Source organism: Phyllostomus hastatus, unplaced genomic scaffold (genome assembly GCF_019186645.2).
Source record: "Phyllostomus hastatus isolate PE091 unplaced genomic scaffold, TTU_PhHast_1.1 phas_contig_86, whole genome shotgun sequence".
In the NCBI taxonomy this organism is placed as follows: domain Eukaryota; kingdom Metazoa; phylum Chordata; class Mammalia; order Chiroptera; family Phyllostomidae; genus Phyllostomus; species Phyllostomus hastatus.
In genome coordinates this window covers 55744341-55888519 of record NW_025333977.1, presented here as the reverse complement: position 1 = coordinate 55888519, position 144179 = coordinate 55744341, and positions in this window count along the sequence as shown.

Sequence of the window (144179 nt, the reverse complement as noted above, 5' to 3'; positions counted from 1 at the left end):
CTAGCATTTTTTAAAAATAATACAGTTGGTATACATATATAAGTAACTAAATTCCTCATTCTGACTTGACACTGATAACATACCTGGAAAGGCACATCTTTGTTAAGTTTTACAGCCATAATGGCTAAAGATTCTCAACTATACTATCATTTCTAAGTAACAAGTTCTTTAATTTCTTATTAAACAGTGATTAAATTGAACCTTTTTATTGTACACACACACATGTATACAAATGTATGTTTTTTTAATTGAGATTTTATTCTTTTTTCAATGATCATATTTATAAAAATATTTTAAATCATCAGCCTCTCTCAATCTAGTATGGAAAAGCTCCAGGTTCTATTTAAAATAAATGGAAATTTCTGTATAAAATGCAAAGTAGGCAGCACATAAAAACTATATTCATTCAGTAAGTGTTAGCAATTGGCCATAAACATATCATACTGGTGATCAACTGTAACAATTAGAAGTAGCATCTACATGTAACATAATCTCTTATAATTTGACAAAATACAGGAAATCACCTCAAGCTTCTATGAAGATAAAATTTTGATGACATATTTGGAAAATTGTACTTTAAAAATCCCACAAATATAATGTAAGGTACTGTCCTACATGTTGCCCTCTGAGATTTACATACGTGGAGGTCTGTGCAGTCTCTACTTGCCAGAGATGAGCTAAATTGTTGGTGATTTCATTGCTCCAGGGACTTTCAGGGTGATCTTGTAGTTTGCCTTCAGTGACAGGTGCTATCCCTTTATTATAATTTGAACCCCTGGGTGCTAAAACATTCATGAGTTTTCTATTAGCAAATCTGCATATTCTCCCAGTCATGTTTATTCATAATCCTGTGATGAGTTGCAGACAAGCTCACAGAGAACTTAAGGCTTTGGCACTTATTCAGAAATTACTACCTTCGCCCACAAACAAAAAAGATGAGGCTGATTTGCATTTATATTCTAAAAATTCATTAAATATCTTCATGTTCGTACTTTGGGTCTTTTTAAATTAAATGTGTTGTAAATTGTTGCACTAACTAATGGAAATTTTTTAGCAATTAGTGCTTAGAGAATATGAAAAGCATGTACTGAAGTGTTTTTAAAATGTATGTACACAAGAGGGCATCATAGCTTTTATTCAAAACTTTTTTACAAAATTTCCTTTCAAAGTGAGTTTTATTTTTTAAAACTTTTTCTTTATATTTTTACTCTTGTTTGCTTTAATATTTATAAAACATATTTTAATAGTAATGTTCATTCAAAGATATCAAACAAACAGAAATATTATAATTGCATAACAAAATTAAGGCAAAAAAGCCATTTTAGTGACTTCCTTATTATCATCTTAGATTTCTTCATATCTTTGACATTTTGCTCCTACCTGAGGACAATCTCTATGTAATTTTCTATCTCCTTTTTTAAGATAATGTATAAATTGTTCCCTTGAATACTCTTGATTTTTAAAAACCTTGTTTGTACTCCAGTTATACAGGGTAAATTTCCCTCCATGTAAAAGAGCTCCATTTGATTGATTTCATTCAGAAAACCTGCATTGAATGTCAAAGGTAAAGGACTTGGATTCAGATCTCCAGGAGCTCACCTTGCAGTAGGGAGAAAATGGGGATACATATAAACACAAATCCCTGTGGCAAGTACAGTGACCCAAAGTGCTGATGAAACTCCTTAGCTGCGTCCCTACACAAGGAGAGCTACTGGGGGAGTGGAGTGAGATGGACAAGGGTTAGAGCTAAGCAAGATGTAAAGAACAGTTCAAAAGTTTATCAGACACTATGACAAGCCTTCTTATTTTTATAATTATTTTACAATAAAATAATCAGTTCATATATAAGGACAGATAATTGAGATAAAGGAAAAGTTGTTTCCTTTATGTGGATTTTGTGAAAATTGTTCAAAAATAAATATAATAAAATAAAAAGTTAGCCCTGACCAGTGGTTCAGTTTGTTGGTTGTTGTCCTGCAAAACAAAAGGTCACCTATTCAATTCCTGGTCAGACACATGCCTATGTTGCGGCGCAGTCCCCCGTCCAGGCATGGGAGAAAGGCAACTGATGCATGCATCTATCTTGCATCGATGCTTCTTCTCTCTTCTTTCTCCTTCCCACCCCCCTCTCTAAAAATGAATAAATTGCCTGGCTGGCATAGCTCAGTGGATTGAGCATGGGCTGCGAAGCAAAGTGTCGCAGGTTCAATTCCCAGTCAGGCTACATGCCTGGGTTGCAGGCCATGACCCCCAGCAACCACACATTGATGTTTCTCTCTGTCTCTCTTTCTCTCTCCCTTCCCTCTCTAAAAAATAAATAAATAAAATCTTTTAAAAAATGAATAAATTAATTAAAAAATAAAAGGCTACAAAAAATTCTGAAACCATACAGTTTTATTATATTTTTCAAATGTTTTTATAAGATGTGATTGGAGTAAACATTGAAACTCCTAGGTGATTATATTTTCATCATGAAAATAAAAAATATCAGTTGCAACAACCAAAAGGCATAAGGGATAACATGAGTGGTAGCACAGCATTATAAGAGTGACATATTCTTAGAAAAAAAGTTCAAGTAGCACAATAAATTATAATAAGCCTTTGTCAAGGAAAAAGATAAATCTATTTAAAAAATATATCTCAATAACAATTCACCTAGGAATTCTTTCCCAGTTGCCTTTAACTTAAAGTCATCTTCCTTCTTATAGAATGTTGTGCCTATTTTATAATTCTTATCTTTTATTTTTATTTTTTTTCTATTAAATGATAAGCTTCATGAGAGTACTGATAGATGAATATATCTCCCACAGTGTTTAGGTCAATGCTTTTAACAGAAGAGAGGTTCACTGAATATACTGATGCTTAACTTGAAAAGTGTCAATAGACATTAATATGAGAATTAAATTAATTATTTAAAATGATGAGATTCAGTATGCTTAAAGCAGTATTTCAATCTCAGTTTTGTTGTTAATTAGCATTATTACCTTAATTAAACAATTTAACATTACTATGTCTCATTTACTCACTTTTTCTGTAAAATTTTAGAGTTGAACTTGTGAATTACAAATTTGATTATTTGATTTGTTCCAGGCACTGGGATAGGACATTTGTATACATTATCTGATTTACTCTTTATGAAAACCCTTATGAGATGGTGTGGCAACTATCCACATTTTTTTCAGGAGCCCTGGAGTTACTCAAATTATGGGGTCAAGTAACTTGCTACACACATCAGAAAGCTCTTTCTGCAATGCCCTCCTACCTCTCAAATTCTATAGTCATTTCTATCTATCTATCTATCTATCTATCTATCTATCATCTATCTATCTTATATCTATATAGACATAGATATTATATAGAGAGATAAACATAGACTGAGTGGTAAACTCACTTCTCCCACCTCTGTATCCCTATATGTGTGTGTGTTTGTGTGTGCATATATGTATGTTACCTACTAATTTTTCAATAAAAAGTAATTCAATTGTCCTGTAATATGTCTCTCCTCTCCTCTGGATATTCTTTCTTTTTTTTTTATTTATTTTTGAAAAAGAGACACAAATTGCTCCTTAAAATCTCAATTATTTCAAGTTCAACTAGCCTATAATTAAAAAAAAGAAAAAACTTTAATCATTTAGACTATGAAAATTGAATAGAATAAGTATTTATAAATAATCTCTAAATTGGATCAGCAAATTCTTATCTTAAAGATTCTTTTTCTGTTACCTTTAAAGGGAAAACAAGAGAATCTCCTTACTGATTCATTTTGTAAAGTCTGAGCCATTGCCCTTCACAAGGGGGAAAAAGATGTATTAAAAAAAAGCCATGAACACTATTCAAATTCATTGTCTCTTCCAGGTGTGGGTAATTGAGTTGCCTCAAGATCAATATGAAACTGCCTAGGATACAGAAAGTCAATAGCTACTTCCAAAGTCAGCTCTGTCTAGTTTAGGTGTCTATAAAAGCAAAACTTCCAGCTGCTGTTTAGGAACAAATCTAAATCTGCATACCAAATCTATGAATTGAATCCCATAAAACAGGAACTCCCTAAGTGTCTTACTTTATTACAAAGAAGAGGGAGACCCTGTTGAGCAAATAACTTGACTTTGATATTTTCTGGAACTTGGATTGACACTGAATGAATCGCATACTCATTTTAGATATTCCATAAAAATAATTTGCTTTTATCTTACTTTACCATGAGAAATATTTCATAATAACATATACTTTATTAATGAAAAGGCAGGATTGAATGTGGTAAATATCCTCTCCTCCAAGAGAAAACATTTAATTTTGGGAAACTGATCTTCCAGAAAACACTGATCATTTTTCACAGTGAAAGACGCTGCCACTTTCTTCAACGAAAGGGTTGCTTAGTATGCCAAACAGAGAACTCCATTTTGAAATTGTTGAAATTTGCAGCACTCACTTTAAGCCCAAGCCTACTTCCCCCCGGGACTTCTTGTTAATTGTCCCTGCAACCCTGCATCGGATCGTTCTGTGTGGGGTTGGTAACACAAGTGGTGCTTCTTCTACCAGGCTCCACACCCCGCATTCTCAGAACCAATCAAATCCACGCAGCCCAGCTGAGTCTTTACAGAAGGCAAAGAAACCAAAATAAGTGATAGACACAATAGAATATCGTGCACTAACATTCTCTACCATACTTTCTGAAACCCACAGGCTGATCTCTCTCGAATTCCTCACCTGCAAGTATATGATATTGGCAATATATCGCTGTGTATTTTTTTAAGAGGCTCTGAAAGACACAGGAATTCTTGAATACCATTCTCTTTCCATTTTCTGTGTTTTTAAAGAATGACTGGCAGAGGAATTTCCTCCTCATTCAGACTTTCCTCAAGTCTCCTCAAATTGCTCAGAGTCTGCACTACTGTGAGGGTTATTGTATAGGTCTCTGTGGGGTGACGTGTGTGCGGTACAGGATGGAGTCGAGAGAAGATTTTTACAGAGAACAGAATGACAGCTGTCAGAGGGGAGAGGGCTGGGTGAAAATGGTGAGGGAATTCAGCAAAAAATAAAAAATAAAAGTGAAAGAAAGAAAGAAAAAAAAAAACATGACATAGGCAACAGTATGGTGATTGCCAGAGGGAAAGGGAATGGAGGGTGGGGGAGATAGAAAAGGGTAAAGCGGGGTAAATGGTGATGAAAGGAGACTTGACTTAGGGTGGTAAACACAAAATGCAATACACAGATGAGGTATTATAGAGTTGTACACCTGAAATCTATATAATTATATGAACCAATGTCACTTCAATAAATTCAATATTTTTTAAAGATTACATGTCCATTTAATGATCTTATATTTGCCATGATTATTTTTTTTTAACTAGGCAATTAAGGTCAATTAGTTCTCAACAATAAGATGTATAAACATTGCTTTCTGAAAGCTGAGGCACATTTTTATTTGATATATAGACTTGGGAAAAGAGAAAATAAGAAACAACAATTTTGTTCATTAAATTTTTCTTAAATCACCTCAAACATCTATCTCCATTCTTCAAACTCAGAGCATATATTCTCTACATGGTGTCTCCATTTGAGATATCCTGCTTTGTTATTTTGAGTACATCCACCTATTTTTTAAGTTCATAGTTTCTACAACAGAGAACACAGATTTTATATACATATAAATTTCCTCACTTTCTCTACCCACGTTTCTTGGGTATCGTAAGTTATGCTGGAGAGCAGATAGCTTTGGCAACAGGCTTCACATAAAGTCTTGGCTTCACACACCAGCTCATAATATTGGCAACTGTTACACGCCTGAGTCTAGTTTCCTCATCTATGAAATTAGAAAGTGAACTACTTCATAGGGTGGTTGTGAGGTTTGAAAATGATAACCAATGCTAAGTGCTTGGCTCAGTGTCTGGAACAAAATAGGTGATGAATAACTTTTTTTGAATGAATATAATTAAAGAAATATATCAAAACAGCATTTTGTGATTTCTGCACTTTTACACTATTTCCATTCTGTAGTTGGTGAGTATGGTGATTTCCTTTTTGTGTGTGTGAATTTAATGTGCTAAAAAAATCAGATATATTTATTTTACATTTATGGGTTTTTAATAGTTCAAAACTATTAGAACACCTTTGTAGTAAGGCTAATAGAACTCTTTCCATTTTTTACATCTACTCTATAGTGCCAAAATAAACAACCCAAACCTATCCTTCCTTCCTTCCTTCCTTCCTTCCTTCCTTCCTTCCTTCCTTCCTTCCTTCCTTCCTTCCTTCCTTCCTTCCTTCTCTCTCCCTCTCTCTTTTCCTTCCTTCTTTCTTTCTTTCTTTCTTTCTTTCTTTCTTTCTTTCTTTCTTTCTTTCTTTCTTTCTTTCTTTCTTTCTTTCTTCTTTCTTATTGGATAGAATGATGTCAAAAGTGGATGACGGAGTGTCCATTTTTGGTAGCTATAAGTGTATCTACTACTTTAATTAAAACCAAATTTTTGAAAGATCACTTTATTAACTGGACTGAAATTTCTTAATGAAATATTTTTTCCATTTTTGTAATTAAAAGAAAAATTTTTTTTAAAGCCTATGATGCTGTGTTTTAAAAACTGCATTTCTAATGGGAATAAAATTGATCCTCTTATGAGAAATCTTAAAACATCAGACTGTACTAGAACCATATATATATGCATATCAGTTATGGTATTGTCTATAACCACAACACTATTTAACAAATATTGCTTTAACACAACTACTCCTGAGTTTATATAATTACATATCCACGTTATACCACAAACCACTTAGTAACTACACACACACACACACACACAGTAACTATATATGTATATACATATATATAACAAATATATATATATATATTTTGAAAATGATAACACACACTACATTCTTGGTTCAGTGTCTAGTGTGAAATATACATATATATGTATATATGTATTTAAGATTATTATGTAGACAAATATATGGGAAAAGTCAGTGAAGAAGAATAAATTCATGAGAAATCTTTTGTGAGATAGAACCTTTAGTACACAACCAGTAAAGAGACCTGCTAGAAATGGGTCTCCAGTTTTGTTTTGTGTTCTAGAATACCATTGTTTCAATGAATCATACTTCTAGCTACTAGAATGTCTTCTCTGAGAAATAATATGTTGTATATTGGTTTCCTCTGCACATGCACTATTCCACCTAACTAGAGATAACTCAAGAAAATTTATGTCTTACACACAAGAGTATTCCTAAAACAAATTCCATATTTGACTTTAGTGAGATGCTTCTAGCAGATTGCTATTTTGATAGAATAGAAACTAAAAACATTGTTAAATAAAATTTAAGGTATTGTAATAACATATGAGAAGCACATGTATTTATGTTTCAAAACAAGAATTTAGAATAGAAGTGTAATTCATCCCCAAATTTTTTAATTTACACTTATTTTAATGTAAAAATTTTAATTTAAATGTTTAAATTATTAGTTTTAACAAGTCTGTGCAAATATAGAGACCAATCTTTGATAATATTATCCTTTATTCTCATTTTCCTTTCTTTTCAACAACACAGAATACTCTGGAGTCTAAATTATCTTAATTAGATGCAATTAAAATAAATTGCTCTATCTGTTAATTAACAAACCTGGGATTTAGCAATACTGCGATATGTTATCATGTTATCTCTTTTTTTGGAATTTGTTATATTTTTTACACTATTTATATAAATCTCATTTACTATGAATTCCCTTGAATTTCAACCTTATCTGTGATTCCAATCCATATTGTAGCAAAAAGCAAACAAGATTAATCACAGACTTTTCTTTATCCCCAAATGAATGTTGGTTGACATTGAACCAAATTACCTGCTTTAGAAGATGCTTTGAGAAAATACTAAATATAGGTATGGTGCATGTACCTGTTTTTAAAATGTTGTTTGAATATAAACAATTTCCAAAGACTTGGATAGCAATTAATATAAGTGATCTGTCAGGAACTTATATTAGGCCTTTTTACTATGCAATTTATAGATAATATACCTTTCTACAACTTCCATTCATGTCAGCATAACAGAGGCCACATAGGACCCTGGTCTCCAGGGGGAGCAGGACTGCAATGGTAGTGAAGAATTGTCTCATTGCTAGTTTCACAGGCTAAGAATTGTATAGCTCATAACTTTCTCTTTAATCTCTGCATTTGTGCTCCTTTATGGAACTTTCTCTACTTTGATTTCTACTATTTATAGTAAAAACAGTTGAGCATTCCTAAAGCATATGATAAAATTCTTGCCTTGGAGCCATTTATTGACTTTTTAGTGAAATAATGCTTTCATGCACACAGCTCTTGGGGAATAGCATAGTTTTTTCACTGATCTTGTTGCCACCTCTCTCTCATTGCCTGGATCCTTTCACATTCTTCCCACAAAATTTATCTTCTTAAATACACCTTTCTTTCTGTCATTTCTCGCTTCAAAAACCTTCAGTCATTCTTCAGTGCCTAAAGCAGTTACTCTCCAGAGGAATTATAAAACCATGTAGACACCACGCGCTGATGGTGCACATATACATTGCACAAATAGGTACCTCTCTACTTTCCAAATGTGTAAGGTGATGTTAATTAAATATTAATTAAAGTGCTACTCAATTATTAAGTTTTAGAGATTATACATATGTCTCAATAACTTACCCTAATATTCTGAGTTTTTATTTTGTGCCAGCCAGCTTTAGGTAGAGTGATCTCATTTATTTCTCACCCACGAACATGCACACACACACACATGCATTCAAACACTGACACAAGAATGAGACATGCAACCGCTGTCTTCAATTTGTGGTAGAAAAAGTGAACCAAGAGAAGTTAAAAGACTTGTACAAAGTAATATACGTCTTGTAAGAAATAAGTTGGGGTTTGAACCCATGTATTTCAACTCAGCTATAAATACTTTTAATCACAGACCTACTAAAGCTACTATTTCCTGGGGATCAACACAGCTTTTTGTCATTAGGAATATCCTTATACTTGGAAAGTTTGAAGCCCTGGCTGGCGTACCTCAGTGGATTGAGCGTGGGCTGTGAATCAAAGTGTCGCAGGTTCGATTCCCAGTCAGGGTACATGCCTGGGTTGCAGGCCATGACCTCCAGCAACCGAACATTGATGTCTCTCTCTCTCTCCCCCTTCTCCCTTCCCTCTCTATAAATAAATAAATAAATGAAATCTTAAAAAAAACGTTTGGAAGCCAAGACTAAAAAATTAAGCACTTAATTACCCTTAATATTACACTAAAATTTATATAATAATCACTTCCCAAATTGAGTTCCAAATGGTGTTATTTCAAATATTAATAAAGATGCAATGTAAAAGAGTTGTTTAATGGCCATTTAATATCACAAAAAATCCTGAAATATTTATTTCCACACTGGAGATTCACAATGCGTATCAGTATATTACAGCGTCTGAAACTCAGTATGAATAAAATGGTTCACCATTTCCCTATTTCAGGATTTTCTACATTAGTTTGAGAATAGTACATTTATTAATATTCTGTTAAATACTGTTGTGTGGTAGAATGGGGGAAATAATTTAAAAGATCAAGTTTCCAGTCTTACTGTCCCAAAGAGCTCCAAATTTAACCCTGATCACCCCTAATTTTTACATCTATGCCTTTCTTTACTATACTAACCACTCAATGTACTCTCTCCCCACTTAAAATTTAACATTGCTTAAGGTCTTGCTAATTTTCCACACTGTTCAGGAATATTTGATAAAGAACTCTCCAACCCGTGAGGACTCTGGTTTTTCTTAACTCAATTTGCAAGGAATTATACATTGCTTTTTGACATTTCTTAGAATTCTTCTTTCTACTTTATCACACAAATCATAGTGTTAGTGTTACAGGGTGCAGCCTAGAGGGGGGACCCCAAATGGGCATTTAAAATGGGGTCCAGAACTTAAGGTGTCCAGGAGATTTTAAGATGTCTCCACCCGTCCCCCCCCCCCAGGGTGTGGGTTGGGGGAAGGGACAAATAGAGCAAGGCCATTGAGAGCTGTTTTGCATAGCAACAGCCTTGCAGCTACCCTCTGGCATGGTCATTTAATATATCTATAGCCTTTGGCTGGTCGCTTAGATATGTTAAATAGCTGTGATCATCTCTGAGCCAGGGGAATGGAAGTAACTTCCCCACCAAGACGTGACTGGGGGCAGATCCCCCGAGCTACAGCGCCTGCGTAGGAGCTCAGAGAAGATTGGCTCCAGGACATGGGGCCACGCCTGCCCAGACTCAAGATGGCAGCCCAGTAAAGCTGGAAGGATACGAGTTCTGGCATGTGAAGCCGAGTGTGGGAGGAGTCGGAAATGAGGCTGCAGAGGAAGATTGTCCACGGGGATTTAAAACCCAGACTTGGCGGCCATTACGGGAGAGAACCACGCGGCTTTGGCAGAGTGGGGACTCTCCCGTTCCCGCAGCCCTGAGAAAAGAGAACCACGTGGCTTTGGCAGAGTGAGGACTCTCCCTTCCCACAGCCATAGGAAAGAGAACCATGCGGCTTTGACGGAGTGGAGACTCCTGCATCCCAGAGAGAACAGTGCTGCTTTAGGAGAGAGAACCACGTGGCTTAGGCAGAGTGGGGACTCTCCCCTTCCCGCAGCCCTGAGAGGGAGAACTACGAGGCCTGGACAGAGTGGGGACCCCTGCAGCTTTAGAAGGGGAACCACCACCTGGTTTTAGCAGAGATCCCGGCGACTCAGCAGAGGGTGCCGGGAACCCAGGGAGGTCTCCCAGTCGAGAAGGAGGACTAACTAAGAACCAGAGGACTGTCTGAGCCATGGACTTCATTTTCCTTCCCTGAGATACGGTACTCTGGACTGGGCAAAGGGGGAAGGAAGGAAGGACTGTGTTTGTGGGTGTTTCGGGGGACTTTGGGATTTTTGATAAAGACATTAGGTCACTACTTTAAGTTTGTATAGCATTAAATAAACATTTCCTTTCCTTTTCACGAATCTCTGGCATTGAGAGATGTCTTTCCTCTGGCGGCGGACATAACGGACCCGGGGCCTTCTTTCAATAATAGTATATCGTTCCAGGCCCCCCTTGTTCTGTTCTGTAACATTAGGTTCTGTATGCATGTGCTTATACATTTTGTATAATTTAAAATCTAGTCCAGTATTTTGTACATAGTAGGCACTCAAATATTTCCTATTGTCTTGGTGAATGAAGTCTCTTTTGTCTGTATTAGTCAGTTAATGCTAGGGTTATGTTGTCACAAACAGACCCAGACTTAAAGAGCTTTCAACAAAAAAACGCTTATCTATCCTGGGTAAGTAGAGGTTCTACTGCATTTCATCACTATTTTGGAGGCTGCTTGAAGATACAGCCACTGTCTGGGGCATTGCATGTGTTCCGACTCAGGGAAGAAAAGTTATTGGAACTAGGTGGCATATTTGAAAACTTCTATTCAGAAGTGGCAAATCACTACAGATCACACTCTGTAGACCAATCTTGACATCAGTGAGGAGAGAATATATTTTCTACATAATAAATGATGCATGTAAAAACCAAAGAGATATATTTCCAAGTCCTTTAGTTCAAAACATGGAAACTTATTGATGCATAGAAATTTATACAGAGGGTGTAATTATTTTGTCTGCAAGCTTTATTTTAAGGCTAATTGATAATTTAGGAATAGCCAATATTTTTCTCTGCTTTGTGTCTATTACTGTGACAGGTCAGATATGGTGGAATTCAAATTTTGTAGGTTAGTGTCCATCTTCATATAAAGTATACATGCCAGTATATAGCCCGGGTAGAGTTAGTGGTGAGAACATTTATCTTAAAAATAAATAATAAATTGTTTGGCATTTTGGAATTGGAGAACATTATGTTAAGTGAAATAACCCAGGTGGTGAAAGACAAATACCAGATGATCTCACCTATAAGTGGAACCTCATCAGCAAAACAAACAAGTGAGCAAAGTATAACCAGGGACATGGAAATAAAGAACATACTGACAGTGACCAGAGGAAAGTAGGGAGGGGAATAATGGGGGACAGAAGGGAAAGGGTCATCGAGGAACATGTATAAAGGACCCATGGAGAAAGCCAAAGCGGGGAAGGATTGAGGGTAGAAGGTAGGGGTGGAAAAGTGGGGGTGGGAAATTGGTGGAGGCAAAATGGAGACAACTATATATGAACAACAATAAAAAATTTTTTAAAAACTAAGTAAAATTTTTTAAAAATATAAATGAAATAAAGTAATGATTAGTAGGATAGTCATTCTGTGGAAAATCCACAACCACTTTTTCAAAGTGTGCAAAAACACACATATATACATACATATTAAAGATTTATTTGTGTTCTAGGCATATAAAACCTGAAAATTCACATTAATACTACTTCCTAGTGATTTCTCTGAGAAAAAAAATAATTAACAACATTTAGAGAAATGCCAAAATAGTGATACTGAAGGATAATAAATAGGTGGAATTTAGGTCTTCCTTTTTTTACATACAGAAAAGGAAAACCAGTGTGGAAATAGTTCCATAAGTCAGTGCAGATGAATTGGCATGGTCTGACAATGCTCATCCAAGAGACTAATTAAAAAATATGGTAGGTGGGGAAGTGTGTGTAAAATAGTATGAGGATCTGTTGGCATTTAATAAATCTCAGGAAAAATGCAAGTACAATAACTCAAGTATTCCTAAATATTGCTTATTTGCTCACAGTTTTAGAGAAATCACTGATTTATTTAATGTTAAATATAGATGTATGGATAGCTTAAAAGTTAAAATAGATAACAGTGGCCAATAGATAACAGTGTGACCATGAAAATTATGGTACTTCAGTCATTTCATGTATGAAAGAAAAATAATAATTTATTTTAAGCTTTTGTTAATACTAATGAGTTTAAGTAAATACTTAATAGTAGTTTAAACCATTCCTAGTAGTATTAATATGACTTTTTACTTCAAACACATTCAAAAATAATTTTATAAAAATATTCACAACCTGTCAATATATTTTATGCATAAAATCTCTACCTTTTTTAAAAATTTAAATTTGAATAGAAATTATCAATTAGATCATTAGTTATTAATATTTTGCCTACTAATATCTTGTCCATAATTTTCTGAAAATAATTTAAAATTACTCTTAAAATTAGATATAAAATATTTTTAACTAAGTTATTAATACTTAGATGACATAATGGATGTGTAAATATTAGATATAAAATAAAGTGAGCTTATTTTTGGCATAATACATATTCAGAAATATCTTGAGAATGAGTGCTACTAAAATATGCCAAAGGAGTAATGACCTCTCAAAAATTTTACTAATAAAAGTGAAAATAACACATGCCTAATTTTCTAAAATCAAAGTTTTTCTTTGAGCTCTGAATTCAATGTCACCAGCATTTTTCTGATTTCATTTGTCTTGCTGCCTGAAGTCTTTTGACTTTGGTGATGGAAGTCAAACCCAATTGGACATGACAACCAACTAGATAAGAGTGTAAATCATTCAGAAATGTGAAAAAAAAGAAGTGTGACATCTTTTGTTGTTTAATTGAATGATCTATAGTTTGGGGGTTGGGATTTTTTGTTTTTGTTTTTGCCTCAAAGAAATTTCTACCTACACACCCTTATTGAATATTTTTGAGTAAACATATTTTTTCCTTAAGCAAACATTTATAAGTCATTTGGAAACTTTTCCTTTGTTGTTTGCTGTTTCAGTGTTTGTAGGGTACAAAATGCTCAAAATGGAACCTTTTAATGTTTAAATAAAAGTAGATTCAATAAATGATCACTTTGTTTTCTGATTAATAACAGGACTTTAAATGAGAGCAAAAATGCCACCCACATACCATTGTCTTTTGCCTACAACCTAATCATTCACTTGTATTGTCTTCCTTGATTGATCTGTCATTTGGTGACAGGTGAACTCTGTGCTTGAAGATCTTTTGTATAGATTTAATCAGGGGATGAGAATCACGTCTTCTTTTGGCACTAATTTATAATTATTTACTCTGGCTAGAACAGCTGCTTCTCTTTAAGTTTCTGAAAAAGGAAAGCTCTTTACATTTATTTTACCTTTTCATGTCAGATCAATTTAGGTAGGTAGTCATAACTGTCAGTTTGGAATAATGTATATTGCATTATGAATGTTAAAAAGCAGAGTAAAGTCATTTTCCTTGTTGTGCTCAAATATATCTTACATAATTCCATGAAGAATTGTATTTTATCTTTAGCCTTTTTAAAAATTGTCATTCATGTACAGTTGTCTTCATCCCTCCCAGTCCTCTCCCCCATCCCCCACCCCCACCTCCCACCTTCAATCTTACCCCCTTTGGTTTTGTCCACAGATCCTTTATACATGTTCTTTGATGACCCTTCCCCTTCTTTCTAAGAAGCATTTTAAAGTAAAAATCAGAAAGATGGTGTCAAGATGCATATTACTAAAGAATATTTACCTTGATATAATTTAAATTATTTAAAATAATTTAAAATTATTATCATATTGTACAGTATTGTCATACTATATTACATACATTATAATAATTTTAAATTATTCTAAAAACAATAAAAGAACATCACATATCATATTTTTTTTTAATTTGAGGTAAGCTTTTATTTAACTTGTTATCTCCTAATAAGATGCAGGAAAAATGTAGATGAGCTCCCCCAAACCTATCAAAAACTAATGTGCAAATACCATAGATTTTGACACCATGTGTAATAAGACTTTCTACTGGCTGTTTTGCCATCTTCAGTAATTTTTCTTTGCTTAGTTATTATTAGGTTGTCTACATTTGTTTAATAACTTTTAATTATAGGCTTACAAATTGTACATCATATATCTTTGATTGTACAGAGTTGTATTAGATTAATACATGTGTATCTGTGCATGTAGAGAGGTGTATATACCTGTATGCATTGCATATATTTTAGTTCAATTACCAGTTTGAGGTCACTGGACTTTAACGTTCTCTATTTTGAGAATCCAGCAAGGGGAATTATGTGGAAATATTCTTTCCAAGCTTCCTTCTGAACTTAATTGCTCAGGAAGATTGATAGCCTGTGGATAATTTTTTTCTAGGTCAAATTTACATTAAATAGTATATTTAAAATAAATTAACCTCTTCCTATCATCTCTCAATCCTTCCATTATAAAGAATCCTTCCCTTTCTAAATTCTAATAGGAGCTTCATACACATAATACATTCTATCTATGTTTGTGGGGAGAAGGGTTTTCAGGAACTATTGTAAAGGACACATGGACAAAACCAAGGGGGAGGGTGGAAGCAAGGGAGGGACATGGGTTTGGTTGGGGTTGGGGGTAGTGGTGGGAAGAAAATGCAGACAACTGTAATTGAACAACAACAAAATAATTTAGAAAGAAAGAAAGAAAGAAAAAAATGAAAGAAGAAAGAAAGAAAGAAAGAGAAAGAAAGAAAGAAGAGAAAGAAAGAAACATTTAATGTTATATTGCTTATGGGTCAAGTCCAGGTCTTATCCTTATCTACCTCTTTCGCATAATGAAATGCCATACTCTGAGGAAGTAAGTATTTGTTTAATAAATGATGGCATAAATAAATCAGTAACTACACAGAGATAGTGATTCTTCAAGATCCCTCCACTGTTATGAAACATTAACATGGCTGAAATCATTAGTCCACTGGAACGAAGAAAGTATTATCTAAGTAAATCATCGTCTTGTCATATAATAAATTATTTGTCCACATATAATTTAGAAGGAGATTTAAAATAGTAATTATTTTTTATATTTATAATTTAGCTATTGACTGTATCAGTACACATATGGTGCATGCTTTTCTTAATGTGGAAATTTAAGTCTGTCTTGTTTTTTCAGTTTTTGGAATTAAAAGCCTGGATGATTGTTTTCTGAGCACTTATAGGACATGAAAAGGTTTAGTAGTGTCAATGCTCATACAGATTATTGAATTACTTATGCATTATAGTAATGCCTTCTACTTTTTCTTATAGAAAAACTATAAGAACATAAGTGATATTTTCTGCAACAATATACATACTTTATATTGCAAATTTTACAATGAAACAGTTTTAGCTAAAACATTACAGACTATCTAAGACCATTACAATTTCAGCACATTTTTTGTCTCTTTCCTAGGTCTTCATATCTTTATTTTTCATGTAACTATGGTTTGCTCTTTGAAAATAACTTTTTTACCTGAGAGGCAAGGAAAGTCTGAGTTCATGTTTAATTTACAGAATTGCCTCAATTCAACAAATGTTTGGACTTATGAAAATTACACTTAGGTCTCCAGGCATCTTTTCCACAGAGATTTGGGATGGCATCTTTAAGTTCTTTGTGTAAAATCAATAGCTTTTGCAGCTTCTTGCCCAAATACAGAATAATTTTCATTTCACACATAAAGAATGTTAAGATAGTGCTGTAAAGATACAAAATAAAAACAGAAAGGTATTAAAAAACTCATGAAAAATATAGGAGGTGGAGGTAAATTGTATATATTTCTTCATCAATTATCATAGAGCATTCAGTTGTAAGAAATAATACAGACATTGCCTGTGCATTATTATTTACACAGTTTTCCCCAATGGTATCATCTGGCAAAACTATAGTTAGATATCACAACAAGAATGCTAGCATTGATGCAGTCTAAACACAGAATCAGTCCAACACCACAAGGATTCCTCCTGTTGCTGTTTCACAGGCAGAGCCACCTACCCCGCTTCATCTCTAACTTTTGGCAACCTCTAATATGTTCTCCACTCTAAAACTTTGTCCTTCTGATAAGGATACACAGTTAGAATCACAGTATAAGTAACTTTTTCCTGTCAGAAAAATTAACTGGAAATTTAGCCAAGTTGTATGTTTTACAGATTGTTCCTTTTTACTGCTAAGCATGATAAGGACATACCAATTTGTAAGTTGTTCACACTTTGAAGGACATATGGTTTGTTTCCAGGTACTACTTATTACCAATAAATGTATCCATTTTCTTGCTTTTCTATGGGTTACTAGAATATGTGAGGGAATTCTCTCTTGACAGCTCCATAGTTCCTTAGATGTCACTCTTTGCATTGCTATATACCTAAGCCATTAATCATAGTCAACAAGTATCAACATTTTATCATTTTGAGTTAAGTGTGGATATCATACACTTAGATTCATTTATTCTCCCTTTTATTAAATATAATTATTTTAGCCCTGGCTGGTGTAGCTCAGTGGATTGAGTGCAGGTTGCGAACCAAAGTGTCGCAGGTTTGATTCCCAGTCAGGGTACATGCCTGGGTTGTAGGCCATGACCCCCAGCAACCGCACATTGATGTTTCTCTCTCTCTTTCTCCCTCCCTTCCCTCTCTAAAAATAAAATAAATAAAATCTTTAAAAAGTATATAATTATGTTGAATATTGGATGGTGTTATTTTTTCTTAATTATCACATATTATCCTAAATATCAATGAGAATAATCTACTGTACTTACACATATTTCTGCTGATTCAGGTGTTCTTTTTTTCTTATTGAATGCTCCCAAAATTCTTTCATCATTTGTTTGCTAGTGGCAAAATCTTTGAGTTTTCCTCTGTCGGTGGGTGCCATTATTTCCCCTCATTCCTAAAGGCTAGTCTTGCCAGCTATGGAATCCCAAATTGATATGTTTCAGCCCTGAAACATATTATGCTGCTTCCTTTTAATCTTAGATGATAAATCTGCTGTCTTTAGAGGTGATATTCCATTATAGATAATGTGTTGTTTCTCTGTGGCTGCTTTTAAGATTTGTTCTTTGTTTTTATTTTCAAAAGTTTAATTATAATATTTCTTTTCTTGTTCCCTGGATATATTTTGTTTCAGGTTTGCTCAGCTTGTTGCACATATGGGTTTACGTCTTTCACCAACTTGGTAAGCTTTTATCCATTATTTTCTTTGGATACTTTTTCATGTCCTACTTTCTTTCTTCTTTCCTTCTGGGATTCTGATGGCATACATTTGTTATTGTCCTGTAAGTCCTTGAGCCTCTGTTCCTTTTTGTTTTAGTCTAGTTGGAAAACATAGTTCATGATGGGTGTATGAGAGGTCTGTCCAGAAAGTATACAGCCATGTGCTGTGAAAAATAGAGACATTTATTGAATAAGGTACAAGACACAAGAAACATTGTGCATAGAACAATGACACCTAAGGTCCCTCCAAAGTAGGCACCTTGGAACCTCACACAGTTCTCCCAAACTCCATCAACTGCCCTGTTGTATTTTCCTGAATCTCACTGATGGTCTGAAATCTCTTTCTTTTCAAAGGTGATTTTAGTTTTAAGAGAAGCCAGAAGTCACACACAGGGTGCCAAATCTGGGCTGTAGTGGGGCTGAGTCACCTGGGTGATCTGATAAGTTACCTGGGTGATTTGATGGTTCACCAAAAAACTGCATGGCATGTGATACATGAAAGGGTATGTTGTCCTGACTAAGCTGCCAGTCACTCTCTGGTCAGAACTGCAGCCATCTGAATCATCTGAAGAGTTTCCGTGGAGGAACATTCAAGTTTAATGAAAAATTTGATGCAGATTCTCTGCTCTACTCATTCACTCATTTTGAATGAGATAGCCACACAGTTAATAGCATCTACTACCCCCACCTAATGGTACAGGGAATTCATCATTGTTCACGCATGCACATTCCAGTCTACTTTCCTTGGCTGCCATCAATGTCATACAACCCATTTTTATAATATTAAAAATGACTGGACTTTTTCCAGGCAGACCTCATATGCTTACATTCAAATATTATTACAGAAAAGGAAAAAACAGATACTAAAGAAAAATTAGCAGTCTTCCAGGGAATTCATAGTGTTTCATAATTTCCACAGTCTGCATGCTTTATATATTCCTACTCAGAAGGACAAATTGCACACAGGCAAAGGGCATATCCATAACCTATTTGTTTAGGTAGAAGTGGCAATGCTTTTTATCCATTCATTGTATACACACCAATAGCATTCTATTATTGGAATAGCAACACACTCCTCAGAATACATGCTAATTTCTGCTTAGATTGTTTCACATCCACAGTTCTCTTATGTAATCAGGAGAGACTTGTTATAATGTCTGAAAATAATTATTTTAAGCACCAATATGCAGAATCCCAAATGAGCACTGTTTTTTCATCCCTAACCCAACTTAAATAAGACTCATATTGCCTCTTTTCTTCTCCTGGATACCTGGTGAGGATATTTTGGTCTTATAGATTATAAAATTATGATTATCCATTGCTTTATAACAAACTCATGCTTAGTGGCTTAAAATAATCATCTAACATTATCTTTCATATTTTTGTGGATTGAATGGACTAAGTACAACAGATTTTTGTCTTATAATCTGTAATATGTTTTCTGTCAGTTGTTGGTTAAACTTTTAGTCATCTGAAAGCTTAACTTGGGTGCATAGGCAAGATAGTCTACATATAAACATACTTATGTGTCTTGTACCTCCCTACCAAAAAACAAACAAATGAACAAAACAAAACAAAATGAGATGTCTACATCCTAATTGTGCCTGGAACATGTGAATATATGATAAAAAGAGCTTTGCACCTATGGTTAACTTAAGAATCTTAAACTGGTGAAGCATATTCTGGATTACCTGAGTAGACCCAGTGGAACCACATGGGTCCTTAAAAGATGGAGGCGACAGAGTGAGAAAAACAATGTGACAAGGAGGTGGAGGTTGAGATGGTGATAATCTAAGGAAGGAAGTGTTTAGGAGCCAAGGAATGTAGATGGCCTGGGAACAGGCTCTTCCCTCAGAGCCCCCAAAATTAACCCTACTGACAATTTCATTTTAGCTTATTATTACTGATTTTCTATTTTTTAATCTTCAAAATTGTAAGTAAATAAGTTGGGTTGTTTCAAGCTCCAAAGTTTGTTCTTAAATTAATACCAATGTTCTGGGTGGAACAATTGACAATGGGTTGGATCTCTCTTTCTCACTGTGAACCATTACATATTTTAATAGATCCCATTCTGGTGACATTAAACAGAGATTTTATCCTTTTCTTATAATTTTTAGAAACATTTTCATCTATGAGAAAATTTAAGTTTTATTATTGTATAAGATATGAAATATTTATATAATTTATCCAGGTGGCCTAGTTGTCTAAATTTTAGTTATTGCATACTCTCTTTTCATGAATTTGAGATGGACTTTTTACCAAGATCTAAATATACATATGTATATTTATATTTACATATGTGCATTTATGTATACATGTATGCATATATAATATTTATATATATATGTATGTATTTCTATATAATTTTTGTCTTTTTTCTTTTCTCATCCATGTAGCAGTATCATACATACCAAGTAACACTACATATTTGCTAAAGCACGTAAGTTTCCATGGGATAAAGTAAATTCTGAAGGGAAACAATTCTCCCTCAAAAGAGTTGATAAAATCTTCACTTAACTAGATGTTATCATTAATGACTAAGAACTTCCTTGAGAAGCATTTTACATCCTATATTAATTTTGTATGCCTACAGCAACAAAGTACCACTAACTGGGTGGCTTAAAAAACAAAACAAAGCAAAAGAAAGAATAAATGTATTTTCTCACAATTGTGGAACCTGGACGTTCAAAACCAAGGTGTACCCAAAATCTGCAATAGAATTCTTCCTTTTCTCTTTCTCCCTTCTGGTGGTTTAATAGCAATCTTTGCCTTTCCTTGGCTTACAGGTGTATAACTCTACCTCTGACTTTGTTTTCACATGGGGTTCTCTCTGTTTTTCTCTTTTTGTAAGACCACAGAGCCATCTTTTGTAAAAGATACCAATGACATTAGATTAGGGAACTGCCCTACTCCATTGTGACCTCATTTTAACTAATGACATCAGCAATTACATTACTTCCAAATTAGGTCACATTCTGAAGTACTAGGGGTTTGGACTTCAATATAACAATTCCTGGAGCTTATACTTCTTTTGGATAATTTTATTGATCCTCTGCTCAGCATTACTTCTGTACTGGGGAACTTCTGGATACATTAGTATTACCTGGTGAGTCATTATTTGCTAAGTAGGAGTTCATGTATAAATTAATTTCTTTCTATAGATACATATCTATATTTGTTAATGATTGCCAGTGCATTAGCTTCTTATAATTTGTAGACAATTAAATGATACAACACAGTTGATATAACACCTCTAAACTTACGGCTGATAATGTCTTCAATCAATGCAATCAATCAAAACTTTCAATTTTATCTAGTGATGTTTTAATTATATTTGGATATTGTATAGATTAGTGCTTTGTTCATTTTGAGTACTACTTGCTTAGTCAATTGCAGCAAACCCAGTTGAAAGAAAAACCACTTTTAGAGAACAGGGATATTCAGCTTGGATCTCTCAAAGATGAAACCAGAGGATCAAATTTGGCAGTGACATCTAGGTCCACTCAGGGAAGAAAAACTTGGAATCTGGCAGACACATGTTCTGAGAAACAGAGAGCTTATTCTGTGCTAATATGAAGAGCCTGGCAGGACAACCAGATGTTTGAAATGATTTTCAGCACAGTCTCATTCTGTGTTTACAAATCAACATTTAAAGCACAATTTTAGTCTCCAAAGTCTATGGATATCAGGTGGTAGAAGCACTTAATACCTAGCACTAGTAATCTGGTTATCAGAAAGCCATATATCTTCCTTTAATTTTCAAGCTGACACTATTTTATATTTCTTGAATGAGTGAAAGAAGAACACTCCTGGATTTAGATCACAAGTTTTGAATTTGCAATATGGTCAGAGGGCTGGGGATGTACACTCTGGTGTATGGTGAACACATCAAGAAATTGACCTCTATTCAGCCTTTAGTGGCAATAACTGGCCTTTTCAGTCTTGTCATTGTCAAGCTTTTAATGACATTACATTTAAGAACTTTGTCATGTTTTAAGAAGGTGGCCTAAAATGAATGGGAATAATGCAGGAGTGTTAATCTTTGTTACTGGATGAAATTTGAATTTAAATGAGTAATACGTAATAACTTGAAATATATGAGAGTGTTTGTGTCTTTTAATAGAAAAAGAAAGATTGGGTTAGAAGATTTTTACCTATTTGAAAAGGAATCGATTTGTTTTGTGTTACATTCACTGAAGTGGAAAATTAGCATGAGGTTATGAAAAGAAATAAAAAAACCCTCATTGTGAAGTAGAATAAAAAGAAAAGTAATTAATTGGTGCACTTTCAACTACTCCTATGAAAGACAATGCACTGTGTAAAAAGAATTAACATTGTGAAAAAATCTAAACAGTAAAGATCAAAAGTACAGATTTTATTGAGAGCATTTCTTTAGATAAAGTGATTTAGAACAACGCAATGATCTTCAAGCTATGCAAATCTGGATATAGAATTTTATTTTCTTTCTTTAAAGTATTTTTATAAATTCTTAAATAAACATGTACTAAGAGTACTTTTAAACAAAATAAAAGATCAATAGATAATATTGCACTAGCACTGGGGTAACTGACAATGCTGCTTGATAAGCTACAGCTGTTATTCTTTTGTTCTTTTAAAAATTATTTTATTGTTACGCTATTACAGTTTTCCCACATTTCCCCCCTTTGCTCCCTCCACTCAGCCTGCCACCCACTTTCATAATCACTCCCTTCACCAGTTGTCCATCTCCATGAGTCCTTCATTTATGTTCTTTGACTGATCCTTTCACTTTCCCTCAATCAGTCTATTCCTTTGTTCTTTATTAATGAATAATGTAATTCTTGGTTATTTTGATGGTTAGTTTTAAGTGTTAACTTCTCTGGGACACAGTCCAGATATTTGGTCAAATATTATCCTGGACAGTCTGTGAAGGTGTTTTTGGGTAAGATTTACATCTAAATCTGCGACCTTAGAGCAAAGCAGATTTCCCTCTATAATGTGCTTGGATGCCATCCAATCCTTCAAAGGCCTGAACAGAACAAAACAAGGGGGGTGGTTCATCTGCAGCTTTCCAGCAGATAGCCTTTGCATTCAACTGACTTTCTTGGGTCTTTAGCCTATCATACCATCAGATTTTGGATTTGCCAAACACCTACAACTGCGTGATCCTAAATTGGCCTACATTATTTGCTTAAGATATTAGTTTCAGAGAATTTTGAGAAATCTGAAGAAATGTTCATTTCTGGCTCTCTGGTTGGAGGTCCAGTGATGTTTGACATGTCATGACCTTTCTTAATTGTGAGTTCTAAAACTTCAAGAGGAGATTTTATGAAGTACTTAGTTTTAGCAAAGTATTCAATATTAGAATTGTGTTTATTGAAATTGTTTAATTCTTTTCTCACAGGTCAATTAAATTTGACACAAATGAAAATTTGAGACATAAAATACACTAAAAGAACTAAATTCGAAATCCGTGTTAAAAGTTGAAATTCACACTAGGTTGTCACAATCACCCTCTAATCTTTAGACTTTGTGGGTGGCGCATTCATGACGACTTTCTCCGCTTGTGTTTTGAAGCTGACTCAGGGAACACACAAACCAGGGAGCACCAAGTCTCCAGAACAGCTCAGCAGTTTAGAAGTCACAGTGGGTCCTGGTAGAAGAAAAGGCCTTGCACCTGCATGTTACTTTTCTGTTACTGCTATAATAACTTGGCTCAAATGTAATAACTTAAAAGCAACAGAAATTTATCTTCAGTTCTGTAGGTTAGAAATCTTACATGGAATCTACTGGGATAAAATCACTGACTAGATAAATAACACATACCAAAATATAAAAGGTGGTTATCTCTATCATTTCTGTCTATGTGTGTGATATAAAGGTGTAAGTTACGTGTCTTTATATTTACTAACACACACACATATATATTTAGTTTTAACTGAATTTATTAATATTGATTCAGAAATAAAAATAGAAAAGCAAGAGTTTAGAAAGAAAACAGTATTGATTTAATATACCATGAATTAACTTAAGAATAAATAGTTTAACAAAGGAAACTGTAACATTCAATTGAATTCCAATGTTAATTTCTAACCCATTTTTAGTATAAACTGCATAAAATTCTTAGCTACAGAAAAATAACCCCTTTAAAGTACAAATAACGTTAAACTTATTGGCATTGTTATTATTAAAATCCCCTTTATTATGATTCATTTGTATGTAAGTATATTGACAGTTGAAAGAAATATACAGAATGCTATTTAAATCCCTCATGAGGAATAATGGGCCCTTCAGGTTGATGTATAGGAGACTGGATTATTTTAAGAACTTTATATTGCTTGGGACAAATAGCTTTATACATACAGTCATGTATTTGTTTTTCTCCCTAAAAGTAGTCCCATGAGGAGATTACATCCAGCATTTAATGACTTCTCATTTCTTTATCTCTCACACAGTTATCAAAGGCATCTGACACTCACTGCTGTTCTCAACTCTCTTTGTCTGGCAATAACAGATTCCCCTGGACCTCTTGATAGTATTCAACTTTGTTGCCCACAAAGGAGACATAAAAATTTTTACATATAGATGATTTGCAGCTGGATGTGCTGTGAGAGCTCCATTTGTTAACAGCTAGTAAACCCCTTCTTTAGATTAGTTTAACCACAGAAGAATTTGAGATGTGTCTAGAAATGTTGATGCTTTTTGTTTTCTACTCTTCTCTTGCCACCACCATCAGAACAATCCCAGCAAAGACTTCAGTACGTGTGCACTGACAGCCGCCTGCCGTGGCCAGATAATGTTATCTTCAGTCATAGACTGGTGTTCTTTATTATTCAGGCATGTTTGTTTAATTCATTTTGAGTGAATAAGTTTAACACTATTTAAGAAATGAATATTCTTGAGTATTGTTAAAGGTAAAAAATATAAAAATTAGTAAAATCATATATGTACGTACACATATCTATATCTATATCTATCTTAGTATGCAACTGGAGGTCACATATTGTATTTATATTGGTACCTTTGTCTTTAGCACAGCCAAAGTTTTCTCTTCTTTCTTTCATGTTCTGCTCTTCATGAAAGTCAATCCAAACAAAAAATTCTGGAAGTTATAAAATAGAAAACTTATAACTATAAAAGTGCCAATTATGTTTCTTTTTTCATAACATTACTGAGGTACTATTCATACCATGACATTTATTCATTTATTCATTTAAAGTGTACAAGCAGGAGCTTTTTGTATATCACCAGCATTGTGCAACCATTACGACAATTTTAGAATATGTGGTCACTACAAAAAGAAACTTTATATCGATTAGCAGTTTCACCTATATCCCTCAAGCCCACTTCCTCAAGTCCTAATGCAACCACAAATTTACTTCTGTATCTAAAGATGTGCCATTTCATGTTACTGGATTCATTAATATATATCTTTTGTGACTAACCTCTGTTTTCCTATTGTAACATTTTAATATTTTTAATAATTGTTTAGGATTTTTTAAAGTTTTCCATGTTTGCTCTATGATGTAAAATGAACACCTTAATTGTCAGAAATTACTTCAGACTTATACTAACCTAATTCCAATGACATATGAAAATAGTAGTCCTATAAAGCTCAATTTCTGGTTCCCCTTTCATGCTGTTATTATTATATTCTATCCATATATATTAAAACCCAACAGTATATATTTATATTTTTTAAAAGTATAATACATTTGTATTATCTTTATATAATTTTATGTCTTTTAACAAAACCAATAGAAGATAGAAGAGCCAGTGTATATTTATAAAGTGTTTTGATATAAAAATTTTTATATATAATTTCTGGCTCTTTTCATTGGTCCCAATAGATTCTTGTTATCATCTGTCTTCATTTCCTTATTTCAACACAGCTTTGTCCCCACTCATATCTTTTGTGCTGTTAATATAAAATATATTATATTTCTGTTATTAGAGGCCCAGTAGGTATAACATACCTATTGCTTTATTCAATTGCTTTATAAGTCCGTTCCTAGAAGAGAAAAGAAATTTCAAATACCATATTTTCCAAATTTACCTAAATAATAGTTTTATTGTATTTCTTTAGTTTTTATGTGATATTTAAATATTATTTGGTATTAAGTACATTTAGTCTGAAGAAATTTCTGGAGTTACTTTCTCTTATTTATTTATTTATTTATTTTTGGCACTTTGAAAATGTCATCTCACTTTCTTCTGGCTTCTATTATTTTGATAAGTCAGTTATTAATCTTAGTTTGGTTCCATTACATGTGACAAGTTGTTTTTTTCTTCCTTCTTTCAAAATTTTCTCTTTTTCTTTCAATATTTTTACTATCCTATACCTGGATCCACAGGACTTCTTTGCATTTATACTAGTTGAGCTTTTGGATATTGTAATTTTTAAAATCAAATTTGCAAATTTTCCAGCCATTGTTTATTCAAATACTTTCCTACCTTTTTCTGTCTTTCTTCCCTTCTAATACTACTCCTGTTATGGTATATTGATACGCCTTATGGAGACCCATTTTTCTCTGCGGTTTTAACCATTTTACTTCATTATCTCTGTTCTTTAGATGGTGGACTCTCTGTCAATTATTTATTAATTATTCTTTTTAAAAATATTTTATTTATTCATTTTTAGAGAAGGGGAAAGGAGGGAGAAAGAGAGGGAGAGAAATACCAGTCAGTTGCTTCTCACATACCTCCATCTGGCAACCTGGCCCACCACCTTGCCATGTGTCCTGAAAGGGAATTGAAACAATGATCCTTTTGGTTCAGAGGCCTGAGTTCAATCAACTAAGCCACACAAGCCAGATCAATTAATTATTTATTTTTAATTAATTGTTATATTCCCTTGAAGAGTTCTCTCCAATGAAGTATGAATTTTAAATAAAAACAAACTTTACACTGCTTTTCTCAGTCTGTGTTGGGCCAAATTGGAAATAGGTCACACTTCCTGCTGTATTGGCCCTTCATCTTGTTCTCTTCTTCACAGTGCACTTCCTTAGACTTTCATCCCACTCTCCTTGTTCTTAGGTCCTTTGTTCTTATATGGCTCTGGTTTTTAACTTATGACTAGATCATTGTTTCTTTAATGCATCAAGTATGTACTTAAATTTGTGCTTAATAACAACAGTGTAACAAATACAATTCAAGTGTTTTAAACACTGCTGTACAATATGCAATAACTTATAAGAATAAAAATTACCTTTGTCTAAATGTCTGAAATTTGTCAGAACCTCCAAATATCTTTCAAATCAAGATATACTGGTATTCATTTCTTTGCCAATAGGCCAACATTCATAATCTTAAAAAGGATATTCTATTATACCAAAATTTGCAAAGTAAAAGAAACCCTAGTGTTTATTGTATTTATTTTTGCCTTATAAGGTAGAGAATTTAGAAAAATGAACATTTACATACATTAGTTATAATATGACAAATGCTTAAATTAAGGTATTTACAGTAATACATAAAAAACTGAACCATTGCCTTAGCATATAACTATTTTCTTTTTATATCTTTTTCTTTGGTTCAAATAGACAATAAGGGGGTCAAGGATAAAATTACCTATTGATCTCTCATGAAGTATATCCTTCTTATTAAAATAAATTTTCTTTTCCTTTCTTGATGTTAGTATACTGGAAAATTGTTTTAACTATATAGTAGCTAAATAGAGGTTTAAATATAAATTTGACTCCCTATTAACAAGAATATACTTAACAAGAATATACTTAACAAGAATATACTTAAAAATGTTTTTCTGTTCTTTAAAAATGCTATTATAATATACATGTCAAATTTAGATTTTTATCATTACTCACATTCAATTTGCAAAAGAAGTCTTATAGTAAAGTCTCATAACCACCTGAAGCCAAGATTTGTGGCTTGACTCCCTAGGGGATATTGCTCATCTTCTGTTCTTGCCTGTTTTTCTCTGTACCTGTTACATGTCAATTTGCTGAGTCCTACTTTCTCATCCGCCTTACAGTGCTAGAGTCATTTCCCTCAAAAAGAAACAAAGCAAAGTGAAAGAATTGGGACAATGCACATACACACATGCATGTGTGTTTTTAAAGTCCAATAAATTGGTATGATGTAGGATAAATGTCAATTGCTTGTTTAAGGCATAAATGGGAATCTAATTCTCTGGAAATTAAAGTTATAAACTGCTCAGGTGATTAAAGGAACTCATGACACATAAATAGCAGGTGCTAAAAAAACAGATGATGTTGTACTCATAAATAAGAAACTGGTGCCAATTCAAACACAGAACTCACCAAGGCAGTTGAGTAAAAATTGGATATGACATAGAGGGGAGCCTGTAAGTATAATGGTGATAATATTTTTTCTCTCCACTAAAACTGGGAATTTATTCATAGAGGAGATGAAATATGGTAAAATTTATATAGCGTTACAAAATTTAAATATTTTATAATTATAGATGACTTCATAATAATTCTGGCCAGATAAGAAATTATAATAAATCACTGTCCTTCTCTGTGATTGTTATTTTGCTCTCTTGATTCTTCTGACTCTAATATTCTTATCATTGACATAATTTTATTTTCAACACTAGCACAGATCATAACTTGAATAATGTGTGTATTTTATGTACTCTATTTTCTCATATCCTCCTAATTAGTTAAGAAGATATCTATTACTATTTTTCTTAATATCTATTACTCCTCCTAATCTCTATTACTATTTTTCAGTTCTTCTATCTGTCCCAATCTTTAAGTGGGCAAGATCCTGCCAAGTTTTGATTTCTATCCTTTGAGTGCCTTTACCATGTTTTTCATCATCATATCATATGCTGGAAATGAAGACTAAAAATGTAACAGTCAGTATAGACTAAATATTGACACAGTAACAAATAATCTTAGAGTCTTCAAAATCATGGGGAGACAGAGAGAGATAAAATTCCACATGAATTTTACCCAACCTCAACTGGAAAAGATGTAATTCTACTCACATTTCATTGGACAGATCTAGTTATGTAACCCTGCTTAATGGAAATTGAACATCGACTTACAGTGTCTATTATTATTAAGAGAAAAAACTGATTATTGGTGAGCATCATTAATGTTTTCAACAAACACCAATATTTTCTCATGTTTTGACTCTACACATTCCCCAGAAAAGTACTTTGTCTGCAACTGGAAAACTGTACAGGTTACACTTATATACACATATATTTTTCTCCTCTTTTTTAATCTTTAAACATATACTGTTAAAGTTGTTTTATTTTTTATTATTTAACTTTATACATTTTTTTAAAAAGGCCAATCTTATAGTCAAAGAACATGTATTTTCTATTGTCAAACATACATGCCAAGCACCAATCAAAGCCACTTCAAACCTCAACTGCCAATTAAATCATAAAAAATTCACATTCATGGAAATGCACTTGACCCAGAATAACAAAAAGAAAACTCTTGAAGGTAAATTAAAAATCAGGAAGGGAAAAATAATCATAGGGTTTTATAAGTATGATATGTATACTTAACAAAGCTGAAGGTAGAAATAATAGTAGTCAGGAGGTCTGATTTCCAGGTTACATCCTTTTGACATTATTTGGTAAAGCAACTTGGAATAAAACACTTATCTAAGTCTCTAAAATTGATTTTCCTTATTCTATATATGGTTTTGAAAAGCAATAACAGTTCTGTGAGAAACAGAATAGATTGTTTTAATATTCTGTGGAGTTTAAGATTAATCCATGTTTTATAAAGCTCTAGCTTCATTTTAATGTTTTATACAATTGAATTATTTATATTTTCACTTTACTATTATGATTACTGTTAACTTTTAAAACATGAAAAAATAACTACAGATTGATTCATAATTTTGGGAGATGTTCATTTATCTGTTAACATGCATAAATATGTTTATAAATAGTATTAAAGTTTTCACGATATAAAATGCCTTTTTATCATCCAAATATACCATATACAACAGTACATTCTGGTATCTGGCAGTATATATCTGATTAGATGTATATATTATTAGTTATATAAAGAAACAACTATGAATGCATCATGAATTACAAATTTGTATTTCACTAACAAGTATGTTACTTTCACTGTGTTACTATTATAAACAAATATCATTTGCCTAAAATTTTCAGAAAAATTTCAGACATACAATTGATAGATGAAATATGTGTAAATAATTGAACAAATAAGACATGTAGAAATGTATACTTGATTTTTATTTATTAAAATATCCTCACTTAAAATATTTTAAAACATATTATAAACATACTTCCCAGTAGCAGTAAATTGTTACTTTTTGCCAAGCAAGAAATGAAGTATTTACTTAATTTCATTTATCTCTTATGTGTATTATATATTTACATTTCATTTTTGTCTTCATCTTTTATTTTACTTAATTTTACCTTATAACAGTAACTAAATTATTAGCTTTTAGGATTATTCTATATTTATACTACCCTAGTATAATGTGGACATTAATGTTCTGAAGTTCCTGAGCCCTACCTTTCTCACATCTTTGACCATTTTTCCTGCCCTCATCATACCTTTGTATTTTATTCCTTCTTGGTATTTAAACAAAAAGAATATTTATATTAATTCATATGAAAATATATACTTATATTTGTGTGATCAATTGATATATAATTTAAGTTTTATATCATATTTATTCACTCATGCATATGACCTAATTGGATATTTTCAAAATAATGTCTTCATAGCATATTGATTCTATGACTGGATAATTATTTATAGAGTTTCTATAAACTCTGAATTAATTCAGCCTCAATAACATATTACGGCATTAACAAAGTGGAATTTGTATGCTAGATGGATTTGCCAAATAAAATCTTGTGAGATCTTTTCTTATCTATTATACATTTCAGTAATTTGAAGATCTGGAAATCTGGTTTAGAAAATGACACTTCTCCATTTTCTCATTATTCTTATTTTAAATGCATTTTGTAAATTTTCCATTTACCTCGCCAGTTGTTTTGATGGCTGTGCAGGACTGCCATTTATTCAAGAATGACTGGAGAGTCTGGTGGTGATAGTCATCAGTAAAGCTAGATTGGCTACAAGTAGAGAGAGAGAAAGATTAGGAACAGTGAGAACACTGAGTTCAGGCTGAGTATGAGAATAAAATGCCCAGTTTTATACATAGGGTGAAGATAAAAAGGGGCAGGAACTTTGAGAATATTGAGATGAAATGTGAGAATACATTTTAAAAAAGGAGTCATTATAAATAGTTAAAAACAGCTATCACATGTTGTTGTTAGGAAGTCCACTTTAATTGTTGTTTTGTTATATTATAGGTGACACAAGATAGTTGGCAAAGTGAAATTAAGCTCTGCATTGAAAAAATAAAAGCCTTGTTCAAGTAACAAAATGTAACTATGGCCATTATTTAATTTTTAATAGCTTTTGCTGTAGAAAGTTGTTTAAAAAGTATCATTTAAAGTTAAAGTAATATTCAATTATTATCCTTGAATTAAGTAATGATGAAAAATGTAACATATTTTATTGGTCTTATTAATGAGTTACAAGGGAATTTTTAATTATGTTCAAACTTGGTAATGTTTAATGAGCAGGGTAAGTAATGTAAACAAATAAATAACTCATTGTTTTTATGCAAGTTCAGAAAAAATTAAAGATAACTTTTTCAGTGTTTATGATTAAAATATCTACCTTTAGCCCTGGATGGCATAGCTCAGTGGATTGAGCGCGGGCTGGGAACCAAAGTGTCCCAGGTTCGATTCCCAGCCAGGGTACATTCCTGGGTTGCAGGCCATAACCCCCAGCAACCGTACATTGATCTCTCTCTCTCTCTCTCTCTCTCTCTTTCTTTCTCCCACTCCCTCCTTTCCCTCCCTAAAAATAAATAAATAAAATATTTTAAAAAATCTACCTTTATATGATAAATACAATACTGTAATAATTTGGTAAGTTCAAAGAATATTATGTAAAAAAGAAAATAAATTGAAATGTGTATGGTTAATCAAGGTATTAACAATATGCCTGCCATAGCTCACTTGGGATTTTAGAATGAATCAATTTAAATATATTAGACTATTAATGTGTAGGATATGGACGTACATGAAAATGAGGTGTAGAATTAAAACTTTTAGGAATAGTTTAGAGATATGTTTTGCTGCTGAGTTTTTCCTCCAGATCCACACACTTCATTATCAATATGAAATACTGATATTTTAATATTTATAATATTACACATTATATTATGTGATATTAGTATTTTATATATGTATGTTTATATGTGCTATTTTTGAAGAGCAAATCATTGTTTTTAGCACAGCATAATGGTAATACATCATATAATACTTACAAAAAGTCTAAATGGTTACATAACATAAAAACAAACATTTTCAGGTTTACCCTGCCTTTTGTCTTTAATTGGTTATGAAAAACTTTTAAATCTCTGCAAAATCTGACCCCCAATATTTCTGGGAAAATCTGAAGTGTCCTTATTTTGGGTCACAGAAGAGTCTGATTCCATCAGGACCCCCAGTACTCTAAGTCAAGGATGACGTTCTTGTTCACTGCAGGAGACACAACTCCTTCCTGCACAGTGTCTGACATAGTAGGGATTCATGTTTTTCCTCTGACTAAAATAATTCCCTAAGTCAACTGTCACTTCTTGGGGTTCTTATGTGAATAAGAAAGTGTGTGTTCAGTGGGAAGGCAGAGCAATAATGGATTCATCTTCATTTTAGTATCTATTAAGGGTGCCCAATACTCTAAAACAAGGGTGTCAAACTCATTTTATTGGGAGCCACATCAGCCTCACAGTTGCCTCCAAAGGGCCAAATGTAATTTTAGAGCTGTATAAATGTAACTACTCCTTAACTAGGGGCAAGGAGCTCAGTGCTGCCGCTGGGTAAAAACAAGGTGCCAGCTGGATAAAACAAGGTGGAGGGCCGGATTCAGCCCACAGGCCTTGTGTTTGCCACCTGTGCTCTAAAATACGTTTGATATTTCCATATTTTTCCAGTTTGTATTTCTTTGTATCTTTTTCTCACAAATCAGCCAGTACCATTGAAAAATATCCCAAATAGTATTTTATAGACATAAATTTGACTGACAATAAAAATAAACTTAAATGTTGCCATAGAAAAAGTTATATATCATAATTTACAAGCTATTTAAATATTTCACAAATTAAGGTCAGAGACTCAACCATAAAAAACAAACAAACAAACAAACAAACAAAAAAACCCCTTTGCCTTAGTATGCTCTTTTATTAAAACATTAGAGGTCCCAAGTTAAAAAATCTGTTTTGGCAATAGTTATATTAAGCCATTTTTTTCATCATTTATCCCCCTTGTATCCTCTTCTACCTCCACCCATGCCCCTCTCCTTTATAAATCTCACACTGTTGTTTGTGCTCATGAGTTCTTTCTTAAAAATATGTATTATCTAATATCCCATTCACTACTTAATTGAATGAAAAACTGATATTTTTCCAGGAGGAAATATAAATTTTTCAAGGTCATATAGCCATTAAATGGTGAAGACAAAATGTAACACAAAATGGTAAAGAAAAATCTGACATAGATTTGCCAGATTGAAAAGTTTTTTCTATTCTCACAATGAAAGGATGCCTACTTATGGAAAATATATCTCAAGGACAAGTTTCTTGCAATATCAGTGTTTAATTTAATTACAACAAATTTACCTGGGTTTCAATAAAAGAGATGCAATATTTTTCAGAGTAAAAAATAAGTAGATGGGTGCTTTGATTGGAAATGTTAGCTATGGCAAAAAGAAAATGTTATTAATGTGTATAATAGTTCAGGAAGTGATTTTTCTCCTGGTAACAATATTAATAATTAAGAGAGTCTCCAAAATGGCAGCCTAGGTAAAAATACCTCACCTCCTCACACAACCACATCAAAATTACAACTAAACTATAGAACAACCATCACTCAGAACCATCAGAAATTGAGTGGAATGGATGTCCTACAACTAAGGAATTAAAGAAGAAACCACATTCATAATGACTGATAGAAGAAGCAGAGACATGGAGATACAGAACAGGTTGGTCCTACAACCATGTGTAGTGGATAAAAATCAGGAAGGATATTTCAGGAGTGAAGGGTCCCAGACTCACAGCAGTCTCCCCAGCTGAGGGTTCCAGTGTCAGGAAGATAAGTTCCCATAACTTCTACCTGTAAAAACCAGTGGGGATGGATTCAGTGCAAGAACCTGCTGTATTCCTATGCAGGTCTTCTTGAAGGGCCCAGACTTACTCAGACTCACTCCCTCTGAGCTCCCATGCCAGGGAAGCAGCTTGAAAGGCATCAGTGGCATATGGAGAGGAACTGAAGTGTCAGGCATCAGGGTGAAAGCTGGTGGATGGCTTTTTCCCAAGGAGAACTGCTGGCAGAGGCTGTTGTTTCTCTTCTGAGCCCTCACCCTACACAATGGCAGGTGCCATATCTGAGACTCCATCAACCTGGCTCACACAGTTTGTCCCACCCTGGAGATTCCCTGAAGCTCCACTGCATCCAATTTATTGGCCCACCCAAACTGGTAATAGTGGCTTTTCCCTAAAAAATGTCTGGCTTTGGCTCATGCTTCAAATTTTCCTAAATCATCTCAGACATGCAGTAGCTGGCCTCAGTAAGCCCCCATATTTCTTGATAAGTGGTTCTAGGCCTTCCAGTAGCAGCAACTGGCCTTGGTTCATAGCCTGGCCACACTTGGACAACTCCAAGCATAGCACAGGGAGCAGCCATCTGAAGATCACTTTATATCTTATGCCAAGTGGCCCCAGATAGAACACAGGTGGTGGCTGACCTATGCTTGCACCTCCTGGGGAACCCCAGAGCCTGTGCACCCAGTAGACAGCCACAGACTACCACCTCCACAAGCAACACACTCCAGGTGTGGACTCTGGGCACCAGAGTCCTGCTGAAGTAAGTTCTGCTCTGTGGAGTGGGCCCTGGCACTGCTTATCCTCCACGGAGGGCAGAGACTGGTGGTCAGTGGTCACAGTTGGTCTTTGCACTTCACTGGCCTGGGTAAATCCCTCCTATTGATTTGTCAATACCAATCAAGGCTCAACTATGAGAAGAGTGTGTACTCAGCCCACACAAATGGCACATCTCAAGTACCCAGTCTGGGAGATAGGGGAGGCTGTGCCACTGGACCCCATAGGACACCTACTATCAAGAGAGAAAGTCATAGCAGCTCTACTTAATACATAAAAACAAACACAAAGAGGCTGCCAATGTGAGTAGACAAAGAAACATGGCTCAAATGAAAGAACAGAAGAAAACTCCAGAAAAAGAACCATACAAAATGGAGTCAAGCAATCTATCAGATGCAGAGTTCAAAACACTGATTATAAGGATGCTGAATGAACTTATAAGGATGCTCAACAGCATAAAGAGTATACAGTCAGAAATGAAGAATACACTAATTGAAATAAAGAACAATTTACTGGTAATCACCAGCACAGTGATGAGAATCAAATCAATGATTTAGAACATAAGGAAGCAAAAAAAAAACCACAACCAATCAGAACAGCAAGAAAAAAATGAGGATAGTGTGAGGAATGTCTGGGACAATTTGAAATGTACCAACATTCACATCATAGGGGTGGCAGAAGAAGAGAAAGAGTGAAATTTGGAAACTTATTTGAGAAAATAATGGAAGAAAAATTCCTTAATTTGGTGAAGGAAATAGACATGCACAGAGAATCCCAGACATGATGAATGCAAAGAGACTCCAAACCAGACACATCACAATTAAAATGACAAAGGTTAAAGATAAAGAAAGACTCTTAAAAGCATCAAGAGAAAAGTGGTTCATTACCTACAGGGGAATTTCCATAGGACTGTTAGCTGATTTCTCAAAAGGAATTTTGCAGGTAGAAGTGATCGAGGATAAATATTTAAAATGATGAAAAGCAAGGATCTACATCCAAAATTTCTCTACCCAGCAAGTCTGTTATTTAGAATTACAAGGCAGATAAAGAGCTTTCCAGAAAACAAAAAAATTAAAGGAATTCATTATCACCAAACCATTATCATATGAAATGTTAAAGGTACTTATTTTTTAAAAAAAAGAAGGTCAAAACTATGAACAATAAAATGGCAATAAATACATATATATCAATGATTGAATCTACAAAACAAGCTAACAGCAAACAAGCAGAACAGAAACAGAAGCATACATACAGGGCATGTTTTGATTGTTTCTAGAGGGATAGGGGTTCTGAGGGAATAGGTTAAAGGGTGAAGAAATTAAGAAGTACAAATTTGTAGTTACGTAATAGTCATGGGGATGTAAAGTACAGTATAGGAAAGGGAGTAGCCAAAAAATTTATGTGCATGACCCATGGATATGAGCAATGGTGTGGGGAGGTGCCTGAGGGTGTGACAGGTTTGGGTGGAGGGGGGCAAAGGGAGAAAAATCAGTACAACTGCCGTAGCATAATCAATGAAATATAATAAAAATCATGATCTATATGGCCCTTCATTTGTCACAATCACTATTCTAATTGTTTTAGTGTGTTAATTCATTTAATCATTACTCTTCCTAAAGGGAACTTATCCCTTTTTAAAAATCAGATATTCAAAAGTGATTAAAGGTCAAAAGGGATAAGGTCAGGGAAAAAGAAATAGATGAGATCAGGAAGAAAAATTGTCCTCAGCGGTGGGAGCAGCAGGACAGAAAACTTCAAAAGACAAGAGATGGCAAGGAAACACATTTAATGTGACCTGGTTGCAGTTAGTTCTGTACATGTGTGTCTGTGCTTGCTGTGTGTGTTTTGAAGATGAGGAGTAGGGGCAGAGATAGTGATAAATAATAAGCCTAGAATCCTATACAGGGGCTGTAACGTTTTGGTTTTTAGTATTTATAATACATTTAATTGTTTTTATATAATACAAAATGTCATTTGAATATTGTCAACCTTTTTGTAATATTTATCCTATATAATTACATAATGTGAAAAATATTATTTGGTTTTCGGGAAACAGAATGAAAATTTATAAAAACATTTTTATCTTCACTTAAACCTTAATCCATTTGAGAAAGTATCTTTAATATAATTGTATCGCTAAATCACAAAAATGGAAATTATGTTAACAGCAGGATGTTATCTTTTATCGAGGGCAAACAGCAGGGTTGCTTCTAATGAGAGCATCATCAACTTATCAGCAAAAGGTCAGCCTGAAGAGCTCTTTACCCAATGTACCTCTAAGTAGATTTTCTTTCTCCTGATGGCATATCACACTGACAAGTTAGACTTAAATGTGGCTATATTATTATGATGCAATGTCTATTTTCATAAGGAATATATAATTTTAAGGTATCCATTGAAGCTGGTACACATTATTCAGAAGTCAATTTCTTTCCCTAAAAAGAATATTAGAATTATTTTGATAATTTTGTTGTTGCTGCTGTTGTTGTTGATGTTTATTTTTTTAAATAGTATATTTAGGTGGGTCCTCCATTCAAGAACATGGGAAGCATAAAGGCATTTTAAACAATGGGTTAGGACGTGGTTGGGATAAAGATAGGCCTTCGTATAGACTGATCTGATTCATAGCCTTATTTTCTTACTTTTCTGCTCTATAAAAAGAAAGGTAATACAATAATCAAAATGTAAAACTCACAAAATGTAAAATCACAGTGTAAAATTCATTGTGAGCTTATTTCTTTCATACACTGGTCTCAGTTTTTTATAAGCATCTTTTTATTTTATATTCAAGGTTAGCTTATAACAATTATAATGTTTCATTTTCATTTGCTTTTCTACAGATTTTTGAGGACTATCTTGGAGCTCTTGGGAGTTCACTGAATATTTGGTTAGAAATGTTTTACTAATTTTTTTTACTAGACTTAAATATTTGGAATATAAGTAAATAAGAAGCAGTTGGTTATATCACCTGAAAGTCAGTGATAGAGACAAAATATGACAAATATTTACTCAAACTAACAACAATAAAATTAACCACTAATTCTCTAGTAGGAGATGGAAGTGAGAGGGTTGATTCCAGGGTTCTCATTTTTCCAAATTGGATTTTTGTATCGATTGTGTGTTAGAAAGAATGAACCCAAAGAGTTGGTCAAATGGTTAACAAAAGAATCCTAAACTAATTCAAACCTCCTTCGAACTTCATTTTTTTCTAGTGTTGTGATGGTTAATTCTATTGGTAAACTGGGGTTAGCCATGGAACCCAGACCAGATATTGAGTAGAACACTAATTGATAAGTAGCTTTGAAGTGTTTTTTATTTTTTTTAGATGAGATTAACATTTAAATCAGTAGACATTGATTAAAGCAGATTACCCTCCATAATATGGATGGACTGCATTCAATCAATCAAGGCCTTAAGTAGAAAAAGAATGATGTCTCTCTTTTTAAATTATTTTTATTAAAGCATAGTTGGCTTACAATACCATATAAGTTTCAGGTGTACAACATGGTGATTCTATGTTGATATGCATTACATGTGATTCGTCAATTATAGGAAGACATTTCAAATGGCATGGGAATGTAGCTCAGCCCCCACTCAGAAAGGTCAATGAGAGGCGAGTTGGCACATAGGACCATGCCCATGGAGAGGTTTTCCAGTGGGGGATCAGGCCTGCATTGTACCTAGGCTGCTATGAGATTTGTTCTTGCTAAAACTCCCTCACCTGAACTGAGGCAGCAAGTGCTTACCCTAACTTCCTAAAATCTGAGCTAAACCTCCCAAGTATGGGGTGTAACCAGTTCAACCACTTTTCCCCTTGATCTGTAATATCCTTTTCTTTGAATTGGCAACATTTTTTCCTTTATTATCTTAAAAGATAGCCACCTAAAGTGAACCTATGCATAGTAAATGAAGACCATCCTCAATGTAATGTACCCAGAAAAGCAATAAAAGCTTGTCCAGGCAGGGGTCGGGGTGCTCTCTCTTAGTTAGAGAGCTGCCATGCCGTCCCTTTTTTCTCCACAGGACTTCCATAGTCCTTGTGTATTTGTTCATAGCCACCACAACACATGGATCCTGCTGGCCAGGATCAGCATCAATCAATTCCATTTCTGGGTGTTTATCAAAATGAAATGAAATTACTATCTAAAAAAATACCTGCACCCAAAGTTCATCACTGCATTATTTACAATAGTCAGACATGGACATAATCTGTGTCCATCAATGGATAAATGGGTAAACAAAATGTGGCATACATATTATATTCATATTATATATAAATGTGACATATATATGGTATTCATATGTGTGTGTGTGTGTATATATATATATATATATGTATATATATATATGAATGTTATACAGCCATAAAAGAGAAAGAAGTCCTGTCATTTGTAACAACATAGATAGACTTTGAGCACATTATGCTTAGTGAAATAAGACAGAGAAACACACTGTATAATATCACTTACATGTGGATTTTAAAAATAAACCTCACAGATACAGAGAACAGATTTGTGGTTATCAGGGGAAGGACTGTATGGAATGGGTAAACTGTGCAGCAATTGCCTAAAGGTACAAACTGTAAGTCCAGGAGGTTTTTTGTAATAGCAACTATAGCTAGAAATACTGTATTGTATCTTTGAAAGCTGCTGAGAGAGTAGATCTTAAAAATTCTCATAAAATAAAATTGTATCATGATGAATGGTAACCTAAATTTATTGTGGTAATCATTTATGTATAATCACTATGTTTTATAACTAAAATCAACACAATTTTATATGTATATTATCTCTCAATAAAAAAGTAAAGATGGAATAATAGAGAGGATAAGAAAATTAAGATAACATTTTGGTAAAAATATTAACTATGTTTATGTTAAGGAATATAAATCTCCCTAAAACACTGTTTATAACCCTCAAAATAATACCACAAGGTACATATGCTTATTCAGAAAAAATACACTCAACATAATAAAATGATCATAATGTTTTTCATAATGGCTCCACCAATTTACATTTCTTCCAGCAAGGCACAAGGGTTCTCTGCACATCCTCACCAACATGTTATGTTTTTGCTTTTTGATGATAACCATCTTATAGGTGTGGGTGATATATCATTGCATTTCTTTGTTTATTAATGATGTTGAACACTTTTTAGGTAGTGTTGAACACTTTTTTGGTCATTTGTGTTTCTTCTTTGGAAAAATGTCTATTTAGAGCCTCTGCCCATGTTTAAATTGATTTCTTTTTCTGCTAGTAACTGGTAGAAGTTCTTTGTCTATTTTGGATATTAATCTTGTGTTAGTCATAAAATTGGCAATTATTTCATTTTATTGATGGTTTCCTGTGCTGTAGAGAAGTTTATTTTGGCATAATTCCATTTATTTGTTTTTGTTTCTGTTGCCTTTGCCTTTGGAGTCATGTCCAAAAGGTATTGCCATAACTGATGTCAAAAAGCTTAGCTTGGCTCTGGCTGGTGTAGCTCAGTGGATTGAGCATGGGCTATGGACCAAAAGGTTGCTGTTTCAATTCCTAGTCAGGGCACACACTTGGGTTGCTGGCAAGATCTCCACTAGGGGGCATGTGAGGGGCAATCACATATTGATATTTATTTCTCTCTCTTTCTCCTTCCTTTTCCCTCTCTCTAAAAATAAATAAATTAAATCTTCCAAAAAAAAAAAAGAAGCTTACCATGTCTGTTCACTTCCAGAGGTTTTATGGTTTCACATCTTATGTTTAAGTCTTTAATACATTTTACTAGATTCTGCAATGTTTAGTGCATGCTTTTTTTTGCCCAAAATTTTGAGGGAAAAATAAGGATGCACTCATACATGGGTAGTACTAATTCAATATCTATATAAATGCTTTTAATTATTTTATTTATACTTATGAATTAAACACATAACTCTAGAAAGAAATAATGATATCCATAAGCAAAACAATACCCCCGATAAAATAATCATTTTTGTTTTTAAATATAAATAAGTAAAACATTGAATTAAAAAATTAAAATGAAAGAATTTTTTCCTGAAAATATGGGACAGAAATGGGTGTGCAATATATATGGCAAAATACAGATAAGTTGACTTTTGTGTATGTTGTAGTTTCATTATTTTCCATGTGGCTTACCAGTTTTCTCAAAAGCTTTTATTGGGGACACCTATTCACATCAGATATCTTGACTCCTTTGTCATAAATTAATTGATCATAAATGCATGGGTTTATTTCTGGGCTCTCTATTCTGATCCATTTTTCTATGTGTGTTTTATGCCATTACCATATTGTTTGACTACTGTATCTTTGTAATATAGTGTTAAATCATGAAAAGTTTTGCTTCTATTTTTGTTCTTTTTTTTCCTCAAGATTTCTTTGGTTATTCAGGTATTTTTTGTGTAAGTGGTTTTATGCAAATTATAGAATTGTTCTATTTCTGTGAAAAAGTGGCATTGGAATTTTGATAGAGGTTGGATAGATACTTACATTACTTTGAGTAATATGAACATTTAATATTATTAATTTCCCTATTCTCACATGTAGTTTCAAAAGAAAAAATGCTTGCAATATTTTGGTGCATAAGACATTGAGTAACTCATTACAATATTACTAAGCTTATACCATATGTGAGGTACATTTTGTGAAAGCTAAAAGAGGACACAACTCACATATGCATGATGATGTGTTTTACTCTGATACTTAATCTCTTGTATTTGTTTTAACTCCCTGCCTTATTTTTTGCAATGACCAAAGGAAAAAATAACTGGCCTTCTCTATAACAAAAAATTTATTAAAGCTGTATGAACTAAGGTTAGAATTCAGATTTTTCCCTGCAAAGGGCTATTAAAGTGTATACATTTGTTGGCTCTCTTTTCTTTTATGATTCAGAAATTTTATATATATATATATATATATATAAGTTTTATATATATAAATATATACATACCTGATATATATATATGACATATATATACCTGATGACTAAAACCTCTGGTTTAACAGCATTATGTAAAAAAATTGGAAATATTTTTATACAAACATATTAAGTAATACATTACTGAAAATTAAATGTTTCTTTTTTAAATTTTGTGCCTAGGTTTTAGACTGATTAGTCAATATTGGTGGCTATATCATGTAAAAGGAAGCATATATCAGGTTCCTTAAATTATAGACCTTAGTTCTGGGGTATGTGTCAAAGATTTCACCTTAGTGAGGGGTATTTAACCATTTAGAGATTATTGTATGAAAGCAGAGAAACAGAAAACTGCATTTCTCAGAGCCTTGTGCCCATTTTCTTAGAAATAAATAAGATTATAAAAGTAGATAATAATAATTAAACTTCAGAAAAATGAGGAATGTCATCATGTTTTTACTACAAAGGTTTGTTTTTTTTAAATTGTGGTTCAAGCACTGTTGTCTCCATTTTCCTGCCACCACCTTTATACATGTTTCTTAATGACCCTTCCCCTTTTTCTCCTGGTTATCTCCTCTCCCCTAACCTCTGGTCACTCTCAGTTTGTTATTTATTTCAGTGACTCTGGTTATATTTGTCTTGCTTATTTTGTTGATTAGGTTCCACTTATAGGTGAGATCATATGGCATTTGTCTTTCACTGCCTGGCTTATTTCATTTAGGATAATACTCTCCAGATCCATCCATGCTGTCGTGAAAGATAGGAGCTCTTTCTTTCTTTTTGCCTCATAGTATTCTAGTATTCCACTGTGTAAATGTACCATAGTTTTTTGATCCACTCATTTTATTAAATCAATTGTACAAGAATTCAATCTTTAATCTGTGACTCCTTTGTTCTAATGATAATGTTTACCCTAATACATTTTTGTCAACAACTTGATATCCTGTAATAGTTTAATCATACAATCCCAGAAAAAGAAATTACACCTGGGAAAGCTTAGGATATGTAATTAAAATTGAAAAAAATTATCTCTAACAAAATCTATTATACTGCTAATATAGGTGTCTTAGTCAGTTTGGCTGCTATAACAAAATATCATAGACTGGATGGCATGTAAACAGAAATTTATTTCTCACAGTTCCAGAATCCGAAAATCTGAGACCAAGATGTCAGCATGGTCCATGAGGACCCTCTTCCAGGCAACAAACTTCTCATTGTGTCTTCACATGGTGGATGAAGCTAGGGAGCTTGTTCAGCTTTTATAATAAGGGCACTAATCCCATTCATGAGGGCTCTACCCTCATAACCTAAGCACCTCCCAATGGCTGCACCTCCTACTACCATCAAATTGGGCATTAGGATTACAAGTTATAATTTTTCAGAGGACACCAACACTCAGACTGTAGAGGTAGGTATAAATGTAATGCAGGTATCAAGACCCATGCACCTGACAGCAAGAGGCCTAAATTCTCTAAAGTATGCTCTCTGGCCTAACTCATATTATCTTTATAAAATCAGAAAACATGCTGGAAAAAGTTATAGAAAGGAATGTTCAAATAACTGATGAACAAAATTTTTTTAATATTTCTCTGGTTTGTACCCAATTACCACCCCGCCCACCACGAGTAAAGGACAGTATCCTTCCTTATGAGCAGGGAGGACTTAACTCCTCAGCTCTGGATTTGGACATGTGGGTGCTTTGCTCAAAAATCTGAAGCAGAAATAAAATTTTTAATCCTAAACTTCAGGAGATTTTTTGTGAGTTGAATTCCATTATTATTTTGCTGTCCTGGGAGGATGTGAGATGCATAGGGAAGAACTTAGTTTAGCCTGTTTCTCAGGATAGGTCAGCTAAGCAGAATAACTTTTCCCGTTCAGTTTGTTCTCCAAGTTATTAATAGTCCTGTCTAGTAATGCTGGTGCCTCAGGTAATATAGCATGTCATTGGCTTTTCAAAAGTGTACAATAGTGACATACAGATGTAGCTAAACACTAAGAAACTGGTATTTATATATTCAATCCCACATAAACAAATAATGCTAAACAGTTTGATCTACTTCACTCTTTTGCCTACAGGAAGAGACATAATCAGCTTTCTGTTGTTGCTGTTGTTTGAAGTAACCACTCTAAATACATACATACATACATACATACATACATAATTTTTGGAAAGGCTCTACTACCAGCAGAGATTAGGTAGTATGACTCCTTCCATTTTTAGAACACACGTTATTTAGATGTGCTTTGTAGATGAGTGTTTTGATCTATAGCCAGGATTTCAGGAAGCTTTTCAAAGACATATGGCTCTTTATAATTTTATTGTAAACATCATTATCTTTTTTTTGACTTATGTGAAGACTTTTATCCTTTCACAGTTCATAAGAGAAAAGGAAACATTTAAACCTCCCACCTATGACAATAGCTACATGCAAAGCGTCAACTCACTTGTATACTGTTTTATGTGAAAATGGCAGAGTTGTTTTATAATGCTTAGGTATAATTTAGATATGATTTTTCATAATGCTGCTCACTAAAACAGACTTAATATATTAGTATTGAATTTGCCTTCTTTCCTATTTTTTTCTTGTTTAAAGGACAATGTTTACTATGATTTAGATTAGCCTTCCAATTACATTTTGCTGAAATAAAGGATGTATGATATATGTAACACCAGATAGTTGCTTTAATGGAAACAATAATGATGGTTATATTTATAATTTTTACTAACTCTGACTATATATTACATAAATAAAAGCAGCGGCTAACCAGAAACAAATTCTGAGTAACCAAATACAACTCAGTTCCACAAATATATAATGAATACTTATTATCTGCCAGGCACTGCTTTAGGTCATCAATAAACAAAAAAAAAGTCTCTCTTTTTCTGAATATTATAATCTGATGGAATTTTTCTGCAATTAGCATGTGATTGTTTTATAATTAATTAATGAATTAATTAACCAATTAATTGAGTTCAATAAGGTCTTATTTAACATGTGCTCTGTGTGAGGTCCTTTTTGAAAACAGAGAACATGTCCACATGCAGTACATTGATTTGGGATTTGGAAAACAGAAGCAGTAAATGAACAATGATTAAGCAAGACTGAGTAGGTTGTGATCAGTGTTATGTTCTGTTTTCAGAGATGGGGGAAGTAATTAGAAGTAACAAACAGGGTGAACTTTTGTGGTCTCTTTAAAGCAATGTCATTGCACTAAGGACTGAAAGATGAGAATGAGGAGAACATACAGAAACTTGGAAGAACATTTCAGCCAATGAAAAGCATAGATAATAAATAAATCATAAATATGTGAATTGATTTCCAAATATATGAGTTATTAAGGAAGTATAAATTTAGCAAAAATGAGGTATAATTTTATACATTAGCTTGGCAAATATTTTAAAATTAGCAATATTTAGAGAACTGAGAACTCTCACTCACTGCTTTAGAAAGTTAGAGATAAATGGAGACCAGTTAGGAAATATTCATCAAATACAAACGTGTCATCAGTTCCTCTTCTATAGACATTGGAGAAATGTTTACGTATTTGTATAGATATTGGCAGATTCATAGGGTTTAATTGTTGAATGATAGGACAGAAAATGACAATTTTGACAAAGCTATGGTTCATTGCAGGGGAAGGTTACCATACAGTGATGGTATTAAAGCAAGGGTGTACTCACAACCATGTTTAAGACAAACAAGATATATCATGGAGAAAGAGAAGAGTTCTTTCATTTTTGCTTTATCCCTACTTTGGAAAACGAAAATGATATCTGTCATTGGTAAATTTCTATTGCTTAGTAAACACTCAAATATGTGCCGAACATATGGCAGAAAGAGTATCTAATAATATGCCACCAAAAGCAAGAATTACAACAAAAAGTAAGCTGCTTAAGCTACTGTGCAATATTAAACTCACTTTCCTGGAAAGACATGACAATGCTTGTTACTTTATTGATACAATGACAGAGTGATGGTGTGTAATGAATGATCACAGTTGAAAACATTCAGGTAGGCATGCAACGGTAGTGTAGAGTCATGGACAGACATGAGAAGCAAGGATTACTAAAGAATTGTGAGTCTCAAGAGAGGACTATAAGTGGACATGAAGGGGAATCAGTTCCTTCATGATGTCTGGGAATCAGTGTTAGGAAGATGAACAGCAACTTATGAATGGAGCAGATGGAAAGAACCTTCTTAGATTATATTTATCAAAGGGGCTTTCACTTGGTTATCACATCAGCAAATTTGAGATTACAAATGATAGTTTAAATTTGTGGGTCAAACATATGTTAATGTTTGGGATTAACAGTTAATGTGGGATTAACAGTTAGTTAATGTGGGGTTAACTAATGACAGTGCTATTGAAAGAAAATCAGAGAAAATTTTATTTAAAAATATTGGGAATTTAAAATTTGATTACTAGAACCTAAGAAAAATAGCAAAGGAGCTGGAAGACAAAATTGAGGCTATCTCCCAGAATATAAAGAAAAATACTCAGTTTGAATAAAAATCAAAAGTCTTCAGAAATACATCCAGAAAATCTAATAGACATTCTAGAGAAAAAAGATATGGGTGATGGAAATAAATAGTAGCCATCCTTTTCCACCTTCCCTACACAGTTATCTTTTGGCCAGAAGATTGTTAATAAAATGAAATAAATAAAATAAAATGAAATAAAAATATAACTCTTTAGGCATAATATAAACTATCTTTCTAACCTTGTTTTTCAAGCAACTAGTTTACATATTTTATTTTCCGGCCTGATCTGTAAGTATTTGAGTTCAAAAAGTCAGGTGTAGTACATCATCTATGCTGTTGATTTCAGATAAATTCAATGTATATTGAATTTATGCTCCTTAATGCACCAATTAACTTGTGTTATTCTCTATAACATGTCTTATTTTATCAAATGATGTTTCAGCATCTATTAATATGATCTACACTTGTTTTTCCTTTTAAACTATTACTTTAGAAAATCATATAATTATGCATCCTAATATGCATCAGAATATATATTCTTAAAATAAAGTTTATTTTAACCTTATTATTTCAAATAGTTTATGATTATTTCTATTTATATTCACAAATAAAATTGGCCTTTAATTTTCTTTGGTATATTTTGGTTAATGTTCTCTACAAGGTATTAAAAAATGAATTTAAAAGGTCATTCTTTTCTATAATCTGAGTTAATGTTATTTTTTGAATTTTTACATTTTTCATAATTACATAGTTTTCCTTGCTGTTAACATATTTCTTTGTTTTAAATCTTATTTTGTGATTTGGAATATAAGCACATTTTCTATATTACTTTAGTTATTAAAACTAAATATCTGTGTATATGTGTCTAAATGTATCTATGTCAATAGCTATACCCATGTCTATAGAAAATAGAAATATGATAACCTGGAATTTTAGTTTTGAAAGATTGCTTAATTTTGCTAATATTATCAAGGTACAATCATATATCACAACCTGTCTATAGGCATTTCTTTGTTTATTTTGGTTAGAAATGATTGTAGCTGTGTGGTTGGACTATCTTGAAGTGTTGATACTTTCTTCATTTATTCATTCATTCAATTCATTCAGATTATATTTATTTTACAAGTGTATGTGCAAGAAACTTTCCTAGGTGATGCAAATACAGCTGAGAAATAAATCCATGATTTCACAGAATTAACATTCACCTTGGAGCAAACAGAACCTAATAGGTCAATGTGTATTATATAAGGGTGTTAGGTGCTTTGAGGAAGAATAGAGTTGTTTAATAACATGTGAAATAGTAGGGGTGGAATGCAGCACTATTTCAGATAAGGAAACATTTGGGCAGAGATCTGAATAAAGTAATGAAAGATTCAAATACATTAGGGAGAAAAATTCAAACCATAGGAAACACATAAATATAAAAGCTGTGAGTTGAAAGTAGGTTTGGCACATTCAGGGATGTGGAAGGAGACCAATGATTGATGCCTGGGGAGTGAAGAGACAGCAGGTGTGATAGGAAACAAAAGAAGTGACTGAGAACAATCATGCAGGAACTAGTATGCCAGGGTGGGGCCTGAGGGATCTGGAGAACTGTGGGAGGGCTTTTTACTAGAATGCTGATATTATTTAGTGTATGTATTTATTCCAAAACAGTCACTGCTATGCTGAGAATAGCTGTGCCATAAATCAACATTAAAAAATTGATAGTTAAGAAGTAATTCTACAATAATGTGCTAACTAGTGATAGTTAAGAAGTAATTCTAAAACAATGTGCTAACCAGTGATTTATCAAATTTAACACTTGTTTCATATCCAATCTGTTCAACAGAAAGCTAGAGAATGTAAATCACCTTCTATCTATCCTTTTAATTAATATCAGGAAATAGTTTATTGATGTTTTACTTCTATAACTTAGTGAAGGGTAAACAACTCTTGGTAGATTTTTTTGAAAAGTTGAGGTGAAGGACATTTACCAATATGTTTTGTTTTTAATTATTATAAAATAATCAATGTAACAAGCACATCTTCTAAATCTACAAAATGTTTCTTTTCTGTACATTTATCCATTTTCTGGCTTACAGGAAAACCTTGTGAAAGCTTTTTAATTTACATTTACTGTTATTATTTCTCCCCATTTCCTTATTTAAAAATTTATCTATACTAAATCTGTTTTTATGGCTTTATTGTAGAACTGCCTCAATTGTTCTTGAGTTTACTGTAGTGAAAACAAGTAGGCACATAATGTAGGTACAATGCTGTCAGCTATGATTTACCAGACACAAAGTATAGAATAGACCATGACCTTTCCTTTCAGTCTTCTATTGTTTAGTAGAAAAGAGAATACATAATAGATATCTACAGTATGTGTACAAAGAAAAATGTGAGATATGAGACTTTTTTGACTAGTTGTGGAGATATTGTGATGGTCCTTCCTTTAAAATAGATATATGTTTAGAACACTTCAATAAAATCCATTTTTAACTTTTGCTAAACATATAATATTTCTTCAGAAGGAATATATATGTCACACATATACACATTATCAAAATGTGAATATATTAGCAAACCACTCTTTAAATCGATATAATTGTTAATAAAATTACATTAAATGTTTGTTTTATTGGCTTAATTACAAGTTATGAGTATCTATTATCAGGGTAAATCATCTCAGTCTTGGATGGTGTGGTTCAGTGGATTAAGTGCCAGATTGTGAACCAAAGGGTTCGATTCACAGTCAGAGCACATGCCTGGATTGTGGGCCAAATCCCAAGTAGAGGGTGCATGACAGGCAACCACACATTGATGTTTATGTCCCTTTCTTTCTCCCACTCCTCCCTCTCTCTAAAAATAAATAAATGAAATCTTAAAACCAAAACAAATAATGAGCTCGGACATGAAAAACAGGTAAAAATCTCAATGAATTTGTGAGGTAGGTAAGCTATTGTGCCAATTTGTTTCTTTCTGCCCTTTCTTTTTCCCTGCCTCTTTCTATACACCCTCTTTCCTTGTTTGTTGGGAACTGCCCTGCCTGGTATCAGAAGCTGTAACCCCCACCTAGGATAAAGATAAGGGAACACCCTTGGAACTGTAAGCCAGCAGGGACACAAAAGCTTATCTCCCTGGCAGGAGCTCTGCTTCTGTTGCTTCATTCATAACTGAACCCCAAAGCTTGGTCGGTTAGCCAAAGACGGGTAAGATTCCCCAAGGGGGGAACGATCTAAGACAGGCACGATCACGTGGGAGGCCCCCAAAAGAAGGACTTTGGGGGCTACAGCTAAAGGGGGTGATGGACCCTCGCTCCTCGGCTTTGAGGTAGCCTGAGTCCTCATGGTCTGGGAGAAAATCTCCTTATCTCTTGGTTGCCTTAGTTCCCTTGCTCCACCTAAGCCTGAAACAATGTCAGGGTGGTACAGCTCTGTGCTGAAAAGGGCAGGTTCCCCAGGATGATCAGGCCTAAGAAAGAACATGTAAATTACTGTGAAACCTTTGTTTAGAATGCTCTCAGTTGAATGAGAAGGGTCCAAGGAGGAAGTTAGTTTGTTCCTCAAAGTTTTACAGCTCTTTGACCCTGGCTCAAAATAGGCCCTCAGACTTACTTGTTATCTATTGTTTGATCCTTACTTCCTAGCAATGAGCACTGAGCTTTTACCTGAATTCTTATTCAAACGAAACCAATAAAAAGCCTCTCCGGAGGGGGAACAGCACGCTCTCCCCACCAGGGAGGGTGGCCTTGGCGCCCTTCAGGAGAGAGGGTGGCCAAGGCGCTCCGCACGTGAGGAGTGGCCCTGCTGTTCCTATTCCCCCACAGGACCTGGTTGTCTCTGTGTATGTTTTTTCTCATGTGTTTTCGATGAGCCATCCGCAGCGTTCAGTGATCACTGCTGGCCGGTGACCCATGCAACACTTGTTGCTCCTGTTTTTTTCTTTTTTTTTTAAGATTTTATTAGTTTATTTTTAGAGAGGGAAGAGAGAGAGAGAAAAAGAGAGAGAGAGAGAGAGAGAGAGAGAGAGAGAGAGAGAGAGAGAGAGAGAGAGAGAGAGACATCAATGTGCGGTTGCTGGGGGCCATGACCTGCAACCTAGGCATGTGCCCTAACTGGGAATTGAACCTGTGATGTCTAGTTCACAGCCTGCACTCAATCCACTGAGCTACACCAGCCAGAGCTCTCCTATTTTTTCTAACAGCATGTAATGAGCAAAGACAGCATGTTAAGCCTCAGAGTTACAAAGATAAATATGACATAAAAACTATTTTAGAGTTTATCAAAATCTAGGAGAAAAGAAAGACAACATGTGAAATTATTGAATAGAGCACTCTATTACTTCATTTTAAGGACATACATTTTGTCACTGAAAAAGGAGATGCATACGTCATAATATTCAGCTTTGGGCCTTGTATACTTCAAATATAAGTAACTCAAACTTTCTTCGTTCATTTACTTTGTTTTGTTTTATTCTTGCTTTTCCAACCCCCAATAATTAGGATTACTGTATTAACTATCAGAGCAATAGCTGGTGAAGGGGTTATATTACAATTAAGATTATTGTCAACTCAGCATATTTGAGAAAAATATGCAATTTGGATGCTATGCTATCTTTTAGAGTTTGTAGTAAAGTATGAGTTGAATTCCATTTGCTTGAAAAGATAACTTATTCTGCTTTTTAAGATTCATTTTTTGCAAACATCTTTTATTCAGTTCAACTGAAGGACAGAATAGAATGAAACAGATAATGAGCTAGCAGCTCAAAAGACTAACTTTTTTAAATATTTTTTTAAAGTACACTTGATCCCTTAGGTTATGTTTCAACAGAAGAGACATGCATCCATCTCATCCAGAGGAATTCAAGGGATCTCTAAATACCAAAAGAAAAGAATCAGAAGTGTATTATTATGATAGGAAAAAGAAAACAGCTGCCAAATATGTCTGTGGGAGAGGACTGTATTACAAAATGTACAGGAGAGCAGGATATTGCAGCTGTGGTATTACATTTAGGGATCATCAAGAGGAAAAATGCAAGAATTAATAGAAGAGATATCTGAGAACTTTTAACAGTTCAATACTAATACTGAATAGAAATTGATCAAGTTATTGAGATGGAAAAGAGCAACAAATGGGCCACAGACAAAAGTAATGAATTATTTGTACAACAACACACCCAACAGGGATATGTTTAAATTTCAACCATACATGATTAGTAAAGTAGAATAGCATAAAACATTTAGGACAAAAGTGACCATTATATACTGTTTTTATGTCCAAATATTAAAATATTTTATTAGAAAATCAAAATTATTATGTTTTAAAAAGAGCATTTAATTGTCCTAGAGGTGTCACATTTTCAGATTTTTATGATATAGGTCATTAGGTTGACATGACATTTTATAATGTGTTTAAGAACTAATTTAGCTCCACACTTTTAAATATCTCTAATAAATTGTATTTTTCATAATGTAGCAAAGTATTGATGTTATGAATAGTTGTAATACCTGTGTCATAACAAAATACAACTAAAATGTGACTTCAAATAGCTCTCTTTTAAGGTACTCAGTATCATAATAATTCCTATAGAATGAGTATGTGTAAGGGTAAATCTCTTTACTGAAGGTCAAATGATCACTAGAAATATTAAAGGAGAGGTAGGTATTTCAGTTGTCATTTTGCTTCCTCTTGATAATACTCTTTCAGCTTATGTTTCTTTTAGTGACTATAAATGTGAATAATATATAAACTCATAACTATGGAAAATCTTAAAGAAAAATAGCACCTCCTGAACTGAAATTATAGAATAGCTGAGTTGACTGTGTTACCCTCCTGAAACAATTAATGCAGTGCTCTATGAAACCACTTTCATTTCAGACAGGTCTAGAATAGAAGTAAAATTGAAACAGATATGAAATCTTAAGTAACTCAATTTTATGTAAATTTATGTATGAAACAAAAAGCAGCACTGCAATGAAATCTTCTGGGTTTTAATTTGATTCAAGGTCTGATACATATTTTGACCATGTTTCCCTCATGCAAAAAGGGAAATACTCCAGAAAGAACAAGTCATTGACTGCCTAATGTACATCAATCAAGCTTGCTAACTTAGGATGTTTCTCAAGGGTACTGGTTCTTTGGGAGTCGTCAGAAATATAAATGGACAACGAGGTGTAGATATACTGTGCAATGGAGCAGAGAGGCATGGTTCAGTGTGCCACATATCCCTTCATTTCAAACAACTAATTAATGGTCTGCTATATATCCTGTTTCTCAAGAGTCAGAGGTATTGTTAAGAATCTTCAATGTTGCCTGTTTAAATAAAAGAGATGACAGATTCATCTGGGTGTTATATAGGGAGAAGAAAACCCTTGTCTCCAGGAAGCTCATGCAAAAGAATATAATCAAAGTAATCCAAGAGAATGTTTCCTTTGGTAAATTTCATTTATTGAACTTTTAATGCTTGAAGAAGAAAAATTAAATTAGTTTATTCTAAACAAATAATTAATTTGTCTGTGAAGCCAGTTCCTTGGATGAGTTTTCTGATTAAATCACCTGTAATATAATCACCAGGATATTTTCATAAGAAATCACCTGTAATATAATCACCAGGATATTTTAAAAATAAATCATATTTCTGAGAAAATGATGCCACCAATTGCAGAATTTTCTTCTCTCCTTTGCAAAGTAAAATATGTTATCACAGTGAGAATTTGCATGTGTTGGAATACTGAGATTTAGATGTTAGGGCATATGTAGGGCATGAGAAAAGAAAATCAATAAAAAACTCAGCTAGCATTATTAAATATGACAAAATTCACAATGAGTTTAAATTTTACTAGAAATATAGTCTTGATTTTTGCAGAGAAATCAACCTTTGATTGAGCATAATTTATTCATTTATTTTTTAAAATATTTTATTTAATTATTTTTAGAGGGGAAGGGAGGTAGAAAAGGGAACACCAATGTGTGGTTGCCTCTCACACACCCCCTGCTGGGGACCTGGGCCGCAACCCAGGCATGTGCCCTGACTGGGAATTGAATCAGCAGCTTTTTGATTCTCAGGTCAGTGCTGATAGAACATTATTTAATCACATTTTTCTCCCTGGATTCTACACATTATTAAAAATCAGGATTCATTCTTTTTTTTTTAAATTTTGTATTATTTAGAGCCATTCAATACTGAACTATCTAAAGGAAAATTAGAGATGAATGGAATTCAAAACAAAAATAGTGCTTCAAATACCTCCCTTCTATGTTCAAAACATTCCTCTAAGTGCTACAATTAATGACAGACATTATAAAATTTATACTTTTTAAAATTTTTATTGTTGTTCAATTACAGTTGTCCCTATCCCCCCCACCATTACTCTTCCCTGCTCTACCTACCCCACCTCCCACATTTAATCCTAACCCCCCACCCAGGTCCTTTATACATGCCCATTGATGATGCTTTTCCTTTTTTCTCCTGTTCTCTCCCTCTTCCTTCCCCTCTGGTCACTATCATTTTATTCCTTATTTCCTTGTCTCTGGTTATGTGTTGCTTACTTGGCTATTTTGTTGATTAGGTTTCAATTATAAGATGAAATCTTATGGTATTTATCTTTTACCACCTGGCTTATTTCACTTGGCATAATGCTCTCCAGTTCCATCCATGTGATTGCAAAGGATAGGAACTCCTTCTTTCTTTCTGCTGTGTAGTATTCCTTTTTGTAAATGTATCACAGTTTTAATCCACTCATTTGCTGAATGACACTTAGGTTGCTTCCAGCACTTGACTACTGTAAATTGTGCTGCTATGAACATAGAGGTGCATAGGTTCTTTTGGATTGGTATTTCAAGATTCTTAGGGTATAATCCCAGCAGTGGAATTGCCAGGTCAAAAGGCAGTTCCATTTTTAGTTTTTTAAGGAAACTCCACACTGTTTTCAACAGTGGCTGCACCAGTCTGCATTCCCACCAAAAGTGCACAAGGGTTCCCTTTTCTCCACAGCCTCATCAGCACTTGTTGTTTGTTAATTTGTTTATGATGGCCTTTCTGACAGGTATGAAGTGGTATCTCATTGTGGTTTTAATTTGCATCTCTGATAGCTCATGATGTTAAGCATCTTTTCATATGTCTCTGGGCCCTCTGTATGCCCTTTTTGGAAAAGTGTTTGTTCATGTCTCTTGCTCATTTTTTTTTAAAGATATTATTTATTTATTTTTAGAGAGGGAAGGAAGGGAGAAAGAGAGAGAGAGAGAAACATCAATGTGTGGTTGCTGGGGGTCATGGCCTGCAACCCAGGTATGTGGCCTGACTGGGAATCGAACCTGCGACACTTTGGTTCGCAGCCGGCGCTCAATGCACTGAGCTATGCCAGCCAGGGTCTTGCTCATTTTTAAATTAAATTGTTCATCTCCCTGGTGTGGAGTCCTATGAGTTCTTTATTCATTTTGGAGATCAAACCCTTGTCTGAGGTATCATTGGCCAATATATTTTTCCATACAGTTTGTTCTCTTTTCATTTTGCTGATGTTTTCTTTAGCTGTGAAGAAGATTTTAGTTTAATGAAGTCTCATTTGTTTATTCTTTCCCTTATGTCCCTTGCTCTATGGGACATATCAGTGAAAATATTGGTGTGTGGAATATCTGATATTTTTCTGCCTATGTTCTCCTTACATGTTAGTCTTTTATCCACCTGGAGTTTATTTTTGTGTGTGGTGTAAGTTGATGGTTGAGTTCCATTTTTTTTTGCATGTAGGTGTCCAGATCTCCCAACACCATTTGTTGGAGAGACTATTTTTACTCCATTTTATGCTCCTGTCTCCTTTGTTGAATATTAATTGACCATAGAGACAAGGGTTTATAGGAGTGACATATAATGGATATAAATATAAATGAAACATAATTATGGATGGTGTTAAACCAAACAAATAAAATACATAGCATGAATTGATGGTGACTAGAAGTCACTTTAAATAGAATGTCAAAGCCTCTTGATAAGGGACCATCTACACCCAGACCTGAAAGATGACAGGGAATCATATGGACTAAGAATCATGAGGAAGCATTTCAGGGAGGATATGTTCAATGGCCCAGTAGAAAGCATGGGTCAGGAATGTACAGGAAGGAAGCCTTGCTGTAGCTGGAAAACAAAGAACAAGGGGACAAAGGTAAAGGGAAAAAAAAGCTGAGTCTTCAAGTTAATTGTGGGACATAAAAATCAGTTGTTTTCCCTAAACAGAATGATAGCCCTAGGAGTATATGAGAGGGGGTGTGGGCATACCTGATTTTTACTTTTAAAAGCTGACTTTGGTTGAAATTGCATCACAGATGCATTTCAGTGTATGGTAGGCAAGAGAATGTGGAGGTGGGCATGAACAGGAAGAACAGAACTAGGGACACTACTTGTGAAGTTTTTGCATTAACAGACAGTATCACATCTTTGAAATTTATATTGTAACAGTCATTTCAATTTCATTATTTTCCCATCTCAAACAAAAAAAACCTACTTGGAATTCCCTTGAAATTCTTTGTAAGATTATGACTTCATATTTATTTACCTATTCTATTTGATTGTTTAGTTTTACTTATTTGGTTCTGTTAAATATCATATTCTAAGTAGGTTAAGTTTCTATGTGTTTCTTCATTCAATTCCCACAGTAACCCAGAGAAGTATGGCTTATCTACATTTCAACAGAACATTCAGAATGTTAGGTAGCTTAATTTAGATTATAATACAGAGCTTTAATTACAAAGAAGATGAATGATAAAGACACCTAACTCATATTTACAAATTTTGTTCCCTGCTCTTTGCCATTCAGATTATCACATGAGATATAAGAAATAAAATAAATTGGATTTGTTTACAGTTATTTTTGTTTATATACTCAGAACACTGATCACCAATATTTGTACACAGATGGAAAAAATCATCAAATATTAGATGTGTCATCTTATTTTCTTATTGAGAAAATTCAAATCCTTTTTGCTATCATAAAAAATAATGCAATTATATTTAGAAAAATGTAATAATCTAGGGGAGTTTTTTTAAACTGAGACTTAAGATGTCTTACTCATGTAGGGAAACAATTCTATAAATTCTTCTCCAAATTATTTTCTTCTGTTATTATAAGCATTACCAGTTGATATTTTAATATTCATTTTTAATTAAAATATGGTATACTTGACACCTTTGTATATATCTCCATGAATTTTAAGACATAGATATTCATGTAATCACCCACACAGGACATAGAACAGCTACTTCACTCTATAAAACCCACTCCTTGTTATCTGTTTTTGGTAAGAATTTACACATGCTCCTAATTACTAATAAGCACTTATAGTGAAGGATTTGCTTTTGATTTGTGTGTGCATGCTATGGCACTTCGTATCCTTTTTCTTTTTTCTACCTACCACATTATATTTGAAGTGAGTTTCCTTAAATACCATTAGTTGGATTATGGTCTTTTAAATTCAGCCTGATAATTTCTTACTTTTAAATCATGTTTAAGCACATTATATTACACTTGTTGTAATTATTAATGTGTTTTGATTTATATGTACCATTATATTTTTCACTTCCTATTTATTCTATCTTTTTCATTTCTATTTGTCCATTCCTACCCATCTCTTGTATATAAAAATTTTTAGCATTTTATTTAAATTAACACATTCTGATTTTTGTTATATCTATTTGTACATATTTGTATATATTATTGTTTGTAGTGATCTACTTAATCTATCTCTGTCTACTTAAAATCAACATTTTAATGCTTAAAGTGAAATGTAGAAACCTTACCACCAAAGGGTCTTTTTGCACACCTTTACTTATATTTCAGTTGTCTTACATATTATATCATTATTCATTGAAAGTCCCATCAGATTTTTGTTAAGTTTTACTTTCAAGAAACAAATGTATTTTAAAGAGCTCAAGAGAAAAATATCAATTCCTTTGTAACACATCTGCTGGCTTGAAATTCTCTTACTTTTCTACTTTATTTTTTTTCATTAAACTTTCTTTCCAAAGGACATTTTTTTCTAAACATACCATCTGGTTTAACTTATTTTTTATTTTTATATATTAAAATGTTGCTTGATATCCTTTTGGCCTTCATGGGTTCTGATAAAAATGAATGGTCATTCAAATAATCACTCCCCTGACAAGTACTGTATTGAAGTTTTGTAGATGTTTTTCAAAAATATGCATATATGATTTTTACTATGATGTTTCTTGGTGTGTATCTATCTGGGATTTCTGAGCTTCTTGACTCTGTGGTTTGAGTTATTTGCCAAATTTGAAAAACTTTCACACACACACACACACACACACACACACACATATGCCAAAATCTGTCCAGAAAGTATCCAGGCATGTAATATTAAAAAATAGAGACATTTGTTGAAGAAAATATGATACAAGAAGCATTGCACATGGGACAATGATGTCTCAGTTGCCTTCAAAGTATGCACTTTGGCCCCTCACACAGTTCTTCCAATCGCCACCTAGTGCCCTGTTGTGTTTTCCTGAAGTTCAGCGATGGTACGAAATCTCTTCCCTTTAAAGGTGATTTTAGTTTTGGGAAGAGCCAGAAGTTGCTGGGTGCCAAATCTGAACTATGAGGGGACTTAGTCTCCTGGGTGATTTGATGTTTGCCAAAAAACTCAGCATGAGATGTGATGCGTGACAGGGCACATTGCCATGATGAAGCTATCAATAATCAGTTACCCATAACTGCAGCCTTCTGAATTTTCTGAACAGTTTCTGCAGAGGAATGTTCAAGCTTAGTGAAAAATTGATGTAGATTTTGCTGTACATGCTCAGTAATTTTGAATGTCACAGCCACACAGTACACATGCTCACTTAACAGCATCTACCCCCACCCCCCTGACTAGTTCAGGACATCATCAGTGTTCATGCATGTGCATTCCAGTCCACTCTCCTTATCTGCCAGGATACATTGACTGCACTCAAATCACTTTCATTATATTAACAAGGGTTGGACTTTTTCCAGATAGATATGTCTGTGTGTGTATGTATGTATGCACACATATATATCTATACTTTATATCATTGTTAAATTTGAGAAGCTTTTAGAATGTACTTATGTATCAGATTTATGCTCATACATATACTTATATCCATATGCCCGAAAGTTGGTAAAATAATAGAGGTAACTGATTTTAATCATTATTTCACATTATTGATTGTTTATTCTACAGGCAGTTATATTTTGGTTTAATACAAAATAAAATTTATAATTAATAATTGTTTGTACCATAATGTGAATATATATGTATGTCTTTATTTTAGAGAAAATTTTAATTATGTTATAAACATGGACTATATCACTTTCATACTTCTATAAGTTGTATTGAAAATGATGTCAAATGAGGTAAACATTCTTGAATCATTGTAGTTCTTTGATTTTTTTAAAAGATTTTATTCATTCATTTTTAGAGAGAAGGGAAGAGAAGGAGAAAAGTATCAATGTGCTGTTGCCTCTCCCTCATCCCATATTGGAGAACTGGCCTGCAACCCAGGCATGTGCCCTGACTGGGAATCGAACTGGTGACCCTTTGGTTCACAGCCTGCACTCAATCCACTGAGTTACACCAGCCAGGGCAGTTCTTTGATTTTTAAAATTAACTTTATTTTAGGTAATCATCTATAGAGGCAGTAACAATGTGCAATAATAATAATATATTTAAACTATATTGAGATTTAGAAGTAAATTATATTACATATATGAAGCCCTACTTTTAATGAACTGTTAACATGTGAATAAATATAATTATCTCAGTAAATATTATTAAAATATTTTTTAACTTTATTTTTATTGTTTACACTATTACAGATGTTCCCTTTTCTCCCCCTTTGCCCTCTTCCTCCCCACCATCACCCCTGCTTCCCTCTGGCCATCACCACAGGTGATGTGTCTGTCTCTGGGCTATGTATACATGTTCTTCAGTTGATCCTTTTACCTTCTTTCATCTATTCTTCCCCTCCTCACTCCCATGTGACAGCTGTTAGCCTCTTCCATGTATCTATGCCTCTGTTTTTTTCTTTTTTGTTACTTTTATGAATGCCACTAAATTTCTCATGATATACAGTGATTAAGGAATTATAAATAAAATGCACACAATTTTAATGTGTTTTTAAAATTATTTAACAATATTATTCATATGGGCATGTAATCTCTTTCTCCATCTTAATAATTAATAATACATAACTCCAAAATGTCAAGATGTTCAAAGATACAAATGACAAAAAGTCTTTATGACTTTATTGCTGAGACTATCATCCCTTTTTCTCAAGTTGTGTCTACTATGATCTTGTCAAATATTAAAAGGCAAACAAGGAATTACAAATTTTTCATTGAATACAAAGAAAGAGGTACCTCTACTATGTGCATGTAATACTTCATCTTGTGAAATCCTGTTCAAGACAGAGATAAAGTGAGTCACATTAAATTTGTTGAGCTTGACCCGCTCAATCTCTGACAGTCCATTCTTGTTTTCACCAACAAAGACAAATGAAAGAGCAGAAATTGTAACATAATATTGATTGTTCTATCAATGTCAACTGAAAACAAAATCATTTAGTTTGAGTAGTTTTTTTTTCAAAAATATCATTTGTTATACTTTCTATCTTGCTTATTAATACCTAGCTACAATAATGGTTTCAAATATGGATGAAGAAATAATTGCTTTAAAAAGTATTATTAAGTATCCAATATCATAAAATTATTAAGAAGCTATTTGGCTCTGAGTCCATTACTTTTGACTCTAAACTTTATTAACTTATAGTTAACATGTTTACCTTTTTCACTTTTATAACCATTATAAATATGTTCTCTTTGTCACTTTGTGTACAGAACCTATGTTTTCTTCATTAAAGCATGCCAATTCACAAGGCATCAATAGGTGAGTTATCAAGGATAATAGATGCACATTTGGCTGAAATGAAAAAACAGAAATTAATATTTACATTTTCTGAAAATCTACAGGCATTGGGATTTTGATACTTAGTAACACAGAAGAGACTTGATTGGGTTACCCTTAAAATGAGATCATTCAAATTAGTTCAGACAAATTTCTAAGGTACATGCTTTTTTTAACCTTGCAAAAATAAGATTGAATTGCTCATCAAATTACTCCTGTCTTATGTGAAATTACTAATACCCAATAAAAGGAGAGTGATTTATGTAAGTAAGACAGTGTAAAGAGAATAAAATATGAACAATGAGACAAAATGAAAGTTTAAGACTGCATACATATTTTGCAAAGACATAAAGGTCAAAAAGAGCATTCTTAGAAAGGACATTAAAATAGCCACAATAACATGCACCAATTCATAAAAAAATTTAGCAGCAATGTCATATAAAGTACAATATAATTCGTCAATAAAGCAGACTATAATTTTAACTTATTATCAATATATTAAAATAAAGGATGTGTAAACATTCTAATTAAAATGAGGTTACTCAAAAATAATAACATTTCAAGGGCAGATAGATAAAAAAGGATCTATAAGTTACCTTGCATGCCATGTCATAAGACAGCTACTACATTAGCAAGAATCAGTTAGTTCTTATTTTCTCACTCTATCTCAAATTGTACTGATGAATAATCAATATTTTGTTTTAAAAACAAGTTTCGATTTCCAATAGCAGTTGAGCTAACCAAATGCCATGGTAGACCTTGAGTTGGTACTTTCTGTCTGTCATAATGTATCTACTTAAGAGTAAAAATTATTCTCAATGCATATGAATTCAATAACTGCAATAACCATGCAAAGAAATAAATATTTTATTCAGAACTGAGCATCTACTCTGTGTCAGCATTGTACAACAGTAATTTAATTCAGTGAAATGTTTACATTGAGGAAAAATCAAAGAAAATTAATATGAGGATTAAAGACAAATCTTGACTGTTAGACAGACTTGGTTTTTGTCACTGTCTGTGTATTTTCCTCAAGTTATACTTCTCTTATTTATATATGCTCTTATCCATTCATTTAAAAAACAGTAATGACACAGACTGCCAGTCAAGGTGGTAGCATATGTAAGCATGGCTTGTCTTCTTGCACAATGACACAAAAATTACAACTAAAGTATAGAAAAACCATCACTCATAACCATCAGAAATTGAGTTGAGTGGACGTCTGAGAACTACAGAATTACAGAAATCACATCCATCCAGACTGATAGGAAAAGTGGAAATGCGGAACAGACTGGTCCCTCATCCACATGTGGTGGATAAAATTTTGGTAAGGATATCTTGGAAGTTAGGAGTCCAGGCCCCCCATAGGGCCCTCTTCCCAGGGTTCTAGTGCCAGGAAGATAATTCTCCATACTTCTGGCTGTGAAAACCAGTGTAGGTAAAACATTCAATGGAAGAAAATGCTGAAGTCCCAAGCAGTTCCCCTTAAAGAACCCACATATGGACTTACACAGACACATGTCCTCTGAGCTCCAACACCACTGGGGTAGCAATTTAAAAGACACCAGTGGCATAGAGGGAGAACTGAAGTATCTGGCATCAAGGTGGGAGCTGGGGGACAGCTTTCTTCTAGACAGAAAGATGGGCAGAGGCCATTGTCACTTTTCTAAGCTCTTCCCCTATGGAGCCACAGAGCCAGCAGTTGCTGTATCTGAGACTCCATTAATCTTGCTAACAGCGTTTGCTATACCTTAGAGATCCTCTAAGACTCCATCCCATCCAACTTACAGGCCCACCCAAGTGTTAACCATGACTTTCCTGTATTAATGGCTGGTTTTGACTCATGTTTCACAACTTCCTAAATCATATTAAACAAGCAACAGCTAAGTATTCCCCCTCCTGGAACTAGCAGCATCCAGCCTAGATTCACAACTTGGCTTCTCTCGGGAATCTCCAAGTCCACTACAAGTGGGAGCCGCTTCAGATTGCTTTATATTTCATGTAGAATAGCCCTGGGCAGCACACAAGTTGGGGCAGACTTTGGCCCACATTGTCCAGAAAATGCCAGAGACTGTGCACATAATAGAAGCTACACACCACATCAGAGCACCACTACCCTTCCCCTGCACAGCTGATCCTTCACAGAAGGTGGAGGTTGGTGATCACTGGTCACAGTCAGTTCTTGAAACTGACTGGCCTGCATAAATCCTTCCCATTGACCTGCCAATGGCTGTCAGAGCTCAACTACAAGAGGATGGTGTACCCTGCCCATACAAAGGGCACACCTTGAATACCCAGCATAGATGATAGGGGAGTTTGTGCCAGTACACTATGTTACCAATCCAGGGAATCATAGCGGCTCTATCTAATACATGCAAGCAAACACAGGGAGGCTGCTAAAATGAGGAGTCAAAGAAACATGGCCCAAATGAAAAAAACAGAGTCCAGAAAAAGAGCTAAACAAAATGGAGATAAGTGATCTATCAGATGCAGAGTTCAAAGCACTGGTTATAAGAATGCTCTAGGAACTTTGTGGGGACCTCAAGAGCGTAAATAAAATCCAGTCAGAAACAAAGTATATACTATTTGAAATAAAGAACAATTTTCAGGTAGACAATGTTAGAGTGAATGAAGTTGAGAATCAATTCAATTATTTAGAACATAAGGAAGCAAATAACAAACAATGATAACAACAAGAAGAAAAAAGAATACAAAAAAAGGAAGGATAGTGAAAGCAGTCTATAAGACAACTTCAAGTGTTCCAATATTTGTATCACAGGAGTGCCAGAAGGATAAGACAAAGAGCAAGAAATTAATAATTTACTTGAAAATATAATGAAAAGAAAACTTTGCTAATTTGGTCAAAGAAATAGATATGCAACCTGGCTGGTATAGCTCAGTGAATTGAGTGATGGCCTGCAAACCACAGGGTCTTCGGTTCCACTCCCAGTCAGGGAACATTCCTAGGTTGAGGGCCAGGTCCCCAGTAGGGGGCTTGTAAGAGTCAACTGCACATTAATATCTCGCCCCCTCTCTTTCTCTTTCCCTTCCCCTCTTGTAAAACAAATAAGTAAAATCTTTTTTAAAAAAGAAACAGATATACAAGTCCAGGAGGCACAGAGAGTCCCAAACAAGATGGATGCAAAGAGGCCCATTCCAAGACACATAATAATTAAAATGGCAGAGGTTAAAGATAAAGAGAAAATCTTAAGAGCAGAAAGAGAAAAACAGTCAGTTACTTACAGAGGAGTTCCCATAAGATGGTCAGCTGATTTTGCAAAAGAAACTTTGCAGGCTATAAGAGATCAGCAAGAAATATTCAAAGTGATGAAAAGCAGGGACCCTACCTGTAGTCAAGACTGATCTACCCAATAAAGCTATCATTTAGAATCGAGGGGCAGATAAAGAGCTTCCCAGACAGGAAAAAACTAAAGGAGTTCATCATCATCAAACTATTATCATATGAAATGTTAAAGTGACTTACTTAAGAAAAAGAAGATCAAAATTATGAACAACTAACTGGCAATAAACACACATCTACCAACAATTGAATCTAAAAAAACAAACTAAGCAAACAAGAACAGAGACAGAATCATGGATACGGAGAGTGTTTTGATGGTTGTCTGATGGGAGTGGATTATGGGGGAATGGATGAAGAGGTGAGGGGATTAAGAAGCACAAACAGGTAGTTAAAGAATAGTCATGGGGCTGCAAAGTACAGTATAGGAAATGGAGTGGCCAAAGAAATTATATGCATGACCCGCTGACATGAACAATGGTGTGAGGATGGCCTGAGGGTGTGGGGGCAGCTGGGTGGAGTAGTGGAAAAGGGAGAAAAATGGGAACACCTGTAATACCGCAATCAATAAAATACAATTAAAAAATAAAATAGTAATAAATCAATAATGGTACTAATACATTTTCAATAGATTTGTTCAAAACAATAGTGCATTGCATGTATAGTTTAGCAGATTAGAATTGTTCATTAATTGTGGGTTGTCAACTTAACAAAACTTTGAAGACATTAAGGAAGTACAGCCTCAGTATTGACACTGTCAATTCATCTGTTAATAAGATGCACATAAAACATATGGAAGAAGAAAAAATCCTAATCATTTTTTAGTTCACATTGAAGATACTGGTTATATGTAGTATTTATAGAATATCTTTATTCAAAAATCTTCCTTGGCTACAAAACTTTGAGATTAGATTCAAATTATAAAATTCGTGGCTTTGAAAAAATGCTGGCACTTAGGTTTCTTTGACCAGTCTGAATTTTATTCTTGGGATGGCTTTTAACTAGAAAAATCATAACCAATTATTTTTGGCAGAAATGGTTAATTGTGTGTCATAGAATGGGTCGATGACTTTAGCAAAGGATAAGTTATTACCCTATGTCCCTGTGTGTTAGTCATACAAACTTACATAATGCCAGTTACAGATAAGACAGGCATTCATTTGGATAATGTGAAGGTAATATGTAGGCTATATAGGGGTTTTATTGCTACCTGACTAGATAATTGTCAACTTTCCTAATAGTGCAATTTCACTGTCATTTTCTAGTCCCTTTCCTTTTTTGTTCCTTTTATATATCATGAAGTCAATAACACAAATTTTAAATAATTGACATTCCCACATTATAATTTTGTGTGGGGAACAATTGGTTAGAAATTCATGTATTATTATGTTTAAGAACATTATTTCTTAAAAATGTATTGCATGTTAACCTAGTTGGAGGAGGTTCACATCAGGAGTGTAGAGTTCTGTTATGTTAAAATTTTTACAAGATATTAGAAAAAAGCACTGTTAAATGACTTGTAGGTATTTATAATACATTACTGGTAGTCATTGTCCTTTGCTTATGGATATAAAGCAACTGAAGTTTGTGAAAATCATTCACATGAATAAAATAACACAGCCACATACATATTTGCACTAATAAACCTTTAAACAAACTTGCTTTCATAGTAAAAAATCCATTTTGAGCTTTATGGCATCCATAGAGTCATGCCACACTGACTTAACTCATCAGGGTATCAATTTCATAATTTAGTTTACTTGAATAGCCATATTCTAAAACACAGAAGTTCTTTTTTTATGGATATCAATTATCTATTTTTTTCTTTAATTTACTATACTATAGCTTGTTTCAAATCAAAATAGATAACATACCACTCTCTTCAAATAACTATTGCTTTTTACCTAATTATCCAATAAATGAATGCTTGTTTGATGGGTATGTATGCTGCTTTTCCAAACCCAGTAGGAAGTTGCCAGTGCTTTTATGGAGAGGTAATATTTTCTCTTGTTTCTAAATTTCTCAAAGGATCAGCAGTTAATATAGTATTTTCTGTAACAATGAAATTAAAGTGCCAGAGATTTGTTTCTCCAGATGTTCAATTTTTTTGATTAAGTAATGCCTTAAAGGAGCATTTTAATATGGTAAGTGCACTCCCTTCATAAGCCAAACTTCACTTGCAAATTGATGAATGGCTGCCTGCCATTATATTTTCATGCAAAAAGATGGTGTATAAGCCTTATAAAGTCAAAAACTATATCTATTTGACTGGAAGACAAATCTAAGAAATGTTCCATTGTTACACAAAAAACATTAAAATTATAGATAACAGAGTTGTACAATCTTTAGAAAATAAATTGGCATCACTTATGAAGCTAAAGGTTAAAACAGACTTAATATCTCAAAAAGTTGTCATTTATTTAGTAAATTAATGTGGCATTTACTTACTAATTCATGCTTTATTTGAATTTGAGATTCCTGTTAAACTACAGAAAGAGTAATAGTTACTTCACTAAAATACATGAGACTAATTTTGAAATTTAGGCAAATCTGCAAAGTCAAGCAAAGGCTTTCAAAATGTTTACACATTATCTTGAGAAAGTTTCAACAGAGAAGACAAATTCTTATGCAAGGCATTTAAGTTTTCTACTTGTGGACATAATGTAGTTAATGGCACCATACTTATATCCCTTTATGAGCAGCTAGGAAACTAGAAAAAATACATTTAAAAATACAACTTATTTGTATCTTCAAACAATAGGTAACATATAATAATAATCCCTGAGGAAAAAAAAGACTCACTTATGATCCCTGGTGAGACCTACAATTTCCTTGGCTTTCTGCCAGGAAGTAGGTAACAATAGAGGAGATACTAACAGCATCCTCCCTGAATTAAGGAGATAATCAGAGATTGAGAAAGCAGACACATCTGTAGTTTGCTAGATAGAGGACCAGGGAGGAGGATAATATAGAGAAAAAGCATTTCTAAAACTTGGATGGGTTTACCCTTGGAAATATTGTCTAATAACAAGCAGCAGATGAGTGGGATAAAATCCCATTAGAATAAGCAAAGAAAGGCTTTAGAGAAAAAAGTTGAGCAATTCTCAGAGCTCATACTAGGCTGGAAACTGTTCAAGTACTCATCAGTCAGGGTGGAGAATCCTCACTGTAACCTGGTGCATTTGGTGGATACATAAGAATCATGCCTTAGTAAACTTTAATTATTCTTAGAATAAAGCCTCTCCTTAACTCACAGTAACAGCTTAACATGAGTCTCAAAAGGATCCAGATAAATGACAAGAATCCTAAGAGCCTGACTGAAAAAAAAAAAACAACTTCCTATACTCTTTAAAGAAAACAACAATACCTACAACTCAAGAATGTAAAAGTTACAATGTTCAAGTTCCAGTCAATAGCTTCTGCACATGTGTGAGTTCTACATTAGCCTAGAATGTAGAAAGCTGAATGATGAGATCACTCTCACCCTAACAATAAAAGATGTGATGGATACCGGCCAGCAGTATCCATCTCTGCTGCGGATGATTGTGGAAACACAAGAAAAACATACACAGAAACAATCAGGTCCTGTGGGGAAATAGGAACGGAAGGGCCACTCTCTCTAGTGGAGAACACCTCGTTTCCATTCCGAAGCAGATTTTTATTGAGAATACAGACTTAGTTTGTGGATTCACCGTCTGGCAGAAAAGATCAAAAGAGGTAGGTGACTTATAAAGGTGCAGACAGAACCCCCGCTGTGATACTGGGCAGAGTTTGGGGTTTTATCACTACAGGGCTCAAAGGGCAGTTTTGGTTTACTGTCTGTGCCTTCATATTCTAATCTAATAACATCCTCCAGCAAACATCTCACAGTATCTTGCATATTCTATGCCCCAGGCCTGATTACCCCAGGGGTCTGCCGTTTCTGGTCTGGGCTACACCGCCCCTGCTATTTCCACAGGCCTGAGTTAACAGAGAAGACAAAGGCAGACAGGAGACTTGGATTTCTCACATGTAAGAACAAGGACTCAGGCTTTGACAAAGCCGAGGGGGCAGGGGTTGATGTCCATCACCCCTTCATTTCTACAGCTCCGAATCTCTTCCCAGAAGCCTCTACATGATCATGCCTGTCTTAGGCGATTCCCTCTGTGGGAAATCTTACCCGTCATTGGCTAACTGATCAAGCTTAGGAGGTCAGGCACAGAACAGGCAATGTCCATGCCAGGGAAATAAGTTTTGTCTCCTTAGTGGCTCCTGTTCCAGAGGTCTCTCACTCAGCCTATGTCACAGGGGGTTACAACTTCCTGAAATCAGGCAGGGCTGTCCCCAACAAAGAGGAATCTTCATAGTTGACAAAATCACATGTTTTGAATCCACAAGAGATCCTGAGATTGCAGAACAACCAGTGAACTGAATTTCAACAGGTAATGAGCCACTCTGAGGACAGCAGGAACATGGGAACTGTTTTAACTTTGGCAGATCATATCAGATAGCCTAAGAAGAAAATACCTGAAAACTAAGTGAGTTCTGAAAGGCCAAATGTGAACTAGCATGAGAGTTTTTAACTGGTGGAAATCCTGTATACAAGAGAGGTCCTCAACTACTCACAAGCCTTTTTCAGTGGGCCTCCAGTAAGTGCCCATGAGCAGAAGAGTTGCCCTGAGAGCCCCTATAATGTAGACATGTAGGGCCGCTGAGTTTTATGATTAGAAAAGGAGTATTACACAGTGTTTATTTATATGGCTCCAGCCCCTGGGTAAGTGCAGAGTAGTGACCAGCTGGTTATAGGGAAGAAATCTGCCAGCACCATGAACCTTTGATATGAAGCAAAATCTGACTGTTGTTGGGATTGAGCACCACTGAACTAACCAATCCCACTCAGATCCACAGAGGAGCAAGTGTTTGGAGAGTGGTTAGGTCTGTGGAGCAGTGGATATGCAAAGCCTGCTGAAAACTGAATGTAGAGCAGGACTATTAAGGAAAAACCATGTGGCATTTTAGGCTTCACATTGAAAAGCAGTTAGTGGTTATCAGCCATGGAAAGGACTTAAAGCCTGTAGCACATGGACATTAGTCATAGCGACAATAAAATTCAGCCCAACATCAATTACACTCCAGACTGATTTCTAACCCCAGAGGCTATGAACCCAGGTAAAAACATACCTATTATTCAACGCAGTGTTTAGAGTTCTCTCACACACATCATCAAAAATACTATGAAGCACACATAATAAGCAATATCAAACTATGCATTAAATAGTCAACATAACCAGGAACAGATAAGGCCAGATGTTGAAACTATCAAATGTAGTCTTCAAAGTGACTAAGTAATATTAAAGGAAATAGTGTAAAAAGTGAACAATATGGAAAAGCAAGTAAGAAATTGTATCAGAATAAAATAAATAAAATATCTAGTTACAATGCTAAAACTGACAATATATCAGAAATGAAAAATTATTGTTGTGGAGTTATCAACAAACTGGATGAAACAGAGCAAAGAATTAGTCAACTTGAGGATAGGTCAATAGAAATTATGCAGACTGAACTATAATGAGAAAATAAAAAAAGAAAACAAACATGCAAACAAACAAAACATCAGAGAACCTAAGAGGACAATATCAAAGATCTAATATGTATAATTTTGTTTCAGAAGGAGCATGATGTAGAATAAATATATAAAAGATGCTAGCTAAAAATTCTCCTAAATTAATGAAAAACAACACATTTTATATCAAATAAGCTCAGAGAATTCCAAGCAAGGTAATTTTAATAAAAAATAAAAGCATATCACAGTAAGACTTTCGAGAAAAACACAAAAATACTACAAAAATACAAGAATACACAAAAACACAAAAATACAAGAATAAAAACAATCATTACATACAGAGGAAAAATAAAAATAATAGATTCCAATTCCTGACCAAGTTATAGAAAAAAAATGACTAGATTATCCTACTACTTAAAACAACTGTAAATGAGGTAAACTATATTAAACAAAGATATTCAAGACAACAAAGGTAATCTTTGCAAGACAGGAAACAAATGATATAATTACCCCAGCCTCCAACTTCAAAAGATTCTCCAATGTAAACTATGCTCAGAATACTTTATTTGTTATCAACTTTGATTTTTTCTGAAATGCAAGAAGTGAAATTGATGAACCGTAGGTTATATATTTTTTTCAAGGCTATTGATACACTTAATAAATTTCTCTTCAGACTGATCAAATCAGTGTATACTTACGTCACCAGTATCTGAGTGCGTTCTTTTCAAATTTTTATAATTGCTTTGTTTTTGTTTGTCTCTAACCCTTCCTGCAAGGGAGAATTTTATTTTATTTTTTTAATTTCAAAGCCTAGCCCAGGGCTTATAATGCACAGTATCTAGCAGTCAATACGTGTTTAAAAATCAGTACATATGTATGACAGACATTCTCTACAAACACAAAATTATAGCATACAACCTCTAAATGCAAGTGTCCCCAGGCTCAGAAATAAAAATTTTCAGAAGAGATGCTATGTTCTTTAGAAAGGAGGAGAAAATAGTAATTAAGGCCACAGCAATTAATAAATGCAGATACCCCAAAATTGCAGATACCCTACAACCTGAAATGTCATTGTGCACAATGAAGACTTCACAGAGCCGAGCAAAGCATGACATTGCTGATGGAAGAATGATGAAACTGGAAGGACTGTAGTGTTTGTGCTGAGGAGTGACTGTGAAGTAACTGAGAATTTATAGGCACTTGAAAACCAAACCAAGGAGCTGGGACTATTTTTGTATTTGTTTATTTCTTGGTTGATAGTGATGTGCTGTTTTTGTTTTAAGCAGTAAAGAGTGGGAATACATTTTGTTTGATATAGTCATTAATTTTAGATTAATTTGTTAACACTATGCAAAATTAATCAGCTGTGAATGATGAAATAGAAAAACACTAAAGACAAAATGAGTATTAGGAGGCTACTAAAATGATTTAAATAAAATGTGATACAAGCCCACACTAAGTTATAGCACAGTGTACAGAATAAGTAGACTAGCAGACACTTGGGAGTCAGGCATCCAAGCAGATTTATATAGTTCTTCCTTTAATAATAACACAATGTTTCCTTGCCTTTTCTCATTTTTAAAGATTGGTGTCAACTGTTTATGATTCCTCAGCTGTAGCAAAATATAATTTCCTCTGTCTACAAGTCTTGACTCAGTTTTGTGCTATAGACTAAGAATTTTTCAATATACTGGTTTTGAGTCTCCTAGGAAATGAGAAATACAACAGTAGGACAATGCTGTCAACAGAAAGATCAGTGAGGCACATAATTGAGGAACAGAAAGTAGGAAAGCAATCTTGATTGTGTTTTTATAATCAAAAACAGCAAAGTTGATCATTGCTGCAATTATTTGAATTCTCAATCAAATAAGTAACTACACTATTAATGGAATGATTAGGGGAAAATATACCTACTGTTAAACACTGATTCAGAAGTGATAAGAAAATAATGTACTTTGAACATCACTTTTCATAGAGAAATAATTTAGGTAATGTGGGGAAAAAAAGAAAGAAAGAAACTAAAATTGTATTGAAATCAGAAGTGGAGCTAAAGGACAAAGTATGTCATTAATAATTTTCTAACCCAAGAACAAACAATATACCCTGGGATATAGCCCTGAAAATTTTTTGTCTTCATTTTTATTTACATTTCAAATAAATAATATCAAACAGTATACGGCATCTTAGGATTTATTTTTCTATACTTAATATGAGGGACATCATTCAATATTATGAAATAGAAGACTTCATCTTAATGCTTATAATGCCAGAGGCTCACGGAGAGGCCAAAGAAGGCCTCAACCCATTGTTCAGATTCTTCTCGCTGCATAGGAAGAACTCAAGAGCCACACAGAGAAGCTGTGCAAAGCACAGCAGATTATTATTAAAGCGACAGTACTCACTTAAGAAGGATGTAATCAAAGAGCCAGTCCCACCAATGGGGTCCGGGTGGAGGTTTTTATCAACTATTGGCAGGAGAGGGAATAGGGGTGTTTTGTGGGCTCTGATGTTTGGACTCAGTGGGTGGAGGGTCATCTGTGCAGTTCATCTTACTCCATCTTCTCCAGATCTTCTCCAAATATTAGCATGGTGATCTAGAGGGTAGAGTGGCTCCCAAACTGTGACAACATAGGTCAACATAGCTAAGACATTTTTTTAAAATTGATTTTAAAGAAAGAGGGAAGGAGAGAGAGAAGGAGAAAGTGAGAGAGAAATCACTCATTAATGCATTCATTGGTTAGTTTTTACATGTGGCCTAATCAGAGATCAAACCCACAACCTTGGCCTATCAGATATTCTCTAACCAACTGAGCTACCCTATCAGGGTGAGACCAGGCTTTATTTGTGTCAAACATTTATTACCTCAGAAAATTGGATGGGGGCCTTGGAGAGCAGGTGTTTAGCCACACATCAGGTCCACAGTGTTCTAAATGAGAAAGGAAGGGGAAGGATAGATCCTGGGGCTTCTCTTCCCTATGTTACCTTTCTTGCCTTATTTATAGAACATTTCCTGGATGGAAATAATAAACATTGTTTAAATGATGGTTTAATTTTGGATAGTTGTTACAGTTCTAAAATAAAGTCTTAAACCATTTTTTTGTTTTGTTTTTATTCTCACCTGAGGATATGCTCATTGATTTTAGGGAGATGGGAAAGGAGGGAGAAAGATAGGGAAAGAAACATCGATGTGAGAGAGAAACATTGATCCCTTTGTTGCCTCTCAAATGCTCCCAGAAAAGAGAACAGACCCTCAACCTTTATTTTTACCAGAAGATGCTCCAACCAACTGTGCCACACTGGCCAGGGCTTAAACTTTGTTTTAATGAACATGGTTGTCTATATAACTTTTGTTTTTATTGATAATTATATTATTGTCATATATTTCTAAGAGTTGCATTACATAGTTTTTTAGTATGTCTTGAGACATTTGAGAGGCTTTTTTCCCAAGTTATCATCTAGAAAATGTTCAAGCTGCTTACATTTCTACCAACTGGAGAAGCATTACTGGAGTAAGTGGAATATCAGAAAAGATTAGTCCACTACAATTTCATGACCATCAACTTCAAATCAGCCATAGATATTATATATTTCCCCATCAATGCAAACAATGTTGCATGTCTTCTCAAATGTTGCGCGTGGGTCACCGGCCAGCAGTGACCACGGAACGCTGTGGATGGCTCGACGATAAACACGCGAGAAATAACAACATGCACAGAGACAGACTAGTTTCTGTGGGGAAGTAGGGACGAAATGGCCACCCCCCCTAGTGGGGAGAGCGCACCGATTTACAGTCCATACCTGCTTTTATTGGGCTCATTCTGCATAATAATTCAGGTAACCATAGAAAACAAAGAACTCTGCCGGTCTATTGAGTTGGGGGTCAAAGAGCTGTAAGACTGAGGAACAAAATAACTTCCTCCTAAGACCCTTCTCATTCAACTGAGAGCATTCTAAACAAAGAAGATTTCACAGTAATTTACATATTCTTTCTTAGGCCTGATCACCCCGGGGAATCCGCACTTCTCAGTACCGAGCTGCACCACCCTGTCATTGTTTCAGGCTTAGGTGGAGCAAGGGAACTAAGGCAACTGGGAGACAAGGAGGTTTTTTCCCAGATGCTGAGAACTCAGGCTATGTCAAAGCCGAGGAGTGAGGGTCTATCACCCCCTTTTGCTGCAGCCCCCCAAGTCCTTCTTTTGGGGGCCTCCCAAAGTGATCGTGCCTGTCTTAGATCGTTCCCCCCTTGGGGAATCTTACCCGTCTTTGGCTAACCGACCAAGCTTTTTGGGATTCAATTATGAATAAAGCAGCAGAAGCAGCATTCCTGCCAGGAAGATAAGCTTTTGTCTCCTTGCTGGCTTAGGGTTCCAAGGGCGTTCCCTTAGCCTTAGCCTAGGTGGGGGTTTCAGCTTCTGATACCAGTCAGGGCAGTTCCCAACACTCAAATATCTGAGTGTCCTTCTTCTGCATTTGTCTGACAGATTAACTCATCCCCTTACCACAAAATTCAGAAAGACCTCTCTCAAATTTCTGATTTCTCTAATCCAAGTCTAAAAAGATTGGAATTTGTTGTATATACATTGTTCTTATTTGATTATAGGAGATCTTTTTCTCCCACCACCTAAAGTTAGGTACCATCATGTTCACTTTGGATGTAGTATTCCCTGGAAATTTGAACAGTTGACCCCTTTCCTCTCTTCCTTGTTTACTTAATCATCCTCATACGTCATTTACTATCTACAAACTTTCCTTTAAAAAGGTAACTTAAATCTCAACCTGTATAACTCCTTGCAGCTACTACCCAATTTTTTTTCTTACCTTGATATGGAAAGACCTTGTATGAAATGTCTACTCATAATGACTTCATGTTTTTACCAACTTCTAATATTCAGTTATTTCATTTCATTTCATTTCATTTCATTTCATTTCATTTCATTTCATTTCATTTCACAGAAACATCTTTAGCAGAGGCCACTATTGACCCTCCTGCTACTAAATCCAGAAGTTATTACTCACATTTCTCTCACACTCACATTTTACCATGCCTTTCTTTTTGAAAACTTTTCCATTAGCTTCCATAATATCATGCTCTCCTATATACTCTGGCCACCCCACAGTCTCCTTTGCTGAGTCTCCATATCAAAGTAATTGAATGATGAGATTACTGAAGACTTTCTTCTATGCCAATGTTACCTTCCACTTTCACCTTTCATTTTAGTTGATCTCATTCTCTCCTCATATCTCAGTCACTGTCTACAAACTGAAGACTTACATAATACCAAATTTCCTGGTGCCATAGGTCTTTATTTCAGAACATGTGGCATCACTAAACACTTGCATTTATTTGTGTTTTTAGTTATCAGTGTTTTTTCTCCTTTAACAACATTTTAAGTTTCCTGAAGCAGGGGCCATAATTTTTCTCTTTGAATTTCCTCTATTTAGCACTATGCTTAGGACATGTCAAGCAGTCAGTAAGTATAAGTTAAATAAATAAATAAATAAATGAAGAGATTAATATTTCAATGACTTTTCACAGCACTTAGGATACCAATTAAATCTGCACCGGATCCAGAGCCTAAATACCTTATCATTATATTAATTTTCTAGACCTTTTTTGGCCCCACATTTCCTCTTCCTGTCAGCAGTTAGAGACACACTGGCACATTTAACTTCTTGAATGTTATGCCTCCTTCTGCACTGACAGTCTTAGGACAATCTGATCTCTCTGCCTTCAGAAATTATAATTCCTTTTATACTCAAATTAAATCATCATTTTGTCTCTTATGAGTAAGGATATGAACCATTGTGAAAAATTGATAAATATTTAACTGGAAGAAAAATTAAATAAAACAAATTAATAAGACATGTTCTTGGATCATGAACCTGGTTTTATGTATCATCAAACTTGAAAGGAATAGAGCTGCATATAATGAGAAGACTGAAGACTGCCAAATACTACAAGATAAGCAAAACAGTAAAATGCTTAAAGAAAATAAAATATTGTAGGCAAAATTATGAATGATGCATAAGAAAAAGTACTAGAGATTGGTGAACTAGGACAACAGTGAGGACTTTGCTACTGATTAACTTCATATAACTTTTCTTGGACTTCATAATGCTCTATAATACATGATTCAAAGGGCATTCAGGTTGTCCTTATAAATGTGCCACCCAAGGGTAATTTTCAGGTGTTTTTACCCTTTTACCGAGCCCTTATTTTTTCAAAACTGGCTCTCTAAAATTTTTCTAGAAATAGCTACTTCTATGAGTGGCTTGTAATATTGAATGATTTTAGTAAGACTTCTACTATCCAATTGTTTTCAGTGTTATTGATTGTCTGTCTGCATTCCAGGACAAGTTTGGAAAAGTAAGAATAAGGAATCTCTTCTAACCTATTGAATTTACTTCCTCATTGGATCCAACTCTAGTTCAGATTCTCTGATCATTTAGTTTTTTATCTTCTGCCCCTTCCTTCAGATCACTGAGGACACAATCCAAATGTCCTATCAGTACTCTGTCATTTCCTCCAATTTCTAGACCTCCTCAATCTACTCAGCCTCTGAATAAAATGCAAGATTACTATCATCATCATCATCATCATCATCTATTTAATGTCACTATATATTTCAATGGATTTCTTTTCTTAAGGTATATTTTATTGATTATGCTATTACAGTTATCCCATTATTTCCCCCCTTTATTCCTCTCTCTGTCCTGTATCCCCCATCCTACCAGCATCCCCCCACTCTTCCATTTCCTATACTATTCTTAACCTCCCCCTGTCTATTTTGTACCTACCATTTATGCTTCTTATTTCCCTGTACCTTTCCTCCTATTCTCCTTCTTCCTCCTCCTGCCCATAACCCTCCATGTGATTTCAACACATAAAGGTCAAAAAGTGATGATGGGAGGCATTTGGCTGAATAAGGCAACATCTAAGCCTTGTGTTGAGTCACTAAAACTCCCTGTTAAATAAAATTATAATACAATAGTCTTCCCTTATTCACGGGGTATACATTTTAAGACCCCCAATGGATACCTGAAACCACAGATAGTACAAACATATATGCTATGTTTTTCCTGCTATACATACTGGTACATACCTTGTCACTTAAAGATGCACTTTAGCCCTGGCTGGTATAGCTCAGGTGGTTGAAGCTTTGTCCTGTAAACTGGAAGGTTGTGGGTTTGATTCTTAATCAAGCCACATACCTAGATTGCAGGTTCAGTCACAGTCAGTGTGTGTACAAGAGGCAACCAATCAATGTTTTTCTCTCACATTAATGTTTCTCTCCTTCTCTCTCTCTCCTTACCTTCATCTCTCTCTAAAGAATCAATAAGCATGTCCTCAGGTGAGGATTAAAAATAATAAAAATAATTTATAGGATGCACTTTATTACTTCTCTTTGACATACCTAAATTACCAGAATTACTCCACTTGTGCTTTGGAGCCATTATTAAGTAAAATAAGGATTACTTGAGTACAAGCACTGAAATACCGTGACATTGATCTGATTACCAAGATAGCTACTGAGTGATTAAGGGTGGATAGCTTATACAGCTTAGAAATACTGGGAAAGGAATAATTCATATCTAAGGCAGAAACCATGGATAAAGGAAAACTATTGTGAAATCAATTAGACAAATCATTGAGGATCAATCACTTTTATTGGATCAAAAATGCTATTTTTTCCATTTCTTTCTGACATCATTCATATCACTTTTTAATGTATATCATCCAAAAGCATATCAATATGCCTCAATTTCTCCCATATTTTATATATAATATTTTACTGTATATATGTGTTATATATTACATTATGTATTATTGCCACTTATTTATATATACATATATATCTCCAGAAACTCTCTTTACTTTAGATATTTCTCTCATTACTGCAAATTAATTACTTTTTTGCTTTCTTTATATCAAAGCTCTTTAGAAAAGTAATCTATACACTATTTTCAATCTCACTCTTCTAATTGTTTCTTGAATTCCTTACATTCACACTTTCTTCCTTCTACTCCACTGGAATAGCACTAGTAATAGCTAACAAAACTTTCTAAGTTGTTAAATCTAATAATCAATATTCAGTCCCCACTTCATAATATTTGCTTTTATAAGAAAGATTTTATTTACTTATTTTTAGAGACCTTTAGGGATAGGGGAAGGGAGGGAGAAAGAGAGGGAGAGAAACATAGATGTGTGGTGGCCTCTGACACACTTCCTACTGGGGACCTGGACTGCAACCTAGGCATGGGTTGCCTAGGACATGGGCAACCTAGGCATGGGTTGCCTGGACTGGGAATCAAGTAGGTGACTCTTTGGTTCACAGGTCCACGCTCAATCCACTGAGCCACACCAGCCAGGGCCTATCCTCATAATATTTGAATTATCAATAACATTTTACATAGGAAATCACTCAAGTATTTCTTACTTTTTTTTCAATACAACACTTTTCTCTCTTCTTCTTGTCGAATGCTCCTTCACAATCAAGTTTGCTGATCCTTCTGCCTCTAAGGTTGGTGTGCCTTAGTCCCAACTCTCAATCCTCTTTTGAGGATATCATTCAACTTCATGATTGTAAAACTCATTTAATAATTGTCACTCTATGTGTTTATTCTCTTGAAGACCTCTCTTTGGAATTTCAGACTTGTATATCTAACAGTTTTGATGACATCTGTAATAAATTTCAGTTCCAGTTTCTGCTTTTGTCCTCCTATAATAACTTCTGAAAACAGGAACCACAATTAGACTTTTGAAGTTAGGTTGAATTGCTTTCTCTGTAAAAAAAAAAAAAAATAGACAAGGCATGCAAGTATTACTTTGACCTCACATCTTGCCCTCTCTTTCCTCACTCACTCAGTTCCCAGAATACTGCCCTCAATGTAATGCCATCCTTTGTACATGCCAAGAGTACTCCTATCTTATGGTCATTGTACATTCAATTCCCTCTATTTAAAAGTATCTTTCCTCTGATACGCACATGGCTGGCTTCCTCACTGCTTGTAGATCTTTACTACATAACACCTCTTCAGAAAGGCCTACTCTTATTTAAAGCAAAAACTTGTCTGTTAGTCAAGTCCTATTACATTTTCCTGTTTATTTTTTGCCCATAGAACTTCTTATCATCTCACAGACACTCTTTTGACTTTTTTTTTTGTCTACTCTTATTCTCCAGCTAGAAGATATTTTTTGCAGTTTTTAACAGCAATGGAGCTACCCACTACTTTTCCCTTTTTTTATCTCTACAGTGAGGGAGTTAAACTAGTTAATATTTGAAGTAGTATTTTTTCATACTCTATGACTGCAATTTCCAGTAAGTGTATCATTTTTTTGATGGCTTATTCTTTTCATTGATACTTTGAATTAAACTTGTTATTCAAATACAGAAAATCTACTCTTTTTAGGATTACAACTCTAATTTCACGTGAAAATAAAAACAAGATATTGCCCTGGCTGGTGTAGCTCAGTGGATTGAGCTCGGGCTGTGAACTGAAGTGTCGCAGGTTCGATTCCCAGTCAGGGTACATGCCTGGGTTGCAGGCCATGACCCCCAGCAACCACACATTGATGTATCTCTCTCTCTCTATCTCTCTCCCTTCCCTCTCTAAAAATAAACAAATAAAAATCTAAAAAAAATTTAAAAAACAACAAGATATCAAAATACCCTCTACTAAAATTTACTTTTATTTATTTTTTATATTCAATGACAGTTGACATATGTTGCTGTATTAGTTTCTGGTGCACACCCCAGTAATTAGACATTGCATAACTTAATAAGTGATAAATCCTATACCTACCTGACACCATGAATAGTTATTAGTATATTATTGGCTGTATTCCCTTTGCTGTACTTTGCATTCCCACGACTATTCTGTAACAATCAATTTGTACTTCTTAATCCCTTCATCTTTTTTACCAATCTCCCAATCTCCTCCCATCTGGTAACCATGAAAATGTTTTCTGTACTTATGAGTCTGTTTCTGTTCTGTTTGTTGTTTTATTATTATTTTTTAAATATTTAATTGAGAGAATCTTAAAAACAGCAAGAGAAAAGCAGATAGCTGCCTTCAAGGGAGTTCACATGAGATAGCTGATTTCTTAACACAAACTTTTCAGACCAGAAGGGATTGGCAAGAAATAATCAGTGATGAAAAATAAGGACCTATAACCAAGATTACTCTACCTAGCAAAGCTAGAGTTTAGAATTGAAGAACAGATAAAGAGCTTCCCAGACAAGAAAAAACTAAAGAATTCATCACCACCAACCCACTATTACATAAAACATTAAAGGATTTTCTTTGAGAAGATAAAAAATAAAAAATATGAATAATAAAATGACAGTAAGCTCATATCTATCAATATTTTAGTATATTAAAATTTGCTTTAAAGTCATTTTACTAAATCATCATATACTGGGTTATCAAGAGTCTCATTATCATTATATAAATTTCTATTTATTGCTTTTTATCAAAATGTTAATTTTAAAAATTCACTTTATGTTATCTTTGTATATTTACCAAAGAAAACAAAAATTCTATCTATATTTGTATAAGCTTTTAAGTTTCTATACTTGTTATTTTTGAGTTAAAATAACTAGTTTCAAAATATAAATAATTTTCAATACTTAATCAACATATAGAAAAAAAAACAAATGTATCTTTATATAATTGGCTGTATTCCCTGTGTATTCCCACAACTGCTCCTGACAGTTGTGCTTAATAAGGTAAAATTATTAATACAAACCTAGGTTTATTGGATTCTTAGTATATGAGTTAATGCCTTTGTGAAAAAACCATTATAGCAAAATTATAAAATATTTACTCTGTAAAAATAATACCTTGGGTGCAAGTTCAATAAAAAGCCACATAACCTTAACTTGTTAATGTGCACATTAAACACTAAATTATTTAACACATGAGCAATTCAAAGGATATTAAGTAGTTATGCTGTTTCTCCACTTATTTAAAGTTTATTGATTCTGCTGGTACTCAAACTTAGTTAAAAAATAATGGAGTGCCATTTACTGCTCGTTTTTGTTATCACTGCTTTCTTATAACATTATAGATGTATCGAATAACCACATGCAACAAAGAAACAAATCTACATCACTTGGCTTGTTTTTAATTTACTTATACTTCCCAAAATAACTCAAGACCTTATGATGTTCCTGTTTGACTAAATTTGAAGGAAATAGAAAATTCTATTGTATGAATAAATTCAATTCCCTCTTTTTTAGAATATTATACTTTCCAGACTTTATAAATTACCTCATCTTGCTTGCATTTTAAGTATTGCCATTTCTTTGTTATAAATTAGAATATTTTAATCAAATTATATTTCTACTTTGGTCTTGCCTTCTATATTATTTTATTAGTAGAGGTAATCCATTTTGCATCACGTCCCTTCTTGTCCCTTAACATCTCCCATCATCTTTGTCAGGTTCTTGTTACCTCATCCATAAACAAAACATTCTACAAACTCTTTTATTTCTTAGTTTCCTCATATCTTTTTAATTTTAATACTACCTTGTTTGTGCAATATCTCCAGTTAAAATCACATGCTTTAATAGCAATAACAATAATAATTTGTTAAATAATAATTTAATTATTATTAAATAATAAACTATCTGGTTTCTGCTTTAAAAAAAAAGGCTGTGTCAGTTTATGGCACTTTTCTTCATTATTGTCTGAGATCATTCTAATATTTCAACTCCATTCTTCAATGTGTTCATAAATCATTATGGAAAAAAATTAAGATGGACTTTGAACAATAAAAACACATCAAAATTAAATATTTTGAAATAGAAAAGTAGTTATACAAAACATTAGTTGTTCTGACTTCATTTGGAGTATAAATTTAGTATCAAGTAGATCATAGGCTTGAAAAATGCACAAAACTTTTCTTATTTCCTCCTCTATTTCTTTAAAAAGTACCAGAAAATGATTTTTCCCACTAAATCCTTCACCACAGAATTTAATTAGACTTATATGCATTATTTGAAGAAAACACTAATAATTGTACTTATTTTCTACCAGTTTTCCCATTTCATATTTTCATTTTTATATTACACCCTGGTCTCCAACCAACATTCAATTAAACACAACTTGCTAATTCAATTCTCCTAGCTGTAACACCCTTTTCTAGTCTCAATCAGTAAGTAGACTAGGAGGAAGAGAATAGCCTGTGAATATGAGAGTGAAAATACAGTAACAATACTGTAACAATGGAGTGGGTGTTTGTTGATTTTGTTAAATTACTGAAATGACTAACAGGAGATTTTAAAGGTTTTTTTTTATTGCTTAAACCAGATGATTTTGTCAATAATGAGTATAGCAATGGTGGTGAGGAGTTATAAATTCTTTAGTGAATCGATAGGGATTGAGGGGTTGAGAGGTTTCTTCAACAACAGAAGGCTAGAGATGAAAGGAAAGATAGTTTTTAAATGGTAATCAGGAGCATGTGTTACAATGGAGCATTGAGGACACATCATGAGGTTTAGAGGACGCAACAGAAGATGTTATGGTAGTGAAAGAGGAATAGAACTTTGAATAAAGTAGGAAGTATGAAAGAAGTAAGAGTATTAAAAATGTGAAGCAGGACTAGTTCTCATTTAGGTAAAAGGAGGTCAGATGAAAGAGAACTTAAGATCTGTGTGCATCCCTTATAATTGACTGTAAAAGGTGTTGGCTGGGGAAAAAAATTTCTAATTCAACATTTGAGGCTTTGAAAGTCTAGCTTAAAATCAAGTGTACACAGGCTATTTTTAGACCTCATTTATAGACACTAATGCTAGTGTTGTTAAATGCTATTGAGTGATGAACTAAGTCAAGAATATACTTTATTTCAAATGCTGTGTGAATGAAGTAAGAAAAAAAAGATATGGAAGTCATTATACAATGTCATATTATTCTGTCATGGAAATCACATCAAGGAGAGAAAATGAAAAATGCATATTCTTGAGCCTACGCAAAAACAAAGTTCTTAGGTTAGTGTATTTTCTTCTTTACATGAACTAAATTAAATGGATCCATATAATTGATCACCTTTGAGGACTTTAATAGAATTCTGCCTCATGAGTGTTCATTCTTAAAGTGTGTTATGCAACACACTACATAGTGTGGATGGATCTAATTGGTCAGCCTCATCTCAACCCTCTACATGGCTGTGCTCCAGCTACTAGGGTTCTGCTTTGTTTTGTTTCCATTTTCCTAAAGGACCATTTTCCTTCTAGGCTCCTAAATTTGCATATGCTGTTCCCACCAATGGCATGGCACAATCCATCCCTTGAAGTTTGTGCTTCATCATCAAACTAACTCCCGTTCAACCTTACATCTTAAAATTCAAATGTTACTTTTTTCAGAGTGGGCTTCTAAGAAAATCAGTTTGCTTTGACATATGGCATCATAATGATCTGAACGCATCTCAGTCTGTAATTGAGCACTACTTATTTAATATATGTCTAACTCATACACTAGAATATAAGTTCAATAAGTTCAAGCATTGCTTATTTGTATACAATTTAGTTACTTTTATTTTCTCAGAACTTAGTATCATATCTGAGCAAAATATTAATCAATTGTTTTATATATGTTTATATACTCACACCAACCAATAGCTTTACATGCTGTAGATACTCCAGAAATTTCACTTTTGTAATTTTCATTCAATAGATTATTAAAGATGTAACAAACATTCAGAAAAAAATATATACTTATAGCATTACTTTAAAAATGTATTTAATTTTTTCAACTGTAGGTTGGGGAAATAAATTTTGATCTAGCCATTAAGAAAAACATTAAACAATTAAAAATGTGTTGTTAGAAACTAAAGGTTAATTATTTCAAAGCATATCTACCTATCTATCACTTATCTAGCTACCTATCATCTATCTATCCATTTATTTATTTTTGTAACAGATATAAACTGAATGTAAGCATTGAGTTGTTCTTGTACTTTTTATATTTCCTGAAATTTAGTAATATTAAAATGTGTAATAAATATAATAAATTTTAAGATAGTAAGATGTATACAATACAATCTATATTTTATTAACTGTATTTTTCAAGAGTTTCTTGTATATAATCCTTTACCCTTAATGTTAAAAACATGTTTGGTTACATAAAGATTTATATGTGTTTCTCCTCTAAAATCTCAACTATAATATCATTATTATATATTTTGCCTAACAAAGTACTGTTTGGATATGTACACATCAGCAAATTTAAGGTCATATATCCCTGAAAAGCAAAAATGTTAACATATCTAAGTAGGGAGTTTTATTTCATTGAAACTGGCAATAGAAGTAAAATTTCACTGTGTCTACACTTTATTATAATGAATGTGTTGTGGGTAATCATGTTCTCAAAATTTTGTGGAAAGGGGGGCTAAGCCTTTGAGTAATGAATCAACTCATGAAAAGATATACTTTTGTGTCTCATGCTAGAGAACTGGGGAAGCATCAGCTTTACATGACACTCTTGCTCTTAGAAATCCCAATTATATCTTTTTTGTACTTCATAGTTTGTATTAATAATGAGGTTATCTCATGCAATCTGGGTGAGGAGAGAAGTTTAAATATCTGTTATGAGGTTGTATTATTAAAATAAAGGTGATAAATAGTAGGACTTTATGAAGTGTATAGGGTATGTTTTCACAATTATCATTCTCCCAACTTTATTCTCTATAAAACTGCCCAGGTTTCCTGTAACACTAATGAGTTAATATTTTTAAAAATCTAGTTAAAATGCAAATGTGTTACCTAAGACAAGTACAGGTATGGCATTTTTGTTATTAGTATCTGAACCTGAGTCTGTTGGTCAGATTAATAAACATTTATATATCACAGTCTTTCAAGTGTGTAAAATTAGATGATAATTCATAATTGTATTAGAAATGTTGGCTTAAAAATAAGCATGCTTCTATCCTTAAAAATTTTAAGAGTGTTTATTAGTGCTTTAGTTTATCCCTCTTTGCCCTCAAAACCCTCAAAGATATGTAAAGAAAATAAACCACAGTTAGTACCCACCTGTTTGTATTTTCTCTTACTGTGGTTTCAGTTACCTGAAGTCAACCACTGTCTGAAAATATTAAATGGAAAGTCCCAGAAATAAATAATTCATAAGTTTTAAATTGCACAACATTCTAAGAAGTGTGATGAAGTCTCATGCCATAATGTTTCCTCCCGCACAAGACCTGAATCATCCCCTGACCAGCATATCCAGTCTGTACACGTTTCTTGACCTTTAGTGAATTAGTAGCCCTCTGGGTTGTCAGAACAACTGCCCTGTTATCACAGTGCTGGCATTTAAGTAACCCTTATTTTACTTAATAACAGCCCCAAAGTACAAGAGTAGTGATGCTGCAATTCAGATATGCCAAAGAGAAGTCATTAAATCCTTCTTTTAGGTAATAAGGTGAAAGTTCTTGACTTATAAGCATTGAGCTTATATGAAGACTTCAGCAAAGATCCTCAGAAAAAAATGACACTAAGCCATTTACCTCAAGTAAGGGATGGTTGAACAGATTTACGAGTAGACTTGGACTGGAAATATAAAAATCACGGTAGAGTGTTATTTTAATTTTCTACTTTATTGTTGTGAATCTCTTATTGGGCTTAATTTAAATATAAACTTTATCCTAAGTATGTATGGGCAGTAAAAAAAGAGTATCTATATCTACACTTATATCTACATCTATATCTACTCTATATTTATATCTATATCACCATTTATTCTATATATACCTATATCTATACCAACATCCATATATAGATATATGGATATACATATATAGATATAGATAGGTATGCATATATATATATACATACATACATATATATATATATATATATATATATATATATATATATGTGTGTGTATACATATGTGTGTTTATAAAGGTCTGTCCAGAAAAAGTCCAGCCATTGTTAGTGTAATGAGATGGTTTGCATGACATCCATCTAAGCTAGCAGCCAAGGAGAGTGGACTGGAATGCATATGTGGGAACAATGATGACTTCATTGTCAGTGGCGGTGGTAGACACCAGTGGGTGAGCACTTGTACTGTGTGGTCAACACATTCAAAATGACTGAGTGATTAGAACAACAAATATGCATCAACTTTTACATTAAGCTTGAACATTCCTCTCTAGAAACTATTTGGATGATTCAGAAGGCTGAAGCTATGGGCAACTGATGATTGGCAGCTTCATCACAACAAGGCGCCTGCTCCCATCTTGTGCAGTTTTTTGGCAAAATATCAAATCACCCACTTGAATGAGCCCCTCTAAAGCCCAGATTTGGTTTCTTGCGATTTCTACCTTTCCCAAAACTAAATTTTCCTTTGAAAAGGAAGAGGTTTCAGATTGTTGATGTGATTCAAGAAAATACAATAGGGAAGCTGATGGTAGTTGGGAGAACTGTGTGAGGTTCCAAGGTGCCTACTTTGAAGGGAACAGAAGTGTCATTGTTCTATGTACAATGTCTTTTATATCTTTTATTTTCTCCATTAAATGTTTCTAATTTTCATATTACATGATGAATACTTTATGGTTCAGTACAAGCCAAGACTTTAGGCATTCTTTGGAAGGTATTACCCTGGGATAAGGGGGGAATACTATACTCCTATATTAAGTACTGGTTCATAGGTGAATATAGGTACCTACTCAAGGCTGGAGAAATAATCTCCTGAAAGAATTAGAGGAGTCACACAGGCTGAGAAAAGTACTGTTGCTGTCAGCCATACTGGATAGCTCAGATGATATTCCCATTTATAATAAATTTTGTTCTAGTTTCTGGCATAAAGCTGTTAAAAACTGTGGAATTTTCCAACTGATAATATCAGGAGAGCTGTAGAGGTGTTTTTCCTGTTGTCATTGTTTTGTTATGAGATGACTTTTGGAAAGTGCAAAAGAATGGGAGCTGGTTACCAAGGGAAACAACTTTGTGATTGTAGGGTTGGAACTTCTACCCCTGAACTCCAGGCAGGGAAGAGGGGCTGGAGGTTGACTCAATCACCAATGCTCAATTGTTAATCATTCCTGCCTGTTTAGTAAAGCCTCCATAAAACCCCAAAAGAACAAGGTTCAGAAGGCTTCCAGGTTGGTGAGCATGTGGACACCTGGATAGGGTATGGAAACTTTAGCCTTTTATTAGGCCTTGCCCTATGCAATTCTTCCCTCTCATAACTGAGAAGTTAAATGTTTCCCTGAGTTCTATGAACCAATCTAGCAAATTAATCAGACTGAAGGGGGAGTAGCAGGAATCTCTTACTTATAGCCACTAGGTCAGAAACACAGGTAACAACCTGGACTTGCAACTGACATCTGAAGTGGGAGTGGGAGGCAGTCTTGTGGAATGGTCTCTTAACCTGTGGAATTTGATGCTATCTCCAGGTAAATAACATATTTTGTTGCATATAATGTACACCCACATTTTAGAGTTTTACTTTTAATGCATAAGCATAAATAAAAGAACTAAAAGCATTCTTATAAATATGGAATTAATACTACCTATGTATAGTATGCATCCTTATTTGTCCCTCAAAAATTTGGATAAAAAAATTGTACATTATATATGGCAAAATATGCTTAGTGCCTGAATTGAGTTAAATTTTAGGATGCTTAGCTGGTATTTTGAGAACTAATTGTTGATGTGGGAATCCCCCCACTAATGTACCCACATTGAAAATGGGTCCAGACACTCAAAAGTTCTCAATATTCCCAGAACTTAGGAGAGAGTATATAGATGGATCTGATCTCAGTAATGGAGAATAATTATCAGCATCAACAACTACTGAATGTGAGTTAAAAATGCAGCATCTCAGTCCCCACCCCAGATTTACTGAAGCAGATTACTCATTTAACAAGTTATACAAGTGATTGGTACAAATGTTCAAGTTGGAAAGACACAGGATTATGCAATGTTCCCTTGATTTAGTAGATGGTGAAATCCTTTAGGGTGCCACGCCTAACATACTCACTTTTATATTTATGTATTAATTAGCTAATTCACTTAATAAGTCATTTGAAATCAGTATTACATCTACAGTTGCTTTAAAGGGATATGGGCACAGTATGTGAGAGGAAGAAAGGGGGTATGGGTGAGAGATAAACAAAACATGTAACAGAGAGAAATGCTTACCCTCAATCCTGTTCAAAACTTTTCTGTGTCCATGGTCTAGGGTTAATAGTGTAGATTTCTTTGTCTCAACACCTTGTCACTCAGAATATTGACAGAAGCTTGGACCTGGCTACATTAATGCATTCAGCAGTGATAACAACAATAGAACCTTTGTTTAGAGTTTAAGGTGGAAAATTAAACCTTTTTGATGGCCACAAAGTATTTCCTCAGTTAGATACCCTTGTTTAATCTTGGAGACTTGGATGATTTTTTATATTCAACATCTAGTTGTCTGGCAAAATTCCTGTATTACAGAAAGTGCTATGTAATTACTTTCTATGTGAAGGAATAATATTTTTTATGTTTTCAAATATTTTATTTATTAATTTTAGAGAAAGGAAGGAAGGGAGAAAGACAGAGAAACATCAATGTGTGGTTTCTTCTCATGTACCCCCAAGTAGGGACTTTGGCCCACATCCCAGACATGTGCCCTGACCAGGAAGCAAACTGATGACCCCCTGGTTCCCAGGCTGGCACTCAATCCACTGAACCACACAAGCCAGGGCAGGAATATCAAGGTTTTTTTTTTTTACTTTTAATCATTTTAAGTTTACTGCTGCATAAAACACATTATAATTTTAGTGGCATATTACAAATTCAGTTAAATTACCATATTTTGCTGTGTATCATGTGCAACCATGTTTTTGTGAGCATTATACACAGGATCATTATCATACCAATCATTACACCCATGGTACGTACTCACTATACTTTTGGGAACTGCCCTGCCTGGTATCAGAAGCTGTAACCCCCACCAAGGCTAAGGCTGAGGGAGTGGCCTTGGATCATAAGCCAACAAGGAGACAAAAGCTTATCTCCCTGGCAGGAACTCTGCTTCTGCTGCTTCATTCATAACTGAACCCCAAAGCTTGGTCGGTTAGCCAATTATGGGTAAGATTCCCCAAGGGGGGAATGACTTAAGACAGGCACGATCACGTGGGAGGCCCCCAAAAGAAGGACTTTGGGGGCTACAGCAAAAGGGGGTGATGGACCCTCGCTCTGCGGCTTTGACGTAGCCTGAGTCCTCATGGTCTGGGAGAAAATCTCCTTATCTCTTGGTTGCCTTAGTTCCCTTGCTCCACCTAAGCCTGAAGCAATGACAGGGTGGTGCAGCTCTGTGCTGAAAAGGGCAGATTCTCCGGGTGATCAGGCCTAAGAAAGAACATGTAAATTACGGTGAAACCTTCTTTGTTTAGAATGCTCTCAGTTGAATGAGAAGGGTCCAAGGAAGAAGTAAGTTTGTTCCTTAAAGTTTTACAGCTCTTTGACCCTGACTCAAAATAGGCCCTCAAACTTCCTTGTTATCTATTGTTTGACCCTTACTTCCTAGCAATGAGTATGAGCTTTTACCTGAATTCTTATTCAAATGAAACCAATAAAAAGCCTCTCCAGAGGGGGAATGAGGCGTTCTCCCTACCAGGGAGGGTGGCCAAGCCACGCTCCCTACGTGAGGAGTGGTCATGGTGCCCTCCAGGAGAGAGAGTGGCCAAGGTGCTCCCCACGTGAGGAGTGGCTCTGCTGTTTCCTATTCCCCCACAGGACCAGGTTGTCTCTGTGTATGTTTTTCTCTCGTGTTGACGAACATCCACAGCCGAGATGGATACTGCTGGCCAGTATCCTCCACACTATACCCATGGATAATCTGCATCCTTATTTTTCCCTCCAAAATTTGGGCAAAAGTGTGCACAGTATACAAAGCAAAATATGGTATTTAATAAGCAATACTTCAGTGAATAAGATCACTAGTGTTTGGGAACTTCTACTCACACAGATTGCATTAGGTAGAGATAAACTTTGCTGATAATTTCATATATTAAGATAAAAGATAAAGACATAGTACTTCAGGATCTGTGGTGTAGTTAGCTTCAATAAGATGTAAGGCATATCTCATTCATTATAAACCTATTATTACTAAACCTGTGCTCCTTATTAATGCTTGTAACAGTGCACTACAATTTTCTAGGCATTGAAATACATAATATGATCTTTAAAAACCTATATCCTCTTTTAATTTTTGATTGCATTAAGAATTAGATTATGTGGAACAATACACAATAAATCTCAACCTGTAATTTTGCATCTCCCATTTTAGTTATTTTGTAAGCAGAATATCTATTTCTTTACCTAAAACAATATTACCTAATCTTTGTAAGGCAAGTAGCATATCACATACAAAACAGAAGAAATTCTAAACAATATAATAAATTGCTCAAGTATTTATTCAATGAGTAAATTATTACACTTAGTATAAATTATTAAATGTATAACACATGAAGATTAATTAATTCATTAAGAGAGAAAAATAATCAATTTTTACATAAGGGTTTATAAGGTTTTATGTGGATGATTTTTTATGGTGGTATATTTAATAAATGATTATTTCTTCCTGCCACTTATTTAACCTAGAATTTAGTATAGATGTTAAGTATATAGATTTCACATATAAGTGCAAAATGTTATAACTACAAATTCACACAGTTAATTCTTAAATATTTTTAAAAATATTTAATGCAAATTATCAGCATAGGACTTTTTTTAAAACTGAAATTTTGTTCCTTATACATTATGCTGCAATTTTCTCAACCACTACTAAAGTACTTTTTGAATTATAGTCATTGAAGAGGATCAAAGTATAGTCATGCTAAAACTTCCTTTTGGAGTATTGATTTTAAGCTGGTAATTAAGAAATAAACAAACAAACAAAAAAAAAAGAACCCAAACCCTCAGAAAGAGCCTTTTCCCTTCCCCTTTCCTGTTAAGAAATTCAGATGGAAAAATCTGCTCCAGGAAGGGAAGCTTATCATAATCACATTAACTAGCTAGATTGCCCCCTATCCCATTGTTTCTGAGTTGCAAAACAAAAATTGTATGTTCTGCTCTTCCCCAACTACCTATAAATCTCCCATTTTCACATTTAAAATCTAAAATTCCAAGCCCTGTTTTCTCCTTTGTCCAAAATGACTTATATAGTCAATTCTGCCCCATCATCTTTGGGATTTTTATGCTTATGTGAATTTCCCTTGTGCACATATGAAAATTTCAGTTTTGCTTGTTAATCTGTCTATTAAATTAATTATTAGTCCATTTAGAATGAGAAGGTGGGAGGCTTTATTTTCTTCTCCACACCATTAAATTAACAATGTGTCAGTGAATTCTCTCCTATACCCTATTGTGAGTATGTGGTAGGTAACATATCATCCACAATCAGAACATGAAAAAATAGAAACATGGCTGTAAATCTTTCTCAAAAATTGTTGCGGTTTCTAAAATACCTAAAACTCAGTTATGACACCTGATATGAATTCAGATAGGTACTAATATCTTATTTTTTATTGCATATAATATTTCCTTGTACATGTATCATGCATATAAAGATTAAGAAAAATTTGACTTCCTATTTGCACAGGATTTAAGGCAACACAGGCGCATTTCAGTGAGATGGTGAGAAATACACTTTATTGAGTGTTTTGTCCATAAAGGTTTCCATTTAAATCAATATAACCTTCTTCAAATACATTGTTCTTTTCTGGCAAAATTGTAAAGATTTATTTCTTTGTTTCTTTTTTATTTTATAAGACAATCCTATCTTTGATTGTTTAAATAAAATATTGCTAATATTACTATAGTTATTTTCTGAATTCTCTTTGATCATGTTTTTAATTATGTAATTTTTTGTTACCTTGTGTTTTTGACTCCTAATCCACTTTATTTTTATGGTCAGTGTGGCTAGTGATCAAATTCACTGAGAGCTAACTGATGGATAACTAATCCCTAAGATAGGAGAACCAAAAACAATATGTTTCTCACATTTAAGAGATGAGATAGTCGTTCAAGTCACTGCCTGTGACACTGTGATATAAGAAATATATATTTGTTTTTCATCATGGCTCTGGTTCTTGGCAATCTTTAGAAGAAAAAAAAAAAAGAGCTCCTAAAATCCTTTCAGTTTCTGAAGGCATAGGATGAGAAGAATGAGCATTTTTTGTAATTTATAATAAGCCTCTATTAATCTCACCTGAGTTTATGCTAATGAACTGACTTTTAATGGGCCCCTAGATAGCTCTGGGATGAGATTGGTTGCCACAGGATTAGGGGGTGTCAACTTTCAGCCCCAACCCCCACCTCCATCCTCCAGGGAAGGGAGAGAAGCTTGAGACTGAGTTAATAATGAATCATATCTACATAATGGAACTTCCATAAATACCTTAAATAAATGGGCTTCCGGGTTAGTGAGTATATCCACACGCCGGTAGCATGGCACACTGCACTGGGACAGAAGGTCTTGTCTCAGGACACTTCTGGACCTTTATCTGGTTGTTCATTTATATCCTTATAATATTCTTCATAATAAACCTGTAGTAGTAAGCAAACTATTTTCCCTGAGTTCTGTGATCCAATCTAGCAAGTTATTAAACTCGACAGTGAGGATGTGGGAACCCCTGATTTATAGCCAATGGCCATAAGAATGAGAAACCTGGGACTTGTGATTGGGACCTAAAGTGAGGAAGGTCTTGTTGGACAGAGCCCTTAGTCTGAGGGTCTGTCTCTGTCTGTGGGTATAGCATCTGAATTGAATTGACTTGTAGGACACCCATTTGGTGTATGCAGAGAATCAGAAAATGGCTTGGCGTGAAAAATCCAAGCATTTTCTGTCAGAGGTATAGATATAAACAGATCTTACTGGCCCAAAGTTTATTGGCTCTAAATCACTGTTACATAAATGTCATAAACAAGTCTTGGTCTGCAGAAAGACTAGCTGAAACTTATCATTCAAACAGGCATAGCAGATGGGGTGTCAAGGTAAGAATTATTGAGCGTTACTGAGTGCTCAGCACTCTGCTATGTGTTTACCATATATTATCTATTTTGCCCTTGAAGATCTATATGAGAGATATTTTATGCATGAAAAATCTTTAGTGTGTAACTCATGCAGCCACTAGCAATTTGAAAATGGGCAGACAAAGCCAATGATGAGGCATTTCAGGAAAATTTTTAAAGGATTTATAGTTATGAAACCTAAGGTGAGTTCTACATGAGGAAATAAGTCCGCTGAGGGGTGGTAGTAGATAAGAGTGCTGGGTTGAATGTAAATATCATTATTTAAAAAACCTAAAATGAAATAAATAAATTTTAAATGACATGTATGGAATTAGGTCAGGAACTTCATTTGTAAGTGCATGTGGAATGTTTACATGGTGCCAGACACTGTCTTAGCACTAACTCACTTAATCATTGCAACAACCCAAAGAAGAAGGTAGACATTTCTACTAACATCATGCTATTTCCAGAGAGGAAATGTGGAGAGACAGAGAATCATGATGCAAATAATCCAAAGTTAAATAAGCATTAAGTGGTTCAAATTCTGTCTGTCCTGTTGTAGAGTTCAAACTTCCAAGCCCCAGGCTACAAGCCACAGAATTTTGAGCTGAGTTTCATTGGAGATTATAAAATACCTTGCAGGACAGAGGTGACACATTTAAGTCCCAGTGTTTGAATAGTTGAAATTGTAGGGCTAAGACATTCATGCTCTGGGGCAATTAGGTACCAACAGAAGATTTAAATGTGAGATGGACTAGTAAACCAAAGCAGAATCTGAATTATTTAGAAATAAAGGTGAGGGTCATGGGTTAAGAAAGCAAAAATTTAATTATAAAAACCAAATATACCAAGATAAGAGATGACCTAACTTTTGTTAGAGGTGAGCTATTAACCTATTGACAGAGACATAAGATATAATAAGATATAAAAATTGTCTAGAAATCACTGAAGCTTTCTGTTAGGATAAGAAGTACAGAATTCAAGTAGAACATGCAAACAAAAATAGACAATGGCAAGTAAAGTTTAGTGGATTTTTCAAGTGTTTCTAATACAATAATCTTAGCAACTTCTTACACATTTGACCATTATTTTTCTTAGTCAATTGAGTATTACACAATTTTACATTTATGGCAAAATTCTCTGAATAGAATCAATAAATAATAACCTCTATATATGTTTAGAGATGCATAGAATTTGTGATAGTTGTGTCACAGGTGTGCACAGGTAACCAGGTTCTTAGTGATTGAGGACAAATAATTGAACTGACCACACTGAGTTTATAGCATAAAGAAAGAGGGAAGATTTATTAAGCGATAGTACACTCCACAGGACATGGAAGTGGGCCAACTCTGAGCAGAGATGAGTCCTGTGGGCTGGAGGGATTCTATTCTTATAGGGCAGAAGCTTCCTGGTTAGTCTTTGGTGGGCTTTTTCTGCGCAGGTACAAGGAGTTGGATTTCAAAGCTACTGCATGTGTGGTTTCCCATGATTTTCTTGATTGGCTACTGGAGAAGGGAGTCCCACAATGTCATTTCATTATAATGATGTTATAATGAATCAGGGGTAGTGCGCAGGCGCATTCCATGATTCAGAGTTATCCCAGAAAACAGGAACAACTGGTCTTAGGGGGTCTTTGTCATGTACGGATGTTTTTTATCTTAGCCCTGTGGGTCCTCTGGAGTTTCCTTTCTGACTATCTCCTGCCTCAGCTGTATTACTAAGTGTAAACCTCAGGAAAATCCTCCCATGATTTTAATGAACATGCTCCACATAAAGCTACTCAGATGATTTTGAGACCTGGATCAATTAAGAATCAGAGGCTAATGCACAAGTCAGATATAATTAGAGTGTCAAAATAATTTTATTATTTTCCAGCATGTGGGTGACTTTTTATCTTTATTTCTAAGAATATGAATCAAAATATCAGTGAAGTATATGTAGAACCAAACAAACAAGTTGTAGATTCAGTTCATACATCATTGATCAATGAATGTTATCAATTTTCGCACATCTCAGGATCCTGATACCTTTCCTGTTGAGTGCATAACATTAATTTTAAATGACCCAGGGATCACCATGAGTAGAATTGCTAAAAAGCACTTTCAATGCCTTAAAAATATTCTGAATCACTAGTCCATATAATGAAAGAAACTTTTAATGTAATTCTCAAAAGTCACCTAAAGTAAATAGAAATATACTTATTTATATGTAAATCTTCTAAAGATCAAATTCCAAATAAGTATTATGATAATAGAGGTAACAAACATTTTTTTAGTTGATTACTTCCATAGTTTGAAATTATTAAATGCTTATTATATTAAAATGAGTATATCTGTTAACTCTAATTGCACCAATCACATTTTATATTCTTGTTATGAGGTCAGAAGATAGAGCTAATCTATAGAAAATATAATACTGATATGTCTTAGTCCATCAGTTCAAGACTATTTGGAGTGTAGACCTGTTGTCCACTACATCCAAATAGGCAGTCCCATTGTTGATCATTGACATGATACTATTGGGAATCTGTCTTCCTCTGTTTTCCCCACCTCCAACTCCTCTCATCAGGAATGATCACATGATGATTGCTTGCTTCTTATCAGAGGTCACTGCTGCATTGATTGTTGCTTCCAACATGCAAGGAAGTAGAAGGAACATCCAGGACCACATTATAACTATAGGGATTCCTTTACAAAGTAGCAAAAGAATCTATATTCTTCTGGGATTAATGGGTGTGATATTTTCTATGCTTTTCCACCCTGTTTTTATTTTCTGTAGCTGACAAAAATAGAGGCCTCTTTCTTGTATTTGTCTGATGCAGACTCCAGCCTGCAGACTCTGGCCTTCAGCATCCACGTCATTATGGATGAAATGAGACATTCACACAAACTACCGAGTCTGGTGGAGGAAAAGGATAGCATGGCTTTTCTCTCAAGGGGAGCAAAAGCCTTGGTCCTTGCCATGACCCCATGACTGGCCTTTATTGGGTTTCCTGGCACATTACAGGATAATCCTCATTAACTATGCACAGGCTCACTTTAGGTGGTTACCTTTTACAGAAAACAAAGGACAGGATGCAGGTAATCACATCACAGAAGAGGGATATTTGTAAATGAAAAGGCAAAAGTGGTTGAACTAGTTACACTCATCCTTGGGAGGTTTAGCATGGATTTTAGGAAGTTACTTTGCAGTAAATATCCTCAATTCAGGGTGAGGGAGTTTTTTAGCAAGATCGAGGCTCAAAGTGGTCTAGGCACATTGCAGTCCTGATTCCGCATGGGAGAACCTATTGGTGGGCGTGGGTCCTGTGCATCCCTGAGTGGGGGTTGGGCCCACTCCATGCAGAATGGTCTCCTACATTTCTCCAAAATAGAAGAGTCTTTTACTTGTTATCAGGATTTAACCTCTTTGTTCTTCCTCTCCTCTAACTAAAATAATTTTCTCTCTTTCTGTTCCAATCCTTGGAACTCTTATTCTGCGACTCTGATTCCATTGTCTACAGCCTCATCTATATGTATAAAGTCTTCTTTGGAGGCAAACTTCTTTATTTTTCTTACCACATATATATCAAGGCCTTTGTTTCTGAATGCCAATTCATTACCATTGGACCTCTGCCATATTTTAAAAATCCTACTGTTTTAAGACTCGTAAACCTTGAATGAAACACTTGCTTCTTTTTGTGGTATACTGACCCACCAATACTCCCTTTTATTTATTTCAGATATTAGTACCTGAGTCAGTCTTAATTTTATGGTCACCATTTCTATCCATTAATATGAGTCCATCATCCCCACATATTACTCATTCAGCATACTGATCTTTCAGGAATCTGGGAAACGCTTCCTTCAACTATTTTCTCTGACAATTTTCTGGTAAAAAAAAGTCTTATGTTTATACATTGGAACTTACTAGCAGCCAAGGTGCATCCACCTCTGAAATTAATAATTTAAATGATATACACTAACATTATAATCCTATACTGAGAACTATACTTAATAAAATTTAACTCTGATTTTATCAAGAATTACAGCTTGATTTCTTTTTCTAAATTTATAATTTCTTTATACTTTTCTACCCACTAACACTGTTTTGTTTTGTCTCTTAAGACAGGAAGTTTTTATAGCCCATTGTTTTTATTATTGCCTTTGTAATAAACTTATTTTCTTCTAATTTGTGTATTTGTAAAAGATGCCACCATCTACTCAATCATTTATTTAGGTCAAGTGCTTGTGAGCAATCCTGGATATTCATATTCTCTATTTTCTCTTATAATCTGTGAATCATGTGGTCCTATAATTGTCTTCTACAATAAGTACACTCTTGTTATATTTCTGCCTCATGCAATAAATACATTCTTAATTTGTATCTATTGTTAATTGTTATATTTGCATTCTTATTCCAGTGTTCTGAGCCATCCTTAAATAACATGAACCACACACAGGGAAACTATAATGTGCAAAATAAATAAAACATGGATCAATATTTATGGGTACAGTGAAATGCCTTTTAACCATTCCATTTGATTCTTATGTTTACTTTGTAGTTTTATTTTCATACTAATGTAAGAATTGAGGGAATGTATATTTTGTGTCATTTAGGATATCTTATGATACCATTGTTCTGATTTGATGTTGGGAAATCATTGTAAGGTAAAATGTTTCTTTATTGCATAACATTTTAAATTGTAAACTTTTTGTCATGCTGCAGCATAGTTTATCTTTTTCTTAATTAATATTTTTCATTTTGAGCAGTTTTATGTTTACAGAAGAATTGAGCTGAAAATGCAAAGTCCCCATATGACCCTTCTCACAGCTACCATGCAGAGTACCACCATTATTAACACCTTTACTGTGATATATTGATTATAATTGATGAACCAATATTGATATATTATTATTAAGCTCTAGAGTTAACATTAGAGTTCTGTTTTTATGTTGTGTGTTCCATTGATTTTGACAAATGTATCATGATGTGATTCCATGATTACAGTATCATGCAGAATAGTCCTAAAAATCCCCATGCCACTTATTCATCGCTCTATTGTGCCCCCTGTACTCCTCATGACCACTGGACTTTGTACTCTCTCCATAGTTTCATCTTTTCCGAAATGTTATATAATTGGAATCAAATAGTACATAGCCTTTTCACACTAGCTTCTTTCCCTTAGCCATATGCATTTAATTTTCCTCTATGTCTTTCCATAGAGTGATCTTTTAAAAATAAAGATCACAGCATGCCACTACCCTGCTCAGAATATCTTGACCCATTCCCATTGTTTTAAAATAAAGTCTAAAGCATATTTAGCCATCTATTACTCAAAGTGTGGTTTATAGAGAGAAAATATCATCTAAGAGCTTATTCTGAATATAGATTCTCAGGCACCACCCTAGTAATACAGTGTCATTATGAATATACTGGGATATACTGTCATATACCAAAGTGACTCAGATTGTCACTGAAATTAGAAAGTACTGGTGTTAAAAGCCCTCAATGGTTTTTGCTCTGTACCCTCTTTCTACCTATATTGTGAACTATCTTCCCATATGTAACCACTGAATAACAAACAATTCCAATATGTTAAAAAATAACTTTATTTTTCTTCAGATGAATAAAAAAACAAATTGCAATGTTTGCTATTTATTTCAATAGCAATGATGAAGATATTAAAATAGTAAATTATAAATGTTCTAATTTTAATATCATATACATTTTCTCTTTGTAATTTATAACATTTTAAATTTTTTATTTATTTTTAATAATATTTTATTGATTATCCTATTACAATGTCTTGATTTTTTCCCCTTTTCCATCCTCCACCCAGTGCCCCCTACTCCCTCAGGCAATCCCCCCACCATTGTTCATGTCCACGGGCATGACATAAGCTCTTTGGCTACTCCATTTCCTATACTGTACTTTATATCTTTATGGCTATTCTGTAACTACTTTTTGTACTGCTTAACCCCTTACCTTTTCACCCATTGTCCCCTTCCCTCCTCCCATCTGGCAACCATCTGGTAACTAATTTCTTTTCTTTTGCTGCTTTATAGATCCTCTCTTTATCTTTAACCTTCGACATTTTAATTATGATGTGTCTTGGAGTGGGCCTCTTTGCATCTATCATAATTGGGATTTACTGTGCTCCCTGGACTTGCATGTCTATTTCCTTCACCAAATTAGGGAACTTTTCTTTCATTACTTTTTCAGACAAATTTTCAATTTCTTGCTTTTTCTCTTCTCCTTTTGTTACCCCTACAATGTGAATATTGGACCCCTTGAAGTTGTCCCAGAGACTGCTTATACTATCCTCACTTTTTCGGATTCTTTTTTCTTCTTGTTGTTCTGCATGGTTGTTTTTTGCTTCCTTGTGTTAGAAATTATCGATTTGATTCTCAGCTACATCCACTCTACTGTTGTTTCCCTGTAGATTGTTCTTTATTTCAATTAGTGTATCCTTCGTTTCTGACTGGGTCTTTTTTATGCTGCTGAGGTCCTCACTTAGTTCCTTGAGTAGCCTTATAAACATTGTTTTGAATTCTGCATCTGATAGAGTTCCTATCTCTATTTTCTTCAGCACTTTTTCTGGAGTTTTGATATTTTCTTTCATCTGGACCATGTTTGTCTCCTCCTTTCAGCAGCCTCCCCAAATTTGCTTCTATGTATTAGGTAGAGCTGCTTTGACTCCGTGTCTTGATAATGTGGCCTAATGTAGTAGGTGCCCTATCAGGTCCAGTGGCACAGCCTTCCTATAGCACAAGGGGTACTAGCGGTGCACTCTTTGTGTGGGCTGAATACACCCTCCTCTTATAGTTGAGCCTTGGTTGCTGTTGGCAGATCAATAGGAGGAATTTACCCAGGTCAGTCAGCTGTAAGGACTGGCTATGAACACTGACCACCAAATTCCACCGTCATGGAGGATCAGCTGTACAAGGGCAGGGTGGTGGCATTTTGATGTGGTCTGTAGCTCTCCACTGCATATCTGGCCCTGGGGTTTCCTGGGGTGGTGCAGGCCAAGATCAGCCCCACTTTTGTTTTACCAGGGCCACCCTGCTTGAGCTGTAAAATGTAAAGCAATCTGACAAGATGGAGCGCATTCAGGGTGGTATGGCCATAGGCAAGTAAAGCAATCTGGATGGTTGCTACTTGTGCTGGGCTTGGAGATTCCCAGATGAAGGTAAACTGTGAATCTAATTTGGCTGCTTCTAGGGCTCACTGAAGTCAGCTGTCACTGTTTGATAATATTTGGGAGTCAAGATCAGCCATTCTTGTGGAGGAGCAGTTTGGGTGGGCCCGTAAATTGGGTGGGGCAGAGCCTCTGGGGATGTCCAAAGAGGGTCAAACAGCATTAACCAGATTGATGGATTCTCAGATATGGTACCAGTTTATAGGCTCTGTGTGAGCTGGAGGGATTATCAAAGGGACAATGGCTCACCTTAATGCCAGACACTTCAATTTATCCCTGTATACTACTGGTGTCTATGAAGCTGCTACCCCGGTGCTGGAGCTCAGAGGGAATAAGTCTGAGTAGGTGAGTCCCTGTGTGGGTTCTTTAAGAGGAACTGCTTTGGGATCCAGAAGTTTCTTCCACCAACTCAATCCCCACTGTTTTCTGCAGCCAGAAGTTGTGGGGACTCTTCTTCATGGCATTGGAATCCTGGACCAAGGGGACTGCTGTTGGTCAGGACTCTTTGCTCCCAAGATATCTCTCCCAAAGTTTTATCCACGTGGGTGTTGGACCAGCCCATGCAGTGTCTGCACCCCTCCTACCAGTCTGGATGGATGTGATTTCTTTAATTCTGTAGTTGTCAGACTTCCATTCAACTTGATTGCATAGTTGTCAAACTTCCTTTCAGCTCAATTTCTGATCCTGAGTAATAGCTATTCTATACTTTAGTTGTAGGTTTGATGTGGTTGTGTGAAGAGGTGAGTCATGTCTGTCTCTGCTTCCATCTTGACCAGAAATTCCAATTTTCTTAATGGCAAATTACTTTGTCTTATTTTTTCAAACACTTAAAATGTTTCAACTGTTTTTATTCTATAATTTTAAAAAGTATGCAAAATGTATGAGTGCTTAATACAAATTTTTACTTTAATTATTTTTTTCCATTAAAAGTAATCTAAAACAATTTAAACCTATTTAAATTTGTATAGACATTTAGTCTTAGATTAACACTTAGTTTTCTTTATACTCACTCCATATTTCTTTGATGAAGAACAGAACTATTACAGCTTTTAAAAATACAGAAAGGCATATATGTTTCACTAAGAACAGAAATGCACAATAACTTAGTCACTGCAAAGCTCACCTGGTTCATTTTTATCCACCTCCCAGATAGACAGCTTAACATAATTTGTGTAGCAAAATCTGCTTTAAACTCATCAGCGAAGGTTAGATCCTTATATTATATCTTTATGTCACCATACTATCCTTTGTAATGTAATACTTGATATTATTTTTACATATGTCATTGTTGTTGCTAGACTGTATATCCCATTGGGGATTTAGAATAGAATGTGTGTCTTAATTTTTTTTTCAGCATCCTTGGGATCTAGGACACTGACTAAATCACAGATGGTACAATCAATAAATATTTTCTTAGTGAACTTCAGTGCAATTACTGTCAGTGAACATTCTTACTCAGTCTTATACCTTTAACATGTATATCTACCATCTTGTATACAAACATTGATTTCCAGAATCAAATATTTTTAGGTGCTTTTAATGGAAGACTACAAAATGTATTCCTATAATTGCAATTTTACTCTTATTTATGTTTAACCTAAATTTAAAAGTTTCTTCTTTTGCCAAATGCAAGTATAATCCAAAAATTATTCTTAGTTTCATTTACACAATATTTATATTCTTAGTAGGCATGTTGACAATTTTTGGTCCTGTCTATGTATAACGTCTTTTGGGATAAGGACTGAGGTATTTTTGCTTGTTACTCTTTATTTTGTTTGATTCCTTACATTTCATAGCAAGTTTACAGCAACGGCACAATAAAAATTAATTTAATTTTTCATATATATCTCAAATCTCCTTTCAAAATTTATTTTATAAGCTTTCTAACAACTTTTCCAGTGAAATCTCTTTTCTTTTTCTTCTCTATAAGCCTGCCTGAATAAAATGTCAGGTTCAACATCACCCAATAAAACAAAGATGAAATAAAATATAGTTCTCTTTAATCCTGGTTCACTACTCCCATCATGACACCAAATTTCTATGTGGAATAATTATGGGAAACTGTATTCTAACTTGCAAGCCAACAATAGCCAAGATCATAATAGGATGCATAGCTTGCAAGGAAAATGCCTAGCACATCAGCAATAAAGACAGGATATATCCCTGAAATACTGCTTTCCTTGGGATTTAGAATTTATATTCAAAACATTGCAGTTGCTCTGAGACACCACAATAACACTTCTGCAGCACAGTTTCAAAGGTCTAATAAATTAGATTCTTCCTTGGCTCAGTCAAAAATACTGTGTTCAGCAGTTTCAACAATGGGAGCTTCCTCTAATTAAATTAAGTGCGGTAGAGGCTCACGCCAGCAATACTACCTCAAGCTGATAGATTCAGGTTCACAATATTGCTAATCTGGCGTGCAGCCACCAGGATGATCAGAGACATTTAGCCAACAATTTGATCTCCAGTAACTGAAAGACAAGAGGGGGCGATTTTCCTTTTGACGGTACAGCAGTTCTAACATGAAAATTTATATCTCACCACTGCCATATATCTAAAACATTTTTTTGGAAAATCCACTTATTAAATTTAGAAATTTAATTTTAAAAATAGACTGTGAGCTCATTGCTATTTTAATATAATAGCTAATTTTCTTCCTAAATCATCTACAAAAGAATGGCAGTTTACTTACGATGTCATCTTAACACTGAAAGATTTTATAGTACATGGAAGATTTAGTACTTTTCAGTTTGTGGGTTTTTCTTTTTTTAATTGTTAGTGTGTTTGTTTTCATAGTTTAAAAAATTAAATTTCAAGTAAGACTTGCCACAAAAATTTAATTATGATAATTTCAACAATCTGGAGTAAGATTATACTTTTACAATTTTAGAGCACTGAATATTTTCAGTGAACATATATTTATATGGTTTTATTTACTAAATCTTATAATATAAAATTTCCATAATTTATTATCAGATTGTTGATTTGATTAACAGTTTAAGTAAGATCCCAATTATAGAGTATTTTTTCAATCATAAATATTATTATGCTCTCTCATTTCAGCCATGGCCTCACAAACTACCAGGGTACATAATGAAAGTAAACAAAAAACACAGTGTATATGAGAATTAGAAGGCATATTGATCATTTTTGGTCCTTTCTTTTAGATATCATCAAGAAGCTTTTATAAGAGACTGAATGAGAACATTAAAGTGTAAATATGTCAATAAAGGAAAGTAGAGTAAAATGTAACTATCATTGCAGTAGGTTAGTGTTATGGTGTCTTACCATATTTAAAAAATGTAAGGTTTATGTTGGAGTTTCAAGGGACCACATGACTTGAAATGTAGTAATGAAAAGATATGTCTCACATGTGGAGGACTTTAAGTGTCAGAGCAAAGGCCAAAGCTTTAAGCCTAGGGCCAGTTCTCATTTAAATCCTGATAGTCAAGAGAATATGCAAAAATGATACTTTGATGGTGCTATATAGTAATGACTCTAAGAAAAATGAAAAAATTAATTTAGCATTACAATGGGTGTCCAACAGGAATATTGGGCTGAAAACATCAAATACCAATTAATTTAACAGACAACAGCAGAGAATATACAATAATCTCAAAGGTGTTTAATACAAATGCCTTTCAACAAGATCCACAGGTGCTTGTTATGTACGTTAAAGTTTAAAGAGCATCAGTGACCCAGTATTTGTATTATTCAGTGTTTCCTTTTAGTAGTCTGTGATGTCCATTAGAATAACAGTCCTAATATATTCACTTTAATATGTATATATTAATTAGTTAATTCACTCAATAAATCACCCGAAATTAGTATTACATGTATCAGGTATTCTAAGGGGATATGGGCACAGTTTGATAGGGAAATTCTTTAGGACCATGGGAGATTGTTTAACAATAATGAATGCAGTGATATTTTCTCTACTTACAGATTAACACTTCATTATCCCGTTTTATTGAGTCAGGTGATATAATGATATAATTTATATGCTCCACTTTACTGAATGGAAACATTAGGATGATTTTTAGTTTAATATGTTATCCTCTTCAAATATCATACTTTAAATGGGTCTTCAATTACTTACCCAGGATAATAGTGATAATTTTTCAATTTATTCAGTTTGGTGATTATCAGCTACTATTAATAGCCCCTAGAATATCATATATTACATTGTCAAACTTTTTAAAAATATTGTATCAGGATTCATGAACTGAAAATGGAGTCCATGGCCAAGATTACCACTTATATATTCTAGATATTGAAGAAAATATATACCCACTAATACTTTCTGAATAAAAAACATTATTAGATTAATTCAGTGAATTCTTATTTTATATTACTGGCATTTAGTGAAAGAATGGGTATCAAAACATTTTAAATTTCTTTTCAGGTCACCTACAGCTTATAAAGTATAAACAGAATTCTTCAGATAATCAGTATCAAACATTGATTAGCTCTAAAATCTGTACAAGTAGGAAACTCTATGAGACATATACAATATTGTTTCTGAAATCCCTTTGGTCCAACTCTTGGTCCAGCCCTGGTTACAGCAAAGCAATGCCAAGCAGGCTTTGACCAGAGCAGCACAGAGGCAGCTCTTATCTAACACAGAGTAAAGCTTCATGACTTTTGTTTCTTTTTTTCTGAATTTATTGGGATGACACTGCTTTGTTCCATGTCTGGCTTCTACTGGAAAAGAACATAAACCTATAAGAAAAAGTTCATATTCAACTATTCACTTCTTACAAGGGCTTTTTTTTTTCACTGTCAAATATTTGTTATATAGAAGAAATAAAAATACCATTTCAGTCGAAAAGTCTTTCATTTCCCTATTAAACGTTATAAAATTCCTACACCTATACCTCTGGAGTTTATTGGCTGCATCATTTTCTTGCTTAGTTATCTTGGATGTAGCTCTCTTTTGACAGCCTATCACATAAACCATTAAAGAAACCTCATGGATGTCATGAATGTGCCTTCTCTTCCATTACCAAATTCAAATTTTTTCGCTTTCAAACCTATTCATATACAGTAGAGAGCAGTGGCTAGAATCGATAAACCCCTCAATCAAACTATGAACTAACGCCATATCATCAGACAGATGTAATAGAGTTGGGAAGGGTCACGGAAGGGCAGCCAAGACGATGAAGGGGATGAAGTGGCTTTCATATGAGTATAAATGAAATCTTCTGATGATAACCTGACTCAGATTTAATTTGTTTTAGAGTCAAAAGTCTTTGTAAAGTCACAGAGAGTTTTGAAGAGGACAGCATGTTTTCCAACAGGCACAATGTTGAAACTATGACACACACTTCATTTTGAAGACGCGTTATGAAAAATGCCCCTTAAACATATGAGTTGCACAGTTATTATTACCCCATGAGGAGCTATCCACTGAAAATATTGATAGGAGCACCAAAAGTTGTGGCTGATAAATATTCCTACATGGATAATCTAGGCATCTGGCACACTGAAGAGCCTATCTATGATCCCTGCATATAAAATGTAGGTTTCTGTCCCTGGCTAAAAACAGATGAAAAGCGTTCTTCCCCACCCCTCCCTTCTCAATGTACCTTTTAGAGCTGACAGCCTTACAGGTTATTCCAAATGTGATATATATTGCCATCAAACTCCAAAAAGGGCCACTTTTTCATGGTGGGCAGTGCAAGATTCATCACTTGTCTCTCACCTTAGAAGTAATATTGCAACATATTACAAACCCCTGGAGCCTTGGCAACTTAATTAATGTGTCAAGTTGCTGTAGTTTCTAGCGGATCATCTCTGATCTTCTGTCAGACATGTATTTTACTAGGGCAGTTAAAGTGCTTCTTACTTCTTGTTCACTAGGATTTAGCATAATCTCATCAATGAAATAGACTTGCGTCATTTTATCAAGAATATTATGATAATTAGCCCTGACTGGTGTAGCTCAGTGGATTGAGCACGGGCTGTGAACCAAAATGTTGCAGGTTCGATTCCCAGTCAGGGCACATGCCTGGGTTGCAGGCCATGACCCCCAGCAACCACACATTGATGTTTCTCTCTCTCTCTCTTTCTCCCTCCCTTCCCTCTCTAAAAATAAATAAATAAAATCTTTAAAAAAAAAGAATATTATGATAATTAAAATTCCCTTGGTGTGGGAAGCACAGAGAAATGACTTGACCTACCCTTGAGATAATTATACAAAAGCATGTTATTGTTTTTACTGTATGGAAACAAAGCACTTCTGATTTTCTTTACTAATAATGATAAAACTAGATTAATAAGTACATTCCAGTTCCCAAAGTGTTCTTTGTTTTCCTGTAATAAATATGTCACTTCCATAACTACAGGTTAATATAGTATTATGAAATGGAAGAATTTTGATGATAAATTATCAATAGGTAGACTTTCTTCACAACATATTTTTTTTTTTTTTAGCTAACTAGTCATGTTAAATAGGTATTTAGTAATATCAACCACTCCTACAATGTTCAAGAATTTTGTCATAGGACTAAACTCTGCAATCACCCCCATGGATGCAGAATTGGCTTTGATTATTATTTTGATTGAGGGGGACTTTTCTTCAGGCTTTCAATTGTCCCTTCCTACCATCCCTGGTGTCAGGGGATTGATGCAGGATTCTGCCAGGTACTAAGTATACTTATTTCATCTTAAATCTTCTGAATGGAAAATAACCATCAGATAAATCTGTGGTCCTGGCAATAGAGGAAGGGATAGATTTGGGTCTACATTCCCTCTAAAATCTGGATAAAGAAGTTCTACTTTACTGGACCACAGTGATTTTTTCAGGACAACGTAAATTAGAGTCAATCAAAGCCAGCATGTCAAAACACTTAGAAATTTTAGATGTTTCCTCTTTGCAACATTTCTCTGGTAACTCATTCAAAGTACCTCTGGAGTAATCCTGGGATTACATGTATGGTATACTATAATGGCTGAGATGTTGAATTCCTCCTGAAAGGAACCATGGACTATCTGTGAACTGTTATGTCTGGAAATTGAGCAGCAGGCTATGAATAGTTTTCTGTCCAACCTACCAAGAATTGTTTTGCCTAAATATGAAAAGTTACATCTGAGTATTTAACCAAACAATTTCATTCCCACAGACTCTTTGATGAATGAGATATGCCAAATACTGCTTTTTCTTTAGTTAAAACTTTTGAGATAATTATTGATTGACATGTGGTTGTAATAAATACAGAGTTCCTGTATGTATACCCTTTACCTACATTCACCTGGTGCTAACATCTTACAAAACTATTCTGCAATGTCACAACCTGAGTATTGACATTGATAAAGTAAAGATATAGAAAGTTTTCATCACAAGAATTCTTCATGTTGACCTTTTATAACCTCACCTGATTCTCTCCAAATACACCACCTTCTCTTAATTTTGTCATTCCAAGAAGGTTATATAATTGATACCATATGCTATGTAACTTGTCTGAATAACCTTTTTGTACCTAGCATAATTTTCTGGGAATTTCTTCAGGTTGGTGGTTGTGCCATTAGTTGGTTTCTTTCTTTGGTATGGATGCCCCATGGCTACTTATCTCTTCATCTATTGAAGGATATTGGCTTCTTTTCCATTTGTTACTATCGTGCATACACATGTTATAAACATTTGTGAAAGGGTTTCTATGCGAACATGTCTTTCTTGATTACTGTACCTATATAATAAGTCTTGGAATTAGTCTGATATTCTTTATGAAAGTTATTTTACCTACTTTAATTTTTTTGCTTTTTCACATAAATTTTATAAAGATATAGTGTCAATAGCTGTAAAAATCTTGTTGTGGTATGAATTATGTTTTATTTGTGTGCCAACTGGGGGAGAATTGACATCTTGGCTTTCCAGTCTTCTAATGCAGTAACACAATATGTAACATGTCTCTCCATTTATTTAAATCTTCTTAATTTCCTTAATCAGAATTGTGTAGATTTCAACAAAAAATTCTGTCATCTATTTTATTAGATGTACATAAGTATTTAATTTTAGTGTGATTTAAAATTATATTATACTATAATTTCTGTCTTCATGTATTCATTAATATTATATGGAAATAGAATAGTTTTTAAAACATTTATCTTATATCCAACAAACTTTACTGAACTCACTGTTGGGAACCGCCCTGACTGGTATCAGAAGCTGAAACCCCCGCCTAGCTAAGGCTAAGGGAACGCCCTTGGAACCGTGAGCCGGCAAGGAGACAAAAGCTTATCTCCCTGGCAGGAATGCTGCTTTCTGCTGCTGAACCCCAAAAAAGCTTGGTCGGTTAGCCAAAGATGGGTAAGATTCCCCACGGGGGGAACAACCCAAGCCAGGCACGATCACTTTTGAGAGGCCCCCCAAAAGAAGGACTTGGGGGGGGGGCTGCAGCAAAGGGGGGTGATGGACCCTCACTCCTCGGCTTTGACAAAGTCTGAGTTCTCAGCGTCCGGAAGAAAATCTCCTTATCTCTCGGTGGCCTTAGTTCCCGCGCTCCACCTAAGCCTGAAACAATGACAGGGTAGTACAGCTCGGTACTGGGAAGTGCGGATTTCCCGGGGTGATCAGGCCTAAGAAAGAACATGTAAATTACTGTGAAACCTTCTTTGTTCAAGAATGCTCTCAGTTGAATGAGAAGGGTCTTAGGAGGAAGCTAGTTTGTTCCTCAGCCTTACAGCTCTTTGACCCCCAACTCAATAGACCGGCAGAATTCTTTGTTTTCTATAGTTCCTTACTTCCCCTGGTGAGTATTGTACTTTACCTGAATTATTATGCAGGATGAGCCTAATAAAAGCAGGTATGGACGGTGGATCGGCGCGCTCCCCACTAGGGGGGGTGGCCATTTCGTCCCTACTTCCCCACAGAAACTAGTCTGTCTCTGTGCATGTGGTGTTTTTTCTCGCGTGTGTTTCGGCGAGCCATCCGCAGCGTTCCGTGGTCACTGCTGGCCAGTGACCCACGTGCAACAACTCACAAGTTATTTCTAACATTTTTTTAGTCCTCATTCCAGGATATATTTTCAATTGGTTTTAGAGAGAAAGGAAGTATGTTGGGAGGGGGAGAGATATAGTAATGTAAGAGAGAAACATCTGTCATCTACTGGTTGCTTCTGGTACTGGCCCTGCCCGGGGATGCAACTACAACATTTCTGGTGACAGGATGATGCTACAACAACCTGAGCCACCCAGACAGGACAAGGACCTCTTTTCCTCCTGTGGATTCCTTCAGATTTTCTACAGTACATTATGTCAAGCACAAATGGAGGCAGTTTTATTTTTTGCTTTTTTATCTCTATGCCTTTTATTTCCTTTTCTTGACCTGTTTCACTGGTTAGAAAACTCATAGCATTCTGTTGAACAAATGTGGGGATACCAGATATCTTTGCCTTTTTATGTAGAATGAAATAGCAAAAATGATCATATACAAGACTATAAAGTTATTCTTATCAAGCCTAAATGAATTATATGAGACAGACCACAATCTCTAGTCTTACGTAATAACATATAAATCACTTAAAAGACAAATTTCAACAAATTCCATTTTCTAAATATTTTATAAAGAAGTGTCATAATTTAAATACTCAAAAGTATAATAAAATCATGATGAAAATTTAAAATTTAGAACTGAACATTAATAAAAATGCTATAGTATTTTTCATTTGTGGGTTATGGGTCAATAGGAACTTAAAAGAAAATGTAAAACCTCAATTGCCAATCTAGGAGAAGACATTCTTTTTTTTTTTCTAATCATTATTCAGATACAGTTTTCTCCCTTTTACTCCCAATCCAGCCCCCCCCACCCCTCCCCACTTCCCTCCCATTACCACCCTCCCCCTAGTTTTTGTCCATGGGTCCTTTAAGTTTGTTCCCGTGAACCCTTCCCATTCTCCCCTGAAATTCCCTCTACTCTCCACTCTGGTCACTGTCAGCCTGTCCTCTATTTCAGTGTCTTTGGTTATATTTTTCTTCTTTCTTTGTTTTGTTGTTTAGGTTCCTGTTAAAGGTGAGATCATATGGTATTTGTCTCTCACTGCCTGGCTTGTTTCGCTTAGCATAATGTTTTCCAGCTCCATCCAAGCTGTTGTGAAGGGTAGGAGCTCCTTCTTTCTTTCTGCTGCATAGAATTCCATTGTGTAAATGTACCATAGTTTTTTTATCCATTCATTTACTGATGGCCATCTTGGTTGCTTCCAGCATCTAGCTATTGTAAATTGTGCTGCTATAAACCTTGGGGTGCATAGGTTCTTTTAGATTGGTGTTTTAGTGTTCTTAGGATAGAATCCCAGCAGTGGAATTGCAGGGTCAAAAGGCAGATCCATTTTTAGTTTTCTGAGGAAGTTCCATACTGCTTTCCATAGTGGTTGTATCAGTCTGCAGTCCCACCAACAGTGCACTAGGGTCCCCTTTTCTCCACAACCTCTCCAACACTTGTTGTTTGTTGCTTTGTTTATGATGGCCATTCTGACTGGTGTGAAGTGGTATCTCATTGTGGTTTTAATTTGCATCTCTCTGATAGCTAGCGATATTGAACATCGTTTCATGTGTCTTTGGATTTTCTGTATGTCCTCCTTGGAGAAGTGTCTGTTCAAGTCCTTTGCCCATTTTTTAATTGGATTCCTTGTCTTCTTAGAGTGCAGTCTTGTAAGTTCTTTATATATTTTGGAGATTAAACCCTTGTCATTAGCAAATATGTTTTCTCATACAGTTGGTTCTCTTTTAATTTTGATACTGTTTTCTTTAGCTGTGCAGAAGCTATCAATTTTGATGAGGTCCCATTTGTTTATTCTTTCCTTTATGTCCCTTACTCTAGGGGACAAGTCAGTAAAAAAGTTTCTTCGTGAAATATCTGAGATTTTCCTACCTACGTTCTCTTCTAGGACTTTAATGGTGTCACGTTTTATATTTAAGTCTTTTATCCACCTTGAATTTATTTTTGTATATGGTGTAAGTTGCTGCTAGAGTTTCATTTTTCTGCACGTGGCTGTCCAGTTCTCCCAACACCATTCGTTGAAGAGGCTATTTTTACTCCATTTTATGTTGCTGCTTCCTTTGTCAAATATTAATTGACCATGGAGACTTGGGTTTATTTCTGGGCTCTCTGTTCTGTTCCATTGGTCCATGTGCCTGTTTTTATGCCAGTACCAGGCTGTTTTGATTACAGTGGCCTTGTAGTATAGTTTAGTGTCGGGTATTGTGATCCCTCCTACTTTACTCTTCTTTCTCAAAATTGCAGCAGCTGTTCAGAGTCGTTTATGATTCCATATAAATTTTTGAAGTGTTTGATCTATGTCTGTGAAATATGCCATTGGTACTTTAATAGGAATTGCATTGAATGTGTAAATTGCTTTGGGTAGTATGGACATTTTGATGATATTAATTCTTCCAATCCATGAACACGGTATATGTTTCCATTTGTTTGTATCTTTCTTGATTTCTTTCCTCAGTGTTATGTAGTTGTCTGAAGGTCTTTTACCTCTTTGGTTAGGTTTATTCCTAGATATTTTATTTTTCTTTTTGCTATTTCAAATGGGATTTTTTCCTTGATCTCTGCTTCTGCTGTTTCATTGTTGGTGTACAGAAATGCCTTTGATTTCTGGATATTGACTTTGTATCCCGCTGTTTTGCAAATTCATTTATTAGGGCAAGCAGTTTTTTGGTGGAGTTTATAGGATTTTCTATGTATACTATCATGCCATCTGCAAACAGTGACAGTTTTTTTTCCTCCTTTCCTATTTGGATGCCTTTTATTTCTTTTTCTTGTCTGATCACTGTGGCTAAAACGTCCAGTACTATATTGAATAGAAGTTGTGCAATTGGACAGCTTTGTCTTGTTCCTGATCTTAGTGGAAAAGATTTTAATTTTTGCCCATTGAGTATGATGTTGGCTGTAGGTCTCTCATATATGTTGAGGAATGCTCCCTCTATTCCCACTTTGCTGAGTGTTTTTTATCATAAATGAGTGCTGTACCTTATCAAATACTTTTTCTGCATCTATTGATATGATTATGTGTTTTTGTCTTTGCTTTTGTTTATGTGATGTATTACATTTACTGATTTGCGAATATTGTATCATCCTTGCATCCCTGGAATGAATCCCACTTGGTCATGGTGTATGATCTTTTTAATGTATTGTTGGATGTGGTTTGCCAGTATTTTGTTGAGGATTTTAGCGTCAATGTTCATCAGTGATATTGGCCTGCAGTTTTGTTTCTCTTTTGTGTCTTTAACTGTTTTTGGAATTAGGATGATGTTGGCCTCATAAAAAGAGTTTGGGAGTCTCCCATCTTTTTGGACTTTTCTGAATAGTCTGCGAAGGATAGAGGTTAGCGCCTCCTAAAATGCTTTGTAGAATTCTCCTGTGAAACCATCTGGTCCAGGGCTTTTGTGTGTTAGGAGTCTTTGATTACTGCTTCAATTTCTTTTGTTGTTATTGGTCTGTTCAGGCTTTCTGCATCTTTTTCATTGAGTTTTGGAAGATTATATTTTTCTAGAAAGTTGTCCATTTCCCCTAGTCTTTCAAATTTCTTGGCATACAGTTCTTTGTAGTAATTTCTTACAATCCTTTGTATTTCTGTGGTATCTGTTGTAATCCCTCCTCTTTCTGATTGTGTTTATTTGGGTCTTATCTCTTTTTTTCTTGATAAGTCTGCTTAAAGGCTTGTCGATTTTGTTTATCTTTTCAAAGAACCAGCTCTTGGATTCCTTGATCCTTAGAATTGTGCTTTTAGTCGCTATGTCATTTAATTCTGCTCTGATCTTGGTTATTTTCTTCCTTCTGCTTGCTCTGGGTTGTCTTTGTTGTTGTTCCTTGAGTTCTTGCAGACGTAGGGTTAGGTTGTTTGTTTGGAATGTTTCTAACTTTTTTAGATGGGCCTGTATCATTATGAACTTCCCTCTCAGGACTGCCTTGGCTGTGTCCCATAAGTTTTGGGTATTGTGAGTTTGTTTTCATTTGTTTCCAGAAATCTTTTGATTTCTTCCCTAATTTCATTCTTGACCCATTCATTGTTTAATAGCATGCAATTTAATCTCCATGATTTTGAGTGTTTTTTTTTTTTTTCCCCTTCGGGTTGGTTTCTAGCTTCACTCCCTTGTGGTCTGAGAAAATGCTTGGTATGATTTCAATTTTCTTGAAATTTTTGAGGCTTGTTTTGTGTCCTATCATGTGGTCTACCTTTGAAAATATTCCATGTACATTTGAAAAGAATGTATATTTAGCTTCTTTGGGATGGAGGGCTGTGTATATATCAGTAAAGTCCATTTCCTCAAGGGTATTGTTCAATGCCACAATTTCTTTGTTGATATTTTGTTTGGAAGATCTTTCCATTTTTGATAGTGAGGTGTTAAAATCTCCCACTATAATTGTGTTGCTGTCCATATCTTTCTTGAAGTCCTCTAAGATTTTCTTTATGTATTTCAGTGCTCCTATGTTGGGTGCATGTATATTTACAATATTTACGTCTTCTTGATGGATTCTTCCCTTGAGTATTATGAAGTGACCTTCTGGGTCTCTCTTTATGGACCTTTTTTGGAAGTCTATTTTGTCTGATATGAGTATTGCTACCCTGGCTTTTTTTTTCCTGTCCATTTGCTTGGAAGATTTGTTTCCAGCCTTTCACTTTCAGCCTGTGTAGGTCTTTTATCCTGAGGTGGGTCTCTTGTAGACAGCAGATATGTGGGTCATTTTTTCTTATCCAATCAGCTATTCTATGTCTTTTCATTGGAGCATTTAATCCATTTACATTTAAGGTTATTATTGATAGGTACTTATTCATTCCTCTCTCTCTCTCTTTTTCCTCCCTTCCTTAAAGCAGTCCTTTTAGAATCTCTTGCAGAGCTGGTTTGGTCGAGGTGTATTCTTTTAGACTTCTGTTGTCTGGGAAGCTTCTTATTTGGCTTTCTATCTTGATCGAGAGCCTTGCTGGATATAGTAGCCTTGGTTGCAGCCCTCTGGTTCTCATTACCTGGAGTATTTCTTGCCATTCTCTTCTGGCTTGAAGTGTTTCCATTGAGAAGTCAGCTGTTAGCCTTATTAGGGCTCCCTTGTATGTTACTTCCTTTTTCTCTCTTGCTGCCTTTAAGATTCTCTCTTTGCCTTGAAATTTTGTCAGTTTAATTATGATGTGCCTTGGCATGGGTCTCTTTGGGTTCCTCTTGATTGGGACTCTCTGTGTTTCCTGGATTTGTGTGACTTTTTCTCTCATCAAATTAGGGAAGTTTTCTTTCATTACTTGTTCAACTAGGTTTTCAATCCCTTGCTTTGCTTCTCCTTCTGGTATCTCTATTATACGGATATTATTACGTTTCATATTGTCTTGCATTTCTCTTAATCCCTCTTCATTCTTTCTGAGCCTCTTTTCCTTTTCTTGCTCTTTCTGGATGCTGTTTTCTACTTTGTCCTCCAGCTCGCTAATCCGATCTTCTGCTTCATCGATCCTGCTTTTCATTCCTTCTACTGTGTTCCTCAGTTCAGAAATTGTGTTCTTCATTTTCTCTTGACCTTTGTTGAGAGTTTCTATTTCCTTTTTCATGTTTATATAGTTTGCAGTGAGATTGATGTAGTTTCCCTCTAATTTCTGAAAGCTCATTTTGAGTTCATTGAACTTCCTGGTAATCATTGTTTTGAACTCACTATCTGATAGTTGAGTTGCTTCTATTTCATTTAGCATTTTCCCTGAGACTTCCTCGTTTCCCTTCAATTAGGGATTGTTTCTTTGTTTTCTCATTGTTCGTGGGTTTCTTCTTGTTAGCCTCTTTCTTAAATTGATCTGTTCTGGATCCTTGCAATTACGGTGTGAACTTCTGTGGTCGAATACTTGTAAGATTCAGTGGTGCAATCTCCTTCATGTATCCTGGTGTTCACAGCTTCCCCCTACTCTTTTTTTGTGATCAGTTGGAGGAGTAAGGCGAAATGGTTTTAGACAGCAAGACAGTATACTATGGTATTTACATTAGCAGCCATTTGAGAAGAGATGGGTTATCCTTTGGCTCCTTATAGTGTTAACCATGATCCTCCCCCCACTATCCACGTTTAAGAAAGGATGGAAAGAAGATAAGACTCTTATTGGGGACGAGAGGATTGTTAGTTGGATCTAGAAAGCTGTGAGGCTGTGGGAGGTCAGATTCTAAGGTAGGGTTGGATTAAAGATTAGTAACCAGGAGTAGTGTGTAAAAGAATAGAGACAACCCCCACAATAGTATAGTTCAGGAAATTGCAAAGTGGGCTGAGATCAGGTAGGGGTATTGAGTAGTATTTACAATTGTATGAACTGGGTCTTATTAACAGTAATAGTAAAGGGACAGTCTTGTGGCAGAATCGATGAGATCTAGATAACAAGAATAAAGAGTATAGAACCTTGAGAGGTGTATTAATAGAACACAGATGAAAGATAGTAAATTATCAACACCTTGTGACTGAGATACCAGGGGGAACCTATCAAATGACAGTATAACCAACCAAGCAAAAAAGATTATAAAGAAAAAGAATACCAAAATACTATTAAAATAAATGTCGGAAGAGTGAGAAAAAGATAATACAAATTTACAGTAACTTGCAAGATTAAAAAAAAAAGGAAAAAAAGCAGAAGATGGAGTGCAGGAGAGATAAATTTGGAGTGGAAAGAATAATATTAGGATGAATGGAAGAGAAACATAAGGGATTGCAAGATATAAAAATGATAAGAATTGAAAAATAAAATGTCACTTAAAACAGAAGATAAAATCAACCAACAACAGCCACAAAAACAAAATCAAACCAAACAAAACAAAACAAAATAAAATAAACCCTCTTGTTGGTTTCTAAGTGCCCAGACCAGTTTTTCTGATCTTGCTGGCTTCAGCTGGCTGAGGGACCTTTGAAATGTTTCTCTCTCTTCCCAGCCAAATCTCATCAAGCCTCTCAGGTATCCTTGGGCGCTCCCGAGCACACTCGCTCTCTGGACCTCACTGCTGAGTTCTTCCGGGCTCTGGGCTGGGGGGTCCCTGCAGGGTTCCAGCTCTATGATCTCAGGAGGCACCTGTGACATTTTGGGATTCATTGTGCCCTCTCTGGGAATTGTAAAAGGGCGCGCCCCTCCACCAAATTTTTGACATTCGGGCTCTAGGAATGCACTAAGCGCCGCGACCCTTCCAGGTTCACAGCACGAGAGTCAGGATTCCCAATGGGGCGCGCGCTTCCACAGTTCATCACCGAAGGCTCCCGAAACCTGAGAATGCCCAAGCCCTTTTCCGGCTCTGGGTTTTCCACCCATCCACGCTTCCACCAAGCTAGGGGTGCGGGCGCTCTTCCAGGCCGCCCCTGGTCTTGCCGGCTGGAGGCCCTCGCTTCTCCCAGGGCTCTGGGTGGGTGTTCATAGTCCCTGGGCGATTTTTTCCCAGTCCAATTGGCCTCTCCCTGCCTTCAAGCAACAAGTTCTCCCCTGGAGTTGCTCAACCCCCGTATCTGGGGGAGGGAGCAGTGGCTCCCCTCTTCCGGGAGGCTTGAGGCAGACCCAGGAGCATGGGCCTGGGGACTGCACACCCCTGGTTCCCACGGTGATCCCTGTGTCCCTTTTGTCCTGAAGCAGTCTCCTTACTGTCTGGTTTTTCAATGATCACAATAATTTTTGATGTCCTGCTTTCAAAAGTGATTCAGTAACCTAGCCCACTTGCTCTGTTTCTCCACCAATCTGCGAGTTTCCCTCTTCTTCACAGAAACCGAGAAACATGCTGCCTAGAGTAAAGCCTCCATCTTGAATACAAAAGAAAAGACATTCTTAATACAAAACCTGAATAACCAATTCCAAGTATTATAGAGAAAAGGAACTAACATAAGGACAAAGATTAATAAATAAAGAAAATACTGCAAATAAATCAGCAATCTTCAAAGTTAAATCTTTGGTGAACACTGAAATAAACCAAGTTCTCAATGGATTATCAGTAATAAAGTGAAGGGAAATATAACTAACACAGCATTAATAGCAAGAAAGCAAATACAATAGGATGTATAGCATAGATTTTAATGGAAAAAAAAGAGTAATGGGAATCTTTTTTTCAATAATTATAAAAATCACTTAAAATGAATTTTTAAAGAAAATATAGGACACTTTGGGACATTTACATATCCTAAAATTTTAAAGTATTTGAGTCAGTAAATATTTTAAAATCTGTTCATGCTTATTATATACACAATGCGAGATCCACATAATTTTATGTACAAGTTCTGCCAAAGAAATATGAAGTTTATTAATATAATGACAATTGAAATACTATGATTATCTGTGAAAATTGTAACAGAAAACATGTTGGAAAAGGCAGTCTCTTTCATGCAGTCTCTAGGCCTCAACTTAGCTACATAATAATGCCTTGAGTAGGCTTGAACTCTTCCTTAAACAAAAAAAAAAGATCCTACCAGCCTGTGCTTGATTTAGCACCTTGTGTTGCAATATCTTTCCCTGTTTCAGGATTAGAGAATGCTCTCTTGTCTCTGCTTGAAGCAAGCCCTGGCTAACCCCACTGTTACAGCTTTCTTTAATGGGTAAAGAACTGGGTTCGTCCACTGAGGCATAAGAGGGGTGCATGGAAGCAAATCACCCTGCATGGATGATGACCCTAGGAGAGATGGGATGGCCATGGTGACCCACACACAATACCGAATCCGATTTTGCTTGGTCTGTTCTCTATGTAACTACACATTTTTCCATCTAGTGCTTAACTACATTGTGTTTTTCTTAGTGACTCCAGTACCAAGATGCAATGGGCTAAAACATTTAGAGTACTGTCTTGGGATTGATAAATGGTGCCCAGTACCCTGTTTGACAAACAGAACTTTATAGATAAATTTTCATAACATTATTATTGACTTTAACAATGTGGCAGATGTTATGCCCCTTAAATTGGTCTTACTCCCAAAAGCTGCACAACTGGGCATACTTTTAACTCTTAAGCAGTTCTCAAAAATATATATAGGCTTCTATGACTACTTGTAAGTTAAATACATTCAGGCTGTACAATGTCACAATCTAAAACTTTTTACTTACATGTGGTGTTATAATATTCTGGATTTGAGTTTCACTATTTATGTTGTACAAACTGTATTCTACAGAATAGCTAAAGACAATTTTAAAAGAAATCTTTCTGCCATTTTTACACAAGTCTAAGTTATAGGCAAACTAATATTTCTTTCACACAGTGAGAGAATTAGACCCAGCATCTCCAGGAAATGGAAAACTGGTTGCCAGGGGGAAGAAGTCTAAGTCTTTTTAATGTGGTGATTTTACATTGTTGGTCTGGCCCTTTTCCCAAATGGAAACGCACACACAAAATATAATATATATATAAATAATAATATAATATAATAATGTATAATAATGTATATATAAAATGACACCTTGGACATTCATGAATTCAACATGGGAACTCAGCATTAAAACACTTTTAATTTGTTTTTTTATTATTGGAAAACCACATGAGAGGCATTTTTTGTTTTGTTTTCTTCTTTAGAAATAATAGAAGATAATATATTGCCTTTCTAATATTTTATGGACATCAAGGAGATTACACACTTATGATACTCTCTTATAATGCAAATATATAAAATAATATATTCTCATATATCAAACTAAAAGACTAGCACAGAACTGAAATCAACTGGGAAAACAGTAAGGAAAAATACCAATGAGCTTTAGAGAAGAAAAGTTAATTAATACATTTCTTTATGTGACTTGACTGTAAACAATATAATGGTTATTTTCGTCACTGCTGATATCATGAACTTTTTTTATTAGTCACCCTTTTTTTAAAAAGTTCATTCATTTTGCAGAGAGAGAGGGGAAAGGAGAGAGAGAAAGAAACATCAATTTGTTGTTCCACTTATTCATTCATTGATTGGTTGCTTCTTCTATGTACCCTGACAGCAGATCAAACCCACAGCCTATGTGTATTGTGTATCAAGACAATGCTCTAACCAGCTGGGGTATCTGGACAGGGCAGTGACCCAGTTTTTACATCCAGTGATTGTACCACAGGATGCTGTGGTCACTCTCCTTTCCCTCCTGTCCCTCTGCAGATGAAGTCATTGCCTTCATATGAAAGAATTAACTGGATATAACACTTTCTAGTATAGATAATTTTCTCTTCATGTGTACAAGGATATATGAACAGAATCCTGTGTTGTTCCTTTCCTGAGTAATATTGCACAAAGCTCATAAAAATCATAAAATACCTTGAAATCAATTTGAAGGAATTTTTTTTTTGACTCAAAGGAATAATTATCTCCAACCTATACAAAAAAGTTCAGGTCACAAGTGTATCAAGCTTGAGATCTGTTAAGCTTCTCATGTTGGAAATAACTTAAGATCATTCATACCAATGATATATCCTTAGGCAACTTTGGTGGCCCTAACTGCAAGTTTACAGATGGCTCCATGGGAACTGTTATATAATGACTTTGTGCATGAGACACAATTGTTACCTCATTCATCATTCACAGGGAACAGTTCGGATTCCTCATGACTTGTTTTAATGCAACTTCCTGTTAGAGAAAATAAGAATATATTGAAAGCATATATTCACATTTGCATTTGCATGTGCTTGTGTAAAATTACATTTATACATACAAAACTTCAATGTATTAGATCAAGATATGTTTTGAAGAAATTAAAATTTTTAAATAAAATATACCAGAAATGTTTATAAATCAATTAAAATAAACTATATCAGTTATTCAAGACATTTTCAACTAAATACTTTTCCATTTTCAAGCTTATTTAAAATATTTTGTTTATTTACTTGTCATTTTTATTCACATTCTACATCCTACCCTTCACTATTTTGAATCTGATTTACCCAAAGCATTAGTGTTACCCTAGAAGAGTCTGCAATCTTTAGTACATCCCAATTTACGTCCCTTAGAAAACATTTCAATAAAAAAATCAAAGCTACAATTTTGAATACTCATAATGTAAAAAAGTTCTGAGTTAATTTCTGTATAGTTCCTAAATATGAATGTATAGATATTTGGTATAATTTTATTAAATGTATGGCAAATAATCTATCAAACAGAATTCTGATCATTCAATTTGAAAATAAATTTGCCACTGAAGAATACAAAAAGTAAGAATTTCTCATGTTTGAAAATCATTCATGAAGAAAAATAAAAATATGGTTTATTATTGTTTTCCAATTATAAGACAACATATTCAAAAGAAGGGTTGGGATAAATTATACAGTTTGTGAGTAAATATTATTCAATATAAAAATCTCTTTCAATCTGCATTTATTCTTCACTTGACTTCTATTCAAGTTTATATTTTGAGGTTTCATATCTGCTCTAAACTCTCAATAGTGCATTTAATAGTGTGATATAAAAAATGAAAATAAAAATTAAAAAATACTAAATCAAATTATCCAAATAAAAAATCCCGAACAAGTGGAACTCTCTTAAGTTGCTTATGGAATTGTAAAATGCTGAAATTACTGTGAAAACATACACTTTTAAAGCTTTTTTTAAAGAATAAGTTTATTTGAAAATCTTTGGATGTAACTCAAATCACATTTGTGAAGTTAGAAATGGTGTGTTTTGAAAAGGAAACAAAACAAAACAAATGAAAACAAAAAAGCAACAAATGGTTAACTATCTGCTGCTTGAGAGTAATTTTTAAAACTCCAGAGGCAAAATGTCAGAACTGGACAAATGTCATAAGAAGACAAAGAAATGAAGAAACACCTCTGGGTAGCTGTAGCTGCATTAAAAAAAAAAATCAGACTATTGCTATATATATCATATATACAACTCTTGCTATAGCTGGACACTTTTTATAGGCACTTAATGAATATTAAGTAATTTAATCTTGTTACAAAACCTATGTAGCAATTGTTATGAATATGGATATGAACAAAGGTGAATTTTTTATCTCTTGGACCTACCAATTCACTTGGTTATTATTATTTTTTGCTGATTTATGTAAAAATAACTAAAAAACTGTTACAGATAGCAGACAATATGTATAAATTATACTAACATTTCTGCCAGTTTTTTATCTTAGTAACTTTTTTAGCCACATTATAGAGATTTGAAGTACAGTTAAGCCTCGATTTTCCAATGTCTCCCATCTTGAACAATTTGGTTCTCAACCAAGTTGTTCTCAGATAAATGTCTTGATTGTTAACAAAACTTCAGTTCTCAACCCAACAACTCTGTCACATTGATACCTGTGTGATCAGTCACACTTTTCTCAGGCAACAAAGAAGAGAATGTGAGTGTAGGAGTCAGTTGATAGCTGTATCTCTCATTGTTAACATCTTAGAAAATTGTGCTGTATCTGTGTATTTTCTTGCTTTTGCTTCTGTTTGTTATTACTAAATATGCACAATAAGTAACCATGGATTCTAAGAAGGTTAGTGATAGTAGCAAAGTGGAAAAGAAAGTTGTAGGAACAATAGAGCTTTAAAAAATAGCCCTGGCTGGCGTAGCTCAGTGCATTGAGCGAGGGCTGTGAACCAAAGCATTGCAGGTTCGATTCCCAGTCAGGGCACATTCCTGGGTTGCAGGCCATGGCCCCCAGCAACCACACATTGATGTTTCTCTCTCTCTCTTTCTCCCTTCCTTCCCTCTCTAAAAATAGTAAATAAAATCTTTTAAAAAATAATTGCAAAGTATGATAAAGGTTTTCATGTGTCTTATCTGGCTACAAAGTATGGCATGGTGAAATCGGTGATTAGCACAATTTTAAACCATCAAAAGGCCAATTCTAAGTCAAGATTGCTGATGTTGCTAAGGGTTTGAAAGTGCTCAGAAAACAACAATCACAGGCAATTGAAGAGGTAGAAAAATTGTTAATTTGGATCAACAAAAAGCAGTTAGCCAGTGATAGCATTCTGGAGGCAATGATATGTGGAAAAGTGAATATGCTGTATGCGGACCTACTGAAAGGATATCCCCAGAATGAGTGCAGGAAGTGATTTGTTTAAGTCTATTAAGGGGCAGTTCAATTAATTTAGGAAAAGAAGAGACATTCATAGTGTAGTGAGGTATGGGGAAGCTGCCAGTTCTAACAGAGTAGCTGCTGATAATTTCATGACAGAATTTCAAGAATGTGGAGAGGCTGAGGAATTTGTTCCTCAACAAGTGTTCAGTTGTGATGAGAGAGGCCTCTTCTGGAAGAAAATGTCAAAGAGAACCTACATCACACAAAAGGCGAAGCCGTTGCTGGGACACAAGGCACCGAAGGACAGGCTGATGTTAATGTTGAGTGAAAATGCAAATGGGGATTTTAAATCGAAGCCTCTCATCTACCGTTCTGAAAACTCATAAGTTTTCAAGAAAAATAATATCATAAAAAACAACTTGAATGTGATATGGAGGGCTAATAGCAAAGCTTGGATAACCAGGCAATTTTTGTTGAGTGTATTCATGAAGTATTTGCCCCAAGTGTGAAGAAATACCTCCAGGAAAACCAATTGCCGCTCATGGCACTTCATGTAATGGACAACACTCTGCCCACCCTCCAGGTTGGAGGCTGAGCTGGTGAAGGAGTACAGTTTCATCATTGCTAGGTTCTTGCCATCTAACACAAGCCCCTTATCCAGTCCAAGGACCAGCAAGTCATTTCTAATTTTAAGAAATTCTACACAAAGACACTGTTTCAGAGGTGTTTTGAGGTGACCTCTGAAACTAATTTATTCCTCAGAGAGTTTGGGAAGGAACATTTTAATATTCTCACTTGCTTGAGACTCATAGGCAAGGCATGGTGGAGAGTGTATTCCAGGACCATGCAATCAGCCTGGAAGAAATTGTAGCCTGAGTCTGCTACTGAAAGGAACTTTGAGGGTTTTGAGGATGAGCCTATGTCTGTTATGGATGATATTGTGTCTCTGGGCAAGTGCATGGGCTTGGACATGGATGATGATGATGTGGAGGGTTTGGTGGAGTACCCCAACAAGCTGATCACCAATGAGCTCCAAGACCTTCAGAGGCAGAAGCTACAGATGGCAGCTGAAAGCTCTCCTGGGGCGGGGGGGAGGATATTCCTACTTTATTAATTAAGGAAATGCTTGGGAAATGGGAAGAAATGCAGTTTTTTTACATATATCACTCTAACAGAGAAGTAGCAAACTGTGAGATAAACTTGCATTGTTTAATGACAATGCAGTGTTTTCACTTTAGGTAAGTGTTAAAATGCAGGCAAAAACAAACATCATTTGGTAGGTGTTTAGTGAGACAGAAGCCCAGTGAGCCTGAAGCAAGTTCTAGTGGAGCAAAGAGACAAAAGTGAGAAAGAACCTGAGAAGAACAGTAACCTGATTTTTTTATGGAAGAGGACTCCCCTTAAAAACAATAACATTCTTCCATCCCTCCATCTCTCCTCTTTATTTTCAATCTTCAATAGCTCTCAACATTAAAAGTAAGTTGAACTGTGTATGTAAATTTTCATTTTTTACCATACATTTTATTTCCTTTTCATTAAATTTTCTTTTACATTTCACGCCCTTTTTGTTTTTGAAGTGTTTATTAATAGATTAAATAGTACATTCGATATGCATTACATATGAGAAAGGTTAAAATGGAATCATTTTTGGGTCTGGAATGGTTTAATTCAATTTACATTATTTTAATGGGATAAAATGATTTGGTTTTTTTAAAAAAATGGCTTCTTGAACAACCTTCCAGAACAAATTAAACCTGAGAGCTGCAAATCTACCATATGACAGCTGGTTTGAGTGAACTTGTGAATCTATGATGAGTACATTTGAAACTAAAGCACAAGCGTTGTTGATTTGAATGCTGATAAAAGAGTCAGGAACAAGACCATTTTTCCATTGCCCTGGTATGGCACACTGTGGGCCGGGCTAGTGCCCTGGAAATCTACAGCTCCCAGTAGACACAGGTCAGAGATTATGGCTGTCAGAAGACTGACATTTTTTTCAAGGGCACTAGAAGCTGCGAAAGCAACCAAGTGAACTCAGGTTGGAAGCGGATCTTCAATGAGAAGACTGAAGCTAAACAACATGACTTCCCTAAATTATACATAAAAATAATTGGGGATAGTTTAGAAATAAAGTTGCTAAGGTCCATGATATGGTAATATTACAGGGTGCAGCCAAGAGGGGGGACCCCAAGTGGGCATTTGAAATGGGGTCCAAAATTTAAGATGTCCAGGAGATTTTAAGATGTCTCCAACCCTTCCCCCGCCAGGGTGTGGGTTGGGGGAAGGGACAAATGGAGCAGGGCCATTGAGAGCTGTTTTGCATAGCAACAGCCTTGCGGCTAGGCTCTGGTGAGGTCGTTTAGCATATCTATAGCCTTTGGCTGGCTGCATGGATATGTTAAATAGCTGTGATCATCTCTGAGCCAGGGGAATGGAAGTAACTTCCCCACCAAGACGTGACTGGGGGCAGATCCCCCAAGCTACAGCGCCTGCGTGGGAGCTCGGAGAAGATTGGCTCCAGGACATGGGGCCACGCCTGCCCAGACTCAAGATGGCAGCCCAGTAAAGCTGGAAGGATATGGATTCTGGCATGTGAAGCCGAGTGTGGGAGGAGTCGGAAATGAGGCTGCAGAGGAAGATTGGCCGCAGGGATTTAAAACCCAGACTTGGCGGCCATTAGGAGAGAGAACCGTGCGCAGCCCTGAGAAGCATGCGTCTTTGGCAGAGTAGAGACTCCCGCATCCCTGAGAAAAGAGAACCATGTGGCTTTGGACAGAGTGAGGACTCTCCCTTCCCGCAGCCATACGAGAGAGAACCACGCGGCTTTGACGGAGTGGAGACTCCTGCATCCCAGAGAGAACCATGCTGCCTTGAGAAGGAGAGCCATGTGCAGCCCTGAGGAAGAGAGAACCATGCGTCTTTAGCAGAGTGGAGACTCCCGCAGCCCTGAGAGAGAGAACCACGCGGCTTTGGCAGAGTGGGGACTCTCCCCTTCCCACAGCCCTGAGAGAGAGAACCACGCGGCCTGGACAGAGTGGGGACCCCCCGCAGCTTTAGAAGGGGAACCACCACCTGGTTTTAGCAGAGATCCCGGCGACTCAGCCGAGGGTGCCGGGAACCCAGGGAGGTCTCCCAGTCGAGATGGAGGACTAACTAAGAACAGAGGACTGCCTGAGCCATGGACTTCGTTTTCCTTCCCTGAGATACGGTACTCTGGACTGGGCAAAGGGGGAAGGGAGGAAGGACTGTGTCTGTTTGTGGGTGTTTTGGGGGACTTTGGGATTTTTGATAAAGACATTAGGTCACTACTTTAAGTTTCTATAGCATTAAATAAACATTTCCTTTCCTTTTCACAAATCTCTGGCATTGAGAGACATCTTTCCTCTGGCGGCGGACATGACGGACCTGGGGGCCTTTTAAATAATAGTATATTGTCCCAGGCCCCCCTTGTTCTGTTCTGTAACAGTAAGAGCAATGTGGAAATAGAATTTTTTCACAAAATTAATGTTACCAATTACCTACTAGTATAAGACAGTTTTGTGAACGTTTAGATTTTTGCTCAAAGAACTTACACTTGCAGTAATAACAGTAATACAGCATCCTATGTACTTAATTATAATGCAGTTTATGTCACATTATTATTTATAAGTTGAAGTTTTAAAGTTACATTTGAATTATGAAAAAAAATCTAATAGCATTAAGACACCTAGCACCAACCTTCTGAATATCTGAATGTTTCACCTTTTGACCACTGAAACATTTTCTGTTGTTTCTTGCATATAATTTGTCGTATTTAACAATTTCAACAAACTTATATATTTTTATTCTTGGTTTATGTGAAATGTTTTCTTAATACACATTTTATTTAGACCTTTAGTATATACAAATATGTGTGTATATACATATTTATAAAACTTTCCTCAGTGTTCATTTTTTTTTTGCTTCTGTTTTTTAATGTTTTTATTTTTTAGTGAGATACAGTGTAAAGTTAAATAAATTTAACTGCAATTTTTCTCAGGACTACAACAGCAATGAAGGAAGACACCTAAGGGACGTTTGCAAAGCCATTGCATATTTTTACATTATTTTCCTTCATTAATTCATCAAATGTTTATTGAGTATCTTTGAATGCAAAGTACTGTGCTAAGCACATAGGGGTTAAAAAGATAAATTAATCATTATCTGAAACCTCAACAACTTCAGTTTAATAGTTAGAATTGGACGCAAAATTACCATAATAAAATGTGGCATGTGAAATTCTATGGAAACACACAGGAAGGAGAAATATGTTGTGCACTAAGTGGAAGTTTACGTGAAAGCAATACTGAGGTGAAATGTGAGGGATAAACAGGAGGTAATTAGGTAGAGGTGGATGGAGAGGCCCTCCTGGTGTAAGGAACTGAAGGTGAAAGATAGGAGTCTAGATGAAGGTGAGCTACATGTGTGGGAGATACTAATGTGGCTGGAAGTCAGTAAAGTGATTTTTGCCCAGAAATTGCAAAAAAAATCTTGCATACTAGTCTATATCTCTATGAATTTTAAGTTCCAAAACAAATTTACTCATGTTGGTCTCTATTATCCTCATTGGATTTTCTTCTCTTAAATATTAACTTTTAAGATCCCTTAAACTTTATCTATGAGGGGGCACCCCCCAAAACAGGAATTATCTACTGGAGGGCAGGCCCCTTGTAGTATAGGCTTCCCCCACTAGGTGGAACCCATCTGTATCAATGTACCAGCCAGGGTTGTGAGAAGCTACTTTTGGCCTCAGTGAATTTTTTTTTCAAACTTTACAACCAATTTGCCCATTTCATGAGAGGTGATTTGCAAGCACACCTGCCCACACCATGCTGAGTGTTCAGCAGTTTTTGACTGAAAATGTCATGACCCCAGAGCCCCACCCTCCCTATTCACCTGATCTGGCCCCGAGCAAATTTTTTGTTTTGTTTCCCTGGATGAAAAGTTCTCACAGGAAAATGTTTTGCTAATATAGAAGAGGTGAAACAAAATGTCAGAAGCACCAAAAGGCATCACAATCAACGAGTTCAAAAACTGTTTTGAGTAGTAGAATAAAAGTCTCGATAACTGTATTGCATCAAATGAGTACTTTGAAAATGACTGGAGTTTAAACAGGAAAGAATAAATATATATTTTTTTATAAATAAATTCCACTTTTTGGGGTCTCTCTTCATACTACCTAAAAAGTGATCCCCTCAAATAGATGAAATAATTTCCTTTATTATATCAACTCTGTCATACCTAACCTATGTTTGATGACTCTAAAACATAGACCTTTATTTTTATAACCTGTGTAATATGTAATCCCATTACTCAAAACTGCTGTATAGATTTAAGAAAAAATAGCCAGTACATTGAACATAATAGGCACCCAATAAATATCTGCAAACTATATGTTATTCTGATGTCCAGGTCACCCAAGCAATTTTGCAGAAGAGCCAGAACTGAAATGCCTCAACTGTGATACTCTTGTGCAGACTCTGCTCCCGAGACTCACTGGTTCATTTTCTTAAAGCTGCTTTGTTTAAACCTCTTTCAGCTAGCTGTCTTTTCCATGGTTTCTCCATTCTTGTTTGCTTCAATAATGCAGCTATTTTCAGCTCCTGCTCAGAGGTATGTTTACTCTGGAGCTAAAGAAGCTTAATCTTACTTATGCTAGCCCATTTCTAGGACCAAAGAGGAGTTCCAGCAATGTACTCTCATGGGCATATATTTTCATAAAATTTGCACAGCTAGGATGATATACAACTGCTTCTTTATACTCTAATTTCCTCTCTATCACACTTTCTTGAATTCTATATGGTATTAGAGAGACTGCTGATAAAATAAAGTTCAGGATTCATATTGTTTGAATTTTGTTTCATATACAGGGTGAGGCAAAAGGACATTTATAGTTGTTCATATGGAAAATAATACAATAATTGATCAATAATAATACAGAATAAACTTGGTGTTTCATATACTCACAACTGCAAATGAACTTCTGCCCCATCCTGTGTTTATGTGGTTCACAGTATCTCCTCTTTTAAGTTAGATTATTGCTAAATATTCAAGAATAAGAGCAGCTTCCAGGAAATACTCCTAGCAACCACTGTTCCAACTCCCTCCATGTAATGAAGAGAGGGTGCAGGGTGGGTGATCTTATAGAATGATAAACATGTCCTTCAGGGCCCAGTATTGGAAGTACTATGTGACTAGTGCGTACCGCCAGCTGTACAACTACACAAGAAAACTTGAAAAGCATTGAAATCTTAATATATATGTAAAACAGAATCTAATAAGGTAGTCTCTAATTTAATATCAATGTCAAAAATTAATGTATTACTAGGACATTCTTTAGACATTGGTTCCTCCTTTTTTAAAAATAATAAAGCATATCAATTTCAAATATTACCCCCTCATTAGCATCTCCACAGCTGTAATGCATCCCCCATTAACCACAGAATGTCTACAACGATCATATTTAAGGACATATGATTATAACATATCCACATTGAGCTTTGGCTATATTAGAGAAAATTTAAGTAAATGAAGTGCTCCCATGAATAGATCATTTTGACAATATGCTGTATTTCATCTATCTTTCTGAAAACTCGAAACTCCCTATACATTAGCCTAATCATTCTTTGCTAACCTCTTCAACTACAGCTCACACAATGCTCTAATAAAGTTGTTATCTTCAAGTAAAACTCTAATTGCCTTCATTTAATTATTTTTCTGTTTTTTATATGCAAAAAGCTTTACATAGTTAATGTATACAACCCAGTGAATTTGGAGATAAACATACATCTGTGAGAAATCATCACCACCATTAAGGCCATGCACATATTCATAAGTTTTCTCCAAATTATTATTACTATTACTGTTACTGTTACTGTTACTATTATTTTGTTGTTGTCAGAACCTTTAACATAAGATCTACCCACTTAGAAAATTGTAAGTATACAATACAGTATTGTTAGTTATGGTAGATTCCCGAACTGATTTTGCATAATCAAAATTTGTATTGTTTGACCATCACCTCCCTGCTTCACACTCTTTCCACTGTCTGTCAATCACCATGCTGTTCTTTGCTTCTATGAATTTGACTATTTTAGATTCCACATATAAATGAGATCATACTGTACTTTTTTGTTTGTTTTTGGCTATTTCACTTAGCATAATGTTCTCCAGGTCCACCTATGTTATCCCAAATGGCAGGATTTTCTTCTCTTTCAATATTTTAAAATATTATTTTTAAATTATTTATTATTCCATTGCATGTATATACTGTTTTCCATAATGGTTGTACCAATTTACATTCCTACAAACAAGGCACCAGGATTCCCTTTACTCCACATCCTCGCCCATAAATATACTTAAAATAAAATAACATCCTAATAGCTGTGAGGTGGTATTTCACAGTGGTTTTGACTTATATTTGCCTCATGATTAGTGATGCTGAGCACATTTTCATATATCTGGTGAACATTTTCATGTCTTCTTTGAAAAAAATGTCTTTTAAGGTCTTTTGCCTGTTTCTGTTTTTTTCAATTGGGCTATTGGTATTTTTTATTGAATTCTATAATTTCTTTATATATCTTGGACATTAATTTCTTATCAGACAGTATGGAATGCAACTATTTTCTCCAAGTCAGTAGATTTTCTTTTCACTTTGTGAATTGTTTTGTTGCTGTGAGGAAGCTTTTTAGTTGATGTAGTCCTACTTGCTTATTTTTGTTTTATTGCCTCTGCTTTTGGTGTCATATCTAAAAAGCTGTTTCTGAGATCAATGTCAAGATTTTTCCCATGTTTTATTTTTAAATTTATTTTTATTTTTTATTGATGTTTATTTACAGTTGTTTTGCCTTTTCCCCCATTGCTCTCTTCCACCCTGCCCCCCTTCCACTCACACAGTCAATCCCCCCTCCCTGCCATTGTCTGGGCCGATGGGTCCTCTATTCATATTCCTTGTTTTCTTCTAGATATTTTATGATTTTAGGTGTTACGTTCAAGTCTTTAACATTTTTAGTTGATTTTTTTGTATTAATATATGGTTTCAATTTCATTCTTTTGTATGTGGATATCCAGTTTTCCAACAGCATTTATTGAAGAGACTATCCATTCCCCAGTCTTGTATTCTTGTGGTTCTTGTCAAAAAAAAAGTCATTGATTGTACCTGTGTGAGAGTACTTTGAGGATATCCATTCTGTTACTTTGGTCTCTGTGTCAGTTTTTATGCAAGTACCACACCATTTTCAGTATTATAGCTTTGTAATATAATTTGAGACCAGAAAGTGTGATACCACCAGTTTTGTTCTCCTTGCTTAATTATTGCTTTAGCTATGTAGGTGTTTTACGGTCCTATATTCATTTTAGAATATTTTCCTATTTCTGTGAAAAATTCCATTGGAATTTAATTTCCTATATTATTTTAACTCTCTTCTGTCCTTACTGCAATTCATTCCACCCCTTTTAATGGCACTATATCTTCTGTTATCATATTAAATGCTGTTAAAATTCAATCCTATATACAATTTTTTCATTAATTTAATATGATTGATTAAAAATATATAATAGCATTTTGAGAGGTTCCAACAAAAACAGGAATGAAAAGTGTGGTCTCAGAAAGTAAGTAGAATTATTTAAATAAAAACATAATAAAATATATGATAAATGTGTGAGCAAAACTTCTTTGAAAACCCGCCAAACAATTTATACAATGTGCTTTTGTTTTGTTTTGTTTTGTTTTGACTTGTTTACAGAATTTTAGGGAATTATATGCCAATAAAAATTTTTAGCAATGAACATGAAAATTCTTTCAGTTAGAGAAATTCTGACATTGTATTAAAATGGATCATGAAATATAAAGAACATAATTGAAGATGAGACTAGGAAGACATTTTATGTTAGGATCACCATATGGAGACTCTTGATCATCATCATAAAGTGTTTATGTTCAGGGTTGGGCAAAGTAAATGTACAACTGTTTGTATGGAAAATAATATAATAATCAATAATACTACAAGAATAAAGTCTGTTTTGTGTACTCATAACTGTAAACCTCCTTTTGCTACACTCTTCACAGATATATATAATATACATATATATATGTTCTGTTTTATGTATAAAACATAAACACAAGTAGAAAATTATATACATATTATACTTGAATTATTTATATTTACTATATTGTATTTATTATACTTATATAGTACATATACACACATAAATAATTTTACTTACAATATATTAATTTTTAAATTTATATATATATTTGCATATATTTATGAATATACATATACTTTTTCTTCTCTTTATGATATATTTTATAAGCTTAACATAATAATTATATGGCTTTTTGTATTTCATTTTTGTCCTCAAAGTGGATTGCAGTTATATTTTCCTTATAGTTTGGGATTTATGAAAATTGGATTTATTCACTATACACAAGAATGATGCTTTTGAACCATTACCAATGGAAGGTTTTACCTCCACCCAATTGATGTTTAAATATTTCCTTCTACAGAATTGATTGTTTTAATATCTGGAACAGTGGGAGTGTTTTGGTGCAAATTGTATATTCTACAGCATGGAGTTGCTTCTCAGTGCAAAGTTAATTAGTTCAAACTATCAAGTTACTTTCACTAACTCTCTTTGCATCCTCACTCCCTTGCTTTTCCCACACTATTGCCCATTCACTTCGTATTATATTCAGCATTCTCATATTTCAGTATATTTTTGAAATAAAACCACAGGTTTTATTTTAATTTTTAGTAATTATTTGAAAAATAAAATGATACATGAAATAGAAAAATGATGAATTTGTTTAGGTAGTACACATGTATGTATTAGGTGGTACACATTTATGTAATATTAACCTACATGTATGTATGAAGGTTAATATTTGAACTAATAAAATTAAAGCTACATTATTCTCTAATATTGGTATTCCTGAAAATATTATTTCTGAGTAAAGAGAAAGACATATTTTTGTTGCTTCATTTGAGTCTAATTATATTTGTAATTAGCTGAGAAAATAGTAAATAAAATTAACTTCATATCTAATCAAGTAATTAGTGATTGTCAGCAATTCTAGTTTCTCTATGCAGTTTACATGGTGGACAAAAAAAAAGGGAATTAAAACCTAATGTTTAATTAAATAAAACAAAAAGGGTAACCCAGGTTGATATATGAAGAGTTGGAGTATCCCCTGAGAGATAAATAAATGAGCAGTTAATTGTGTACCCATTGCCTTAGGTGTAATCACTTCATTAAAAACTAAAATAAAGGTAAAGGAATTATAATTAATATTCTAGAACTTTTCAATTACTTAAAGCAATTAGTAGCTTACCACCATTCATCCTTTATATTTGAAAAAGCAGTCTATTTCTGAAATCATTATGATTTTTATGTGCAAAATCATTATTCCAGTAAAGCAGTAGACTAAAAAATGCAACAGCAAAAATTACTTGGTTCCTTTTCATTTCTTTTTTGCTATAAGAAAAATATAAAAATGTTTCTTTTCAGTAATCCTAATCTTTTATTTTATATAAAAATTCTAATGGAAAATAAATGCTTTTAGTTTTTGCACCAAAATATCTATAAAATTTTTGTTTGTATTTTTTTTCAGTCTGTTAATAATCAAAGCAAACAAAGCAAAATTCTATTTTCATCTTTAAATTACTCTACTGTGTGTGGTCTTACGCTACAAACTGCCAGTATGCTCTCATTTTTAATTCAACCTTGACCTGACCATTTGATTCTCTCAAGTTGTAGAGTCCTTTTAACTCACACACCACCCCTTTTAACTGGTCTCTGTGTGCAGTCTTTACATTCTCAGTTGAATTTTGCTCTGACCACCAAATCAATATCCATAAACACAATATAGATCATTTCTCTCACCTAGGGCTGAAAACCTTACTTGAGAAATATATTGGGATAGAAAACTGTCCCCCAACTTAGATTTTATTCAATAAATGAGCATTATAAATTATTAATTTATAGTTATAAACAAAACATTGGGGGTCAAAGTATATTTGGAATATATATAATTACTTAAATTAATATGCATCTAAATTTATTTAAAATCATTTCAAAAGTGTTGCTAATTGAATTATTCATTATGCTTTATTTTTGTTTAGGAACTAAGGGTTTAAATTTTTGATATCAGTATCCACTCCCATGAGAAAGAGTAAGATCAGAATTGCTTTCATTTCTTCTTCTACACCAGAAACTGACCACAAAGCTTCTATGCTCATATTTCTGCAGGAAGCCAATATAATTATCACCCTACATTTTATTTTTACGTCTAAGAGGTTTTATCTTAAGAAACAAATGTTACAACTTTATAGTCTTGAAATGACACGCTTACAAGAGCAGATAATTTTTCCCTTTCTGCTGATTGGTATTGTTATAGTGAAGATAAGGGAAAGAGATGGAGGTATATAGCTAGTGAATAAGAAAAGATGCCATAAATCAATTTGTCTCCAACCTAACTATCACAAATACTACATTACTATCTTAGCATTGAATGATCAAACAGATAACTTTTGTCTTCAAAATACCCAGAGAGGGCAGAATGTAAATCCTGGTAGGATGGAAAAAAACAAAACAAAAACAAAGACAACAACAAGCTCTATAATACCCTCCCCCTAACAAAGGGGTATTGACTTCATAAATTTCATACCATTAATATATGCACTGAGTTGAAAAGTTAATTTTTGTCTTTAAATATCGATGCATTGGTTGGTCTACTATTCCTTTTAAACACACATTTTATCTGCTTTTGGCTTCAGGTACAACTGGGAGACAACTGGATAAAATGGATCATGCAGTGTGGGGGCAAAATCCTTCTTATGACACATCTGAAGTTTATCCCTTCTCTATCTTTCAACTCTGGTGTTACCAAAAGTGGGGCAAACATAGTTCTTTTAACTTGCATATCATGCTTAATTTCCCTAAAGGTGTAATTATTTTAAAATTAGATATTGAAATTGTCTTTTTAAATATATTTTATTGATTATGCTATTATGATTGTCCCATTTCCCCCCCTTCATTCTCCTCCACCCTGCACACGCCCTCCCACCCACTTTCCCCCGCTTTAGTTCATGTCCATGGGTCGTACATATAAGTTCTTTGGCTTCTACATTTCCCATACTATTCTTACCCTCTCCCTGTCTATTTTCTACCTACCATCTATGCTACTTATTCTCTGTACCTTTTCCCCCTCTCTCCTCCTCCCACTTCCTTGTTGCTAACCCTCCATGTGATCTCCATTTCTGTGATTCTGTTCCTGTTCTAGTTGTTTGCTTAGTTTGTTTTTGCTTCTGTTTTAGGTATGGTTGTTAATAATTGTGAGTTTGTTGTTATTTTACTGTTCATATCTGTTATCTTCTTTTTCTTAGATAAATCCCTTTAACATTTCATATAATAAGGTCTTGGAGATTATGAACTCCTTTAACTTGACCTTGTCTGAGAAGAACTTCATCTGCCCTTCCATTCTAAATGATAGCTTTGCTGGGTAGATGCAGGTATTATCACATTACATGAAGTCAATATTTGATCAAATTAATTAGTAACAAATAATGGCCATGCTTTTCAAGTACTATATTTATTTTTACCAGTAAATAAATTAGGGTGGACATGTATTATGTACAAAAGAATGCTGAGAATATTTGTCAATGACATCATACATAACAATACATTATTTTTCATGAAGTTAGTTGAACAGCCCTACCACTGAATAAAATTCATGTTAATAAAATTTTTAACTGAAATTGAATAATTATCACTATTTACTAGTGGGAAGCAAATATATATTTTTTACTAAGATATTTTAACATTAAGAGAATTTTGTGAATATCGGTGGAATCATGTGTGTGGGCAAATGGATCACATTAAAGTCAGAATGCATCACAATTCCCACAATGCCTTTGACTGCTTTACTTACATCAAGTTTTTTATGAGCATATTTTTAGGCATCACTCTGTGCAAAGTGGTGCCCTATCCATACTTACTCATTCTACACACAGACTTGTATTCTCTGATTAGATGGTTTTATAAAGTTATCTCATATTTTGATTACATAATTTCTTCATAAAAAGATTAATTGAAAAGCAAATATTAAATGAATGTGCAAATAATACCTAGAATGTATTGCTGTGTATTTCATCTAAATCATATGGTAGACAAGTAATACTGAGAATTTTTAAATTTATCAAACTCAAAAGAAAGTAAATTTTCCCTTGAGATAATACTAAAGATTTTCATTATTCTAGTTGAAATACAGGAAATCTATAGCGATGTGAACTTATCTAACAATTAAAATTGATTATACATAAGAGCACATTATTTTACCTGAAATCTATACTGTTTTATAAGAAAAAAAGTTCTGGGTAATATTTATGCTTATAATATTATATTAGGCTACATTGATTCTGTCTGCTTATTGGTTTAAAACACCTGGAAAATTTAAACAAGCATGCAAAAAGAAGAGATGTCTCAAAGATTTTACAATTTTTTATTGCATAGATTGCTTAAAATGGTGATATTTATTTTTATCTGCAATAATGGGACAGTTATTTTATTTTAATTATTTTTAAATAGTAAAGAATCAAAGATAAGAGTTCATAGGTGTTTTTTTTAATGTCTAAGAAATATTTTTACATGTTGTACTAGTAACAAATACAACACAGCTTTTTTCCTGATTGGAGGGCACCCTCATCTTCTACAAAAATGCAACAGTAATAACAAAACAACTAACTTATCTTCATTATGTGTTAGTCGACCTCGCAGTTCTTTGTCTCCACAGTCATGAGGAGGGTCATGAGGAAGAATATAATCTAGCAAGTTACTGTCCCTGTATGAAGTTAGCAGATGGCTATCATTGTAGAATTCCTATTTCTAAAATGTCAATTTGAAACTAAACTTAAGTGCCAAAAACAGAAATTTGTTTTAAAGACTTAAGAGAAAATGTTTTAAAAAATTCCTCTTGGATGCTATTTCTCCTTGTCACTGACATGTTATAGCACATATGTCTTCTCTGGATGCCATCTGATGATCTTGTTTAGGTTTTACATTTTGTTTATGTATCTAGTTTTTACATTTCACCTCAGAGCAGGTAAAATGACACGTGCCTGTCTTCTGTTTTAACACATATGTAGGTGAGGATTCAGATAACCTGGGGTAGACTATGGTTAATGTTTTATCATTATAAAGGTGCATTGAGTTGCAGAGACTTCTTTCAGATTTATACTGATGTGGCTTTTGGTTGGGTAGTTGAGTCATCACAGAGAAACTGAGTAAGAATGTAACCACCATAATAATTGATTCTGCCACATTTGGTTATATTGTTCTCAAAAATATTCACAATATAACCACAGAGTTACAGAAGCTTGGACTTCAGCCTCTAAATCCTCTATTAGGCCTCTAAAAGGAGGGGAAAGATTATGAAAAACCTAACAAGGATAAAATATTGTTTGTATGCTGCCTTCTCTTAAGGACATGAAGGAAAGATACCTGTAGAGGTGGTTTTCAACCAGTGGTCAAGGGGCTTCCTAGAACCCCAAAGAAAAGTGTAGATGTGATGCGGACCCCCGCCAGCAGTGTCCACGATGTTGGTGCAACGAGCAAATTCACACATGGAGAAAAGGGACAGCATGGAGAAAAGGGACAGCATGGCCACTCTCTGGGTGAGAGAGCACCCTGACCCTTGCCTGGACAGGCTTTTATTGCTTCCTGGGAGCATTACATCAAGGAAGGTCCTCATTCATCATTGTCAGGCAGTAATGATCAAACAATAGATAACATTCAAAGAACTGTGAGGGTTTATTTTGAGTCAGGGTCAGTTAGCTAAAAGACCTTAAAAGTTTGGGAAACAAACTCATTTCATGCTTGGATCCTTATCAGAAAATTGAGGAAAACAAGCTTCATAGGATTTTATGCATTATTTCTTAGGCCTGATTGCCCCAGGAAACCTGTTCCTGTCCAGGGCTGCACCACCCTCCCAACATTGCTTCAGGCTTAAGTAGGGGAAGTAAGGCAGCTAAGAGATTAGGAGACTTCTTGCAGACAGAATGAGGACTCAGGCTATGTCAAAACCAAGGAGAGAAAGTCCTTCACCCCCTTTTTTGATAGCTCTCCAAGTCCCTCCCTGAGGGTCCCTGTGTGACTGTTCCTGTCTTAGATCACCCCTCCCTTGAAGAATCTTACCCGTTATTGGCCAACCATTCATCCACCTGGGGCCAAGCAGAGTGAAGTAAAAGGAGGTAGAGGCGGCGCCCCTGCCAGGAAGATAAGCTTTGTCTCCTTAGTGGCTTATGTCCCAAGGTCTCTTTAGTCAGTCTTAGCCATGAGTGGTTACAGCTTCTGAAACCAGGCAGGGGGGTTCCCAACATAGATGAAGGAAGATTGTATATTTAGAGTGGAGTTAGTACAGTGTTATAGAAACATGGAGTGGATTTATTTTCAGTTTGTGGGTCACTTGCTTTCTTTTGAATGACAAGCATCAGAGGAATTAGGGTGAGGATTATAGAGACCACAGATGGGGGAGAAAAAAAGGTGGAAACAAGAAGTGTCTTTTGAGAAATTTGGCTGAGGAATTGAGAGACATGAGGAACATACAATGTTGACAGTGGGATGTGTGTGAGCATGCGTGTGTGTGTTTGCATAGATATGCCACTCCTAGGGAAAATGAGAGCTCAAATTTTGAACTGTTAGGCAATAGCCAGAAAAGACTGAATGGGAAAGAGTAATGAACAGAATGATTGCTTTTCAGAGAGAATAAATATTTGAGTAAAGATGTGCCCTTCGTGGGTAGTGTACAAGGCCAGGTCAGCCGACATGCTACAGAAACCCTATTGAAGACCCTTGAAGGAAGCCTCATTTTCAACTTCCTTTATGTATCTTTGGAATATCCTTAAAAACAAAAAAAATAACAATTTCTTATCACATATGGTCTCAAAACAAAGTGTGTTGATAAATTTGGCTCTGAGAAATCTACAGATATGAGGAGGCAATTTTATAGAAAGTAGAATGTCAGAGAGGAGAGATGTGGGCAAGCAGCAAAGACAAGTTTCCACGAGCTCTCCCAGTACAAGGATGGTCCCATTGCAAGATGTGCGTGTGTGACCTGTGAGACATACAGTATAATAACTGATATACTGAAAATCCACATGTGGGGAATACAGAACATGAGTACATTATCTGAGGTATCTTTAATCTCCTCAGTTAAAAAAAGAGGAAAACCATTTGGTGATGGCTCTAGAGCCAATCTCTGCATCATCTGAAATGTGGGTCTGTAGTACAGGCCCTGGGAGCCCCAATCTCTTTCCACATTATGTTTGCTTATTTCTACCAAATTAGTGCTTCACCTTGTGTTATTCAGCATTTTTATTTTCTTTTCAGCATTTTTCTATAAGGTAGTAAATTTTTAATCTTTTAATTTAGTCTTGGAGTGACCTTTATTTATCCCACAGTTTAAAAAATATGAAATATGAATAAACATAATTCATTATCTAAAAATCTGTATAAAAGTTTTAAATTGTTTACAGAATCAGCATGTGACATCTTTTAGTGCATTAGTACTTGTCTCTGAAATTTCAGGTTTTTAACAACCATGTAAAAAGTGACAAAAGACATACAGATATTTATACTTGTTTTTAAATAACTCTTTATCTTTAGATCCCAACCATTAAGTTATAAGGTTCTATGTAAATGTAAGCTATAGAAAAACAATATGAGAATTCAATTTTTTGAAATACACATTTTAAGAAGTATAGTCCCAAACTTTGAGTTTCATATGTTTAATCACAGTTATTTTTATAAGGTGTTATAAAATTAAAAAGAAATAAAGACTATGAAATATATGAATTTTATTTCTATGTTATCAAGCTGATCTAAATTATGGCAAGAGGCGGATTGTCTGTCCTGCTCATTAACATTAGCAATGATAAGAAGTCTAAAATCTTCATTAAATTCTTAATTCAACAACCACTTGCTTTCCCCCTCCTTGAATAATTTCTAGTTATCATAATCTTAGTGAAGATGGAAAACAGCAGATTAACACCACCAATATAATTGAAGAGCAAACAAATTTTTTTTTGTTTTTGTTCCCACCTATCCTGCACGTTCATAGATGTGCACCAGATTCCTTGGTATTTGTGAGCATATGATATACTTTTTACTCTTCTGTCTCTTTTTGGAGAGTGCTTTCTCTTGCTTTCTGTTAGTAAAACATTTGCTCAACATTTATAACCAAAAGTAAAGGTGAAAATCTTCCCCATTGGTTATGGCCATTTTTTGGAGAAGGAATGTTTCTCCACTCAGAATACAGCATGAGCCTAACCATTTCTAAGTACTCAATAAAGGAATAAATGTACTGATACATTCACTCAAAACAATAGGTTATCAGCTGTAACAATACCTGTGACTTTTTTCTACATACATAAATACCTTAAGATTTAAAAAAGAATGTGTTCTGAACCTTTATTTGAAGTATAAACAACATAGAGAAGAGAGAAAACCACATGAGTTTTAAAATTCCATGTCTTTGTTGGTTCAATTAATAACTTTAACAAGGACTATTTGCCACAAAAACTCTGCTGGGTTCTAGGTGGTCAGTGGTGAACAAAACAATATTCCTGATTTAAAGAAGTTTATAATCTAGTGGTAGATGCATACCATTGAGAAGCAAGCAGTAATTATAAAATGTGAAGCACATAAAGGAATCAAACAGCGAATTGCAATACATACACACAGATTGTGACTTACATAGATTGGGAAAGGCTTTATTAATGAAGTTGGTTTTTAGCTGAGCCTCTCATTTCTTACTTTACATTTTAAAGATTTTATTTTTTTAATTTTAGAGAGAGGGAAGGGAGGGAGAAAGAGGAGAGAAACAACGATATGTGAGAGAAACATCAATGCATTGCCTCTCATACTGCCCTAACCTGGGCCCAAGCCCTCAACCCAGGCATGTGTTCTGAGAGGGAATTGAACTGATGACCTTTCACTTTGCTGGATGATGCCCAACCCACTGAGCTATGCCAGCCAGGGCTCTTACCTTACATTTTAAAAGCACTTTCTCTCTCACACACACACACATACATACCAAAATTATGGTAAGACTCATATATTCGCTAATGTGCTCCTTAAGAATTATGTCCCTGCTGCCTTTTTTGCCATGATTATTTTATTTCCTTTGGTGAGAAATCATTTCTTTTACTTCTTTTGATTTTTGTCTGGCCTCTGGAAAGTGGTGTTTAGTCACTTAAATCATTTTAAGTGGCCCTTTAAAAATGAATGAGAAATGTATGAGAAAGAGTCTGTGGCTGAAGATGTGGTCAAGTTGGGAGAATATGCTGTGGCCTGTCTTTGTTGCTGAATTGGTTAAACTGTACATTTCTCCACTTGTCATTTATCCTCTGCCCATTTGAATACCGATGATGGTTGTTCTGATTCTCCTTCCAAGGCTGTACTGACTTACACCTCCAAAATTTATATTAGACTTTAAATGAAGTAGGTGGGGCATGTAAGAGATGATTTAAAATGGAAAGGATGACAAAGAAGGACTATAATTCTTAAAGTGTGAGGTGAACAAAGGATATTCTATCAATAGAAGCAGGGAACAGAGATGAGATTCTCAATTCTAGACATTCCATCTTGATTTTCATCTATGAACAATTTACATTTGATAATCCTAGATATTTTAAGTGTGTGTGTGTGTGTGTGTGTGTGTGTGTGTGTGATGGGAAGAGAGATACCTTTGGCCTAAATAAATCTATGAAAGGAAAGATTGCACAAAATGGAACTGAGCAAAACAAGTTGCCCGTGAGCCAGGGTAGCAGTGTATACAACACACTACTAATCCAGGATTCACTAGAAACACCCCATGTTTGGGAATATGGAGTAACAATGGTCATCCTGTTGAGATACCATGGTTCAGTCCATTCTTCAAAAGCCATAAATCTCATTCTTCGTGCTCAGAGAGATAATTGTAAATAAAGCATTTGTTTGGTTACTTCGGTCCTGTGCACTTATTGTTTGCAGCTTTCTCTACTGAGAATACATAGAGAGCCTCTTAAAAGTCAAGTGGAAGAAGAATTATATTCATGGTTATCAAATTCCCATGCTAACATAACCTGGGAGTCTGTTCACAACAAAAAGAATTAAACTCTGAGTTAGCAGTCTCCATGGCATATGCCTTTAGAGTGGAATAACATTACTTATATTTCTTGGTTACAATGGGGTGTTTGTAAAGTTTAAAGTACTCTTTTTCTCTGTCATATTTCTTCTATGGCATATTATTAATGCTGATTACAAAATTGTAAATAAATGAATAAATAATTTCAAAATGTCTCCTAAATACCACTTGATAGCATTAATTCTCTAACCTAATTAGGTATATAAATAAAGGTTTTACTACTTACCTAACATGATGTTTATCCAAAGAAATCAATAAGATGAACTGTTACACAGAATCTAGCATTTAGTCCAAAATACAAACCAGATAGTCCTGTCTTGTTTTATTTCTTGCAATATATATCATTCCACAATTATTCCTCCATGTATTACTGAACCTTTATGAACCCTTACTTTAATAGCAATGTTTTTTAATGTGTCAATCTTTATGACTTTATTTCTCCTACATATGGTTCAGAAATAATATTAAATGATTTGTTGATAGCTTAACAACAAATATTACCAGAGATTCTGAAGATAACTTCTAATTTTCTTTCTTTGGAAAAAGAAAATCCATCAAGTATTCCTAATAATTATGGAGTGAGAAAACTGGAAGGAAACCAGATAAAATACTCATTTTTCTTGCTTTCTTTTTTTCTGCTTCTTTTTCTACTTCCACTGAAGCTGACCCCATCTTTGTATTCACTTTATAAAGCTGTTGACATAAATACAAATGAATTATATCTTGAACCATCTTCAGGGAATTTGCAACCCAAGAAAAGAGCTTGGTTATCCCAAGTGGATTTCTTATTGATTAAATATATAAAGAGACAGTATAGGGAGTGTCATGGGCTTTGCCTAATCCACATAATGTATTTTATTTTCATGTTTTGCCACCCCTATATGGTCTGTGAGTGAGCAAATATTTTTTAAATCAGGTTTGAGTATAATCTGCAATACTTTTATTTATCAAGCACTAATATTTGTTAGGCCCATCTTTCATTGATTCATCAATGAATATTTATTCAGCACCTACTATATACTATGCATGAGAACAACTCTGGGGACACAGATTTCATCCAAAAGATGATTCTCTGTTTTCATAGGGTTTACACAAATCCTAATGTCTCATTTCATCCTCCCAGAACCCCTGGCAGTAAGTATATCTGTCTTATTCTTACCTTATTCTCATTCAGAGCTTCATAGATGTAGGCTGAGGTCATACAAATATAAAGTAAGAAAATAAGAGATATCAGTTAAGTTTTGAGTGATCACTGTTACAAGTTAATGTGTCCCCCCAAAATTGCATATATTCTAAACACAAATAACTCAGAATTTCACTCTATTAGAAGATAAGGTCTTTAAGGAGGTAACTAAGGAAAATGTGGTCATATAGATGGTCCCTGATCCAGCACAATTAGTGCAGTTATATAAAGTGGAAATTTAAACACACAGACACAAGAAGGGTACCCCATCTATAAGAGAAGGAGAGAAACCTCAGAAGAAACTAGTCCTCTTGATACCTTGATTTCTGATTTCTAGCCTCCAGACCTGTGAGAAAATACATTTATATTCTTTAAGCCACTCAATCTGTTTGTTAAACAGACTTAACAAATTTTTAAAGTATTCCCCCAAAAGATATCCCCATATCCCAACATCTAGAACCTGTGAATGTGACTTAATTAAAAAAAGATTTTTGCATATATCATTTAATTAATTAAAGATCTCAACATGAGATTATCCTGCATCATCCATGTGCACCTTAAATCCAATCAGCATTTTTAAAAGAGGAGAGACACATGAATAAGAAAGAGAAAGTCCTAGGAAGAAGAAGACGAAAGGGATTAGGATTCTGTGCCCATAAAACAAGGAACACTTGGAGCTCCAGGAAGCCAGAAGAGTCAAAGAAGACTTTCCCACGAGACACTTGAAAGGGAGTTTGGCCCTGCTGACACCTTGATGTGGGACTTTTGGCATCCAGAAACGTTAGAGAATAGTTTTCTTTTATTTTAAGCCACCTCATTTGTGGTCATTTGTTATGGAAGCCCTAAAATAAGCGAGCCCAAATTCTTCATCTGAAGAATGCTTTTTCTGATTTCCCAACCCCATACTCCTTTCACTCCACTTCACCATGCTCATTGAAATTTTTGAAGACACCAGAATGAAGTGTTAAATTATAAATGTAATTGTTGACTTGGGCAACAAAAGGACTTTCTTTTAAAAATAATTTGTGGACATTTCCTTTCCTAACATATTCTGTTATGTTAATGAAATTTTTGTACTATCTCTATCACTGCTAAAACTTTTATTTAATCTGGACCTGTTGTAAAATTTTATAAAAAGTAAATGTTTAAAACTATTTCCAACTGTGCCAACACTTTTTTCCTCAGTATTCCTGATCCCTTTATAACGTTACCAGGTTAATTCAGATATTATTTTATGCCCCAATAGTGATTGTAAGTGATCATGAAACAATGTATTTCTAAAAGATCCTAAATATGGAGAGAAGGCCTGAGAAGGAGCAAAAATGTTGGATGAGAGAAATGTGAGGGGCCGCTCAAATGATATTCTTTGATCACTTTTCATGGTGTTCTAAAGAAAAACATAACACCAATATAGGAGAAAAAGCTCTGAAAGATGAAATGATTTGACATTGATTACAAGTGGAAGAGCAACTAATGTCACTCATTTCTTTTCTTGAAAAGAAAGCAGGACATCAAAAGTTGAAGATTATTAGCAAGCAGACAGAAGAACCCTGGTCAGACTGATGGGAGTTTCATGCATCTGCTTCATATGATTCAGAGAGGGCAGTCAGAATCAATGCCCTGCGTAAAGGAGTGCTGCTTGATGGGTCTGCCTCAGCAAAGACTGCTGTAATCAAGATCTTGCCTTACTGACATGAGTAGGGTAAAAAACAACAATAACAACAACAAATCATAGGCTTTCAAATAATAATAATTAATCATCATGTTAGGATCTAGGGAGACTTAGCTAGAAGCACAGAGCTATGATTAAAGCAAACAAAAAGCAAACAAAAAAAATTTGTGATAGTTCTCTTGAGAAAGTAAGTTATTTTTTAAAGCAAAATGAATAAAAAATTGGTAGTAGAAAACAACACAAATGTTATTAAAAAAAAGATACAGAGGTAATGTCTGCTTGACCAGTAAGTTGCTTTTTAGCTAAGGACCATTTAGTCTATTTTTGAGCCTCAAAGGACTTAGTAACATTTACTTTGAAAGATTAGTGGCATTCTGAAAGTCAGGCAGAGTGCCTGTACACATGCAATGTTATATAATTATTTTCCTTATTTTGTAATCTAATTAAGCATTTTCCAAGAGAATAAGACATTATCACAGTTATAAACTTGTGAAGAAACAAACAGATGGCAATGTCCAAACTTGGATTTTGCCACTTTCAAGTTTTCAGAAAGGTAAAATATGGGTGGTGCTCAGAGGCAGCCCAACTCTCATTATTCTTTCCATAGTAATGTTTTATACCTAATGCGATTCTCTTGGGTAAGGTAAAGCACATATAATCTGGATCAAACTACACATGTCATAGTTCCAGTTTACCATCTACCAATTATAATATCAATGAATAGAAAGTTCAGTAGGACTACATGCAACCGATGGTTCCCTCCTTAACTATGTAAGATAGGTAAATTTTATATCAGAACTAAATAGGTGGTATTTTTGCAAACTGGCAGTATTGAGGAAGGAAGCAGGCTCTACCCAGTTTCCTGAAGTATAAAACAGGATGGGGAGAGAATAGAGCTCAACAGAAAGTGGGTCAGGTATCAACCCAGTATACTCATGAACTTCAACTAGGACACCACTCAGGAATATTGTAGGATTGTCAGCCACCATCAGTGTAAGCCAGAGGTCAATAAAGTTTGCCCATTCTTGATCGATTAGTTTTCAAAAACCTTAATAGTTTTTTATAT